At 38.6% G+C, this 144179-nt stretch overlaps 2 protein-coding genes and 1 long non-coding RNA gene across 10 annotated transcripts; 2 read left to right on the top strand and 1 right to left on the bottom strand.

The window, feature by feature from the left end:
• Positions 1-32394: 32394 nt before the first annotated feature.
• LOC140841328 (chromatin modification-related protein EAF1 A-like) lies at positions 32395-54031 on the bottom strand. Of its 7 annotated transcripts, XM_073208650.1 has the most exons (24): positions 53716-54031; positions 45880-46079; positions 45736-45790; positions 45560-45654; positions 44114-45479; positions 43904-44023; positions 43600-43755; positions 42728-42916; positions 42354-42434; positions 41885-41942; positions 41655-41795; positions 41290-41576; positions 41153-41206; positions 40506-40563; positions 40222-40412; positions 40064-40117; positions 39866-39946; positions 39627-39764; positions 39346-39462; positions 36758-36849; positions 36377-36589; positions 35939-36290; positions 33106-34682; positions 32395-32818 (listed from the first exon to the last, which is right to left on the bottom strand). In XM_073208650.1, exons 2-23 carry the CDS (start codon positions 45966-45968, stop codon positions 33183-33185), a joined length of 5487 nt encoding a protein of 1828 aa, XP_073064751.1. In that variant the 5' UTR covers positions 45969-46079; positions 53716-54031; the 3' UTR covers positions 32395-32818; positions 33106-33182. The 7 variants fall into 7 exon arrangements, with proteins under 7 accessions (XP_073064751.1, XP_073064749.1, XP_073064747.1 ...); XM_073208648.1 differs by having other exon boundaries at positions 41302-41795; XM_073208646.1 differs by lacking the exon at positions 53716-54031 and adding an exon at positions 46775-46878 and having other exon boundaries at positions 41290-41795.
• Positions 54032-68847: 14816 nt separating this feature from the next.
• Positions 68848-99646, top strand: LOC140841327 (protein sym-1). Of its 2 annotated transcripts, none has more exons than XM_073208643.1 (8): positions 68848-69320; positions 69761-69848; positions 84469-84563; positions 85059-85131; positions 85252-85344; positions 85468-85554; positions 85883-85968; positions 99436-99646. In XM_073208643.1, exons 1-8 carry the CDS (start codon positions 68974-68976, stop codon positions 99470-99472), a joined length of 906 nt encoding a protein of 301 aa, XP_073064744.1. In that variant the 5' UTR covers positions 68848-68973; the 3' UTR covers positions 99473-99646. The 2 variants fall into 2 exon arrangements, with proteins under 2 accessions (XP_073064744.1, XP_073064745.1); XM_073208644.1 differs by having other exon boundaries at positions 99431-99449.
• A 25121-nt stretch (positions 99647-124767) lies between these two features.
• On the top strand, positions 124768-126096 carry LOC140840446 (uncharacterized). Its single transcript, XR_012119983.1, has 2 exons — positions 124768-125009; positions 125643-126096. It is a non-coding gene; the product is annotated as an uncharacterized lncRNA (long non-coding RNA).
• Positions 126097-144179: the final 18083 nt, after the last annotated feature.

Here is a 144179-nt window from a genome sequence, read left to right as displayed (position 1 = left end):
GCTTATAATTGAATCCCATCGAACAGAAATCCTGAATAATCCCAGATACAGCACAAGTCTGAAGAGCAGACAATCTCACCTTGCGACTAAGAGCATCAGCCGTGAGATTCGCAGATCCTGGATGATACTTGATCTCACAATCATAATCCTTGAGTAGATCCATCCAGCGACGCTGACGCATGTTCAACTCTGCCTGAGTGAACAGATACTTCAAACTCTTATGATCGGTGAAAATCTCAAATCGCTCACCATACAGATAATGGCGCCAGATTTTCAAAGCAAAAACGATCGCTGCTAATTCCAGATCATGAACAGGATAGTTCTCCTCATGAGGCTTCAACTGCCTCGACGCATAAGCAATCACATGCTCATTCTGCATCAAAACACACCCTAGACCCTGCAAAGAGGCGTCGGTGTAAACACTAAAACCACCAGATCCAGCCGGTAAGGCCAAAACAGGCGCAGATGTCAACCGTCTGCGAAGCTCCAAGAAACTCTCTTCGCACTCTGATGTCCACTCAAATGAAACATCTTTCCGAGTGAGCTGAGTAAGTGGCTTAGCAATCTGAGAGAAGTTGACAATGAAGCGGCGATAATACCCAGCCAATCCCAGAAAACTGCGGATCTCGGCTACTGTCGTCGGACGCGACCAGTTCAATACCGCCTCCACCTTGCTCGGGTCAACTGAAACTCCCTCGCTAGAAATAACATGACCAAGGAATACAACCCTGTCAATCCAAAACTCGCATTTACTCAACTTCGCATAAAGCTGATTCTCGCGAAGTATCTGTAAAATAATTCTCAAGTGTTGTACGTGTTCTCGCTGATCACGCGAATAGATTAAGATATCATCTATGAACACCACAACAAATTTATCCAAGAAGTCTCGAAATACCCGATTCATCAGATCCATAAAAACTGCTGGTGCATTCGTCACCCCAAAAGGCATAACCAGAAACTCATAATGCCCATACCGGGTCCTGAATGCAGTCTTTGATATATCTCCCTGATGAACTCGAAGTTGATGATAACCAGACCTTAAATCGATCTTGGAATACACAGAGGTACCTTGCAGTTGATCAAATAAATCATCAATCCGTGGCAACGGATACTTATTCTTTATCGTAGCACGATTCAACTGCCGATAATCTATGCAGAGCCGCATAGAACCATCCTTCTTTTTGACAAAAAGAACTGGTGCTCCCCACGGAGACACACTGGGTCGAATATACCCCTTGTCAAGAAGATCCTGCAACTGCTGTTTCAATTCTTGCATCTCTGATGGAGCTAAACGATAAGGAGCTCTGGAGATTGGTGCCGTGCCTGGCACTAAATCAATGCTGAAATCCACTTCCCGAACTGGAGGAAAACCAGGAATCTCCTCGGGAAAAACATCCGGAAAATCGCAAACCACTGGAATGTCACTGACCCCGACACTGTCTGCGGACGAATCAATAGCATAGATAAGGTAGCCTTCTCCGCCCGACTCTAAGGCACGACAGGCTTTCAGAGCAGAAACCACAGGCATCGGGGGTCGCGCTCCCTCTCCATAGAAAAACCAACTGTCGCCCTCCACTGGACGAAACTGCACGAACTTCTGGTAACAGTCCACAGTAGCTCTATACACAGTCAGCACATCTATTCCCAGAATGCAATCAAAATCCTCCATCGCAAGAATCATCAAATTAGCAGTTAAGATATTACCCTCAAACTCTAGAGGACAACCCATCACTAGACGTTTAGCTAACACCGAATGACCCATCGGTGTGGAAACAGATACCACAATGTCCAAAGAAGTGAAAGGTAAAGCATGACGCTTAGCAAACCTCGCAGATATAAATGAATGCGATGCACCAGTATCAATGAGAACGTAAGCAGGTAATCCACATAAATTACAAATACCTGCAATAACTCTCTCGTTCTCCTCAGCAGCCTGATCCTGGTTAAGAGCAAAGACCTGCCCTTGAGTACGCGGTCGGAGGTTAGAGCCCTGAGTAGACTGTCCCTGCTGTGGCCTCTGATGAACTGAAGCCTGAGAACCAGATCCTGATCCTCCACCCATCTGTGGACAATCTCTCTTCATGTGGCCCATCTCACCGCACCTGAAACAAGCACCTGCAACTCTGCGACAACGCTCTGTCGGATGGTCCTTCCCGCAATGCTGACACGGGCCCTTCTTCTTCCCAAAATGGTGAACTCCTCCAGATCCAGAGGAAGAAGAAGTAGATCCAGCCTTCTTAAATGATTGGGCACGGGGACCCAAAGAACTAGTAGGACGAGCAGACTGCATGGCTCGACCCCTCAGCAAACTGCCCTCTGCCTGGCGACAACGGTTCACAAGGCCCTCATACGACGTCGGATCATCACAGACCACGACCCGATCATAAATCTCCTGATTGAGGCCCTGAAGAAAATGATTATACTTGGCCACCGCATTGTCACTGACGTGCGGAACATATGGGAGCAACTCAAAGAACTTCTGCTGATACTCATCAACAGACAAACTCCCCTGCTTCAGATTGATCAACTCAATCGCCTTGGTCTGCAGAAGAGCTGGCGGAAAGTAAAGCAGCATGAAAGCAGCTCGGAAATCGGCCCAAAGAACTCGGCCCTGTCGCTGAACTATCGGTGCAGAGGTAGACCTCCACCACTTACGTGCACCGCCCTCCAGCAAGAAATCAAGGGTATCCATCTGCTGCTCCGCCGAGCACTGGAAAGACTTGAAACAGCTCTCCATCCTCTCAAGCCAGTTCTCCGCAACATCCGGAGTCTCGCCGCCCGAAAGAGGTTTCGGCCCCATCTGCAAGAACCTATGCATACTGAAACTCCGAGGCTCATCTCGTCGGTGTGGACGACGTTCCCGATGCTCTCGACGTCGCTCCCGATCGTCGCGGTCTCCCCAGCGTCCCACGCTGCCATGACTACTAGCATCGTCGTCAAAACCAGACATCTCAGCAAAAAGTCACCAGAGATTAGACCCAAAAGAACAGTTCTAAATCCCAAAATCTTAATGCATGCTCTGATACCATAAATGTAGTGACCCGTTCCAGAATCACCTACTAATCAGAACTTAAGCATGCAATTAACTTAATAAAACTGAATCAGATAAACAGCGGAAAAACAACATATACAGCCCGATCGAATCAGTAAGTACGAATACTAAAACAACCAAATCAAACTAAATCCCAAGAATAAAATACCAGCAACTACAGGTCAACCCCTGCTAGCTCCCTGTCCTCTCCCTCCTGGACCGTCCAACCTGAGACCTGTCCCATCGAATAGGGTGTCCAAAACAGAGATAAACCGAGGACGTGAGCATAAAACGCTCAGTACCGAAAGAATGAGTATACAAGACTATGACATGCATGTATGCAAAATGTACTGGATACCAGGGTCTGGGTATAACGAAAAACTGCTCAGGCAAATGACGTCAAGGTATGTAGCACTCTGCGCCGTCGCACCAGGAGGTGGCTCCCATACCATAAACCTGTGGATATACCGGTATCCTGACCACCGTCGGCCAACGGGGTCCAACCATCCACAACAACCGAGGGCTGAGCACCCTCTGAACAGGCTATCTCAAAAGATAAACAGGCCCAACATGATTATGCAAATGCCGCATAATAAACCATGCATCATATGTCAGATAATAATGCAACACATAAACATGCAACACATAGTAAAGCATACTCAACCAGGATATCTCGGATAGTACTTCCGTACCTCAAACCAGTAGATCCTAGTAATCAGCCCTAGAATCAAGCCTACAATCCAAGTGATACCATATCACTAAACCACATCTAAAAGCCTTAACTAGACTAATAGATACTTCCAAATCTCAAGGGAACCTAGAACCATACCTGCGTCCGTAGTCAGCCCACTGATGCCGCTAGCTCCCAACTAGAGCACAGCTCCGCTACAAAGCCAGTAGCTCCCTGCTAGTGCCCGAACCTCGGGAAAAGCTAGAAACCCATCAGAAACGACTAAAACGCTCTGGAACTCTCGGAATTGGTAATTGAAAAGTGAAGCCTCGCGCCTCTATTTATAGACGACGATCGGACGATCCGATCCACTTCGGAAGATCCGATCCTGTGCACTTCGGACGATCCGATCCACTTCGGACGTTCCGAACTCTGCATGTCTTCCACGTGTCCAGCCACCTGTCTTCGGACGATCCGAACCTCTTCGGACGATCCGAACCCTGACACGGTCTACTGTTGACAAGACTCGGTCTGACACCGAACCGAACGGTCCATCCGAACCCACTTCGGACGATCCGAACCTCTTCGGACGGTCCGATCCTGGTTCGTTCCTTCCGAACTCGCAGAATATAATTAATCCAATAATTACTCAATTTAGGCATCGGGATACTACAGCTTTTCACCCACAGACAGATGGTCAGTCCGAGAGAGTTATCCAGATTTTGGAGGATCTCCTTCGTGCATGTGTTCTTGATTTCTCCGGGAGTTGGGAAACAAAGCTACCGTTAGTGGAGTTTACCTATAACAACAGTTTTCAGTCGTCTATAGGTATGGCTCCATATGAAGCACTGTACGGTCGCAAGTGTAGATCTCCTATTCATTGGGATGAAGTGGGGGAGAGATCAGAGTTGGGTCCGGAGATTGTGCAGCAGGCTGCTGATGTAGTAGTGAAGATTCGGGATAGGATGCGGACTGCTCAGAGTAGACAGAAGAGTTATGCGGATCAGAGGATGAGAGATTTAGAGTTTGTTGTTGGTGACCATGTTTTCGTGAAGATTGCACCGATGAAAGGTGTCATGCGGTTCGGAAAGAAAGGAAAGCTCAGTCCGAGATTCATTGGACCATTTGAGTTCCTCGACCGAGTTGGGACATTAGCTTATCGTGTTGCTCTTCCGCCGAAGCTGGCCGGAGTGCACAACGTCTTTCACGTCTCCATGTTGAGGAAGTATATTGCGAATCCATCGCATGTCTTGAATTTTGAGCCGTTGCAGCTCACTCCGAACTTGTATTATGAGGAAAGACCAGTGCAAATTTTAGACAGACAAGAGAAAAAGCTTCGAAACAAAATGGTCAAGCTAGTGAAAGTCAAGTGGCTCAATCATTCAGAGGAGGAAGCTACATGGGAATCTGAGCCAGAGATGAAGAGTCGATATCCCGAATTATTCGGTAAGATTTAATTTCGGGGACGAAATCTCTTTTAAGGGGGGGAGAGTTGTAGAACCCGAAAATCAGATTACGTATGAGTCGTGCATAATTTCTATTATTTAAATTTAATATGAAGTTTAAAATCATGATTATTTATTTTAAAAGTAGATGTTTAGTTTTATCTTTTTAAGATAAATACACGAGGTCGGACCGGAGTTTGGAGATTAGAGATAAGATTAATAATAAGAAAAATATTCCTAAATTTAATTTAAGTCAAGGATTGATTTAATATAAAGAAATATAATGTTTTAGGATTCATTTAAATTAATTAGAGTTAAGTTATTAAATAAAATCCTTTAGGTTAATATTTAAATAAAGCTTAAATTAAAATATGTAAATATATGTGGGGAATTAATCTAGATATAAAATATTCAAGAAATTAAATATAACATTTAAATACTTAAATTGTTAACCATGTAATGCCATACAAGAGTTCATTTTAAATTAAGGTGTAAAACCACTAAATTATATAATAGATGTATTCAACCTCAAGCATTTAGAATACAAGATTTAAACAATAAAATACCATGCAAATTAGTAATAATAAGTTTGGGTCCAACATTTAAAATATTTCAAAGGTTAGTAACACCCCATTCAAACCATCCTCAATGACCCCTTAAGGTGGATTTAATTCCTCATAGTTAAATCACTAATTAATAATAATTCAAATACTATGATACACATCACTTTCCCTCAACTTAATACCTGATAATTTAAAAGAGAACATACAGCAAGTTATAGGAAGGAATCGGCCAACTCAAGGAGAGGAAGAAACAAGTTGATAACCATTCACCTCCTTGACTTGTAACCCCCAACTTAATGTGTATTATAGCCCCTTTAACACCTCATTTACCATACACCTCCACCCTTAACATCATATACACTATATGCTCGAAAAACATCAGTAAGATCAGCAGTTTAGATCGGAAGAATAGCAGCAAACCAGTAGGAGAAGAGAAGAGAAAGCCAACTCCGATCCCGTCGCGTCGTATTGTCGTTTTGATTTGTTTTCTTCAAAACAAATTTCCAGGCATGTATATATTGTTTCTTTTCTCTTCAATCAAGTCCTATAGATATTTTTAAACCATTATATAACCATGGTTCAATCAATATCACGAAATTGACAGCAACTTTCCAAGCAAAAAGTCTGCACAGATTTTTCGGCTCTTTTGTTTCAACTTCACAGTTTTGGTGTGTTTTGTTGCTTACAGGGAGTTGCTCGATTCCAAGCTTTTAAGGCTGCTTCTAGACATGATTTATAGTGTGTTAGGGTGTTGTTGGTTCAATGGTTTAAGTCCAAACACTCAAAAAATAAAGAAAAGACAGCAATCTTTTTCTTAGATGCAGAATTGGAGCACAGTTTTGTCATTTGGTTGTTTAGGGTGAGGGTTTGAATTAGGGTGGTTCCAAGGACTGTAACTACGGTCTCAAACCTTCTTTATCATGTCTAGGACGTGACCAAATCATCTTTTCAAAGCTTGTGTCATAGGTCCCTCAGATTTTTACAAAAACAGGACAAGTACCCTTCGGTTTCAAAATCTGATTTTTCTGTGGGAGTATAATTTCGGTTTTGGGGTGTGTTTTGGATTGTGGTTGGCTTTTAGCCTGTAGCCATGGTCCAAGCCATGCCTTAGGATGTTGTTAAGAGTCTAGGGTCGATGGTTCAAGCCAAGAGTTAAAATTTTTCAGAGTTTCAACCCAAATAAGCAACATAGCCGCTGCTGTAATTTTTCTGCTTTTTGACATTAACTTGGGTCACGGTTTTTGGTGTTGGTTGAGTTCTTGGTTGGCTTTTAGCCCATGGCCTTGGACTGGACAATACCTCAATGAGTTAGGAAGGTCATGTTTTTGGCCGTTCGTGATTTGGTCGAGTTTAGAGGTCGTACGAGATTTTACGGCGAAAGGTGCCAAAATGACTCTCGAAAGAGCGTTTTATGTTTTTGGACTCCTTTCACTTATTTTCGTGATTTACACTTATTGTGCATATTTTTCAGTATGTTTGTGGTATTTTAATCATGGTTAAACGTCGGTTTAATGTTGGGTCGGGTTGGTACGAAGCCATGGTTAAAAATCAAGTTATTGGTTCTATTTGTCTCGTTTTTGGTTCTATTGTTAAAATTTTGTCAAGTTAAGATTTATTGCATGTGTCACATATTATTAGTAAGTCGCAGCAAGCTTGGGAGCGATCCAACTCATCCAGTAAAATAAGGTTATAATTATATTACGTGCATAAAAATATAAATGTTTATTTTTGTGATATATGTTATATGTCTTGTGGCCAACTTTATGCTTATGGGTTTGGAAGTCGGTAGGCGCAACCGAGGACCTCTCCGCCCGGTGACTTACGACCGGTTTATGATTATGTATGGGTACGGACATCCAGTCCAAGGGCTATGATTGATCTCTACCGCCCAGTATACTGTGGTTTAGCCTGATCAGGCGCTTACGCTATGTTATGGGCCACTAGCTTAGAAACATTATCTCTACAGGAAATTATGATATGTTATGACAGAGCTCTATGGAGCAAATCTTTTACGTATGATTTTCAGTTATGCACGTAGGTATAATTATTCATGATATTATTTTCATCGTACGCTTTATGAAACTTTATTTTTACGTTGCAAGCGATTTTATGATATATATTACTTGTTATTCACGATATATACATGTTGAGTCTTTAGACTCACTAGACTTGATTGTTGTAGGTATTGACGAGGTCGAGACCACGGGCGGAGACTAGTGAGCGATCTTGGGACAGCAGTAGTAAACCCGAGGACCTTACGATTTAATTTACGCACTTTTTATTATTCAAACTCATTTTTAATACGTTGGATTATTTTAGTTAATGTTTACGTTGGATTATTTTTAAATCGTTGGTTGAAAACATTATTCGCTTATTCCGTTATTTTTAAGTTAAAATATTTACATGTTTATTTTAATTAAATAAGACAAGATAAATATTTATTTAGAAAATTTTTAATAATTCTGTAAAATTATGAATACGAAATACGGGCCTCTACAGTTGGTATCAGAGCCTATGATTTTGTAAAGGGTTGTACTACTACTGACCTCAAGAAGCTCATGAAGTCACGTCTTCGGTCTGTAAGCTTTCATTTACGCATTTTATTTAAAGCATGAATTATTTTTACATCATGTTTTCATGAAATGTTTTACGTCCAGATTTTTAATTATTTCAGTATTTATTTAAATTTAAGATAAATTATGGAATTATGCATGTTAGTTACGTATGGGTTATATATGGAACAGTATGCCTCCTAGACGCCGTGTTGGACGCCCGAGAGGTGGTGGTGTGCACCGTCATGAGGACGGTGAGGATCAGAGGCAAGAGAGACAGGGGACCTCCACCCCCTCCACCAAACATGAATGCCCAGATGCTAGCTGGGATGACTCAGTTCTTCGCACAATTTGCGGGGAACAATGCAGTGGGAGCCAGACAGTCGGCACCGGAGGCTATCTATGAGCGGTTCATGAAGATGCGACCAAAGAAATTCTTAGGGACATCCGATCCTATGGCAGCCGAGGGTTGGATTAAATCTCTTGAGGTTATTTTTGAGTTTATGGGGCTTGAAGATGGAGATAGGGTTCGATGTGCGACCTACTTGTTCGGAGGAGATGCTCGCCTATGGTGGGAAGGAGCATCAGTGGCTTTGGATTTGACTACTTTGAGCTGGGAGCACTTCACAGAGGTATTCTATTCTAAATATTTTACTGAGCAGGTGCGTTCAAGGTTGACCACGGAGTTCATGACCCTGAGGCAGGAGGACTTGACTGTTACGGAGTTCATCCGTAAGTTCGAGAGGGGATGTCATTTTGTGCCCCTAATTGCTAACGATGCTGGAGCCAAGTTGAGGCATTTTCTGAATGGTCTGCGGCCGATCTTACGCCGTGATGTTAGGGTGGCTGGCCCTACTACCTATGATGTTGCTGTTTCCAGAGCGCTAACGGCAGAGCAAGACCAGAATGATATTGAGCGCGATCGCCTAGGAAAGCGACCATTTCAGGCACCACACCGTCCTCCTCAGTCACAGCATCAGAATAAGAGATCTTTCCACGGTCCACCCAGGAACAAAGGGCCGCAGCAGCAACCGCAGGGACGAGCCGTCCCGAGGACAGTGGAGTATCCAGTCTGTGCCAGGTGCTCACGTCGTCATGCTGGGCCTTGTATGTATGGTTCGGGAAAGTGTTACAAATGTGGTAGTACTGACCACATATTGAAGAATTGCCCACAGAAGAATTTGCCCACCCTAGGGCAGAGTTTTTGCTCTCCATACTGCGGAGACTAACCCGGAGACGATGCTCATGACAGGTATCATAAATCCTTAAGTTATATTTGAAGTTTAATGTTTTGGGTTAATATTTTAAACTTAGAATTTATGATAGGATTGCATGCTCTAATCAGTGTTATTTACGGGAACGTAGGTTAGAAGAACTTTGACCTTTGCATGTCTATAAGCATAGTTCTTGTAAAACTATTAGATTTAGCATAATATTCCAATCTTTCAGGGAGAATCTTTATAGCCGGTTCAGCTACGAAAGCCTTGATAGATTCAGGGGCTACTCATTCGTTCATTTCAGAAAATTTTGCAAATTCTCTCAAGATCAAATCAATTGGACTAGACATAGCATATTCAGTAGCATTGCCTTCGGGAGAGGAGATGACAGCTACTAATGTGATCCGAGATATAGACCTTGAACTTCATGGTAATCTTGTGTATGCGGATCTGATTGTTCTGCCGATGCCAGAATTTGATATCATCCTAGGGATGGACTGGCTACTGAGGAACCGAGTTTTGATTGACTTCCAGCAGAGATCAGTTCTCGTCCGACCGCCTGGGATGGAACAATTCTTATTCGAGCCAGACAGGTATTTTGTGGGGACCCAGGCTCTAACTCTTTTCTTTGGGATTAAATGGATCGTTATTATAAAAAGTGGGTCAAATTTTTCGTTTTACAACATTAAATCTAATGTATATAAACAAGCGTACATTCTTTAATTAAATTACAAACATAAGGTACAACATGTCTTGTTCCAACCATTATTAACAACTAGTAAGTAAATACAGTACATGTCAAAAGTACAACTACTAGTTCTTCTGCTAAGCCCGAGATCACCACGCTATGTCCATCTCTCATCCTCTGCATGACCCAGATCCTGCCCCACCTGTTGTTATGCACACATACAGACATAACAACAGCCGGAAACTCCGGTGAGAACAAATCCCAGTATAAACATGTATACATGCATATAATCAATCTAAACATGAAACATGCTATCATGAATGACAATCATATAAACATGCAATGCAATGCGAATCAACCCATGTCTGGACTCGACTCGACTAGAACTCTAGGGATCCCGGTGTGAATAAGACGTCAATGGCTGTCACCTACCCTCCCAATCGGGGTGACTGTACGTCTTATTCCTAGATTTCGGTCAGAACTGTATCAACGGCTGCAATAAGAGTAATGGCTACTCCTAAGCTGAGATACACCGAACATCTAGATAGTTAACAATGACTGTCAACGACTCTCCTATCTTAAATGCAATGAATATCAATCTGTAAACAAAGCATGCTTATATTCATATCCGAATATCAAAATGATCATGTATATGTAAATGCAATGCTAAAATCAAAGCATAATCATGTTACAAGATTTGAATATAATTCTATAAACAATTCATAACATGATACCATATATACAATAATTCTAGTATGTGGTTTTGGTTTGGGAACTCAAATAATATCTTATTTGAGTTATGGCTTCCCAAACAAACATAGCTTATACCTTTCTTGTTGAACAGTCGGTGTCAAAGTCTCGAGATCAGTATGTCAACTCTGTCAAGTTTAGTCTGAAATGACAATGTGTAGATATATTCTATCAATGTACCACTCAACAAATCTTGTACAATTCAATTATCGGTCTCGGTATAAATTGACGGCATAACGACGTATTTCTTCAATACCGATAATTCAACAACACTAAACTCAATATCAACAACTCCTAATCTCCTCAAAATACAAAGTCTCACACTGAAATATCCCATCTCAACTCAATAAACATGCTGGAAATCGAAACTATAGCATATGACATCCGTTCTTTGATCCGTTTGCGATTCTACAATATCTATTATCTCAAGAACATAATATATAGTTCAATTCATCATTTACCCAACACATAAATATCAAAACATGCTGGAATTAAATGAAACTTACATTACTTTGAAGCTAGTAGCACAAGTTTTACAAATCTAAGCTCGGTTTAAAAATCGGTTGATAAAATCTTGCACAACCACCATTTAAAAGCATGAAGGAACTTGTATTGCTCTGGAGCTCTCGGTCAAGTGCTGGAGTGAAAAGGAATGAATTGAAGACACATTATATATACTTTGCATGTCTAAGAACACATGGCTCATCCTTGGGTGTACACGGCTCTCGCTCGGGCGGTCAAAAGTTGCCGCCCGGGCGAGTAATTCTCGACCCTCGCCCATTCCAGCAGCCTCGCTCGGGCGGTCAAAAACATCCGCCCGGGCGAGTGACTCCCGGCCCTCTTCTCTGAGGCACTCTCGCTCGGGCGGTCAAAAATGTCCGCCCGGGCGAGTCACTTTCGCCCAACAGTTTACATATTTAAATTTTAAATCTCAAAATGATCTGGTTGCATTCATATCTACTCAACATCGATAATCTCAAACTAACGTGTTATAAAATCTTGGGCATTACATTTCTCCCCCTCTAAGACATAAGTTCGTCCTCGAACTTGATATAAATCAATTAGAGTATTTAAAACAGCATTACCATCTAAAACCGAATAAATACTCACATCATATAAATAACTCGGGGTGTTTCTGTCTCATGTCTGCCTCTGTTTCCCTAGTCGCTTCCTCGATGCCATGACGACTCCACTGAACTTTCACAAGTGGAATAGTCTTCGTTCTGAGTTGCTTATCTTTCCGATCAAGAATCTGTATCGGTTGTTCAACGTAGCTCAAGGTTTGATCAAGCTCAGCTTCGTCAGGACGAATGATATGAGAAACATCAGGCATGTATTTACGCAACATTGATACATGAAAGACGTCATGTATCCCAGATAGAGAAGGAGGAAGAGCCAGTCGATATGCTCGATCGCCAATCTTCTCTAGAATCTCGTAAGGACCGACGTATCTAGGAGACAACTTTCCACGCTTGCCAAATCTGACAACGCCTCTGAAGGGGGAAATTTTCAAGAACACTCTATCTCCTTGTTCAAATACCAACGGTCTACGTCTGATATTGGCGTATTTGACTTGCCTATCCTGTGCTGTCTTCATTCTTTTCTGAATAACTTTCACCTTCTCAGTCATGTCACGAATCATGTCTGGCCCAAGTTCTGGCACTTCTGAAATATCATCCCAGTATAGCGGAGATCTGCACTTCTTGCCATATAAGGCTTCAAACGGTGCCATCTCAATGCTCGTCTGATAGCTGTTATTATAAGAGAATTCACAAAGAGGTAGGGAATCTTGCCAACGAGTACCAAAATCTAGTACTACGGCTCTCAACATATCCTCTAATGTCTGGATAGTCCCCTCTGACTGTCCGTCTGTCTGAGGATGATAAGCAGTACTCAGGTGTAAAGTCGTACCTAAGGCCTGCTGTAAACTGTGCCAGAAGTGTGAAGTAAATCGTGGATCACGATCTGATACGATAGACTTCGGCACTCCATGCAATCTGATTACCTCTCGAACATATATCTTCTCCATCTGATCATGTCGATACGTCATTCTGTACGGAATGAAACAAGCTGATTTGGTTAGTCTGTCGATAACGACCCAAATCGCATCACAGCCTCGGGAAGATCGGGGTAACTTCGTCACAAAATCCATGGAAATATGGTCCCATTTCCATTCAGGAATAGACAAACTCTGAAGTAACCCTCCGGGCTTCTTCCTCTCGGCCTTCACCTGTTGGCAGTTCAAGCATTTAGACACATACTCTGCGATGTCTGACTAAATCTGCTTCCACCAGAACTGGGTTTTCAGATCATTGTACATCTTCCTGCCACCAGGATGGATGCTGAACCGACTACAGTGTGCTTCGGACATAATCTGATGCTTCAAATCTGAAACATCTGGCACAACAAGACGGTTATTGACGTACAAAATATGCTCACGCACCTGATATTCTGATAAATGTCCTGCTCTGACCATCTGGATCGATCTTTGCACATTCTGATCGGTTCGTTGAGCTTCTTTGATCCTCCGGATCAGGTCTGGCTCAGCTTGAATAGTAGCGAGTCGTAGTGGCTTCTTATCTGTATCAAATTCTAATCCAGAGAAACAGCAATTTTCAACGAGTTTTGTAACACCTATCGTCGATAAGGATAGGGAACAAACCTTTCGACTCAAAGCATCTGCCGCTGCATTCGACTTTCCTGGATAATATTTGATCTCACAATCAAAATCTTTTAACAGATCAAGCCATCTACGCTGTCTCATGTTCAACTCCGACTGAGAGAACAAGTACTTTAGGCTTTTATGGTCCGAATAGATCTCAAATTTCTCGCCATAAAGATAATGACGCCAGATCTTTAGTGCAAATACGATAGCCGCCAATTCAAGATCATGAATAGGGTATCGAGTCTCGTGAGTCTTCAATTGTCTTGAGGCATATGCGACCACATGACCTCGCTGCATAAGAACACATCCCAAACCTCTGTGAGAGGCATCACAATATACAACGAAATCACCCGTACCTGAAGGAATCATCAAGACAGGTGCACTGGTCAGCCTCTTCTTCAATTCTAGAAAGCTAGACTCACACTCCTCAGACCATAGGAATGGCGCATTCTTCTGTGTCAATTGTGTGATTGGCTTGGCAATACGGGAGAAATCTTGGATGAATCGTCTATAGTATCCTGCTAGACCCATGAAACTGCGTATTTTCTGGCACAGAAGTCGGTCTCGGCTAACTGATCACAGCTTCCACTTTACTCGGATCTACAGAAATACCATCTCCAGATATGATATGTCCCAAAAAGACAACTCGATTCAACCAAAATTCACACTTTGACAATTTGGCATACAGTCTCTCATTTCTCAGTGTCTGCAACACAATTCTGAGATGTTCTGCATGCTCATTCCTGTTCTGATAATACACCAGAATGTCGTCGATAAAGACAATAACAAAATCATCCAAATACCTCTGAAAGATTTGATTCATCAAGCCCATAAATACCGCCGGAGCATTTGTTAAACCAAAAGGCATGACAATAAATTCGTAATGTCCATACCTAGTTCGAAATGCTGTTTTCGATATGTCTACATCTCGAACTCGAAGCTGATGATATCCGGATCGCAAATCAATCTTAGAATAAACAGAGGATCCCTGCAACTGATCAAATAAATCATCGATCCTAGGCAATGGATATTTATTCTTTATCGTCGCCTTATTCAGTTGCCTGTAATCGATACACAACCGCATCGATCCATCTTTCTTTCGCACGAATAGCACCGGAGCGCCCCAAGGAGATACACTAGGTCTGATATATCCCTTGGCTAGAAGATCTTCCAACTGTGCCTTTAATTCTTTCAACTCTATCGGTGCCATCCTATACGGAGCTCTCGAAATAGGAGTGGTACCTGGAATCAAATCAATACTAAAATCTACCTCTCGCACCGGAGGTAACCCTGGAATCTCCTCTGGAAACACATCGGCAAATTCCTGTACTACTGAAAATCTGCCAATGTCGGGCTAGATTTTTGTACATCTACAGCATACACAAGGAACCCATCTGCTCCTTTCTGTAACAGCTTATTCATAGACAAAGCCGAAATCAAGGGAATCCGAGATCTGGAACCCTTTCCGTAGAATTTCCACTCGTCTGTCATTTCTGGTCTGAATCTGACAATCTTGTGGAAACAATCCACGGTGGCTCTGTACTTTGTTAACATGTCAATTCCAACAATACAATCAAAATCATCTAACCCGAGTACTATGCAATCTAGATCAATTTCATGACCCTCAAACCGTAAGATGCAATGTCTAACCGTGGTCACAGCTATCAAACCACTTCCCAACGGAGAAGTAATAGACACGACATCTAACAAAGACTCAACAGGCAGAGAATGCAATAATGCAAATCGTTCTGATATGAATGTATGTGATGCGCCCGTATCTATCAATATATAAGCAGGATAACCGCAAAGAGAACAGTTACCTGCAATAACATCATCTGGGGCATCTTGTGCTTGCTCTTCTGTCAATGCAAACACCTAAGCCTGTTGTCTCTGAGGCTGACTCCCTGTCTGGCCACCTCTGGCTCGAGGCTGGGTCTGAGTAGCTGGTGGCTGAAATGAGTGAACAGATGAAGCTTGCCTCTCCGGCTGAGTCACTGAGGCAGACGACCCCGCAGCCTGAAATCTTGATGCTCCACTTCTCTGAGGACAGACCTTAGCATAATGCCCCGGTTGCTTGCATATGTTACACCTGCCCACTACACCTTGACACTGTTCTGTGGCATGCTTACCTCCACAAGTACTGCAATATCCACTTGCCACCTCTAGACTCTGGCCAAAACCTCTCTGTCTTGACCCGCTGGAGCTCGAAGAACTGCTCCCTGCCCTCTTAAACTGTTTGCCCTTCACTTTCAACTGATCTTTGCGTCCACTACTGCTACCACCACTTTCGAATCGAGGAGGATGTTGTGCTGGAGGTAGTGGCGGTCTCGGACTCGGAGCCACATACGGAACACTCCGTTGTCTCAGCAACCCTGCTTCTGCTCCTTTGGCACGGTTCAATGCTTCAGCGAAATTATTGGGTCTCCCAGTATTAACCAATGTAAAGACATCAGGATTTAAGCCGTTTATAAACTGATCTGCCACGGTCTCATCACTACCTGAAACGTGAGGTGCAAAGCGAAGCAAGGAAGAAAATTTAGCAACGTACTCTTCAATGTTCAATTGCCCTTGTCTCAGGTTTGCAAATTCAGCGCCTTTATCATTACGGTAGGACACAGGAAAGAATCGCTGATAAAACTCCGTCTTGAATGCTTTCCATGTAACCTCGGTGCCACGCTGTTCTAGTGCTCTCCTTATATTCACCCACCAATACTTAGCCACGTCTTGCAGTTGATGGCCAATGAGTTTCACTCGCTTCTCGTCACTATATTCCAGAGACTCGAATAACATTTCGATATCCTCCAACCAGCTTTCACATTCGATTGCATTTTCTGTACCCTTGAGGGTCAGTGGTCGGAATGACTGGAATCGCTTTAATAGAGTCTCCATGGGCGTAGCAGTGACATCCATCGTATCCCCGGATGTGCTACCCTGTTCTGGTGCTGGTGGTCGTACTGGCACAACTGCTCTTCTAGGAGGCATGTATCTAATAATCCAACTGATTAGAATACAAGATATACAACTAACTGTCTCAGCCCTCCTCTAGTCAGTTACCTCTGATCTAGAATCGGTTCTGATTCAGTCTTAACCAATACATGCTGTAATCAATCAAATAACAAACAACATGTAATAAGGAAAGCAATAAACATGCTAGCACATCATAGAGCAAGGAAGAAGACTCGATCTACCCCGCTCATTCTATCCTATCTTAGTCTACAGAACCTACGGCTCTGATACCACCTGTTGTGGGGACCCGGGCTCTAACTCTTTTCTTTGGGATTAAATGGATCGTTATTATAAAAAGTGGGTCAAATTTTTCGTTTTACAACATTAAATCTAATGTATATAAACAAGCGTACATTCTTTAATTAAATTACAAACATAAGGTACAACATATCTTGTTCCAACCATTATTAACAACTAGTAAGTAAATACAGTACATGTCAAAAGTACAACTACTAGTTCTTCTGCTAAGCCCGAGATCACCACGCTATGTCCATCTCTCATCCTCTGCGTGACCCAGATCCTGCCCCACCTGTTGTTATGCACACATACAGACATAACAACAGCCGGAAACTCCGGTGAGAACAAATCCCAGTATAAACATGTATACATGCATATAATCAATCTAAACATGAAACATGCTATCATGAATGACAATCATATAAACATGCAATGCAATGCGAATCAACCCATGTCTGGACTCGACTCGACTAGAACTCTAGGGATCCCGGTGTGAATAAGACGTCAATGGCTGTCACCTACCCTCCCAATCGGAGTGACTGTATGTCTTATTCCTAGATTTCGGTCAGACTGTATCAACGGCTGCATTAAGAGTAATGGCTACTCCTAAGCTGAGATACACCGAACATCTAGATAGTTAACAATGACTGTCAACGACTCTCCTATCTTAAATGCAATGAATATCAATCTGTAAACAAAGCATGCTTATATTCATATCTGAATATCACAATGATCATGTATATGTAAATGCAATGCTAAAATCAAAGCATAATCATGTTACAAGATTTGAATATAATTCTATAAACAATTCATAACATGATACCATATATACAATAATTCTAGTATGTGGTTTTGGTTTGGGAACTCAAATAATATCTTATTTGAGTTATGGCTTCCCAAACAAACATAGCTTATACCTTTCTTATTGAACAGTCGGTGTCAAAGTCTCGAGATCAGTATGTCAACTCTGTCAAGTTTAGTCTGAAATGACAATGGGCAGATATATTCTATCAATGTACCACTCAACAAATCTTGTACAATTCATTATCGGTCTCGGTATAAATTGACGGCATAACGACGTATTTCTTCAATACTGATAATTCAACAACACTAAACTCAATATCAACAACTCCTAATCTCCTCAAAATACAAAGTCTCACACTGAAATATCCCATCTCAACTCAATAAACATGCTGGAAATCGAAACTATAGCATATGACATCCGTTCTTTGATCCGTTTGCGATTCTACAATATCTATTATCTCAAGAACATAATATATAGTTCAATTCATCATTTACCCAACACATAAATATCAAAACATGCTGGAATTAAATGAAACTTACATTACTTTGAAGCTAGTAGCACAAGGATTACAAATCTAAGCTCTGTTTAAAAATCGGTTGATAAAATCTTGCACAACCACCATTTAAAAGCATGAAGGAACTTGTATTGCTCTGGAGCTCTCGGTCAAGTGCTGGAGTGAAAAGGAATGAATTGAAGACACATTATATATACTTTTCATGTCTAAGAACACATGGCTCATCCTTGGGTGTACACGGCTCTCGCTCGGGCGGTCAAAAGTTGCCGCCCGGGCGAGTAATTCTCGACCCTCGCCCATTCCAGCAGCCTCGCTCGGGCGGTCAAAAACATCCGCCCGGGCGAGTGACTCCCGGCCCTCTTCTCCGAGGCACTCTCGCTCGGGCGGTCAAAAATGTCCGCCCGGGCGAGTCACTTTCGCCCAACAGTTTACATATTTAAATTTTAAATCTCAAAATGATCTGGTTGCATTCATATCTACTCAACATCGATAATCTCAAACTAACGTGTTATAAAATCTTGGGCATTACATATTTTAACTTACCGCGTATGATATCTTGTGTTCAGGCTAGGAAGCTCATTCGTAGAGGGTGCCGAGCATTTTTAGCTACTCTTATATCCGTTCCCGAGACGCCCAAATAGTCAGCATCCGATGTTCCAGTTGTCCGGAATTTTCTAGACGTTTTTCCTGATGACGTCTCTGGATTACCACCTGTGCGAGAGGTGGAATTCTCTATTGAGCTTATGCCCGGTACAACACCGATCTCAAAAGCGCCGTACAGATTAGCACCGACGGAGATGGCAGAACTCAAGAAACAGATTCAGGAACTTCTTGACAAGGAGTTCATTCGCCCAAGCTTTTCGCCATGGGGCGCACCGGTATTGTTTGTGAAGAAAAATGATGGTTCTATGAGGCTCTGCATTGATTACCGGGAGTTGAACAACGTCACAGTGAAGAACAAATACCCACTCCCGAGGATAGAGGATTTATTTGATCAATTGGAGGGAGCTTCGGTATTCTCCAAGATTGATTTGCGTTCTGGTTATCATCAGCTGAGAGTGAAAGACGCCGACGTTCTCAAGACTGCTTTCAGGACTCGTTATGGTCACTTTGAGTTTCTTGTGATGTCGTTCGGTTTGACGAATGCGCCAGCAATCTTCATGGATCTCATGAATCGCGTATTCCAGTCGTATCTTGATCAATTCGTGATAGTATTCATAGATGATATTCTCATCTACTCAAAGAATCAAGAGGATCACAGCAGACATCTGACCACAGTACTTCAGACCTTACAAAAGCACAAACTATTCGCGAAGTTCAGCAAATGCGAGTTCTGGTTAGAGAAAGTGGCGTTCTTAGGCCACGTCATTTCTAGCAGTGGGATCGAGGTAGACCCGGCGAAAGTTGCAGCAGTCAGAGATTGGGTTGTGCCTCAAAATGCATCCGAGATCCGTAGTTTCCTTGGACTAGCAGGATACTATCGGAAGTTTATTCGAGGATTCTCCTCCATCGCAGTTCCACTCACATCATTGACGAAGAAGAATGTTAAGTATGTGTGGAGCGAGGAATGTCAGAAGAGCTTCGATACATTGAAGCAAGCTCTTATTTCGGCGCCGGTATTGGCCATGCCTTCAGGACCCGGGGATTTTGTTCTATACACCGATGCTTCGAAACTCGGGTTAGGCGCAGTATTGATGCAGCATGGGAGAGTGATAGCATATGCTTCTCGTCAGTTGAAGATTCATGAGAAGAATTATCCTACCCATGACCTAGAGTTGGCAGCCGTAGTATTTGCATTGAAGATTTGGAGGCACTATTTGTACGGAGAGAAGTGTCAGATCTTTACCGACCACAAAAGTCTCAAATACTTCTTTACACAGAAAGAGTTGAATATGCGGCAGAGGCGTTGGTTGGAGCTAGTAAAGGACTACGACTGTGACATTAGCTATCATCCTGGCAAAGCTAATGTAGTTGTAGACGCGTTGAGCAGGAAAGTCGCAGGGATGGCTCATTTGGTGGTTTCGAGACCTCTTCAGTCGGAGATGCAAAGGTTTGATCTAGAGACATATCCTCGAGGTAGAGTTCCTCGTCTATCTACTTTGACGATTCAGTCTTCTCTTCTAGACCGTATTCGTAGTGGACAGTTAGCAGACGAGCAGTTGGCAAAGTGGAGACAGAGAGATGAGGCCAAGGGCAGTATTTTGTACACAGTTAGAGACGGTATTGTGAGATATCGAGACAGAATATGGGTTCCTAGCAGCGATTCTATTCGAGCAGATATCTTATCTGAGGCCCATATGTCGCCGTACTCTATACATCCAGGGAGTACGAAGATGTACAAAGACCTACAGTTATTATACTGGTGGCCAGGAATGAAGAGGGATATCAGACGTTTTGTATCCGAGTGTCTGACGTGTCAGCTAGTGAAAGCGGAACATCAGCGACCAGCAGGGTTGCTGAAGCCTCTTCCTATTCCCGAGTGGAAGTGGGAGAATGTCACCATGGATTTCGTTGTCGGTTTGCCGAAGTCAGTCAGAGGGTCGAATGCTATATGGGTGATTGTGGATCGTCTTACGAAGTCAGCTCATTTCTTGCCTATTAAGACTACTTTCTCCATGATCCAGTATGCAGAGTTATATATCCGGGAGATCGTTAGACTTCATGGTATTCCCGTTTCTATAGTTTCTGACCGAGATCCTAGATTCACTTCATCATTTTGGAAGAGTCTACATTCGGCTATGGGGACGAAGTTGTTGTTTAGTACCGCTTTTCACCCACAGACAGATGGTCAGTCCGAGAGAGTTATCCAGATTTTGGAGGATCTCCTTCGTGCATGTGTTCTTGATTTCTCCGGGAGTTGGGAATCAAAGCTACCGTTAGTGGAGTTTACCTATAACAACAGTTTTCAGTCGTCTATAGGTATGGCTCAATATGAAGCACTGTACGGTCGCAAGTGTAGATCTCCTATTCATTGGGATGAAGTGGGGGAGAGATCAGAGTTGGGTCCGGAGATTGTGCAGCAGGCTGCTGATGTAGTAGTCAAGATTCGGGATAGGATGCGGACTGCTCAGAGTAGACAGAAGAGTTATGCGGATCAGAGGAGGAGAGATTTAGAGTTTGTTGTTGGTGACCATGTTTTCTTGAAGATTGCACCGATGAAAGGTGTCATGCGGTTCGGAAAGAAAGGAAAGCTCAGTCCGAGATTCATTGGACCATTTGAGATCCTCGACCGAGTTGGGACATTAGCTTATCGTGTTGCTCTTCCGCCGAAGCTGACTGGAGTGCAAAACGTCTTTCACGTCTCCATGTTGAGGAAGTATATGGCGAATCCATCGCATGTCTTGAATTTTGAGCCGTTGCAGCTCACTCCGAACTTGTCTTATGAGGAAAGACCAGTGCAAATTTTAGACAGACAGGAGAAAAAGCTTCGGAACAAAATGGTCAAGCTAGTGAAAGTCAAGTGGCTCAATCATTCAGAGGAGGAAGCTACATGGGAATCTGAGCCAGAGATGAAGAGTCGATATCCCGAATTATTCGGTAAGATTTAATTTCGGGGACGAAATCTCTTTTAAGGGGGGGAGAGTTGTAGAACCCGAAAATCAGATTACGTATGAGTCGTGCATAATTTCTATTATTTAAATTTAATATGAAGTTTTAAATCATGATTATTTATTTTAAAAGTAGATGTTTAGTTTTATCTTTTTAAGATAAATACACGAGGTCGGACCGGAGTTTGGAGATTAGAGATAAGATTAATAATAAGAAAAATATTCCTAAATTTAATTTAAGTCAAGGATTGATTTAATATAAAGGAATATAATGTTTTAGGATTCATTTAAATTAATTAGAGTTAAGTTATTAAATAAAATCCTTTAGGTTAATATTTAAATAAAGCTTAAATTAAAATATGTAAATATATGTGGGGGAATTAATCTAGATATAAAATATTCAAACAAGAGTTCATTTTAAATTAAGGTGTAAAACCACTAAATTATATAATAGATGTATTCAACCTCAAGCATTTAGAATACAAGATTTAAACAATAAAATACCATGCAAATTAGTAATAATAAGTTTGGGTCCAACATTTAAAATATTTCAAAGGTTAGTAACACCCCATTCAAACCATCCTCAATGACCCCTTAAGGTGGATTTAATTCCTCATAGTTAAATCACTAATTAATAATAATTCAAATACTATGATACACATCACTTCCCCTCAACTTAATACCTGATAATTTAAAAGAGAACATACAGCAAGTTATAGGAAGGAATCGGCCAACTCAAGGAGAGGAAGAAACAAGTTGATAACCATTCACCTCCTTGACTTGTAACCCCCAACTTAATGTGTATTATAGCCCCTTTAACACCTCATTTACCATACACTTCCACCCTTAACATCATATACACTATATGCTCGAAAAACATCAGTAAGATCAGCAGTTTAGATCGGAAGAATAGCAGCAAACCAGTAGGAGAAGAGAAGAGAAAGCCAACTCCGATCCCGTCGCGTCGTATTGTCGTTTTGATTTGTTTTCTTCAAAACAAATTTCCAGGCATGTATATATTGTTTCTTTTCTCTTCAATCAAGTCCTATAGATATTTTTAAACCATTATATAACCATGGTTCAATCAATATCACGAAATTGACAACAACTTTCCAAGCAAAAAGTCTGCACAGATTTTTCGGCTCTTTTGTTTCAACTTCACGGTTTTGGTGTGTTTTGTTGCTTACAGTGAGTTGCTCGATTCCAAGCTTTTAAGGCTGCTTCTAGACATGATTTATAGTGTGTTAGGGTGTTGTTGGTTCAATGGTTTAAGTCCAAACACTCAAAAAATAAAGAAAAGACAGCAATCTTTTTCTTAGATGCAGAATTGGAGCACAGTTTTGTCATTTGGTTGTTTAGGGTGAGGGTTTGAATTAGGGTGGTTCCAAGGACTGTAACTACGGTCTCAAACCTTCTTTATCATGTCTAGGACGTGACCAAATCATCTTTTCAAAGCTTGTGTCATAGGTCCCTCAGATTTTTACAGAAACAGGACAAGTACCCTTCGGTTTCAAAATCTGATTTTTCTGTGGGAGTATAATTTCGGTTTTGGGGTGTGTTTTGGATTGTGGTTGGCTTTTAGCCTGTAGCCATGGTCCAAGCCATGCCTTAGGATGTTGTTAAGAGTCTAGGGTCGATGGTTCAAGCCAAGAGTTAAAATTTTTCAGAGTTTCAACCCAAATAAGCAACATAGCCGCTGCTGTAATTTTTCTGCTTTTTGACAGTAACTTGGGTCACGGTTTTTGGTGTTGGTTGAGTTCTTGGTTGTCTTTTAGCCCATGGCCTTGGACTGGACAATACCTCAATGAGTTAGGAAGGTCATGTTTTTGGCCGTTCGTGATTTGGTCGAGTTTAGAGGTCGTACGAGATTTTACGGCAAAAGGTGCCAAAATGACTCTCGAAAGAGCGTTTTATGTTTTTGGACTCCTTTCACTTATTTTCGTGATTTACACTTATTGTGCATATTTTTCAGTATGTTTGTGGTATTTTAATCATGGTTAAACGTCGGTTTAATGTTGGGTCGGGTTGGTACGAAGCCATGGTTAAAAATCAAGTTATTGGTTCTATTTGTCTCGTTTTTGGTTCTATTGTTAAAATTTTGTCAAGTTAAGATTTATTGCATGTGTCACATATTATTAGTAAGTCGCAGCAAGCTTGGGAGCGATCCAACTCATCCAGTAAAATAAGGTTATAATTATATTACGTGCATAAAAATATAAATGTTTATTTTTGAGATATATGTTATATGTCTTGTGGCCAACTTTATGCTTATGGGTTTGGAAGTCGGTAGGCGCAACCGAGGACCTCTCCGCCCGGTGACTTACGACCGGTTTATGATTATGTATGGGTACGGACATCCAGTCCAAGGGCTGTGATTGATCTCTACCGCCCAGTATACTGTGGTTTAGTCTGATCAGGCGCTTACGCTATGTTATGGGCCACTAGCTTAGAAACATTATCTCTACAGGAAATTATGATATGTTATGACAGAGCTCTATGGAGCAAATCTTTTACGTATGATTTTCAGTTATGCACGTAGGTATAATTATTCATGATATGATTTTCATCGTACGCTTTATGAAACTTTATTTTTACGTTGCAAGCGATTTTATGATATATATTACTTGTTATTCACGATATATACATGTTGAGTCTTTAGACTCACTAGACTTGATTGTTGTAGGTATTGACGAGGTCGAGACCACGGGCGGAGACCAGTGAGCGATCTTGGGACAGCAGTAGTAAACCCGAGGACTTTACGATTTAATTTACGCACTTTTTATTATTCAAACTCATTTTTAATACGTTGGATTATTTTAAGTTAATGTTTACGTTGGATTATTTTTAAATCATTGGTTGAAAACATTATTCGCTTATTTCGTTATTTTTAAGTTAAAATTATTTACATGTTTATTTTAATTAAATAAGATAAGATAAATATTTATTTAGAAAATTTTTAATAATTCCGCAAAATTATGAATACGAAATACGGGCCTCTACAACAACCACGCAACCAGCCCCATGCAGCCTATGCAAGCCACAAACGCTAAAAACCCCAAACATACACCACCCGAGCCCCACTCTCCATAGCGTGCAGTCGGCCCTTCGGTGGTCCCTGCAGCGGTTGGCCCTTCCAGGACCGTGAGTCAGACCCATCAAGGTTTTTCCAAGCCTTGGTCCAACCCTCACACCACTCGTTCCAAACCCAAGCTCATGCACAGCCCCAACCGAGCAAACACCAAGACACCCCTCTCGATCTCTCATCCTACAGGAACGCCGACCTGTTTTCCTTCCAAGACTCCATCGTGACACCACCTCAGACTCTGGACATCCCTAAGCCGTATCCCCTTGCACCTCAATTCGGAAAAACGTGAGTGACATTTAAAAAAACTGCATTACATGAACAAAAACTGAAAATGCTTCATGTTCTTGGTTGGATCGAGAGTTTTGCTACAGATTTATCACACAACAGCATGTATTTAGAGTATAAGATGCAAAAATGAGAGTACAATGTGTACCTTATGATGTTTGGATAGCAAGAACGATGTGAGGGAACCCGGATGAAGGTTTTCTTTGCAAGATTAAGTGGCTACCGAAGCTTTCCTCGATGCAAAGCTCTGAACCAAATTTAGAATGCAACTGGGGGAGGGTGTCGGCTGTTGGGGATGATTAGTTTAAGGTTTAGTTTTAATTATATAATAATAAAATGGTTAACAATGAATTAATGGGACTTAATTTGTTAGTTAAAGGTTTAAAAAGGATTTTAAGCCCAACAAGCTTAAAAGTAGGCCTATTAAATCCAAATACGCTCTCGAAAAATATTTCGTGTTCGAAAGATTTTGAAAATATTAGCCGAACCCTCAGAATGTCCAATGCATGTGATTGTATATGTATTATTTGCTACTCATGTTTAGAACGTGCTGAGTCATTAGACTCACTGGGTTTGAATGATGCGGGATTTTAGGATTTGAGGAGGCGCTGACGCTTGTGTCGATCGAGTGCAGCAGTACACTTCCGAGGGACCTTTTTCTTCCGCACTAGCTTGATAGATAAAAGATTTGAAAGATTTATGGTAATGAATTTATTAGAGATATTTTTATGCTTTATTTAATGTTAGTTGATCTCTTTAAAATGTCGATGTAGTCTTTTTGGTTAGTTGAAGATTTAGGGATTTTTACGCACTTGATATTTCAATTGTTAAATTATCATGATTTATGGAAATGTTAAGTAGTTTTAATTAGTAATTTTCGAGTTTATGATGGAAAAAAAAGGGTCGAGGTCGTTTCAATGTGTGTGTATATGTAAAAAATGTTGAGAAATTTAACTTATAGTAACTGATGCACTTTTTATCCCGGTTTTTCAGTTATTTTCCTCTTGTGTGTTTTTTTAATCTTTAGATGTATTTTATATCGTTTTAACTTCGATTTTCTAAAATACATATTTTTAACAAACATTCAAAAATTATTTGGCATAAATAATTATTTTAATTTATCAACTCAATAATTATTCTAATTATGTCAAATTAGCAGATAATTTATTCTAGAGCCTTACAATACAACTTTGTTTGTAAATAAGAAAGGTAAAAATTAATGTAAAACTCGGAAGTTAGGGTTTCTATCTTAAAATCTGCATCACGGCATGCTGGGGCTCGTACGTTGGAGCGTTGGAGCACGCCTGTTGGGACGATGGGGATCCTAGGTTGGATTTTGGAAAAGCTTAAAATGTTGAAATACGAGATTTCAAATATTGAGGAATTCTATCATCGACATGTATCAATTTGTTGGGTTAAACGTACATGAGTGATAGTAATATTGGGATGGTTGCATGATCTCCTAGAAATTTCGTATGCGTCAAGCTGCTGATGTTGCGCCGCTTGATCTTATTGGCTAAGTGGGCAGTAAAAAAGTGATATTAGAACTTAACGTATAATACTCTATCTGCTTGGGGCAGGATCGATGGTAGGGAAAGGGTAAGATTGATATCTAAGACAGCACCAGCAGCTTGACAAGCACCTCCATGGACTCATGGGCCTAACATCTTGACCCATTAGCACCCAAGTATGTGCACTCTGCGCTGCCACAAGTATAAGGAAATAAAGTTGCTCCTTGACTAACAGCTATAGCTTTTGGCCTAGTGGTAAGCGCTTGATCCTAACAATTGGTATCAAAGTGAGTTCATAGGTTCAAGTCTCCCAAGAAGCATGTTTCTACATTTGAATGTTGGGTTAAATGTGCATGAGTGACAGTAGTATTGGTATGAGTGACCTCTTGGAAAGTTCTCATGCGTCATGCTACAGACGTTGCGCCGCTTGATATAGGTGGCCTAAGTGGGCTGTAAAAGAGTGACACCAGATCTTAACGGGTAATAGTGTCTCTGCTGGGGATAGTGTTGATGGTAGGGAAAGAGTAAGATTGATCTCTAGGAGATATGAGACAGCAGCAGTAGATATACACGCACCTCCCCGGACTCATTAGCCTAACAACAAGACCCATTAGCACTAAAGTAGGCGCACTCTGTGCTGCTACAAGTATAAAGAAATAAACTTGCGCCTTGGCTAACAGCTATAGTGAAACGTCCATTACTCGTTTTTCTTTAGAATATACTAGAAAGTCATAAATAAACTTAACTCTAACATTCTCTCAAAAACTTTTCAAAAGTATCATAATCATAAAATCTTTAAAAGTAACTTAATCATTAGCATAAGTCATAAACATAAGTGTGGAATACTAACAACGGTCTTCGGGTTATGTGCACATTCAGTCCAGCTAGTTCAACCATCAAGTCCTCCATTAACATCAACATCAACATCATGCTCATCTGCATCAATAACACCTAGTGAGTCTATTGACTCAGCAAACCTTAACCATGATAACAAGTAATGCATATACATCCACATGCAACATTGAAAATACTTTTACTTAAAATAGCTTTTCATGAACATACATAAACTTAAACCATTTTTCTTTCATAATATATATTTCATTTTCATCATATACATATACATTTTTCTTTTATTGAATTCGGATCGTTAATTGTGACTTTCGCATCAGCTGAAGGTTGATGGATCCATCTACGTGTAACTACAGTACTGGCTGGCGGGGACATCAGCGACATTCTCACCCGTCAAATGAGCTTTGGCCTTACATATCATCATATCATGTCGATGGAAATACGATCATAGGGATCTCTCTGGGGACTTCTCCCGTAAACGGGCTCCCTCTAGGGCTTTTTCCCTCACGATATCTCCAATCATAATATGGTATCATCATAATAGACACAATCAATTCACCTCCTTCAACCTCTCATATTTCCATCACTTATAAAAATTCATGCATATAGATATCATTTTTCTTTTAAACCAAGCGTGCAACACGTATTTTAGCGTTAAAGTTTCATCATAGAATTTCATAAACATTTTAACATTTATTATAGCATTCAGGGCACTGCCAGGACGTCTAACCTTTTTCAGGTGTAAAATACCCGTTTTGCCTCTAAAAGTTTAACTTTCTCAATTTATCCTTAGACCTTTAAACGACGACCCAAATCGCTCCAAACTTAATATGACACCTTATAATACACTCATAAATATTTCTTAGACGTAAACCTAAGCCCTCGACTAATTTTTCAATTTTTTTTAAAACTTAGACATACATTCCGCTTTTAACTCGTATATACTCGAAACTTAACCAAACATGAACCATATCTTAATAACACCTAGTTATACCGTATACAACACAATTGAAGCCAACTAAGACCCTTGAACAAGCCTAGACCAGCCACGTTAATGCCCTATTTCATTCAAGCCCTAACTTACCCATCCCATGCAACCTTCGACCCTAGCCCTTAGCCAACCCGTCCACACCCTAGTTACCATCCTAGGATCAAGACAAACCTCTAGGAACCCTACTGGATGGAACCTACTCATCCTAGGAGCCGCAGCCCTAAAGTCGTGACAAGAAGCCATGCGCGACATTCCTATGTGCGTCTCCTTCCTAGGCTTTGTACCAGCCTCCCCTTGAGACATCTAGGACAATTATTAGACCCTAATAGAATACATGAATGCACCCTAACAGCACCTAAGTGTCGTGCTTCCGAAGGACTCCTAGCCGAAACCCTAGTCCACAAAAAATCCAAATTTTCGTTCAACTTACCCCCCCCCCCCCCTCCTTTTCCAGCCTTCAAACATTCTCCTAAGGGTTCTTAAACATGTGGAAAAACATTCCTTCAAGGTTCCCTTCCATTGCAGCCCCTTTGTGCATCATTAGGAAGAGTTTTAAAAGATCAAAACACTAATTTTATGCATAATAAGTCATAAAAACAAAAATACAAAAGTGTATCATATTTTTCATGCATCATGCATCAAACATATAATATGGTGTGATAGATGATAAAAAGGATATTAAGGCTTGTCTTTGCATTTATTACGCAAAAAAAAAAACAACTGACGATGTGAGTAACGTTGGCGGAGATAGACCCTTTTTGAATTTCTTCAAGAAAACATGGCTTTCCTCTTCAATTTCACGTGTGGTATGTGTTTCTTGGATGATGGAAGAGTCCTTGTGATTTTTAGGTGAAGGGGGCGTGTGGTTATGGGTGTGGTTGGGGAGGATTTTGGCTTTCTGTTTTAATTAAAACTCATGGTGCAAATTTGGGCCCATTAGTCAAGTATAATAGGCCCATTAAGCCCATTAGTTATTATTTAAAATACTTTGTTTAGGAAAGTTTGTGAATTTATTAGCCGAGTTCTTGAAAAGTTCATATTTTCATCAAAAATCGAATATCATTTAAAAGTACGACTCGCATTATAAAAACACATCAATACACATCATTTTTGAAAATTTCAATTAAAATACACCGCACATTAAACAATAAAAAATATTATTTAATAAAAATATTTTTCCTTATATGGTCTCCGGTCTCCTTTCCTCGATCGCGTCTCGAATGACCGTTAAAACACAGTTTTATGCATTCTAGTAGAAAAGTGCATTTTAAACATGTAAACATGTACACCATATTTAATTCATGCAATTAAAACCATTTGATTAAAATATATAAGAAATTGGATAACTTGCATGCATGTGGTTCACGTAAACCTTCTAATTTTTGGGACGCTACATATAGTTTTTGGCCTAGTGGTAAGCGCTTGATCTTAACACAATTCATTGATCGTTAAGAAATATTGTCAGTAAATTGTTCTATTACTATTCTACATTCACGTTTTATATTATTTTTACAGTAGCATGACACTGAAGACATTGTATATCTTAAAAGTGTAGGGAGAGAGGGGGAGGATTGGTTGTTTTGTTTTATGGTACAACACTTAGCATGTTTTTTAATGTTTAAAATCTCGAGCATGAAAATTTTTCTTTTTATTCTTTGAGAAAATACACTTGTGATTACATGACACACTAATTGACTTGTTGGATTGTTTTCATCAATCAAGAGATTGCATCACACCTAGAATTAATTGAGATGAGTTGTAGTTGTAGCTAAAGTATTTTGGTACAAACTACCTTTGTATCGAATTTTGAGACATTATCTATGTATTTTAATTCATACTTATATGAATTAGTTGTGAATTAGCAAAGAGGTGAGCTCATAAGAAAATGAAAAAAAAATAATAAAAGAAAAAATCTAGAAATTTTCTGATTATTCTTTGATGCGTAAATACAGAGGAGAATGACTTAGGAGATTATTTAAGCGATCCTTGGAACGTTTGAGCCTCTCAGGCCTACCAAATGTATCATTCATATCTCTAGTGTCCCATTTTGAGCCTACTTAAAATCGAATAGAGTGTGTCAAAAGCAAACACTAAGCCCCCATGTGTATTCTTTCATAATCCTACATCAACTACCCAATCTTAGTTCATTCACTATTCTTCTACCTTAATTTTGAGAGAAATAAACTTCTTTAGTGCTTTAAAAGTTTTAATAACTCCTATGTGTTAAAAAACAAAAAGATTGGAGAGTTTGCGAAAAATCGTGAAGGAATGAAAGAGTATTGAAAAAAATTATAATCAGTAAAGAAAAGATGAAAGAATGTTATATTGTGAAGTAAAGGAATAAAACAGATGGTTGTTCGTCGATGGATGGAAAAAAAAAAAGATGTGGGATTGAATTTAAATGATGAAAGTAGAAAGAAGTTAAACAAGTTAGATGGAGGATGATAAAATTCAGCAAGGGGAGAAGATAAGAGATGAAAAGTGTGTTGTATGATTAAATTTTTTTATTTTATTTCATTTTGAGCCCTACTTTTATTGTAGCCGTGAGAAAGACATATTGAACGGGGTAATATTCTTCCAATATTTAGTAGAGAACAGTATGAAAGATGGGCTCACTGAGAGTTTCATAAAAAAAAATCAGAAAATATGAGCACACCTAGAATTAAAACACATTTCATTAATATGAGTTTTGACTTCCACACTACACACGTCTCATTATCTTGATCTTTTCTCGTGAATGCTCGAGTTTTGAAGTTGTAACGAAAGTGAATTTTATTATTTGTTAAGTGTGATCCTTTGATTGAGCGTGGCGAAATTTAGTGAGTTAAAAAGTGTTGACTGTATCATTTTTGTGAAGAACATTGAATATTACTATTTAATATTTTTATTTTCTGATTTTTTTGATGATGAACAAAGGCTAAGTGTGGGGAAATTGATAAATCCAGATCATATCGAATTTAGGGATTTCATTTTCGTTTTTATCTTGAATTTTCATTCCTTATTTTGTGCTTGTTTGATTTAATTTTATCTTATTTATAGATTTGAACAACAGAGGGAAAAAAACCAAATTTTGGAGATAAGATTATTGTACAAGACTTCAAACGCAATAAAATATCAAAAAAAAAAGGAAATAAAATACTTATATTGTATTAATGTAACAATTTGGAGTTTTGAAAAAAAATCTGTGCAGATCTCGATAGAGATGAAGTCTCACATTTTAAAAATAAAATCTATACAATCTTTTCGACAACTTGAACTTGACATGAGTTTAAAAGATTTGAAGGATTATGCCCGTTAAGTTGACATAAAAGGTTGTGTACAGCTGGAAAGCACGACACTTGAACAGAGGAGAACATAGAGAAAAGGTAAAAGAGTTCTCAGAAGACAACGACAAAGAGTGAGAAGAAGAAGAATGCAGAAGAATATAGAGGCAAAAGGCAGAAGTGGGAGGAAACCTACGGTTTCAAATTACGACTTTAGGTTGAAAGATTGAAATTTCACAGCGACTTAATACGGTTGAATCTAATTAAATTTAGTTATGAATATTGGACTGTTAGATTGAATTAAATTTATTAATTCGAGAAATCGTTTAATAAATAATCTTGAGAATTTTCTCGTGAATTAAATAATTAATTTATTGAATTTGAATTTGATATTTAGATTATAAAATCTTCTCGGTATCGTTGTGCACCTTAATCATTTTTAAGAATTTAAATTTTCATCTAAAATTCCCACATCTCTAGTTTGGATCAATTAATTTATTTTAATTGTTTAATTTAATTTTAATTAATTTTGTCATCAGTTGAATTTGATTAACATAAATTATGAAAAATGATTCATATTCTGATATTTAAATGTTATATATGTAAGTACTATACTTGGACTCATCATACAATTACTACTACTTAATTTGATCTGTATGCTAGAATTATTCTCAACCAAAATCGTCAGTCAGACATGCAATAACTCGAACCTTTAGCTGTCCCTGAAGAATCACAACCGGAAAATTTCACAGAAATTGTGAAGCTCAGAACGTGTGGATGATCACTACATTGACAAATATGAACTATAGTTTACAATAGATGTGACTAATATTCACAATATTTCTACAGCCTTAAGCGACAACGATGATAACTACATTCTTAATACAAGGGGAACAGTACACAACTGATCTACGTAGCAGGTAACTAAGGCTCCACCTAAACTGTGCATAAAAACAATAAGGGGCAGACAACGGGAAATTGCGACCAAATTATGTACATCTAACTCTATGTCGGTCTCCGTCTTCTGAAAGCCCAAGGGTTACTGATACACACAAGCTCAAAAATTGACCTGGATAGCATTTGAATTTATAATTAAATTCGATCAGCATGCCATCAACCCACGCCCCGATGCCTCGAGCATCACTGAACAATATGAGAGCAACAATTAGCATACATGTTCACGGTGCACCAAATATGAAGATAAAAATTCACAAAGGATAACACTAATGGAACAATGAGATAAAATATTCCCATCTTTCTCATCCACTTTCTATTTCTGACAAGAACTTGAGTTCCCAAAGGACCGAGGATTCAAGATTCGTATTTAGCGAATTGCCTTACTAAATATCAGATAGAATAAAGATATTGAATTGAATAAAGCAACTAAAATAACAGATGTAAAATGTAAATGTCATCATGGTACGGCTAACCTGACGCGACTGTCTCAAGAGTATGTTGATCCAATCTGTGGAACAATCATTGCCATAACATATCTGTTGGCTAGGCTTCACTCCAACCTAGAGTCACTAGGAGAACCATAAAATTTTGCATTCCCTGCCTGATGAATCTGCGACTGCTGCTGAGGCGAGGGAGATGGAGAGTGCGAATGTTGCACTTGTGGCTGCTGCCGCTGCCATTGTGAACCCACATCATTTCTAATAGGTATTAAATTGGCTGATGATAGTCTCTGCACATGTCCTTGGCTGGATTGAAGTGTAGTATCACTTAAGTTTGCCGGTTTGGGCACCAAGGACTCCAAACTTGTTGCTGAATTCAACACATTTGATCCATTCACTGGTTCTGAAGTATGCCACTGGTTCTGAGGTAATGATGTCGTTGCTTCCATTTCAGTGGAGTTACTTGTTGAGTTCTGATAAGTATCAGAACCTCTGAGATGTGCTTTATGTCTTGCTTCCGAACTAAACTGCTGGTTCGATTGAACCACCTTTTGGAGAGCCGATTGATTTTGATTTGTGAACTTTTGATTAGGTATTACCTGTGGGTGGTTTGAAGAAGTGGCAACCAAAGGCGTGACAGACTGATGTGCAGCAGGCAAACCTGGAGCAGGAGCAATTGGTGGAACATGACCTTGACTGCTATCAGAATGAGAAATCATTTGCGGTAAATGCTTAGATGATGAGGATGCTTGACCAGAATATTTTTTCTGCCGAGGAAGGGGGTGATTAGACGATTGTGCAGACATGTATTGCATGGTTGGTGGCACAGCATTAACGGACGAACCAGTATATGACTCCTGAGCTTCCATTAAAGAATCGATTAAAATGGTTGGATCAAACTGGATGTTCTGATGAACCACCATGTTCCCTCTACCAACTCCATCAACCTTAGCTTGATGTTGAAATTGTGACTGCTGTCGCTGCTGCGGATGTTGCCTGTTAGTTTGTTTAAATGGCTGTTGCTGCTTTTGTCGTTGCTTGCTTGTCTGACTGGTTAACGTACTACCACTTGTTTGAACGTTGTGGACCACTCCCTGAGTTGGAGTATGATGCTTTTGTTGTTGCTGAGACATTGTGTTAATTGAAGAAGGTGATGTCAAAGGAGATACTGATACTGACAAAGAATTTGCCGGGGATTGAACTAGCTGACTATTTTGCACTGCAGATGATGCAGGAATATGGGGCTGTGATTGTACATGTGGAATAGATGAACTGGATGCAGCAAATTGTTGTTGTGGCGGCGGCGGCTGAAAAAAATGTTGCTGCAGTTGCCTTTCTTTAGCCAATCGAATTGTATAGGCTTGCTGCTGTGGATTAGAGGCAAGATTGGGTGGTCCTTGAAAATGTGGGTGACGAGGATTAGGAACTTGAGCCTGTTGTGGAGATATTTGATGGGACTGCAGATGATGGAGGGGGTATGACGATACTGGTGGAGACACTGTCTGGTTAGTGAAGGGGGAACGAGATATGACGTGGTTGCTTCCTGGAGAGACTTGCATCTGAAGATCAGGAGTCCTCGTTTGCCTCTGAGAATCCTGACTCACGCCAGGCTGTTCAGCAGAAAACCATCGTTATTTAGAGGAACACAGATGCTACAAGCACAATTGGGCAGGAAAAGCATATACAAAATTAAATGAATACTCCGCAAACAACATGATCTATGATATGCTACTCATAATTCGAAAACACTGTTCAAAAAATAATGCAAATAAAATAATCTAGTCAAAACTTCATTTAAGCCTGCTTAATGCATCATGGTCACGCCCGTGAAATAATCTCTCCACAGTTTTCAAGTAAACGCAAATTTGCTACAAGCAGTAGACATCATATTATCCCGCATCCTTACTCTTTTTAACTTAAATACTGTTTTCCATAATTGTGTTACTGAATAAGGTTTGCTACAAACAGTAGCCATCATATTTTCCTGCATCTTCACTCTTTTTACACTTGCACTGTTTTACAAAATTGGGTTCCTGAATAAGGTTTCGATGGTAAGGATACTACCTGCCAACTTTAGTTACTTGTAAAGTTATAAGATGTATGAGGTCAAGAAACAAACTTTAAAATCACCGTCAGCAAACATCCTCGTATCAAATATTTGGACCCAAAATCTCGATGGCAGAGCAAAAAACGAAAAGACTACCCCCTCCTATATCATCAGAACATAAATGTAAATAACAACAGAGATCCACTAGTCACTGCAATTTTCTTCAGAACCCATTACCATTTTTTAAGGACTAAATCGTTGAACTGCATATTCACAGAGCGCCGAGAAAAGGTGATGTACATACACACACGACGTAGCCGAGGCACTACAGTTCAGAAATTTATCATCATCAGAGTCAAAAGACTCCATCTTCCCATTCATTATCCAAAGAACAGAATAAAAGACCCTACTCCATCCTCAAATTCCTTATCCATATATAACAGAAAAAGAATATCATTCATCTGCCACTATGCCATGCCAACAACCTGCCTCAACTATCAACACCACTTACTAGTTGCTATTTTCTCACCAGCATTTTCATATTTGAGGACACGAATTATGAATAGATTAACATAGCACCAAGAAATGGCAATCCAAATGGCAACACACCCAAAAACAAGTAATTGAGAAACAAACAGCAAGATGAAAAAGGAAAAGGAATATAGCACACACATCACACCACCTAAGAGGCATGGCATGTTATGGCCAACTAATTTAGAAGTTCCAAAACCAGTTAATTTTAAAGTTTAAACACATAATGAAAATACACCAAGTCCAAGAAAAATTGCAAAATATTACATAGGATCCTATAATGCTTACCCGTATCATGGGTGAACCCTCACGAGGTCTCAAACTCGAGTTTCCTGGGCCACATCTGATTCCATGGTGCATGTTTGCTGACACCATATTCCCAGAATTAACAGAGGATGATGAGGCAACGCCGTGGAGTCCATGTCTTGCCATAGGCCTACTCCCACTACTGCACCCCATGCCCATGCCACTACCACTGGGAGGAACACGAACGCCACGATCAATTCCTGGAAGAGCTCCGGCCGAGGACAAATTGGATTGCTGGCCGTTTCTACCTGATACTATTTGATTATATTGTTGAATTCTTTGCTGTTCATCAATTAATAACGATGCAGGTCTAGGAGCCCCATATCTACCATCCCTGTAAAAGGTAAGGAAATACCCGCATTCCTTGTCAGATATCTAAAGAATCTGAAAGAAAACTGTGAGCCATTAATACCTTATTACCTGACAGAACTGTGAGGACCGGGTGATGATGGCAAATTATTGCCAAGCATCATATTCGAGGGCCCCAGCAACGCAGAACTAGCACCAAATGTTGGATGTGTTGGAGCCCCAGAACTTTGATTCGATATAATTAATCCACTAGAATACGTTCCTTGATACCCGAGAGAAGGTATGTCAGGGCCAGACATTTTGGCATCACACAAATCCAAAGGACTTCAAGGAAGCAAGGATAGTGGAGTTTTGAATAATGAGGGGGCCAAAAACCACCATTAGTCATTTACGCGCCAAAAAATTAAGTGGAAAAACAATAATTACCTTTGTTTTAAAAACAATAATTACCTTTGTTTTAAAAACAAATAATCATATCTGTGGCAATCTCACCTTAAAACAGAACCACCACCCATGTTATTTGGACACACTTGAGAAAGAGCCATTGTATGAGAGCTGTGCGGAGGTTGTAGTTGTTTGAGATCCTTTTATCAGCATAATGAAAAGAAATCACATTAATTCTAACGGAAAAGCATATTTCCCACATTTAGAATAAGCTTTTAGAATAAAAGCTTCTTCCGAGAATATAACCATTGTACCACTTTGGTTACAACAGGTTCCCAGATAGTTTAAATCCACAGATTAAGAGATGATACAAATGGAAGACCAAAATATAGAACAGGCAAGTACCCCAGTTAACCCACCAATTTCCACAAATCCATTGATTTGCCCCTAATTCAAATTACATCCCAAAATTGCCCCTTTTCACATATCAATCCTGAATCCCAATACTCGTGCAAAAAAGAGCGAAGTGTTACTAGCATATTGGAGATGAATTACGTAACATTAGCCAGCCTTCCCACAGGTCTTCTCGTTTCCATGCACTCAAAGATACCCATATACCAAAACATATTTGTTGATCAAGGGTAATGTTTTTGAATTTAATTTAAATGAGGGAAATATGTTTATTTTACAAGAATTTGGGACAGAAAACTCATTTTAATTGACTTAGACTTATGGGCCTACACCTCAGAATTAATATGAGCTAAAGTATGAAAAGGAAAGAACCCTACTTCTCCGAAGTTCAGCCACCGTTTCCCCTCCCCCTCTCCCCAAAGTTCTAGAAATTCCTTCTTTCTTTTCAAGAAATTTTAGTGTCTTTTGTTCGATCAAAGTCTAGAAGTCGATTCCCGGAGTCCAAATATCTCATCCCCGACGAAGAAAGACAAGTTTTATTCAATTCTTGATGTGCCATCCAAGCGATGTTAATATTTTTTGTATATGATGCATGCATACTGATGTTATATTGTTTTATTGCGAGGTATTTCAAATCTTCAATAGAAGATGCACGATGATGTGTGATGCAAAACCATTCCCGACGATCTGGAACATGGGTTGAGCGATTCATGAATATGGCTTCAAAGGAATGGTTTAATGTTTTCTTCGTGGGGTTTAATTGTGTCTCACGTGCGTGCATTAGGCGATGGAGCAAGGGGCACAGTGTATGCGTTTGCGCATCTGCACAACCCCCGGCCAGAGGCACACGTGCTGAGTGTGGTTGGGCACAACATGAGTCTGCATGACACACAGACAGAGGAACGCTAGTGTACCTCCGAGCGTTGGTTTGGCCGAAAATTGTTCTCTCTCACAGGTGAAGGGGTGTAACAACCATAGACTATCCCGATCTTGGGCTACCTCGAGAGCTTTGTCCCATCTTTGGGTTCCCACTGAGGCCCTTTCCCTCACGGGCTTTCCATATGCGCCAATACTCACAGGACTCTCCACATTAGGTTGGTGGGAGTGATACCTTCTCAAGTCTCGAACCCATGACCTCCTGACATAAGTACATAGTTCAAAGAGACTTGGTACTAGCTCAATTGGTATCATCTCTCTTTGAACTATGCACTTATGCCAGGAGGTCATGGGTTCGAGACTTGGGAGGTACCACTCCACCAACCTGGTGTGGAGAGTCCTATGAGTAATGGCGCATGTGGGAAGCCCGTGAGGGAAAAGACTTCAGTGGACACCCAAAGATGGGACAAGGCTCCCGAGGGAGCCCAAGATCGGGATAGCTTATGGTCATTACAAGGGGAGTGGGCGAATGGGTCTGTTTGCGTAATGTTGTATGTTTGATGCATGACATGCCGTCGGGAATGTTGGGAATGGCTTACGTCGATGATTAGTCTAATTTTGTACTTGGGCATGAGCTCTAGAGGGGCTATTTCAAAAATGGATGCTACACGTATTGGCTTTGGCTAATGTTGCCTTGTATCAAACGTATGACTATGTTGGCCAAATCTACAGTCGATCATGTACATGATATTTGCTCATATGAACGGTTACCACAACTACAGAAAATGATGCATTTTTGAAGAATAAATATATTATAATTGTGTCTTACGCATGACTCACTATGTTTTAATTGTGCAGGAGAGAATGACGATAATAATGATGTTGATGATGGAACACCGATGGAGTAGTCGAGGAGGCAAGAGAATTGCATGGCACGGTCTTGTCCAAGAACCTTCCGCAGCACCAAGAGTCATGTTTACCACTTTTTTTGGATTTATGACTTGCATTGTTCTAGGATTGTATATTTTATTCGTTTTTATATTTCTCACGCGGAATGCGTTTATGGAATTTCATGATGGCTCGAGGATTTATGTTTTTGCTAGTTTATGCAAGAATTGTTTGAGATAGGACGATTATGTTTGGATGGTGATGTATGTTTTATGGTCTGTGTCGCACACATTAATCTACATGGACACACAAGTTTTCCCCTGAAGTGTAGCTATTATTTATTTAGCTACATCTATGGCTCAGAAGTTTTCCCTGTGATAGTTGTGGGAATCAAATGTTTGTGCACTGCATGTTAAGAAAAAAATGTTCCGAACTTTCCGCATTAATTACGTGAATATGAAAACACGAGACATACGGGTCGTACAACCCTAAAAGTGTCATAAATTAATACTCACAAATACCTGAATCTTATGATAACGAAGTTTCTGGCCAATTAAGATGATTTTCTCACGATGAGATCTGAGGGTATCTTCTTCCATTGGTTCCTTCAAATGCTGAAACAATTGTCTGGCACTGCCCTGTACGACATTCATAAGCAAAAACAGAAGCAGTATCATTTTAATGTTTAAAAAGGCGAGTGACATACAGTGGATAAATAATTTGATACAAATATAGACATATTTAACTAAATATAAATGGATTCAACAAGCAAGCTAATATAAATAGATAAAAGGTATTTTACTTTAGGAATGCCAGGAAGTGTAGAAGGGTAAGGTTGCGAAGACCCAGAATCCTCGGCACTGTCAGCTCCATCACCAGAAGTTTTATCCATCAAAATGTTATGCCGCTCCTTGCATTCTTTAGCATTACGAAATATGCACTGATTACAACAAACAATTAATTATTCAGTTTGTAGGAACAACTTCTTGGAAAAATCAGAACCTCAAGAAAATATCTACTAAAATTTGGAAAAAAGCATACCTTAAATTGCATAGTACTATTAAAACCATCACTTACAAGCTCCCAATTTGGACCCATATCATGTACCATGACAACGAGTGCCTAAACAAAGTTTAAAAACAATTAAACACATACATACCTCCAGAAGCAACAGAAAGAGCCATATCTCAAGTTTCAAAAGAGATGTATGCATGTACACGAAAATATATATGAATCAACCTGGTCCTCAAAAAGTAGCCATGGAGTTCCTGAACCTAGCTGCCCAGTAGGCATCTGATGAAATATTAACATCAACTTAAAAGACAGTAACAAAGCATGGATGAATGAGTGAAATGTCGAAAAGTGGAAATGGGGAATAGCAAGAGTATAATAAATACCTTAAGAACATTAGCTTTCCTTCCACGCTCCCGGCCACCAAGCATTTTATGGAACTTATTTGGATGGTACATGTTACTCATTTGGGATGCCAGTGGTGAAGGAAGATGCCCAGCAACTGTCGAAGCGTTGTCAAAAGAGCCATCCTGCAATGGCCGCACAATCTTCTTCGTCATGGGCTGATCCAATACTCCTTCATGGAAAATGTATAGCTAATATAAGACAATGCAAAGAATGCATATTAGGAATTGAATACAGTGGCTGACATTTAGGATTAAAGCATTACCATTGCAGCCATTAGATTCAAGTTCATAACTATCTGATCTCTTTTTCAAATGATCCCTCTGAAATTGTAAAATAGAGGATTCAATGTTCATCTCAGTTATCCATATAGAAAGTAGAATTAGACGAAAAAAATGGTTTCAGAAAAATATACAAAGAAGGTTCAACCCAAACCCAGAAATAGAATGGACATTTTTTATTTATTTCCAGGAACTTTGAGTTAAATATAAAGATTGATAATTGTATTAGAAATAACTTAAAGAATCTCCCTCAGACTGCCCAGTACAAGATATTACGGTACAAAGATATTAAGTCTTTGTGGTTTGTGTTGTGATACAAATGAAAATATGTTGACAAAAAAGGTAATAAACAAAAATCAGCAACTCTTTTAGGCATTGAAATGAGAAGGAGCTCCATCTCAAGGAATATCACAATAATGAAAAATTTATAAGATAGTGCGTAGAACCAATAATTATCATTCCTCACGCTACCGAGTACATTTTTTTCAGAAAACTGGAATGTAAGTTTTCCATTTCTCAAACCAAATGCAGATAATGAGATTCCGTGGAAGCAAGCTTTTGTTCCTCTGCTAAGCATATCAAGTGTTGAATGAAGAACAAAACAAAAAAGTTCAGTGAGCAAAATGATCACCTGGTCATAATGAAAATTGGAATGAATCAGCCATCTCTGTTCAACTTCAGAAGTCTGCCCACAAATAATAAAAGCAGTAAATAACTTGACAAATAGAATCTTCAAACTCATTTTAAAATAAATATACTACAGTCTACCGGATGCTTTACTTTCTTCTTCTTATGTTTGGTTGAAACTTCTGCGGAGTCAAAAGCCAAATTCTTTTCAAATTCGCCACCCAACTCAACTTCCAAATTAATTGGAAGAGAAGATCCACCATGCAGAGTACTCTGATCATCCTGAAACGAATTGGTATCACCACTGGAAGCATCAGCTTTATTTGGTAACTGAATGCATCCAGATGTTCCAGCACCGAATGGGCTCAAGATTTTCCTGGAAGCAGTTCGCATTCGTTTTGTAGGGATTGACACATTGAGACTGTCGCCTGGTCGTTTGGCAATAAAGGCAGATTGTTGTGTCACAATTTTATTCTCTGAAATATGCATGGGCAAATAATCAGAACCTATTCCATATGCCCTAGCACCATATGCATTTGCCGAGTATTTCCGCTTCTTTTGGCAAAATTTTGAAGACTTTCCATCATCAGAGGCGACAGGGATGCCAAATGTGTATGTATCGCCATCATCCTCATATAATGAATCATCTTGAGATTCAAAATAGCAATGTGAGAAACCTTGTCAAATAAATAATATGACAGAAATCAACAAGAAATAACTACCATCCCAAATTTACCTGCCACAAGATCACAAGCAGATGTCTCCACTTCCTCTCGCACATCACTTCTAATTCTCTGAGGAAAAACATGAATAGAGTCAGACACCAAAATATTAATTAAGCACAAAAATGAGAGACTTCTTATAAAACACTTCAATTCTTCACTCTTTGGAATCCATAGTTTCAACGTCCACTTCACTTCTTAACATGGGTTACCCACAAGATGGCCTTCTTACAACACACTTCCCAACTCATCCCACATAGAAATCACCACATCCACAGCCCACCCAAGATAGACTCCACATTAATGAACTGGCACTTAGAAAAAGTTCGTCAGAGACAATGGTAGAAAAGTAACTTGAGACAAAGTTTAACGTTCGTTTAGACATTTCTTCACATTCTTTTATAATTTCCCTAGTTTCTTACATAAAGCCGTTCTGCGACAAGAAAAGAGAATTCAAGGTTCAAAAGCAAAGCATTCATTTACCTCATAGTGAGCCACAAGAGATTCAATTGATTTTTTGTAGGTCACCACAGCCCCGAGGGGAATCACATAGAAGAGGTTTTCCTGATTGACAATTGCCGAAAGTAAAATTGATGGTTAACCAATGAGGTTCACAGCATTACATAGTGACACATGAAGATATTCATCTTTGGTCCTTTACTAAAAAATATATATAATTATATCTTGAAACATACAGACATAAAGCTAGAATGAATAGATTATAAGGGAGGAGAAAAGGGAAAAGGGATGGGTAGGCGTGATTTTGGGGTACATGCACATCTAGCGCATACACAAGAAGTGGGGGAGGGGATTTGTTCAAAGAATAATATACGAAAATATTCATTGTTAACCCATACTTCGGTCAGACTATCCTCCAAAGATATGTCCAGGACTCCTGAATCAGATACTTTATCCAGGGTAAGTTGCACGTCAGCCTGGTAATGCAGAACATTTGAGTTGTTATATTTCAGAAATCTTGCCATATAAGATTGAACAGCAGGTTCACCATCCTTTTGACTTGGCTGCTCTAGTTCTTTGCTTATCTTCTGAAAAAATAAATAAATAAAATACTTAACTATAACACCAAATTGCCTTTGAATCCTTATATTCTAGGTTGCTGACTCGAATTTATAAAGATGTTATGCATATACATCCAAAAAGGTCAGACATCATGCATTTGCACATTCTTGGATAAACTATCAGTACAAACCCCATACTGCTACAAGTGGAATCAAGGTCGTAAGGAATTAATAGTACTAAGATATTATGATACTACAGTGGATTCTTGGAGGGTTTGGGAAAACAATAAATATCTTCCAACAAAAAAATTCACTAAACCATCAGCAACTATAGAGTATAGCAGAAAAATAACAAACGTCTTCCAAGTTCCCATTTAAAGAATTTATTATTAGACCCTAGTGTATCAGAATTACGTAAGTTTCCTCCAATAATTAATTCAACATTAAATGTTTTTACAAGTGTTCACATACAATGAGATAGTATTTCTACATATTTATCAGCTTGAAAAATCAGAATCGTAATAATCAACATTAGCTATTAAATGGTAACAAAATGTCGAAAAAAGAGTTCAACCACAATCAGAAGAACATGATGCAATAAAGAAAACAGCATCAGAAGCAGTAAAAACTAAAAAGTCTTAGTCCTAGTTAACTGTGTAAATTGATTAAATATTAAAGATGGAGGATAATCACAAAAATTTCAGAACTACCTCTACTGAATGCCAGTACTCCATGACAGCCATCACCAGGGTACGAGCAACTATCTTAGCCTTCATGCTATAACTTTTTTCTTGTTTTCTCACCCGAGAACTAAAAGCAGCTCGATTACATATTTGATAACTTGCAGCTAATTTCCAAATACGCTCCTACGCGAGGAGAAGCAAAAGAAGAAGTCTATTTATTTAAAGAAAATGGAAATATAAGTTCTGCGGACAATAGGACAATAACGAATATTTTCATTACAGAAATATTTGCAAAACAAATATTACAAAAGAACAGACATATCAAGTGAACCTGCGCAAAATCATTTGCCAACCATGCCATTTCTTCAAGCACGTAATCCCAGTGAGGTTTAAGAGGAATCTCCAAAGTTAAACTCAAAGTAGATAATTCGGCAATTCTTTTTCGCTTTGCCTGTTTATCACATCAGATCTATGAGCCGACAAAAAACTATTTGAGCACAAAAAGGTGATATATAAAATTAATGAAAATGAGAAGATATACCTCTATGATTTCTGCTTCTTTTAAGATTGATTCTTCATCAACGCTTTCTAATTTCAAGTTTCCGGGACTTTGGACATTAAAGGAAACGGTAGAAATCTTTGATGATGATCCAGCCTCAGGAAGATCAGCAATAGAGTTACCTATGACTGTGCAAAACAATTCACTCTGAGGGGAAGAATTTTCAACCAATGGAACAATAGGTTTTCTCCCTGATTCTGACCCACCACAGCCACCAGCTTCCATGCCGTTAGTGTCATGCAAAAAAGATCTACCTTGAATTTTTTCTTCCTCAGGCTGGAGGGAGGGACCATTTTGCCTATGACTTACACATGCAGAGGCACTCTCTTCATCACCAGAAAAATTATCAATAATCTTGGCCTCTTTAGTTTCTCTTAGCCCTACTACCAAGGCTTCTAGGCCTAAATTTTGACCGTCTATGTCTCCATTTGAATCAATGGTACTGATTCTAGTACCTGTTTCAGCATCAATATTTCTATCAACATCAAAGTTGGTTTGGGAATAAGAAAACCCGGAATCAAAATCATTTCTGCGACATGCTGCATCGCCATTATGAGCATCGTTTGTTATCGCATCACCCTTTTTAGTGATGAAACCATTCATCTGAAAAGAACTATGGTTCTCAACTTTTCCAGTATCTTCTCTTGGCTCATGCTCTTCCATTGTAACAGATTCATTACAATCCATTTTCGTAGGAGTTTTTGCAGCATTTGAGAAGGATGGTTTATTAAGTCCTAGAGGAATTTTTGAAGAAGTAGCATCTAAAGCAGATTGGCTAGAAACACATTTAATCAGATCCTCGGTTGATCCCACAGCCTTTGCGTCGTTCATCTCCACAAACCGATGATCATCTACACATACATCTGGACAGAGGGTACCATTTATTGGGCTTCCAGGCTTTGAATTACAGTTTGAGGATACATCAAGATTTTCTACATCAGATAACGGTCCTATTACATTCCCGGGGGCGTGGTGTGAAGGTAAAGAAGATCCATGAGAGCCAAGCGCAAGATTTACATCACTTGAGCTAGACCTAGCCCCATCACGATTTGAGTGTGATCTATGGCGTCTCTTATATGCTTTTCTAGGGAGCCCAAAAGCAGATGAATCCCCATGTTCCCTGATTTTATGGCTCCCATCCCTTTCCAATGATTGCTCTGGTGGCACAACATTACCCCTAATGGGATGAAAATAATTTCGATCACCTTCAGAATATACATGCTCAGCATCAAATAACGTGAGATTATCAGCACTACTGGGTTCACAGAGAGCAGCTGCAAGTCTACCACTACTTTCCACAGTCTCTCGATAAAGTGATGCGGTAAATGCAAAACTACCCTTTGGTTCACTAAAATATCATTGAAAAGAATTAAAAAAATCCAGATTCATGGAAACGAGAGAACATCTTGAGACAAAAATACATAATACCTGGTCACAAGATTAGGTTGCAGATTTGTAAATGATGTTGATTGCACACTAACTGAAGCAGAATTCCCAAGATTAAAATCTAGAGGATTTCCACCCTATTTTAAAAAAAATAGAAAATCAAGCATGACAAAAAGTTCCATACTTTCAGAAAAGGCAAGCAATGGACGGTTACATACTTTTTCAAGAAATTCCAATTCTCTTTTTCTTTCCTCCCGAACATCATACTCTTTCCTGCAAGGTAACACAAACAATTGCTAACACCTTTTATAACAATACAATACCCATTATATTGCAAAAGGTAAGAAGCATAAGAACGTTACCTAAGCTCTGTTTGAACCTTCTCAATTACTGCTCGAGTCGGAGAAGATTTGCTAACAATACCAACTCCACCTTCAAGAATGCCTCCCATAGAATCAACCTCGGCATGGACTAAGAGAATGTGCCTTGAAGAACAATATGCGCTCCTAAAACAACAGCTGCAGATTATCTACTCCATGTACTCAAGACTTGAATAAAAAACCTGTGTAACAAATAATAAAAACATTATTTACCAGCAAACAAGGGGAGAAGAGATGCAAAAAAGGGCAGAACAGATTGCTTTTGAAAGGAGGGGAACGAGTGGAGATCAGTCCAAAAACTGTAAGATAGTTCAGCTAAAGCATATGATGCACAAACATAACAAAATTTCATCAAAAGCTTTTTTAACTTTAAAAAAACAATTACGAAAACTTGCAAATGGAAACACACACAGAAGTGCTTGGCCTTTTAACTAGATAGCCCTTCCATACTTTGTTTCATGACTTGTCTTGTTTACAGAACCCAACTCAAGTCATTGTGGATACGATGTGCCCTCTTAATTCTGGGCTTGCCATTTTTTTCCTACTAAAACCATTTTCACACAACATGTAAAACACTTTTGGAACACCAACTGTCAACAACCAAAGATGGCAACACAGAACAAATGGGCAACTTCATAATAAGCTCAGAAGGTGTTAGTCCTCTGCGGGAAGTAAAAGTAATGTGAGGGTAACATACAGGTATTCAGCTGTCCAGTGTAAGATAAGATCAAATAGTCATCATAATTCAAGAACTAACAAGGTGAAGAATGAACTACATGCGAGTATTAACACAAAATCGATAAAATGAACTGCGACAATTAATTCAATTTCGCTAAACCAGGGAAAAAGTAATAATCAAAGAGAAAAGCATCCTTACAAAAACCCCATCCCCAACCATCTTTAGAAAATGAAGGGAATGATTCACGACAAGGTGCGAAAAAAAATCAGGCAGAGCGTTTCGAACAGGCTCAATTAAATTAAATTGAATTTGATATTACTAGATTCGAACATAATTTATTTTGTTTGATAGCTAGTGAGCCATATTCTAATTAAAAATACATACTATGACTATATACCAGCAACACACATTGACAATTTTTGAATACATATATATATATATTAATAATAATATATATTCACATAAAAAACCAGCTACCCTTAAATCCATATTCCTCCAAAGCAGAATTTTGATTTTTTTTAATCACAATTTTACTGCTAAGCTCTAGGAAATTGTATTTTACGAGGTTAAAAAATGTGTGATCCATGCAAAACAACAAGGACAAACATTAATCATTACAAGCTTAAGCGCGCGTAATAGAAGCGTCTGTGTGAAAATGTGCATTTGATTTTTAAGATAATTTTATCTATCTCGACCCAAATAATATATATAAAACAATGTATAAATACAAAAAGTTGAAGTTTAAAGAGAAAATAGCTAAAATGGTCATATAAGTTTGTCTATTTTGTGTTTTGGTTATGTAAGTATTCAAATTTGGGTTTTCATCCTGTAGGCTAGTTTAGTTCTGGCTTTTGGTCCTTTTTTCTAGAGTGTTTGACATGGCACCGGAAAAAGTTAATGTGTCCGTCGTTACGTCAGCACTTTATAAAATAAAGACAAAAAATCAAAACATAACCTAACTTATTAGACCAAACCCGAATTTGAATACCAAAAGCACTAAAAAACAAAATAGGTAAACTCAAAAGGCCATTTTCGATGTAATCCCAAGTACATAAGATTCGGATTGGGCCGAAATTAAAGGGACGAGGGTTTTCCAAGTGAAGAATTTCAAATTGTTTAAAAATCACTATAAAGGTTTTGATATATTATTTTATTAAAACGTATTAGATTATTGTAACACAAAATCGTAAGAACGCTCGCGCATTAAGCATTTTTAGTGTGATAAACTATGAATTTATATGCTTTTTCCCCACGTTTGAGCAAATCATTATGTTCTACTCACACTTCACGCCTAATCTCGTTTTATATTATAATGGTAATTTTTAAAATTAAGGTGAGTACAAACTCCATAACATTATTCAAAGCATATTTTTGAAGTATAAAAAGTAGAGTCCAAGACAACATGATGTGAGATCGAATATTATAAAATGAGCTCAAGTACAATTACTAGTCTACGCAAGAGATCAAACTCAAAATATTTACCATTTCGAGTTTCGAGTCAAGCTTGAACCAGAGCTTAAAATTTTGAACATATTTGGCTAAATTTGGTTTGTCTATCGCTATGAATGACACTAATAAAATGGGCATTTTGCTCCCACCTCTTTCAAGTTTCATGCATTTATCATTATATTTCTATATATTTAACAGTTACATTTTCGTAACCCAATTAAATAATTACATGCTTTAATTTAGGTATAGCACTTAATGGTTGTCATTATAGCAAAAACTAGAGGTGATGCTAACGATGCAACTCAATTATATTGAATTTTACAGGGTCTAAACATTGTATTTCAACCATTGCCCCACGTGGATAGCCACTAACGAGTGCAGGGTTTATTTAATATTTATGACACAGAAATCCTAACGTAGAACCCGAAAATCAGTTTACGTATAAGCCATGCATAATTTCTATTATTTAAATTAAAAATGAATATTTTACATATATATGAAGTGTTTTAATTATTTTAAAAGTAGAGCTTTAGTTTTATCTTTTTAGGATAATTACGCGAGGTCGGACCGGAGTTTGGAGATTTGATATAAGATTAATAATAAGAAAATATTCCTAAATTTAATTTAAGGCAAGGAATAATTTAATTTAAAGAAATAAAATATTTTAGAATTTATTTAATTAATTAGAGCTAAGTTGGTAAATAAATTCTTTTAGATTCAATATTTAATTAAAGCTTAATTTAAAATATGTAAATGGAGGATGAATTAATTTAGGTATAAAATAGTCAAGAAATTAAACATAACATTTAAATACTTGAATTTGAGGTCAAGCATGCCATGAAAAATTCTAAAAAAGATTCTAAACTAAATTAATTTTTTAATACATTAAAATATATAATGAGTGTATTAAACATTAAGAAGTTAAAATATAAGCCTTGAACAATATTATACCATGTCAAAAGCTAGTGATAATTTCGGCCAAGTCATTTTTTAGGAGTGATAACTCCTCATTCAAGTCCCCTCAATGACCTTCACAATGAATGCAATTCCTCACATTTAAATTCAATAGCTATTATTAAATTCAATACTATGATACACATTAATCTTACTCAAGCCACTACCCTAGCAAACCAACGTGCTTATGCAGTAAAAATAGGAATAAAACCATCGACTAACATAGGAATGAGAAGCAATTCATAAGCTATTCAACTTCTTACACATGTAACTCTCCACTAAATGCACTTCAAGACCCTTTTAACACCTCCTATATCATACACCTCCATCCCTAACATCAACTACACCCTTACATTCGAAATCACCAGAAAGAAACAGCACCTTAATCGTGTAAGAACAGCACAAGAACAAGAAAGGAAATCCAACTCGGTTCCGTCGCGTCGTGTCGTCGTATTGATTTGTTTTCTTCAAAACAAATTCCAGGCATGTATATATTATTCCTTTGCTCTACAATCAAGTTATATTAGCTATTTTAAATCAATATATGTTCGTAAATCAAGTGACAAAACCATTTTTGACAGCAACACTTTTGAAAAAAAATCTGTACAGCACCTAGGCATTTGGGTTGTGCTGCACGGTTGCTGTAATCTTGTTGGTTTCGGGAGTGTTTCGTTTCCAGGCAACCAAGTCTGCTGTTAGACATGAATTAGAATGTGTTAGGATGTTACTGGTCCGTTGGTTTACACCCACACACTCACAAATAAAGGAATGACAGCAACATTTTCAAAACTACAGATTTGAGCTTCGTTTTTGGTTCTTGGGTGGTTAAGGGAAGTATTCGAATCTTGGTTGTCTCAGGGACTGTAGCCACGGTTAGAACCCTCCCTTAACATGTCTAGGACGTGACCAATGTGTCCTTTCCAAGTTGGTACACGGATCCTTCAGAATTTCACAACAACACGAATGCGTTTCGGTTTCTTCAAATTCTGTGTATTTCTGTGTATATGTCCTTTCGGTTTTTGGATGTTGTGTGGATTATGGTTGGCTCCTAGCCTGTAGCCATGGTTCATACAACACTTCATCATGTCTAGATCGAGCCATGGTTGATGAAATGGCCACTGGAACGACCCACGACAGTAAAACAACTCAATTCATTTCATTGCACAGATTTGGTGCACTCGGTTGATACCTTCAGTTGTCTTAGGTAATGGCGTGGGTTGTGGTTGGCTTTTACCCCTTAGCCATGGTTCAAGCCATGCCTTAGAATGTTGGTAAGAGTCTCTGGTTGGTGTTCAAGCCAATGGTCATGAAATTTCGAATTTTTCCCCTCACACGCGCAATAGCAGCTGCTGTAAATTCTGTTGGTGACAGCAACTTTGAGTTCAGTTTCAGGAGGTGGTTTGAGTTCTTGGTTGGCTTTTAGCCCATGGCCTTGGACTGGACAGTACCTCAATGAGTTAGGAAAGTCGTGTTTTTGGCCGTTCGTGATTTGGTCTAGTTTAGAGGTCGTACGAGAATTTACGGCGAAAGGTGCCAAAATGACTCTCGAAAGAGTGTTTTATGTTTTTGGATTGCTTTCACCTATTTTCGTGTGTTACAATTATTATGCATATTTTTCAGTATGTTTGGGGTATTTTTAATCATGGTTAAACGTCGGTTTAATGTTGGTTCGGGTTGGTACGAAGCCATGGTTAAAAATCAAGTTGTTGGTCTGAATCGTCTCATTTTTGGTTCTATTGTTAAAATTTTGTCAAGTTAAGATTTATTGCATGTGTCACATATTAGTAGTAAGTCGCAGCAAGCCTGGGAACGATCCAACTCATCCGGTAAAAATAAGGTTATAATTATATTACGTGCATAAAAATATAAAATGTTTATTTTTGAGATATATGCTATATGTCTTGTGGCCACCTTATGCTTATGGGTTTCAAAGTCGGTAGGAACAACCGAGGACCTCTCCGTCCGGTGACTTACGACCGGTTATGATTATGTATGGGTACGGACATCCAGTCCAAGGGCTGTGATTGATCTCTACCGCCCAGTATACTGTGGTTTAGTCTGATCAGGCGCTTATGCTATGTTATGGACCACTTGCTTAGAAACATTATCTCTACCAGAAAATTATGATATGTTATGACAGAGCTCTATTGAGCAAAGCTTTTACGTATGATTTTTAGATATGCACGTAGTTATAATTATTCACGATACGATTTTCACCATGCGCTTTACGATACGTTATTTTTACGTTACATGCGATTTTTTGATATATTCACTTGTTATTCACGATATATACATGTTGAGTAGACTCACTAGACTTGATTGTTGTAGGTATTGATGAGGCCAAAACCGCGGGCGGAGACCAGTGAGCGATCTTGCGACAGCAGTAGTCAACCCGAGGACCTCATGGTTTAGTTTATGCACTTTTTATTATTCGAACTCAGTTTTAATACGTTGAATTATTTTAAATTGATGTTTACGTTGGATTGTTTTTAAATTGTTGGTTGAAAACATTATTCGCTTCCGCTGTTATTTTAAAGTTAAAAATTATTTACATGTTTATTTTAATTAAATGAGACAAGATAATTATTTATTTAGAAAATTTTTAATAATTCCGCAAAAATTATGAATACAAAATACGGGCCTTTACACCTAGTCCAGGCAACTTCCCTAACTTGTAAAATTTTCCCACGCACAAATTGATCTCATGACCTAGCTTTAACACTGATTAAAACCAGGTGTATGTTGCTCTAATGAAATCTACATATCATGTCAATAATACAACTAAAATCTTCTAAATTATACAGCCACCTCAAGGTTAAATTTCCTCCCTTTTTGAGGATGAAATGAAAGACACCCTAAACATTACATATTTCATCAAATATTAGAAACCAATTCAAGTTTTGAATTACCTATCTTCTCTGATTGCCCAATGTAAGTATTAGGGGTGTAAACGAACCGAGCTGGTTTGCGAGCTTTTCAAGCCGGCCAAACTCGAGCCCTAACTATTTTTTGCGTTAGGTCATGAACAGCTCACAGCCTTAATATTTTATTAATATGATATAATTATATATTAAATAAATAAATTTTGAGCATTTCGAGTACTTATTTTCGAGCAATAGGTCACGAACATATTCGAATCTTTTGAACCTAACTCGAACTCGAGCTTTAATTCGAACCGAGTTCAAGCCAAAAGTTCTAAAATTTTTGAACTTTGAGTTGAACACAAACTCAAACAAAACTAATTCGAGCCTTCAATTTTTTTTATATTTGGCTCAATTTGATTCGTTTACACCCTTAATAAGTATGTGACAACTGATTAAACACTTATTAAGGGTCAATACTCATCTATATTTTATCAATTCAGGTAGAAACATCAGTTGAATATCAAACAAATTTAAAATATACATTTCTAAGTGGTTGAATTTTAAAATTTTAGTAAAAAACTAATCCGAATAAATTTGAACTAGCACATTACCTACAATACAACAAAATTAATGCATGAAGGTTAAATTACGGTTAAACAACATATCATAAACATTTATCCATAAAAGTGTTCTGAAAGGAACAGAGAGTACTAAAAAATGTTATGTTTACTTTGATTTTAAATTCTGCTTTCTAATCATTAAAAACAAAACTCCAGATCTTTTTCATTTCTCCCAAAAGATCATAATTTTAAGTTAAACTTCCATCCCTCCCCAAAAAATTATGATTTCATAGCACAAGAAGTCAATATATATTTTAAAAATTGTAATAATTCTTGAATTATTAAAAATCAAATGTCAGACTACAAGAAAATTTAAAACAAAATTATAGTCGCAGTAAATTTTTTTCCAAAAAGAAAACATAAACCTCATTCAACTGCACATTTTTAAAATTTCGCTTTTTCAAAATATGCATCCAAAAACATTGGAACTAAAACCATGCATAGACTGAATGTTTAATAGGAATGTCTCCCCAATTTTTTTAAAAAAATGTTAGGCTAAGTGCCAAAAGCCATAGGGAAGGTGAGAAGAAGATACTTGTCCTAATATTGTAGTAATTCAACTAATTTACAAATTACAAATTAAGACGTGCACTGTGGAAGTTTACTACATTTAGAAAACATGAAGCAAACAGACTATTCATGACCCTGCTTACATCAACTGAGATGGGGGGGAGACAAAAATAGGAATTCTAACTTATGATCTCACTAATGAAAGACAAAGGCAAAAACATTTTTGCATTTGAGACGAAACATGAAATCAACACGTTGGAATTGTATTTGATCTCTCCTACTAAGTAAATGATGGCTTCCATAATTCTGAATCTTATAATACAATGTGCATCACTTGTCATCCTCTTTGAAATAAAAATCAAGTCAGAGTTTGTTCAAGTTGTCAAGAGACAAGCAACAACCAATGTGGCACGCTTGTGAAGAGTGAGTTTGAGACTATCTTGAACTAATCAACAAAAACGTTCTAAAAGAATAGAATCCAACTCATTCGACATGCAAACCATATGAAATTCTCAAATAACTAAAATGCCAGATAACAGGGAAGCTCACATGTTCCACACAACTCAACAACATCAGCCCTCGTGGCATATCAACCAAAAGGCATAAGATGCATTGCGTAACAAACAGTTTCGTGTTGTTTCTCCTAAAAATAAACCCTAAATTCAATTTAAAAATGCGAGGAATAAGTTGAGCAGAGCTCCAAATTGTAGGGTTCCAAGACATGACCATGTGATAATATTACCTGAATTGTAATTAAAATCAGATGAATTGAAATCTGCAGAAAAAACAGAAGGGTCCCTGAGTTTGTTCTGCTCGTTTTGCTTCTGGTGCTCAAGGTGGTAGGTACCTCAAAAGGGGTAAGAATTCCCAAAATTATCAGGGAAAACCCCTATTATACAAATACGGAGGTGTACACATACATACAACAACGTGTATGCGTACATAACTGCGTGTAATTCCTCGTACAGAATGGTTCTTCAAATACGTTCCCCTTCGTGTACGTTAATTTTTTCTCTCTACCTTAAAATCTCCATTCGGGTCGTGTATGGGTTGGGCTGGAGAAAGGACCTTTTGAGATTATCCAGTTTGCCCAAATTCGCGTTATTGTTTTTGTTCTCAATTTTTTGTCTAGCTTATTAAAAATTTAGGTGTGTGCAAAAATGTGGCCAAAGCCAAAAACCAAATTGTAAATTTTGTACGTTTGATTTTTATTATTTTTTTTTTTAAATATCGGTAGAGTCTATTTATTCTGTTTGATTTCGGTTTTTAAAAAAATATCACTTAAACTGATTAAACCGATATTCATTTATATATTAAAAAATATTTATATTGGACATTGACTTTAACTTTGAAGTTTAGTTTTTATTTTGTGTTGGGCTTTAAAGACAATATACTCAATTTTATTAGACAAAAACTTGTGTGAGACGGTCTCACGGGTCGTATTTGTGAGATAGATCTCTTATTTGGGTAATTCATGAAAAAGTATTACTTTTTATGCTAAGAGTATTACTTTTTGTTGTGAATATGGGTAGGATTGACCCGTCTCACCGATTAGGATCCGTGAGACGGTCTCACATGAGACTCACTCATTTTATTATAGACTCAACAAGAAAACAAATTTCATCATTTCACATTTTGGAACTAAGGCGATTGAGATTATTTCGACAACTTGCTATTGTCGTTTGAAAAAATTTGAAAAGGTTTTTTTAAAAAATAATCATTTATCCGGTTGCCGACAGAAACATCGATTGTTAATCGGTTCGATTTTTTTGGTGGTAATATAAATAATCGGTCGGTTCGGTCGGTCCTAAAAAAATCAGTCAGTTCGATTTTTGTGATTTCGGTTCGGTCGGGTTAGGTTATAACTTATTGCACACCCATAATTAAAATAAATTATTTAGAATATTCTTATTACTCTTTAGTTTTGGTGATTGACAGAATAAACAGCATAAAGCTCTTTCAGGATCCACCCACTTACTTTACTGTAAAACAATTTTTTAGGAGCTGGATCAAATCCGCCTCTTTCAAGTCGTTCAGGAGTTCAAGCGATTCTGTCCAGAAATCCAACCGTTGTGTATTTTATTGAACTCCAATTACAATACATCCTCTGATAGGTGACCGGTCCAAACTTCTAAATGCAGTGCAGGAGTTCAAACCGTTGTTTTCCAACTGCACTGCAGAAAGAACAAAATTGAGGATACCCAAAAGGATATTTCATTTCAAGCCATTCAGTTGAAAGTTTAATATAGAAAGATTACACATTATTCTATTAACACCCGAAATGACAGAAAGTTACTCTATTCAAAAATGGTGTGTCAGCTCTATCAAAAGCATGGATTTAAAGTCTATAGGGCATTTATGAGCATTTAATGATAAGTATGACATATGCTCATATTATGGAGAAACATTGCAGATGATCACTGAAAAAAATTCGACCATTGATTATACTCTACTGAAAATATGCAGTGTATTTCAAAGAGAAGAATAGTGAAAATATTTTAAATTATTGAAACTTAATGAAATTTAGAGCTTGCATATTTCCAAGATTATTGAGCACACTTCAGAGTCCTCATTCCAGGCTCCTCAACCAAATCACACACTTATCAGAATTTATCAGTTCTTAAAAGGTCAATCTATACTACCTCAACCAAGTCAAGCAGTTACAAAGCTGAACTTTGGGTCATTGTTATACGTTGTGTTGTCTGGTGAACCGAAGGTTCTTAAACATCAATGCCTAGTGAAGTGATGATTAAGAGTTTCAGTTTAGGCAGTGTGATAAGTTCTAACCGAAGAGTGCTGTTATAAGTCATTGTAAAACCAAAGTCTTTTAATGTAAACTTTGTTAAGTGGAAGAAGGGGGTGACGTAGGAGTTTTATATCCGAAAATCCATAAAAAATATTCATTCATTTACTTATGCATTCTACATTCTTATATTTTTTTTGTTAAACTGTCAACCATTTATTTATCAATAGTTGATCGAGCAAAACTTGCACTGTGGAATCCCTAATAAAAATATGATTTGTGCTCAAAATTAATCGCAAGTGCACGATATCAAGTAATAGTATAATCTACGTGAGTACGAGTATCGTTCCACTGAAGACTATATTTAACTATTATTATTTTCAATTATTAAATCTTTAACAACGAAATTTGATTGATTGTTTTAGTACTACTATGCTCAAATAAAGATGCAAATAAAATTATTCAAGAATGGAATAAGTAAATATAAAATCTAAAATGCTTGATTAAAATTCAATGAGAAATGAATTTGTTGGGAATATCGGTTCACCTACCCCTCGTTAATTAATTAATTCGTTCGATATTGAGTTTATGCTCCGACATGATTTCCTATTCAATTGAACACACTCTCTCGAGCTATGCCAAACTAATTCTACTCAATGAAGTAATTAAATGTCTTTAATTATTTATCAAGAGTGAATTGCATGTCGATTTATGAAATCCCCTAGTTTTCGACCCTTAAGGCTATGACTATCGGCGCGTATCCAATTTTGTATGTCTATGTAAATTGTAGATCCGCGGATTATACTACTCGTTCCTATCACAAGTTATTCTCTTGAACTCACTCGCAATATAAAAAAGTTGTTAAAGTTAGCTACGCTCTAACAACACGATAAAACAATAGTATAATCAAGAATAACGCAACAATCGAAATGTGAATTAATTCAATTCAAAGTTCGGGGTAGGATCCCCTTAAATCCCAACAAATATTTTAATTTAGCTACTCGAATTCATAATGAAAATAAACACAACAATGTTTAAAAGATGAAAACTAAATTAGAAATACTAGAATTGACGAAAAAACGCGAAGAGCGATGCCCGGAAATCTTCGAATCTTCAATCCAAGCGCAGAAATCCTCTTCTTGCTTGTGGCGGCTCTCCAATGAAGTCTGAATACCCCTGATTTCGTCCCTCTCTCCCCTACCATATTATTCACATCCAGAATTAAGGGAAGAAATCGTCCAAAATATTTTCCAAAAATACAGGCGCGCCCGGGCGGACCTAAGTTTCCGCCCGGGCGGATGAATTTCGCAGATCTTGCATTTTTCTTTTTTTTTTTGGCGCGCCCGGGCAAATGTAAGTTTCCGCCCGGGTGGACGACTCTCGAAAAAATTCTTTTCTCGCGCCTTGGATGATCCCGGGCGGACATGAATGTGCGCCCGGGCGGAGGTGTCTCGAATTTCTCCCTTTAATATTCCATTTATTCACGACTCCCCTGCATTTTCACCAACTAAACTCATGAGCAATAAGATAATAGAAATTATGCTAGAATAACACAAAATGCATGAAATCTAAATGATAAATAAACACAATGCGACATAACATGGTACGAAAAACACGTAAAATCCCCCTACATCAACCCCCAATACTAACCTTTTGCTCGCCCTCGAGCAAAACAGGTGACAAGAAAGAATGGAACATGACACAAAGTAGCTCGACAGTGAATCCATAGTCATCATCTAGCCTCAGCGAAATTCAACATATTCCCTTGTCGATCAATGTAAACGCACAATTCTTCGCACTTCCCTTGGTCTAGACATTGTTTCAAATAAAACCAAAACGTGTATGTGTGTGTTGTTAGTCCTAGCATCATAAATTACAGAAGGATCCGTTCTCAACCATTGTCAGATATTTAAATCAGTCTGTTAGTGTAAATCTTACTCTCTTTTATTCCTCTGCACTCAGTAATCACTAGCAGCTTCCTTTATTCTATTTTTTTCTGAATTGGAATACAGTAGTAAAAGGAATATATTAGAACCTTTCATCTCAGATTCAAATCCATGTGTTTTACATTTTTTTAGCCATGAATAGGATTTCATTCCTTTATTCGGCTCCCCCACACCTTACATCTCCATCTTCTTCTTTTTTTCATGCCATTAAACGCTGCTGATAGATACCTCGATTCAAGAGAATATAGTCAAGTTCAATTTAACCTTCAAACATCTTTGTTCCCCACTTTAGTTTTAAATTTTCACCATCTTATCATGCATGCTTCTATTTCTAACATTTGTGCAACGAGAATTCAATGTTTTAATTAAAACTTCATGTCTTTACCACAGTATGTGCTCAAGGTGTGCGAATACACGACAGACAGGGCATGTCTCATCACTTCCTAATCATCTTTGGCTAACAATGTACTACTCCAAACATTGTCGGCTGACACACCAATTCAAAAATGACGAACACTAAATGCCAACAAATAAAACTTAACACAAAATAAAATTGACACATAACACAACACCTATCCATCCCCCAATACTAAAGTCGAGCAGTGTCCCCAATGCAACAGACGATAGAAAAGAGACAGATAGTGCATAACAAAACAGATGCAATATGACCTAAACAAGCAGCATAAATAGAAATAAACAAAAAGGATCGAAACAAAATGCAAGAAATTAAAATATGGGACATAAGTGACTCCCCTCTCAAAGATCGTCCTCCTCGTGCGCCTCTGGGGGAATGACGTCAGCTGCCGGCTCTGGTGCATCGGCATAGTGGAACTGAAACGGTGGCAGGAAAGCGGGCATGGGTGGTGGGAGAGGGCTCGGTCCATACCACTGTGACTCAGGGATAGGCGAAGCATGGCATCAGTAGCCGTCTGATACGTCTGACTCACAGCCTGCCACTGCAACTGATGGTCAGCGAATGCAGCAAACTCAGGGTTTTTATTAAAATTAATCTAATTTTAAAAAAAATTTCAAAAATAATTTAAAAAAAAAAACCATTTCAAAACTACCCCAATCCGCGCTTACGGAGCGCGGACGCTGCACACGTGGATCAGCGTCCGCGCTCCGTAAGCACAGACGCTGTTTTATGTCAGCATCAGATAATATTAGCGACGGAAAATATAATAAAACCGTTGCTAATTTGCGACGGTTTATTAAACCGTCGCTAAACTGTCGCTAATAATAGCGACGGTTTATAATCTGTCGCTGTAATGGAATCTGCCACGGTTTCAAAAACCGTCGCTCATTTAGCAAAGGTTTCAACCGTCGCTAAATGCCTAAAACCGTCGCTAAATGCGCATAATTTAATCAGACGAAAAAAAAGACAAGAAATAGGGGTGTTCATCGGTCGATTTTTTTCTCTATCTGCACTATGCACTAGGCGTGTTGATCGGTCGGTTCGGTTTTAAAAATATATGATCCGATACCCGAATCATTTTTCTTCATATTGGTTCGGTTTTCTACCAAAACGGTTCGGTCGGTTAATTCGATTTTGATATAATTATTTAAATTAATAATATAAATATATTGTAAAATATAATATGTTAACTTTCTACATGTTTTCTTAGTAAAATCTTTAAATATAATGTCTAAATTAATTAAGAAAACAACAATCAACTAAAAATTGCTCAAAATAGTTCTTCATTCACTAAATATCATATCAAAATATATAAAATAAATAAAAATATAAAAAAATTATTAATTTAATGAAATTTCGATTTTTTCGATTTTGACATATATAATCCGAAATCGACCAAATAAACTTTGGTTTAATATTTAGATCTGAATTTCAAAATTCGATTTTCGGTTCGGTTCGGTGTTCGGTTTCTTCGGTTTCTTAATATAATGAGGACATGGATCGTGGGCTTGCAAGAGTATAAGCCCATCATGCAAATTTATTAAAGTTGAAATTTATTAAAATTCTAATTTATTAAAGTTCTCATTTAGCGACGGTTATGGCGACGGATTATAAACCGTCGCGTGTATTAGCGACGGTTTAGCGACGGTTTTTGAAACCGTCGCAAATTAGCGACAGTTTTTTTATATTTTCCGTCGCTAATATTATCTGATGCTGACATAGACCAGCGTCCGTGCTTACGGAGCGCGGACGCTGCTCCACGTGTGCAGCGTCCGCGCTCCGTAAGCGCGGATTGGGGTAGTTTTGAAATGGTTTTTTTTTTTAAATTATTTTTGAAAAAATTTTTAAAATTAGATTAATTTTAATAAAAACCCAGCAAACTCATCCATCCTGTCCTGAAGAAGGCGACGTCGAGGTCGCAGGGCCAGTGCTGGAGGCTGCTGTGGCAGTGGATCAAACGTCGCGTCATCCCTGTTTTGACTCTGATTGTTGCACTCCCAAGAGCAGGTTGTCCACAAGTAGTATAATTCGGTGAGTCCGAATATCGTATCCGCAGGGAAGCTAAGGTAATTACAAGTCCACTACAATGTCTTTTTGTTTTTTATTTCTTTTAATGGTTTGAATCTTTAATTGGTAATTTTTCATTGTTCAAATTTTAATTTAAGTAGTTGAGATTAAAGGATCCACTCTTGGTATTTTAATAAAGTTAACATTAACGAACAATATTGAAATCCACTTAATAAAATGGTTCCAATATATTAAATAATCATATTTATATTATGTTATATATTATTATCTTATAAGTATATAATATATACCAAAACTTATAAATGTGGTCAAGTATTTGTTGTGCTATATATATTTGTAAACACTAAATCAAGGTTCCCACTTTAAATGGTTGGTAAAACCAAACTAACATTTAAATGATACCAAGAAATTAATATTATGATATATTTATATATAGTAAATCAAGGTTCCCACTTTAAATGGTTGGTAAAACCAAACTAACATTTAAATGGTACCAAGAAATTAATATTATAATATATTCATATATAATAAATCAAGGCATCCACTTTAAATGGTTGGTAATACCAAACTAACATTTAAATGGTTCCAAGAATTTAGTGTAACATATAACAACAATAAATCAAAACTCCCACTTATAAGTAGGATATAAAAATACTTAAAGAAATAAATATAACATAAACAATAAATAATGATTAAATAATATAAAACATAGATTCTTACCTTTAAGTAACCTTATTATCATGCCAAGAGTTTCACCTTTTCATCTCAACTTTAGGAAGTTAGCTATTCATTATTCAAAGTGTAAAACTTTGAATATGAAATTATCATGCTAATTATATTTAAATGAAGAAATAAAAGAAAAATATAGAGAGAAATATTATGAACTCAAAGTTTTGTTCATAGAATGAGGGATATCTCAATACATTACAATGCACCCCTATTTATAGCTAAATTTGGTGAGACAACCACAAATAATGTAGTAGCCCGAATTCCAAATTGGGTAATTAACGGATTAATGGTGATTAAGAAGGTTTAATGTGTAATTTTGACCGTGGTCATGATCGGACGGACCGAAGATGGTTCGGTAGCACCGACGAGTTCGGACGATCCGAAGTGAGTTCGGTGGATCCGATCATGAGGTGTCAAGAGCCGATGGACACGTGGGAGTTCGGACGTTCCGAAGTGTAGGTTCGGTGGATCCGATCATGAGGTGTCAAGAGCTGATGGACACGTAGGAGTTCGGACGTTCCGAAGTGGGTTCGGTGGATCCGAACATAGCCTATAAATAGTGCTCGGAATTCCTCATTTTGGATGGCAAGTTCTTGAAGTTGTGTCTCATTTTGAGAGGTTTGGAAGGTTTCTAGGGTTAGTTGTCGGTCGAGCGATAGCCAAGAGCTGCCAGGATTGGTAGTGTAGCGACGCCTGAGTTACGAGGCAATCGACATCAAAGGGCTGTCGACGGACGAAGGTAAACCCTAAACCTTTGGTAGTACTGGTTTTGCTAGTTGAGCATGGTAGTATTGTTCATTGGGTATGCTTTTGATGCGTAGGCTTGTTCTAGACCTGATTAGCGGTGTCGCGTAAGGCTAGGCTTGCTGTGATAGAGGTACGAAAGTACTATCCGAGATATCCTGGTCGAGTATACATTCTTATATGTGTTGCATGATTATGTGGTGCATTGATATATGTCATATGATGCATGCTATTATGTCACGTTTATTACTGCATGTTGCATTTCATGTTGAGCCGTATCTCCTTCGAGATAGCCTTTACTGTTGAGCTGTATCTCTTTCGAGATAAGCTATATCTTGTGAGGCCGCTCAGCCCTGTCTTATCTTGTGGACGCATGGACACCGAGAGTACACAGTGGCCGACGGGTCGGGAGGGCTTCGGTGATCCGGGACATTTTAGGTCCACGTCTGTTCTTGCAGTGGATGCAGTGACCCAGAGGTAGTACCGCGCGGCACTATCCACTTGGCGCCTCTAGACTGAGCATTTTGAGATCTTTTGTGACTCCTGTTTCTTGACTACCCTGGTATCATATCATAGCATGTGCATTTCATATAGGTTTGTATACTCATGCTTTTGTACTGGGCGTTCTTATCGCTCACGTCCTCGGTTTTTGTTTATCTTGGACACCCCATTCCCACGGGGCAGGCCTCAGGTTGGACAGCTCAGGAGGAGGAGGAGGAGGACGTTGAGTAGCTGGTTGGTTTAGTTCTTCGGTATCTTTTTGTTTCGATATGGTTGTACCGTATATTTCAGTTTAAGTTGAGTTGTTCTGGATTTTCGATTGGGTTGTATAACTATCGTTTGGTGTCAGTTCTCCGCTGTTATCTCTGATTATTATTAATTAAGTTAGTTGCATGCTTAGTTCTTGATTAGTAGGTGATTCTGGAACGGGTCACTACATTTATGGTATCAGAGCATGCTTACGATTTTGGGATATAGATTCTGTTTTGGGATTTTCGTTGATCATTTTACCATTTTCCCCATTCTATCTTGTAGCGATGGCTGACCACTTTGGTGATGAGAGTAGTCAGGGAAGTGTAGGTCGTTGGGGTGACCAGGACGATCGTAAGCGTCATAAGTTACCGTATGTTTCTTTAGACGTTATTCTTTCTGTTTCTACTCCGATAGGTCATTCGGTGTTAGCGAAGCGTCTAGTGATGGGTTGTCCCTTAGATTTTGAGGGTAACGAGTTGACTGCGAATCTTATGATCCTGGAGATGGAGGATTTTGATTGTATTCTAGGTATAGACCTATTGACTACCTACCGAGCTACCGTGGATTGTTACCAGAAGCTTGTTCAGTTTCGTACGACTGAGAGCTCTAGTTGGTTTTTCTATGGTGAGGGAGCGCGACCTCCGATGCCAGTGGTATCTGCTCTGAAAGCCTGTCGTGCTTTAGAGGCGGGCGGGGAAGGCTACCTCATCTATGCGATTGATTCTTCCTCAGGTAGTGTTGGTATAGATGATATTCCAGTGGTTTGTGAATCTCCTGATGTTTTTCCAGATAAGATTCCTGGTTTTCCTCCGGTTAGAGAGGTGGAATTTGGCATTGAGTTAATGCCAGGGACTGCACCGATTTCTCGTGCCCCTATCGTCTTGCTCCGTCAGAGATGAGAGAATTGAAGCAGCAATTGCAGGATCTTCTTGATAAAGGTTATATTCGCCCGAGTGTTTCACCTTGGGGAGCTCCAGTCTTGTTTGTCAAGAAGAAAGATGAATCTATGCGATTGTGCATTGATTATCGCCAGCTGAATCGTGTGACGATCAAAAACAAGTATCCATTACCTCGTATCGATGATTTGTTCGATCAGCTTCAGGGTACCTCTGTTTACTCCAAGATTGACTTGCGATCGGGTTATCATCAGATGAGAGTTAGGGATGATGATATTTCCAAGACTGCATTTCGTACTCGATATGGGCATTACGAGTTTCTAGTTATGCCTTTTGGTTTGACGAATGCGCCAGCAGTGTTCATGGATCTGATGAATCGAGTCTTTCGGGATTTTCTAGATCAGTTGTGTTCAACAACAATTGAGATGTAATAACGATGTTGTTATTTCGTTTTGTTCATCCTCTAAGCCTGATTTCGAGGACGAAATCTTTTTAAGGGGGGGAGAATGTAGTAGCCCGAATTCCAAATTGGGTAATTAACGGATTAATGGTGATTAAGAAGGTTTAATGTGTAATTTTGACCGTGGTCATGATCGGACGGACCGAAGATGGTTCGGTAGCACCGACGAGTTCGGACGATCCGAAGTGAGTTCGGTGGATCCGATCATGAGGTGTCAAGAGCCGATGGACACGTGGGAGTTCGGACGTTCCGAAGTGTAGGTTCGGTGGATCCGATCATGAGGTGTCAAGAGCTGATGGACATGTAGGAGTTCGGACGTTCCGAAGTGGGTTCGGTGGATCCGAACATAGCCTATAAATAGTGCTCGGAATTCCTCATTTTGGATGGCAAGTTCTTGAAGTTGTGTCTCATTTTGAGAGGTTTGGAAGGTTTCTAGGGTTAGTTGTCGGTCGAGCGATAGCCAAGAGCTGCCAGGATTGGTAGTGTAGCGACGCCTGAGTTACGAGGCAATCGACATCAAAGGGCTGTCGACGGACGAAGGTAAACCCTAAACCTTTGGTAGTACTGGTTTTGCTAGTTGAGCATGGTAGTATTGTTCATTGGGTATGCTTTTGATGCGTAGACCTGATTAGCGGTGTCGCGTAAGGCTAGGCTTGCTGTGATAGAGGTACGAAAGTACTATCCGAGATATCCTGGTCGAGTATACATTCTTATATGTGTTGCATGATTATGTGGTGCATTGATATATGTCATATGATGCATGCTATTATGTCATGTTTATTACTGCATGTTGCATTTCATGTTGAGCCGTATCTCCTTCGAGATAGCCTTTACTGTTGAGCTGTATCTCTTTCGAGATAAGCTATATCTTGTGGGGCCGCTCAGCCCTGTCTTATCTTGTGGACGCATGGACACCGAGAGTACACAGTGGCCGACGGGTCGGGAGGGCTTCGGTGATCCGGGACATTTTAGGTCCACGTCTGTTCTTGCAGTGGATGCAGTGACCCAGAGGTAGTACCGCGCGGCACTATCCACTTGGCGCCTCTAGACTGAGCATTTTGAGATCTTTTGTGACTCCTGTTTCTTGACTACCCTGGTATCATATCATAGCATGTGCATTTCATATAGGTTTGTATACTCATGCTTTTGTACTGGGCGTTCTTATCGCTCACGTCCTCGGTTTTTGTTTATCTTGGACACCCCATTCCCACGGGGCAGGCCTCAGGTTGGACAGCTCAGGAGGAGGAGGAGGAGGACGTTGAGTAGCTGGTTGGTTTAGTTCTTCGGTATCTTTTTGTTTCGATATGGTTGTACCGTATATTTCAGTTTAAGTTGAGTTGTTCTGGATTTTCGATTGGGTTGTATAACTATCGTTTGGTGTCAGTTCTCCGCTGTTATCTCTGATTATTATTAATTAAGTTAGTTGCATGCTTAGTTCTTGATTAGTAGGTGATTCTGGAACGGGTCACTACAAATAAAATATTATTTTTTTACACATAAGTCTTCATTGTTGTTCCAAGGTAAAGATCTCGGGGTTCAAACCATTGATGAACTGATCAGCAATAGCTTCCTCATTCTCGGCCACATGTGGAGCAAATCTCAACAAGGTAGAGAACTTGGTCACATACTCTTCGATGTTCAACTGACCCTGTCTCAGATTAGCAAACTCAGCTCCTTTGTCTTTCATGTACGACACTGGGAAGAATCTCCGATATAATTCAGCTTTAAAGACATTCCAGGTAACAGTCGTACCTCGATGCTCCAATGCTCTCTTTGTCGTAATCCACCAGTTCTTTGCAACATCATGCAACTGGTGCCCAATCAGTTGAACTCGTCGATCATCTGTATAATCCAATGAATCAAACAACATCTCTATGTCATCTAACCAAGTCTCACAATCAACAGAAGACTTTGTTCCTTTCAGGGTTGGAGGTTTGAACGACTGAAATCTTTTCAACAGTGTTTCCATAAGAGTTGCTGTCACATCCATCGGATTTGCAGATATACTACCCTGTTCTGGTACTCTTCGAGGAGGCATATCTGATTACCAAAAGGGTTAGTAACCAAATACCACAAGCCTGTTTCAGTTCTCCTCTGATCATCTTACTGCTGACCAAGAATCGGTTCTGATTCATTCTCAAACAATACATATTACTAATCAAATCAGATAAATCAAGTAACATGTATTTCAAAGCAGTAAAACATACTAGCAATCAAAAGCAAGGAAAGAAAACTCATTCTACCCCGCTCACTAGCTTCTATCTCAGTCTAGTCAGACCTACTGCTCTGATACCACCCTGCTGTGGGGACCCGAACCTAATTCGTTTTCTTAATCATTATTACGAATCAATATAACAATTAAGACATGTGGGACATAAAATTTTTTCCTTTAAATGACAAGTGCGGAAACGTAATTTATTTAATCTGATATACATGTCAATATAACCGTACAAGTCTTGTACAACATTTATTTATCTCAAACTAAAGTTCAGTCACTATCTCAAGTACTGAAGCTCAATCTACTCTAAGTCCGGATCTCCATGCTAAATCTGAATCTCTCATCCTCTTCCTGATCCTGATCATGCCCCACCTGTTGTCATGCACGCATACAAACAAGACAATAGCCGGATAACTCCGGTGAGAAATATATCCCAGTATAAACAATGTAAATATGCAGTCATATAAAAGCATATATAAAAGCATGAAACACATATCCATATCATGTATCAAATCAGAAGACATGTATCGATATAAAGCTGTAAATAAAACTCTAGACTCGTCCTCTTAGACTCGACTCATCTCTAATCTAGGGATCCCGGTTCCTGGACATTGGTACGATATATCGAATTTCAGCGATAGGAATGAATCAATTCCTAAGCGACATCGATATAAACCAAACATCCAGTGTCTTGGCGAATCAGCCAAAGACTTGGCACATCAGCCAATGACTAGGCACATCAGCCCCTGACTCAACACATGCTCTGCTATAAATCAATAGACTAAGCATACTAATCTCAATAATTGCAAATATCAATGCAATAATCATTCAGTATGTGATTTTGGGAGACTCCAGTTAAATCTAACTCGAGATGTGCAATCCCGAATCAACATTGATTTATACCTTTATTTCTTTCAATCTGACTCTGTCGAAGTCTCGGACTCAAATCTGTCAATACTCAATCTGACAATGACAATAACGAGGAGTACAATATCAATAACCCAGTCAGTCAATACTGGATAAAATCAGAACTAAATCAAATTCTGTTTCAACTGCCTAACCGTACAATCTCAATATACCCAGCAATACAAATCACTAGATATCAATTCCCACAACTCATAATCGATACAACAGAAATCTGATATCAATCTCAATCAATTCAACTCTGAAAATCATAACAATTTCATATGGTATCTGTTCTTCAATCCGGTTTCGATTATACGATGTCTAACATCTCAGAAACACCATATATGAATCATATTCGATTCTGGCAGTATCATAATTTCAAATGATAACAAAACGTAGTAAAACTTACATCCAATTGAAGCTCTCGTCGATAGGATCACAGTAATGAAGCCGGATTCAAAATCTAACGGACGGTTAGAAATATAAAGGCGTAAGGATTTCTGAAGCTTCCCTAGTAGCTTTTCTCAATTCCTCTGATTAACTCTGAAGGAATGGTTCAATATACATATATATACATCCACTTGCATGTTAAGATACGTGGCTCATTTTCATACAATTCAGGCGGCGCTCGAGCGGTCAAAAACTACCGCTCAGGCGCCGAACACTCTGCCCAAGTACTCGGATTGTCAAGCACCGGCGCTCGGGCGATCACAGACTACCGCTCGGGCATCAGACTCTCTGTCCATGAACTATCCTCGTTGAACATCGGCTCTCGGGCGGTCATTTTCCACCGCTCGTGCGCCAATAGTTCTGTCCCAAAAATTGCATAAGTCATATGCTTTGCCCAATCTGGTCTCGGAGTGATCCGTCTATAATCACATGAGTTCATAATCAATAATCTCAACTTAACATGATATAAAATCTCGGGCATTACAATTATATAATTAGCAAGGTAATTAAAATACTAACTCCCCATCACCTCTAACAAAATCCTTTAATTTAAAATAAAATCACACTTGCTAAACTTTCAAAGTTTTAAAAATCCTGAAATCGCTAAATAAATAAATTAGGGTTTAACAATGCTAAAAACTTAATAAATCATTTAAAATGCCCCGATTCTAACTTAAAATAAAATAACACATTTTTAAAATTGCCAAAAAACATCACCGATTTCTTTTCCTCGATCTCGCATCGAATAATCGCCTGAAACATGTAACTCAAGAAATATTTTAAGGTGCATCACATAAAAATAAATAATTAAAATAATGCAATTTAATAAATCATGGATTGCTAAAAATAATTTTAAACTTAAATATATAATTTAACAATTTAAGTAAATACATGGGTTTTACGTGTAATGAATTTGGACTCTACAACTTTTATGCTTATGAGTGATCTTGAGAGGATTCAAGAGGTTTATGTTATTTTTGAAAAATGCTAGTTTTAGGTTTGGTTTGTCAGTTACAGTTTTATGATTTTTATTGTACTTTTGGATTTTGAATAAAATAGATGAGTTTATTTTAAATATGTTCATATATATATATACTAGCTATTCTGCACACGCGGTGCGTGTGTGTACAATTTTTTTTATAATTATTTATGGACTAAAATGAAATTTGACAAATTATCGAGGTACTAAAGTGCTATTTGAATAATTGTAATAAAAAAAATAAAAACAAAAATGTTTTTTGAAATTAAAAAAAAAACAAAAATGTAATTTTGATATCAAATAGGGGCAAAATAGGGAAACCAAAAAACAGACCAAAGACACCAAAAACAGTTATTCTAATATGCTTAAACTTAATAAATAGTAAAAGATATATATACATATTTCGGCCGAAGCCAAGAGGTTTTTTTAAAAAAATCTAGTACATTTAAAATAAAATGAGTTAGAGACTTCTCATGACCTCTATCTCAAATGTTTCCTTTAGCCAAATGAGGGATTGTAATGGGTTGCGACTCGACCGATCTTGTTGACCCATTTTCACAGTTCTTTTCGACATACAACTCCCAGTGTGTATATTAAAAAATTTAGTATAATAATCATTACTTGGACCCTTGCCCTCCCTAAAACCTCGAAAAAACCCACATTCTACCTGGAAACAGCGAGCTGCAAAGTGAATATATTATCATCCATTCGCCGAAGCCAAGCAACCAAAGCTATGTCATGTTCGATTCAAGCAACTATTACCCGAAAGTACCATATTTTGTTCCGATCGGGAGATTTCAGCTCTCCTCCCATTATCAATTTGGGTACCCGAACTAAGGTTCCAGTGTTTGACACTATCCGCGTCAATGGGAGCTGTCGTATCCGAAGTTCGGCAGATGGGTTAAGATTGTTTACGCGTCCTCATTTCGGGTTTGGCCATTTGTGTCTACGCTCTTTGTGGGTTTCGAGTGGAGGAGCTGGTGGTGGGTCTGGGGGCTCTGGCGATGGAAGCTCTGGTAATGGAGATGGCAGCAGTGGTGGCGGTGGTGGTCGTGAGAGTAACTGGTCATTTCTTTCATGGTAAAGATTTTGATAATTCGTAGTAATTTTTTCGTTTCTCTGTTTTGGTTATGACGTTTTTCCCATAAATTGGATTGAGTATGACTAAAGACTGCTCTTTTAAGGAAAGCCTTCAAAAGTCCATGTCATGTCACTAACACAAGCTTTGCGGGTGTAGACTCCTTTTTTCTTGCATATTATTTAGGTCCTTAGATTGTCCAAGATGTTAAAAAATGTTGACTCGAAATACTTATAAGAATGTTCAGCAATAGATTGTGAATTCAGCTTTGAATAAAGCTTATCCTATCAAATTCTGTCCAACTTATGGTGGAGACATTGTAAATATATGGCCGGAGAGTTTCTCATCTCAAGAATTGTGCTTTCTGACTAATTTGTGGTTTCTTGTTAAAAGTTAAAACTTAGTACTTCTCTCATTCATAACATGTATCATTTCTATCTAGGTATCTGTCTCTTCTTGCCAAGTATCCTGTGATGACAAAAGCTGTTACATCTTCATTTTTAAATTTGGTTGGCGATGTGATTTGTCAGGTAAAATCCTATGCTCACTGTTGGATTTGGTTTTCTACACGCCAAACACAGCGGAAGTTTTAAAAATTTTATTTTATTTTGAAAAAAATAATAATTTTGCTTTAGGCGCTCGTATGATTTAACATAACATACATAGGATGTTAGAAAATTATACTTTTGGTGAATAAATCACCGGACTCCAACTAATCCGGTATAAAAACGGATTAGCTCTTGTTGATTACCTACGAACTTTCTTCGATAAAATCCTCCTATCAAGTCCACGACTAGATAGTACGTTCCTCTTTCAAATTGCACTAGAGAATGTGAAAGAAATTTTGCGTAGGAGAGAAAATTGAGAGATGGCACAACAATATTACTTCTAAAAGGGGTTGGCCGATTTTCTGCTTTTTGAGTGGAGGCTCATGTCACTTTTATATTGTGGTGGGCTAGGTTTAGTGTATTATTTATAATTAAATAATATCTTAATTACATAATTAACATTAATAGGCTTGATTTAATTAATTGGGCTAGTCCAACTAGTTTAATTAATTTAATCAAAGCCCATCAAAACTTTAATTATTTATTATGTTGGACTTGTACTCCTACAAGCCCATTAAACATACTACCCACCATTTTTAATTTATTAATTAATAAACTCAACTTTTGAGCTTAATAAATTAAATACATTATAAATTCAACACTTGAATTTATTATTTAAATTATAAGTTCAACTCCTTGAATTTTTTTTCACCTCCAAAATTTAATATTCAATAAACCCAACATTTGAGTTTAATAAATTAAATTCTCAAATTTTATAAATTCAACTCCTTGAATTTATTCTCTCAAAATTTAATTATCATAAATTCAACTCCTTGAATTTACTATATAATATAAATTCAACTTCTTGAATTTATTCTCTAAACGGGAACAAACAATCCAGTACTTGTGTGACCCTCAATGGTTCAGGGATACAGCTAGCCGTGGGTTCACAACTCTTTGTGATTCAGGACAAAATCCTTTATTCGGGCTTACCCTAGTTAGCCCCATTCTTTTCATCAACACCTTGATCAAGAATGTCAGAACTCATTTCTGATTGCACCCATCGGATCATAGTAAGAGCGTCTAGTAGCATCGCCCCATGATCCCCTAGGTATCACTGATAGTGTCTGCAAGAACCAGTAGATTATGATTAACGTACAGTACGGTCCCTTCATCTCATATATCTCGATCGAATCTGCAACCATTGGTTCATCGAGGGTTGCATATTAATTCGATAACTATGTGATAACTATAATAGTGGCATCGCGTGTATTATTTAAGAACTCCTTCTCTAACGTACATCTCATACTCTGGCCAGAGATTCCATGCACTATTATCTCATACCCCGACTACAATGCACTGGCTCCTATATGTGTCGCAACCGTACCCAACCTCGCCACCTGATGACTCTTCTGGAGCCGGTAAACGAGTCAAAGCACAACCCTTGCATATAGAGCCTCAGTGTTGTCTCGGGTCGTAAGGACTAATGATGTACAATCATAACCACAGACTTATCCTCTCGATGAATGATAACCACTTGGAAAGTCCGAGGGAGGGTTGTTCGGTATAATCATCATATGACTACCCATCTGCATGTTTGGACATCTCCATGTCCTTACCAAAAAACGCAGTACACAACATCACAGATGTTAGTCTCGAGCTCAAGCGACCTTTATCCATGTTTTAGACGGCTGAATCGACTAGGAACGAATTTAGAATATGCAGTGTTTACAAATGAGTTTCAACATCGAATTACGATTCATTTGTATTAAAGCATAATCAAGGACTTTATCTATGCTGATTGCATGGGTATACAGATAAAGAAATAACAAACCATGAAATAATGAATTATATTAAAATAAAGATTGTTTATTACACTTGAGTCAATAAAATCTCAAGCCAACAGTTGGCTTGCAGGGCATCTACTTTAACAATCTCCCACTTGCCCTAGATCCAACTACCCATAAACTTTAATCCCATTGCTTCGCGATGCTTCTCAAACAATGGTCCTGGCACGGGCTTCGTAAGTGGATCCGCAACGTTATCTGCAGAAGGGACTCTTTCGACTGATATGTCTCCCCTTCCCACAATCTCCCGGATGATGTGGAATTTCCTCAGTGCAACGGCACCATTGTTGTCGCAGTACCGCATGCACCGCCACTCACAGAATATCCCACTTCTGGAAAGTGGTTCCTTTCGCCTTCCCCAACACTTAGGAATCTAGGTACTTATCCTGGAGGTCCTGGGTTCAAGTGTTGGGGAAGGCGAAAGGAACCACTTTCCAGGAGTGGGATATTCTGTGAGTGGCGGTGCATGGGCATGGGCCGAGGCCCATGCTGGACCATCCTAACGACCCATGACCAGTAGTGGTGCGTGGGTATGGGCCGAGGCCTTTGTTGGTTCAGCCTAATGGCCCATGACCGTTACAAAAAAAGGCGCCTTTTTTTGTAACGGTCATGGGCCATTAGGCTGAACCAACAAAGGCCTCGGCCCATACCCACGCACCACTACTGGTCATGGGTCGTTAGGACCATGCCCATGCACCGCCACTCACAGAATATCCCACTCCTGGAAAGTGGTTCCTTTCGCCTTCCCCAACACTTGAACCCAGGACCTCCAGGATAAGTACCTAGATTCCTAAGTGTTGGTACCAGTTGTGGGCCGAGGCCCATGCTGGACCATCCTAACGACCCATGACCAGTAGTGGTGCGTGGGTATGGGCCGAGGCCTTTGTTGGTTCAGCCTAATGGCCCATGACCGTTTCAGGATCAACTCCATTAGGAATAACGCCCAACTCTTGGACAAAATTCCTCATCCAAACTGCCTCTTTCGCTGCAGCAGATGCAACAATGTATTCAGCTTCAGTGGTGGAATCCGCAACGGTGTCTTGCTTGGAACTTTTCCAAGAGACAGCCGCACCATTAAGCATGAATACAAAACCAGAGGTCGATTTCGAATCATCTACATCACATTGGAAGCTAGAATCAGTGTAGCCTTCCAATTTTAATTTTCCACCCCCATAGACCATGAACAAGTTCTTAGTCCTTCTCAAGTACTTAAGAATGTCTTTCACGGCCTTCCAATGCATTGGACCAGGGTTCGCCTGATATCTGCTTGTAATGCTCAAAGCATAAGCAATGTCAGGACGTGTCGATATCATACCATACATGATACTACCAATGGCTGACGCATATGGAATTCGTGTCATCATCTCTATCTCTTCATCAGTATTGGGACACATAGCTTTAGATAGAGTAATACCATGACACATTGGTAAGTATCCTCTCTTGGACTCTTCCATAGAGAATCGTTTTATAATGGTATCGATATATGTGGCTTGGGTGAGCCCCAGCATCCTTTTTGATCTATCTCTATAGATCTGTATTCCCAATACATAAGATGCTTCACCCATGTCCTTCATGGAGAATTTACTGGCTAACCATACTTTAGTTGATTGCAGTAATCCTACATCATTCCCAATGAGTAGGATATCATCAACATAAAGTACTAGGAATGTCACTGCACTCCCACTAACTTTCTTGTACACACACGGTTCCTCAGGATTCTTAGCAAAACCAAACTCTTTGATAGTGCTATCAAATCTGAGGTTCCAACTCCTTGATGCCTGCTTGAGACCATATATTGATCTCTGAAGTTTGAATACCTTATGCTCACTTTCTACTGATGTGTATCCCTCGGGTTGAGACATATAAATTTCTTCTTTGATGTCTCCATTGAGGAAAACAGTCTTTACATCCATTTGCCATATCTCATAGTCATACCATGCTGCTATGGCTAGTAGTATTCTAATGGACTTAAATATGGCAACTGGTGAAAAGTTTCCTCATAGTCAACTACTTGCCTTTGAGTATATCCTTTTGCAACCAGTCTTGCTTTGAAGGTCACTACCTTCCCATCCGCCCCAAGCTTTCTTTTGTAGATCCATTTGCATCCTATGGGAACGATTCCCTCAGGTGGATCCACTAATGTCCAGACTTGGTTTGAATACATAGAGTCCATTTCTGACTGCATGGCTTCAAGCCATTTGGTTGAATCAGTATCAGATAATGCTTCTTTGAAATTCATTGGATCACATCCAACACAAGACTGATCATGGCCTTGTTTATGAAGAAGCGTATATCTTGCAGGTGGTCTAATAACCCTATCAGACCTTCTAGAAGCTTGTACTTCAACTACTGGTTCTTGGGAAATGGGTTCAACTTCTATAGTTGAGGGAGTATATTGAATTTCTTCAAGTTCTATCATCTTGCCTTTTCTATCTAATAGAAATTTATTTTCCAAAAAGATGGTATTTCTTGAAACAAACACTTTTGCTTCATTGTGATGATAGAAATAATATCCAATAGAATTCTTTGGATATTCTACAAAGTGGATCTGCTATCCAATTTGTCTCCACTGTCTGCTTCACATAAGCAGGACATCCCCATATTCTCATGTAAGAATACTTGGGAGTTTTTCTCATCCATATCTCATATGGTGTTTTATTCACTGCTTTAGTATGGACATTATTCAACAACATTGCCGCAGTTTCAAGCACAAAACCCCAAAACGATGTAGACAATTCAGTGAATCTCATCATTGATCGAACCATGTCCAACAAGGTTCGCTTACAATGTTCAGAAACACCATTCAATTGTGGTGTTGCTAGTGGAGTCCACTGTGAGAGAATCTCATTCTCTTTTAGATAACCCAAAAATTCAGCACTTAAGTATTCTCCACCTCGATCAGATCGAAGTGCCTTAATACTTCTTTCTAGCTGATTTTCTACTTCAGATCTGAATTCTTTGAACTTTTCAAATCAGATTTGTGTTTCATCAAATAAACGTACCCATACCTCAAATGGTCATCAGTAAAGGTAATGAAGTAGGAATGCCCAAAATTTGTGCTAACACTTAGCGGGCCACAAACGTTTGTGTGGATCAAATCCAGTAGACCATGTGCACGTTCCACGTTTCCATCGAATGGAGTCTTGGTCATTTTTCTTTTCAGACAGGACTCACGGGTAAGTAGAGAATTTATGTCTGACAAGTCAAACATGCATTCTCCCACTAGCTTGTGTATCCTTCTTTGAGAAATGTGACCTAGTCTAGCGTGCCATATTTGTGCGGGATTTGGATCATCTAACTTTCTTTTGTTCATTGTTGAAATACTGTTTACTTTGAACATTCACTTATGATTCCCAAAACATTTTGATCCAGATAATTTCTTATGTCCATTTTTCTTGCAGTGAAACAAATGTGTTCTGACTTATCGGGCTTTGTGGACCCTTTAATTGTCCTTCGGAGTTTGCCTCTTATTGGGTTTTTTCTTGTGAGGGCCAGAACATTTCCTTCCCTTACATTGCGGGCCACTTTTGTTCCTGACAACAAGCCCAACTAGGAAACTACATTTTCCTATTTTATGACGACTTCATAAGTCATAAGCATGTTGAATAGTTCTTCAAGACTATCATCAATCTTATTCAAATTGAAGTTCAACATAAACCCGTCAAATGAGAAAGAGAATGGCAACAAATTGATGTCATGAAGTAACTTGTTAGGAATCACATATTTCAGGCTCACCACTTTCTCATTAAACCCAATCATATGTACATCACGCTCATGGACCAAAGCCCCATCTTGCATTCGTGTAGTCATGAGCTTTTAAAAGTGGTGTGCATCAATGTACGAGTTTCATGCACCATGCAACTCTTGCACGTGTATTCGAATGTCAGCAACATTCAACATTTTCTCAAACTGTCCCTACAGTTCATTTGACATAGAAGCGAGCACATTACACTTTAGCTTGCACACTATGGTCCCACCATCTTGCATGCATTGTCAGTTCAACAAGACTGACATTAGTGTGTATGTCATTTTCTCCGAATTCAGAACAATTTTCCCACCCAGTCTTGAAAATTAGATTCGGTTAGCTTGTTAATAACAAAATTGGATAATGTGACGAAATCGAAAATATACTGAGACGGAAACAGAATAATGGTTGCTGATTATTTTAAAATAATTTTAAGATATAAAATATGGATTTTTATTTTATAAATTACCCTCCCACTATTTTGACATTTTCACCACCTTCTGATGAAAAAGGGAAATCGTATTTCCTTAGTAGGCACGTAGAGTCCAATTAGCCAATTATAATCCCGAATAATATTAGCCAATTATAATTTCTAAAAGGTAATGTCCAATTGCATCTCTATGCAACCTCCGCGTGTTTTTTCCTCACGTTTAATAAAGACCCAATAATATGACGTCGTTTATTTTCACGTGTCAAACCAACCCATCAATATTGAATTGTAGTGGACGGTCGCCATGAGTTCCCCCAATAATATGAGCCGAAGTCATGGAGTTCCACTCAATTCGCATCATATGTCCGGTGGAAGTCACAGCTTTCCGGCGTACAGGCCTCCCCAATAATATGAGCCAGACACTGTCCGCGGGTAGCGATAAACATGCAACCATGGTTGATGGAAGGCAAGGAAAAATTAAACTCCTTTAATTTTTACTTTTTCGATTTGATATAAATTTTGAATCATATTCAAAATGAGGGATTTTAATTTTAAAATTGTCTCATCATTTTAATTTAAAAATCGCGTGCCACGAGTTTGTATGTTTGCCGGATTCATGCAACTATATTATATAATATTGCACCATGGGCCCAAACAATTCAAGCCCACCAATCAGAACGCTTCCCGAGACTATTCCGGGCAGCCGCCCCCGCTGCCCGCCCGCTGCCCGAACGTTTCGTGCAGTGGCAGCAACCTGTGCGCGCCTGCGCGCACAGGTGCGCGCAACGCCGTGCGCAGCGTGCGGACGCTCCGCACGCTGCGCCGCGTTGTGCGCCGCCCAGCGTGCGGACGTTCCGCACGCTGCGCCGCTCCGCGCGCGGACGCTGCGAGCGCCCGCTGCGCGTGCACGCTGCGCACGCCTTCGCGCAGGGCGCTGCGCGCGCAGCCCTGCGCTCGGTCTTCCCGGAACAGTTCCGGGCAGATCGCGAAAAATTTTATTTTTTTGTTTTGTTTTGAAAATCCCAAAAATAATTTTATGGTGCATCAATTTTTCTGAAAAATTTTCTTGTGTGGTTAGAAACAAATTGTTCAATATAATTTAAAATCATACGATTCAGAAAACCTGGCTCTGATACCACTGTTGGATCTGGTTTTCTATACTCCCAAACGCAGCGGAAGTTTTAAAAATTTTATTTTATTTTGAAAAACAAAATAATTTTGCTTTAGACGCTCGTTCCAACGGCTCAAATTATTCTTTCTTCTTACTTTCTTGCATATGTTTTTTCTCCCAGATTATTGTTCCAACACTGCATCAAGGTGTTTGTTCTATAACACTACAAATGAGTTGCTTCTTAGTCGAAATTCTTGATAAAACATTGCTAGGAATTTTGTGATTTGTCTAATTCTGGATTCAAGAACACAACATCATCTTGATGATTCTTTCATGTATTTTTCCTGATGGTTGATGATTCTTTAGCTAAATTGCTGATGATGATTCTTTCGTGTATTTTTCCTAAAGTGTAGATGGTAAAGACACATTGATTGAGAGATATTTTAACATGTATTTGTATTCAGCACAATGTCATTCAAACATCTTTAAAAACTTTGCTTCTGTTTTCTTCTTTCATACTAAATGGAAACCGATTATTGATTCATTAGAGAACTGGTACTAGCTTTTGCGGGTGAATGATGAGTTGTATATATATTTCTTCATTAGCTGATCTATGGAGCAGTGTGCTCTTTTCATTATGCTTGCATTAGCTTAGCTATTGTTGATCATGTGCTTGCATTAGCTTAGCTATCGTAGATTCCGAATAACGGCACCTAGTCCCCGTCTTGGCGGCCTTGGCGCTAGGCGCTGGGCTAGCGCCTAGCGAATTTTAGAAGCTTGCCGATGACAGATTGATGAATTTCTAGTTTTTTCATGTGCCTGAATAACATGCATAATATAGGCCATGAAAAACCATATTGAGTTTTGATCTCCTGGCTGCGAGCTTTGGTTAGCCATGGGAATATTGGATTTACCGAAAATGAGTCGTGAATTCATGTTGGAGAAGTATGTGACAGGAGTAGTGGATTTAAGACATTTAAAGATGCTTTACACTTTCTTCTACCCATCTGGTCTATTCACTGTAGAGGGATTCCAATCCCGTTTACCTATTCTATCAATGACTATTTTGGTATTTATAGTGAGTAATTCATTCTCTTGTTGTGTCAATATTTTTGGTGATGATGGTGCTACCTTTCCTCTAATTCCAAGATCATCATAAAGTCAAAAAGTACTACATTTTCAAATTCATACACTGAATTAGTAGTTGTGTATGTTACAAAAGACCCGACTTTTTCGAGAATCAGTATCTTATATTTAATAACCTGTGCGATAGTTTCAAAAAACACTTCACATATCGCATGCATTCCTTTTCAAAGACGACATATTCAGCTGCTTGCTTGTAAGCTTAACCATGTTTCTGGTTTTGGAACCGAAGATTCCAATTTCAGTGGATGGTGGAACAGAAACCAAGCTGATTGGATATGGTTATCATGTTACTAAATATTTTGGACATTCTATTTTTCATCACAAGGTAAAATGAGCTTGAAGTTAGGTTATATAAATCAAATAGTTCAAATTATATAAATCAAGCTGTTTATGTTTATTTTTCCCGTAGCGCTTTTACCCGAGCCACTACTAACAGACTAATAAATATGCAACATTAAACTTAATAACAACAATTAAACAGCGGAAATCAAATACTTAATCATCTTACAACCCAAACGAAAACAAAACAATAACAACAGTCTTAAACATTAATACAACCATGACGAAAACATAACTTAGAACGAGAAAACGATATAAACCACATAAAACCTCCACTGGATCACCACTGAAACCCAACTGCTCTAGCCACTGCCCTAGTCGTCCGAACCGTCCAACCTAAGACCTGCCCCGTGGAATGGGGTGCCCAATATGTAAACAAGGACGTGAGCGATAATCGCCCAATACGAGAATGTACGAGTATACAAACTGATATGATGCATGCGAAATGCAATATGCTCGGATATCAAGGATCAAGTCAAGAATCTCATGGTCAGTCTAGAGGCGCCTGACTGTGTAGTCTCTGATCTGCCCTAGGCATGTTTTGGCTCCCATACTCATCATCAAGACGTGGACCTACAATGCTTAGGTCATCAGATCCCGCAGGTCCCGTCGGACACTGTAGCTCTCGATGCCCATCGTCCACAATACAGAATAGGGCTGAGCGGTCCCAACAAACGACGTATATCTCAAAAGATATCAGGCTCAACATGATATGTCATTCTTAATATGCCAAAGCAGTAAAACATGTATCATGCAACAGATAAATATGCAGCATATAAGTGTGTATACCACGCTTGGATATCTCAGTCAGTACATCACGTACCTCACTAAAACAATCTGACAGAAAGCTCTGAACCTAGACAATACCAACATAATGAAATCACTATTAAACCTGATCAAACATGCTATTATACCTGCGTCCGTCGTCAGCCTGCTGATGATGTCTCGATCTCAGATCACCGACCCCTCTTCGAGTCGACACTAGCTCCGAAACTTCACGACACCAAGGTACCCTAGAAACTGGCTAGAAAACCTAAGATATAACTAGAACTCTCTCTCAAGAATTCGGTGTAGGAAACAAAAGAATCAGCTTCCATTTATAGGTTGCATCCGGACTATTTCAGAAAAGCTGAATCAATGTTATCTGCCACGTGTCAGAATCTCATTTGTCTAGTTGGATTTCTCGAGATAATGAAATCTGAAGTAGATCGGTTTATCCCTTTTTTAAATTCGGTGAATCACTGAATCCCAACCGCTTTTGATCCCGAATTATCAATTCCTTAATAATACTTAATTATCTCTTAATTAATACTTCATTAAAACAAGGATTCAGGTCATTACATCCTCCCCTCTTTACAAAGATTTCGTCCTCGAAATCAAAACTGAAGTACAATACAACTGAATAAAATACAACTCAAAACTAATGTGGATATTCTGAGCGCATACGACTCTCTAACTCCCAAGTCGCTTCTGCAGTACCTCGGCGTTGCCATTGCACTAGAACAAGTGGAATGGTCTTGTTTATGAGCTTTTTCTCTTTCCTACCCAGGATTAAAAGCGGCTGCTCGGTATAAGTCAAGTCTTCTTCAAGTTGAACATCTGTCGGACCAAGAACATGCGATTCATCTGCTACATACCGTCGTAACAACGATACATGAAATACATTATGAATGCTGGACAGTTACGGCGTTAAAGCCAATTGATACGCCAAATTTCCAACACATTCCAAGATCTCAAAAGGTCCGATGAACCTTGGGGCTAATTTTCCTTGAGTCCAAATCTCATCACCCTGTGGAATGGTGAAACTTTAAGGAAAACTTTTTCCCCTGACTGAAACTGTAGAGGTCTACGCTTGGTATTCGCGTAACTCGATTGACGATCTTGTGCAGTTTTAATTCTCTTCTTGTTCAATTCCACTACGTCAATCGCTTGTTGCACCAATTCAGGTCCTTGCATTTGTCGTTCTCCTACTTCGTCCCAAAACAAAGGAGTACAACAACGTCTACCATACAATGCTTCAAACAGAGCCATACCAATGCTGCTGTGGAAGCTATTGTTATATGCAAACTCCACAAGCGGCAGATGATCATGCCATGCTGGTCCAAAATCCAAAGCACAAGCACGCAACATGTCCTCAAGTGTCTGAATAGTCCTCTCAGACTGATCATCGGTCTCTGGATGGTAGGCAGTACTCAGACTCAATTTCGTTCCCAACGCTTTTTGAAAACTTGCCCAGAACCTTGAGGTAAACTGTGGATCTCTGTCACTGACTATACTTGTTGGCACACCATGATATTTAAGAATCTCTTGGATGTATAGTCTGCCATGCGATCGAAATTATATTCCCGACTATCAGAATGAAATGTGTTGACTTAGTCAGTCGGTCTACAACAACCCAAATTGCATCACAATTCTTAGAAGACAACAACAAGTGGGTGACAAAATCCATCGTTACATGCTCCCACTTCCACTCAGGGATAGCAAGATTCTGAAGTATTCCTCCTGGTCGTCGATGTTCAACTTTCACTTGCTGACAAACCAAACACTTGGCTACAAACTGGTAAACACTTTTTTTTCACACCTTTCAACCAAAACTTGGTCTTCAAATCCTTATACGTTTTCATGCTTCCAGGGTGGATACTCAACTTGCTCCTATGAGCTTGAGATAAAATCTCGTCTCTCAATTTAGAATCTTCTGGAACTACGATTCTTCCTGACAGACACAATGTTCCATCAGTTTGGAACGCAAAGCCAGATGTGTTGTCTCCGTTAGCTAACCTTGCTAACTTTTTCACTTTCAGGTCAGAAAACAGAGCTTCTCTGATTTTGGTGTACAACGTCGGTTCAGATAAAATGCTCGTTACTCGAATGTGATCCATTCCTTTCTTATGACGGAAGTGAAATCCCAAAGAACAACAATCTTGGATTACACTTGATAGGAAACTTGTCTGAAGTGCAGATAATCTCACCTTGCGACCAAGAGCATCAGCCGTAAGATTCGCTGATCCTGGATGATACTTGATTTCGCAATCATAATCCTTTAACAAATCCATCCATCTTCTTTGGCGCATATTCAACTCTGCTTGAGTGAAGATATATTTCAAACTCTTGTGATCTGTAAAGATCTCAAATCTCTCTCCGTAGAGATAATGTCGCCAGATCTTCAAAGCAAACACAATCGCTGCCAATTCCAAATCATGAACCGGATAATTCTCTTCATGCTTCTTCAACTGTCTGGATGCATATGCAATCACATGACCATTTTGGGTTAAAACGCACCCAAGTCCTTGAAGTGATGCATCAGTGTACACAATGTACCCTCCTGAGTCCTGATCCAGATGGCAGAGCTAAAACTGGTGCAGTTGTCAAACGTTGACGCAGTTCATTGAAACTATTTTCACAATCATGTGTCCATTCGAACTGCACATTCTTACACGTCAGTTGTGTCAATGGTTTGGCAATCTGAAAAAAGCCTAAGATGAATCTCCGGTAATAACCTGCCAAACCTAGAAAACTTCTCATCTCTTGAGCTGACTCCGGTCGTGCCAACTCAACACTGCTTCGATCTTGCTAGGATCCACTGATATCCCATCTTTGGATATAACATGTCCCAAGAAGACAACTCTTTCAAGCCAAAACTCGCACTTGTTCAACTTAGCATACAGTTGGTGATTCCTGAAGGTTAGCAACACAATCCTTAAATGTTGTGCATGCTCTTTAAGGCTACGAGAATGTACCAGTATGTCATCAATAAAGACAATGACAAACTTGTCAAGATACTCTTGGAATACTCGGTTCATCAAATCCATAAATACTGCTGGAGCATTCGTTAAACCAAACGACATTACTAGAAACTCGTAATGCCCATACCTTGTTCGAAATGCAGTCTTAGGGATATCACGTTGATGAACTCGAAGTTGATGATATCCAGACCGTAAATCGATCTTCGAGTACACTGAAGTCCCTTGCAGTTGATCAAACAAATCATCAATCCGTGGTAACGGATATTTATTCTTGACTGTTACTCGGTTCAACTGTCGATAATCTATGCAAAATCGCATAGACCCATCCTTCTTTTTAACGAAAAACACTGGTGCTCCCCAAGGAGACACACTGGGTCTAATGTACCCTTTGTCAAGAAGATCTTGTAACTGTTGTTTCAACTCTTTCATCTCTGACATCTGAAAGAAAACCAAAATCAACTTCTAAATCCCCAAAACAGAATTACTAATGTCCCAAAAATCTTTGCATGCTCTGATACCACCAAATGTAGCGCCCTTACCCGAGCCACTACTAAACAGACTAATAAACATGCAACATTAAACTTAATAACAACAATTAAACAGCGGAAACCAAATACTTATTCATCTTACAACCCAAACAAAAATAAAACAATAACAGCAGTCTTAAATATTAATACAACCATAACGAAAACATAACTCAGAACGAGATAACGATAAACTACATAAAACCTCCACTTGATCACCACTGAAACCCGACTGCTCTAGTCATTGCCCTGGTCGTCCGAACCGTCCAACCTAAGACCTGCCCCGTGGAATGGGGTGCCCAAGATAAAAACAAGGACATGAGCGACAATCGCCCAATACGAGAATGTACGAGTATACAAACTGATATGATGCATGCGAAATGCAATATGTCAAGGATCAAGTCAAGAATCTCATGCTCAGTCTAGAGGCGTCTGAGTGTGTAGTCTCTGATCTGCCCTAGGCATGTTTTGGCTCCCACACTCATCATCAAGACGTGGACCTACAATGTCTAGGTCATCAGAGCCCGCGGTCCCGTCGGACACTGTAGCTCTTGATGCCCCATCGTCTACAGTACAGAATAGGGCTGAGCGGCCCCAACAAACGAGTTATATCTCAAAAGATATCAGGCTCAACATGATATGTCATGCATAATATGCCAAAGCAGTAAAACATGTATCATGCAACAGATAAATATGCAGCATTTAAGTGTGTATACTACGCTTGGATATCTCAGTCAGTACATCACATATCTCACGAAAACAATCTGACAGAAAGCTCTGAACCTAGACAATACCAACATAATGAAATCACTATCAAACCTGATCAAACATGCTTCAAGTTCTCCCTAATGATCGTTGAATCACTATTTAAGGCTTTAGGATTATACCTGCGTCCGTCGTCAGCCCGCTGATGATGTCTCGATCTCAGATCACCGACCCCTCCTCGATTCGACACTAGCTCCGAAACTTCCCGACACCAAGGTGCCCTAGAAACTGGCTAGAAAACCTAAGATATAACTAGAACTCTCTCTCAAGATGCGGTGTAGGAAACAAAAAAATCAGCTTCCATTTATAGGCTGCATCCGGACTATTTCAGAAAAACTGAATCAATCTTATCTGCCACGTGTCAGAATCTCATTTGTCTAGTTGGATTTCTCGAGATAATGAAATCTGAAGTAGATCGGTTTATCTCTTTTTAAATTCGGTGAATCCCAACAGCTTGATCCCGAATTATCAATTCCTTATTAGTACTTAATTAACAACTCATTAATTATCTCTTAATTAATACTTCATTCAAAACAAGGATTCGGGTCATTACATTTCCAGTACTTGTGGTTCCAGCTTCATATTTGCAAGAACTGGAATCGAACTATAATTTGGTTTTGGTTTTTGGGAAATGGTTTGGAAGGTTTCAGTTTACAGTTCGAGCGGACCTTGGTTGGGTCTACTTGTTGCCACATACCTTACGCTCGTTGGACATATAAGCTTGATGAAAGTTTTATTTATTGATCTATTGCTTAAATTACTTTCTGTTTTTTGGTATACCCTGGGGATGGAGGAAATGGAAATCAAAACCTTGACCTAACCTTTCTGTTATAAGGAAGAGCTGGTGCCAATCCAGCCGAATGGTTGTTGAGTTATCATTATGTCTTGCTTGAATTATGAGGAACAACTTTCCTGATATCATACATTTTATATATGCTTTTGAATACCGCAGCTCGTGATTGATCAAGTACCGTCTCTAGACTTGAAGAGGACATTTCTCTTCGCATTTTTGGGGCTCGTTTTGGTCGGTCCAGCATTGCATTTCTGGTAATGACTTGAAAGTATTGTCTATGATACCGATCTAATAATAACTCTGCTATTATTTTGTCTGTTTAATTTTTCTGATAACTATGCTCTGAATCTTTTATGAGTGGTTACGTAATCTCAACCTTCATATCTTGTGACTAAAAATAGTTGTTTATTAAACTCTTGTTACACCAACTCTAGTTTATACAAGAATGATGTTCATGACGAACTCTATCAATCTTCGAGAAAAACTTATGGGTGGCTACCAAGCTTTAGTTCTCATTTCTAAACTTATAAAAAATGACAATTATACTGATATGGATGAGAAGGATTCCAAATTTTGTGTATTATGTTGTGGAACTGAATTTTCATGTCTACAAATGAGATTCCTCTGATCTTGGAGTAACTTCAGGTTGTGTTTGATTGCCAAAAACTCAGCATAGCTATTCATTAATTATTCACTTATTTATTTATTACAATTCAGACTTGAACTGACTTCTCTTTCTTCCCATCAAGGTATTTATTTCTGAGTAAATGGATCACAGCCCCCGGAGCTTCTGGTGCTCTCTTGAGGCTTGTCCTTGATCAGGTATTCAGGTTACATTGTTTTTGGCTTCTTGATTACGTTATATTAATTCTATAACAATATATCGTAAATGATTTGACCTCTTTGGGTAATTCTATTGACCGTTGGTCTTATCCTGCACAGTTTCTTTTCTCACCCATTTTTATCGGAACTTTCCTAGCGGCTTTGGTGACTCTTGAAGGAAGGCCATCACTTGTGATCCCAAAGCTACGACAGGTATTGTTAAAGATCTTTGTATGCATATGCTAATTTTTGTTACCATTGAAATGGAAGAAGGATTTGGCTGGCTGTTTTATGATGAAGACTTCTCAAGAAAATGTTTAATCATTTAATTTTCAGGAGTGGTTCTCCTCAGTTCTAGCAAATTGGCAACTATGGATACCTTTCCAGTTCCTTAACTTCCGATTTGTGCCACAGCAATTTCAGGTTGGATTTATTTCTGAGGACATTTCTTGAATTCATTTGTTTGTCTGTGCAACGGGAGATGACAAAATGTTCTTACTGGGAACATCATTGAAGTACAAGAAATAAACTAATACTGTAGAGTATATGCCATTGGCACATCTAATGTGAGATTGTTGGACCAAATTACTATTTAAAAGTTATAGTTGGTAGATATTTTTAAAAACACAACAATCCAAATGGCTGCTTTATCACGGTGCAACCGCATAGGCAGCCACACAAAATAATAAGATGTTAAGAAAACATTTATTCGCAATGACTGGTTTTATACAGTATTTGACAAAACTTACAGGTCCTTGCTGCAAACTTTATTGCCTTGATATGGAATGTGATTCTGTCATATAAAGCTCACCAAGAAGTTGCAGGTCAAATAGGTAGGTAAACTTATTTTCCTCTACCCATATTATGTCAATGTAATTTATCAGAGAATTTAAGATATGTTGAATCTGACAGAAACACTGATCATGCCAACGATAACTAATACATATGTATTGCAAGTTATAGCTTGCTTAAAAATTGGATTCAGGAATTATGAATCGACTGCGAGCTGCTGTAGTTTCATTTTACAATTTTGGTATATGCTATTTTTGCTTCTATATAGATTGTATCTCATTCATGACTAAAATACTCAGACTAACACCGATTCACCCCGGCTTTCTTTTTCCTGGAATTCATGCATACCTTGAAAATATGATTGCTATTCTATCACACCATTGTGCCTTTCTACTACTTAATTCAGCTTCATATTCATTTAAAGGTTTTTTACAAGCGTAACCCATGTCTATATATGTGAGCATTGTAAAGCATACCTTCAACTCCTTCGATTTTGAAGGAGAACCCAAGATAAATCCAAAAGTTGAAATTAAATCCGTAAATCTTGTGTATTATTTGAGAGTTTATGTGCTCATATATCACTTAGCTACTGGTGGAACTGATTATAAGGTGACAAATGTGACCATGACATTATCAGTTTTTTTTTTTTTTTGGTTTCTTTTTTGATATTTGGGAAGGGGTTTACTCGGCCTTGATCTCGAAATTTGTCCCTTTTTGGGACAAGTGGTGCCCACTTGGCTAAGAGACCTGTAGTGATGTTATCAGTTCTAAATTTTCACTTGTTCAATTTCAAGTTGGCCAAAGAAGTAACAATACCCAGACAGCTTTGTATCTCCAAAGTAGATAAGCCGAAAAAGGTTAGTTATTTAGTTTATTAAGCTATATACTGAGTTGTTTAATACTCATTATTTCTGGGCCTTCAGAAAAATAAAACTAGTGGAATCCTGGTTGAGACACAAGCAACTGTAAAGGTGGGTCAAATTAGTAAAAGCTTGTTTCGTGGCTGAACAAGTGGATTCTAAATTATAAAAATAAGCGTGTTGATACATACTTTGTGTGTAACATATATATAAAAATATATATGTATATATATTTTGTTATGCTGGTCACTTAGCGTGTCCATCAATAACCTGACGTTCATTTATTAGATGTGATTAATAATATCAAAATTGTATATCCAATAAGTGAGTGTTACCTCATTATTGGACACAAAAATAGAGACAACGTTGGTGGACAAAATAACAAAATTATATGTATAAATATATATACTCTAACGTCCCAGCTTCGACGACTGTCTTAACTGTACCAAGACGAGACTTGCTTATGTCCTCACATACACGTACCTTAAGAAACTTATCAGGGAGTCACCATCCCAAAATTGTCCAAAGTCAAGCACATTTAACTTTGGAGTTCTTATGTGATGAACTACCGAAAAGAAGACGTACCTTCTTTATATGAGTAGTAACTATCAAATATTTTAAGTCAGTCTCATACCTGAACAGTTTCAAAATCTCCTCTTTCCGGTGTAAGATCGGTTCATTCATGTTCCTTCCGCCTAGAAGTCTCCAGGAGGAGCCGCTCATTGTCCATGTAATCTCATGACAACGACGATCACCCATCGCCCTCTTCGGCCCTAGGCCTCACATGCCCATCAGCTTCCGCTTGATTCGTCTCCGAACCACACCGTATTATGAGAGATCGGTTCTGATACCAACTGTAATGTCTACTACTTAAAATGTTACTAGAAAATTCGAACTACGGAACCTGACTGCATGCAATCTAGGGTTTTTAATTAAAATATGTGTTGAATGATTTTTATGCATGATTATTGCATGGATAGGTATTTATTTCATTTTTTGTTAAAGTTTCACGCGTTAGGGTTTTAAGTTGCATTTCTTGCTCGAACGAGTAACGAAGACTGAGGATAATCAAGAAAAATATTTTTATTGAATAATTATATTTATTTAATATGAGGTGTTTTAAGTGTGATTTTCAAAAATAGGCCTTAATTGGGTATTTTTACTCGTCAGGTTATATTTTTAACAAATTTTTGCGAATCAGGGTACTTTTTGAGGGATCGAGCAATATTTTAAAAAAACAAACCTAAACGAAATATTTTTCGAGAGTGTCATTGCACTTGATAAATTTTTGTTTATTGCTTAATGGATCCAAAACTTTTTTCATCTATTTAGTTTTTTTAAAGACCCGTTTAAGTATAATCTTTCTACTTAAACCCTACCTAAGCAAGCCCTAAACATATTCTAAACCTAGCAGCCGTCCCCTACCCGCCCAACAACAGCCTCCTCTCACATTTTCAGCAGCAAGCCGTTGGCGCCCTTGTCTTTCAAAGAAAAATTTCCCCCGCCTCTCCTGTGCAAGTCCTGCGTGCATATCTTCAAGTTTTCGAGCACATAAACGTTAATGCACATCATGTATCTTTCTTTTTCTCATAATTCATGTTGGATATATGTTGATGTGTGTGCCGTGTATTAAGAATGCATAGACCTTGCACGTTAAATCGTTTTTGCTTTGGTTTGTCATGAAATACACGTCTTTGCATATGTCTCAAGTTTCCTTTGCTTTGGTGCAAGTGGCTGCTAGATGTAGTGTTGTAGGGGCTGTATCACGTGCAGATCGAGGATATCTAGGGCTGAGAACTGATCGAAACATGGCTGGTTTAAGGGTTTGGGCCGTGTAGGGCATGAAATGGCTAGATCGGGAGTTAGTTCGGGCTGCAGTGTTGTGCCGTCGTTGTGCCAACAAATTTAAATTCCTACTCTTTAAATAAAATTAGTGTAATGGTGAGCAATGTCGAATTGCAGGAAACAGAGGATGATTTCTTTCGAGTAAAATGCAATTTAAAGGGGTGTTTTTGTATATGAATTAAATAAACTACTAAACTAAATTTTTCCAAAAGAGAACAATAAATTTAAATGAAAATTGATCAACTAGAATAAAGTGAAGAATTTAATATGAGAAAGATCTGATTCAAGGGAGCTCTACTATTTAATTATATCACTATTGATCGGCAAACAATATTTATTCAAGTTGTTCTAGAATTATAGGGACAACCACTAAAATTCTTGTGTTTTCTTGAATTAATTGACCGAACCCAGCATTCCGTCAAAACTTATTAATAACCAACTAGGCATGATAGGGTTCCATATTAATTAACGATAGCTTTGAGATCTGTGAAAACAATTAATCCTGAAATCTAACAACCGAGATATCTGCAATTGATAGATCCAGTTTTGTATCTATAAATATATTATGATAGCACATCACATCTAATCTATGCTACTCGTGTACCAATCATTCATGACAAGTATAGATATCTGAATTCATTAATAGCAGTAGAAAAATATATATCGAATTAAATTGTCAGATTAATCGATATACAATATTCATGGAATTAAATCATAAGTCGACAAATACTTGAAATAACAAATATATTAAATATAAGAACGAATACCTCACAGTGATAAATTAAACAGTAAGAACAACCATTAAACCCGACTAGAAAATTAGCTACGCATGTTTTGGTATACAATCTCAGTGAAATTAAATAAAGAAAGGAAAAATACTAGAATCGTGGAGAAAAATTGAGAAGAAGTCATGCGCCCTTTTTTCCTTCTCTATGTGAATTGTGGTGATTGGAGAAAAGATATTTGTTGCCGCCTCTCTTGTACTGTACGTGAATAGAAGGAAAGAAAAGGAAGTATTTTTGGGTCCAAAAATATAAAAGCCCAAATATCTAAAATTAAATATAATCTAAAAATAAAAGATATTAAGAATTATCCACTAAGAATATATGTTTTGTTATGGAAAAAACTCTATCTTCTATTTATTCTTTGATATGAAATTTCCTCAACTCTCACTAGGCAGCCGAGGAGTAGACACAAGACGTGATCACGTTTTGTCCAAAAACCATTTCTGAATTTTTCTGTTCAAATCTTCCACTAAGATCATATCGACAACTTCAATTGTGATATAAAATCACCATTTTTAGCTCATATTTATCGCATGAACAGAAAACTTCATCCTACAATAAAATCACATAAAAATGTATCAATTAAGCACGTTGAAAGCGGTAAAAATGAGAGATATGATAACACAAAATGTTAACTATTATGAGCCTATCAAATCTCCCACACCTAAACCATGCTTGTCCTCAAACATAAAAGAGTTCAATTCATTATCTCTTTCTGCTTCATTTACTTGTCCGTAAAATATTTTTTTCATGCACCAAAGTAATTTAATTGTTACGCATCTAACATATCAACATTATGAACAACTTCTTCCATCCGAATGTGTAGAAATAAAAATGCATAGGGTCGAAACACTCCTCACATGATTCGTTCATTTCACTCGTAAGTGTCTAGGTATGTATCAATGAGCTCTAATGTCAAAACACTGAAAATTTCTACCATAAGCTTGCAATTTTTTCACATCCTCCACCAAATGAATGAATTAAAATGCACAAACAATAGCTATAAATGGGTTGTACCGTGGCTAGAGGTCAGGTAGGAAAGAAGGCACAATGAGTCTACGGAATTGAAGAACTCATACGCACTTTTCACAAAAATAATTCCATCCAAATAATAACATCTTCAATCTCATTATAACATCCAAGAGAATTTTTTCTTCTTTGTTGCTCTTATTTTCCTTCTCATTCCTCTTTTTCGTTCTCTCTTTTTTATTTTTTTCCTTCTTTTATTTTTATTTTTAATTTTTTGCATAATAAGTTTTTGAGACAACTACTTCGAGCGCTAATCACTCGATCACAACAATTTACACTTTCTAGGCTCAGAGCGATGCTAAATACGAAAAGTTTGTATGATTCTCCAATTCAAGGTTCAAATAGAGGAATAACCAACAAAAAAGATTTATCATGACTTGTAATGTGGCTATTTTATAAATAATAGGCTCAAGCTCGAACTTGGCTCACTAAAGGTAAATGAATCAAGGTAGGCTCAAAAGAACGACACTGATGATGCGAAAGAAAACTTTTTGAATCTAATGCCCTTTACTTTTGTTTGTGCCTCTAATCCATCACAAGGTGTCAACAATACATATATAACAATGCAAGTTCTAGAAAAATTAACAATACATGACCAACACACAATCAAATAAAATGGAGCATGATATAATGTTTGCTCAAAAGCTCAAAGCTCACCAAAGAAAACGGTATGTGTGCTAGACCAATACACTTGTCATTTCAACACATCATCAAGAGCAACTTCCCATAAATGTAGAGTAAGAATGCAAAATCAGTTGTCCACAAAAGAAAACATCAGTTTTTTTTCATAGACTCGCATCAGAGGCATTCAAGATTCAAATGAAAGAGCTAACGAATAAACACTAAATTCTTTATGGATCAAACAAATTCACTCTACCATGCCATTTTTTTTCGAATAAACATGCAAAAAATGAGAAGAAAAAAAATTGAAACGAGAAATAAGGCTATATACCCCCTCTCACGCCTGTATGTGACAATGCCCTCAATGACACAAAAAGTAGATGCATAACACAGACAGTAAAAGAATGCAAGGGAAGTTGGAGAACTCCCCTGAAAATTGTTCGGCATCGTAGAGCAAGGCTTCCTATTGCTGTAGCGGGGGGAACGGTGGTTCGAAACCCATGTGTTTGTAAAACGCCGACTGGTTTTGTTCGATACGGTTCAAACGCTGCGTGATCTCATCAAGCTCCACGTCAAAACGTCTGCGAGGAGGTTCGGACGAAGTGGGTGGAGGCTCACGTGAATCCAAAGGCTCTGACGAGTCATCTGATTCATAGTGGGTGTGGATGGAACGTGCCACTACAGTACCTGGTAGACAAAAAGAGAAAACTCCATGGAATTGTTCTAGTAGTCCTGCATTTTCTGAACAACGCAAATCCAAAGGCTCCATAGAACAAGCGACATGAAGATTATCATTATTGCGATCAATCAAATTCAAGTTAACAGCAAGTGTAGTGATCAAAGACCCAAGAATCAGATGACGGTTATGAGCGACCACACCAACAAATTGTGAAACTAACCAATAGCCGAGATTCACTTTAATTCGGTTTTGCATACACCACAGGAAAAGCAATTCAGCTTTTGTCAACACACCCGCAGAATACTTACGACTCGAAAAAGTAAAAGCAAAGAACCCATGAATATATTTCCATACTGGATTATGTAGATGATAATCTTTGGATTTAATTGGGTCGTAGTCGTTTTGTGTGGAACAAGCTCGATAGAAAGCAATGAGATTAAATTAATCATGAAAATCACATGCACTAGTCAAATATTCATCAGTGTTTGCAAAGTCCTCGGTGATAAAACTGGAAGCAAGATTAAGTTCAGTAATCAAAAAGTTAAAAGTGTGACCCATCAACCGAAATCGGACTACCCTTGGGCTCAAAAGCGTGAAATTGTTAGGTTTTGTAAATTCGAACGGTGCATAAAACTCACGCACAAGTTCAATATAGGCAAGGCAAGTGATTGCAAAGTAAGGCGCCCACGCAATATTGATGATTAACTCAAACACTTCTGTTCGAATATTTAAAACTTCCAAGGTCGAGTGATGAATATATTTGTCACGCCCCGAGCCCGGGCCCGCGACTACGTGACTACACAATGGGATCTTATAGCAACTACTTCGTATTCGTCCTCGCTTTACGAAAATGATTAACCCAAATTGCTATAGAAGTCCATTGTAAGCCAGTGGCTCCTACAGGTTCAAGAGGTGGCTCCCGTCATGTAGCACTTTGCCCCGCAGGTTCAAGAGGTGGCTCCCATGCACGTAGCACTTTGCCCTGTATAGCACTTATTTCTCGGTGTTCCATGCCGGTGACCGGCTCTGATACCGGGGCCCGCGGCTGCGTGACTGCACAATGGGCCCCTATAGCAACTATTTCGTATTCGTTCTCGCTTTACGAAAATGATTAACCCAAGTTGCTATAGAAGTCCATTGTAAGCCATTATAAAATTTTAAATCTTTAATTTTTCAGATGTGGGACAAGGGTATCACAATCACCCATCCTTCAGAACGCGACGTCCTCGTCGCGGCCTGACCACTCGATCCACCAGCACCGAGAATCTAGATGTGGCTCCTACAGGTTCAAGAGGTGGCTCCCGTCATGTAGCACTTTGCCCCGCAGGTTCAAGAGGTGGCTCCCATGCACGTAGCACTTTGCCCCACATATCACTTATTTCCCGGTGTTCCATGCCGGTGACTGGCTCTGATACCATTCTGTCACGCCCCGAGCCCGGGCCCGTGACTACGTGACTGCACAATGAGATCCTATAGCAACTACTTCGTATTCGTCCTCTGTGATACCCTTGTCCCACATCTGAAATATTAAAGATTTAAAATGAGTTTATAAAGGGCTACAATGGACTTCTATAACAACTTGGGTTAATCATTTTCGTAAAGCGAGGACGAATACGAAGTAGTTGCTATAGGGGCCCATTGTGCAGTCACGCAGCCGCGGGCCCGGGCTCGGGGCGTGACAGAATGGTATCAGAGCCGGTCACCGGCATGGAACACCGGGAAATAAGTGCTATGCGGGGCAAAGTGCTACGTGCATGTGAGCCACCTCTTGAACCTGCGGGGCAAAGTGCTACATGACGGGAGCCACCTCTTGAACCTGTAGGAGCCACCTCTAGATTCTCGGTGCTGGTGGATCGAGTGGTCAGGCCGCGACGAGGACGTCGCGTTCTGAAGGAGGGGTGATTGTGATACCCTTGTCCCACATCTGAAAAATTAAAGATTTAAAATGAGTTTATAAAGGGCTACAATAGACTTCTATAGCAACTTGGGTTAATCATTTTCGTAAAGCGAGGATGTCACGCCCCGAGCCCGTGCCCGCGGCTGCGTGACTGCACAATGGGCCCCTATAGCAACTACTTCGTATTCGTCCTCGCTTTACGAAAATGATTAACCCAAGTTGCTATAGAAGTCCATTGTAACCCTTTATAAACTCATTTTAAATATTTAATTTTTCAGATATGGGACAAGGGTATCACAATATTTGCAGGGTATAATTTGTTTGACATAGTGTTTTATATCTATCCTTTTCAGTTTTTCTAGTGAAGGTTAAATGTCCGTGCAAATCCGAATCGGCAGGTGGTAGGATGTTCATCCCCTTTCCCATCCTATCCCTTTTTCGCCCCAGCGAAGAACTTGGGATGCCGACTTTGTTATGCGATGCTTGAGAACCCCGATGCATTCTCTCAACAAATTATACACTCCACACGATTATCCCACAACCAACAACAGATATGAGTTACAAGCACAAATACAACAAGTAATAATAGGCACACACAGTGATATCCAAGTGATAGTGACACGAATAATCCAACCAAACACCGTATAGACACCGAAAATCGAAATATGAGAGGGGTAGGAAAGAAATCACCTAGAGTTGTGCGGCTGCCTGGCACGATGCTGCGGTGTGGTTGGTGGTCTGTGCTGCGGACTGGTGGACGAGCGGGAAGAGTGCCGTGCGAAGGTGGGCTGGTGCGAAGATCAGATCTGTGCACTGTGGCTGTGTGTGCAGAACCGAGAGAGGGAGGTTGGCGGCCTTGCACGAGCGGTGTGCTTGGTGTGCTGCGCTGCGGACTGGTTGACGAGCGAAGATGGCCGTGCGATGAGGGAATCTGTGCGCCGTGCACTGTTGTGGCGGACCGAGAGATGGAGGTCGACGGAGGGGAAGAGGTAGCCTGCGAGAAATTGAGAAGGGGGAAGAGAAAAAAAAGGTGAGGAAAGTGAACGCAATTTCAGATTCATTTTAATTCAATTACATAAATTCTATTTAATGAATTGATATTTTCAAACCCCTTTTTTAGTTTTTTTTGACACCAGAAGAAATATTTGGGTCGGTTGTGATGACGCCTTAGCCAAATACATCTGTTGTGTTGGGGCTTCTTTTTTTTTTTTTGGAACAACAAAGGTTGTTTTCGGGCAAGACGTGATCACACCTTGTCAAAAGACATCTACTGTGCTGGGACTACAGAGGAAGTTGACGAACAAGGCGTGATCACGCCTTGTTCGAAGACCTCAGGACCTCAAATCTTTTTTTTTACCAGAAGTGGTTTTCTTGCAAGGCGTGATCACACCTTGTTTGAAGACATTTTCTGCACAAAGATAACAAAAATTGTATTATTTGAAAAAATAATAATAAAAGAAATTAAAAATAATAAAAACAAAAAATTTGGTTTGCCTCCCAAAAGCGTTTGATTTTTATTCGTTAGCTTGACCATCAAAAGCACTCATTAAAAGAGCGGCTGACGCCCAAAGTACGTGTCATTTGACACAATATATGGGTCTTGGTTCCATGTGTCCTCAAGTTTGGCTTGACGTATGCAATGTAAGCTCGTCTCCTCAACAAAACGTGACTTTAAATAATAGACATGGATCTTGAAGAACAAAATCTGTTGAAATTGACAATGAAGAAAGACAAGGATCTCCTAGATGTATGTATGATAATATTATCGACGAGCTCAAATCGATAGTCTCAGGAGCTTGTTCATCTATCAACTTCATTGGTGGCTCATTTTCGTTTGATATTTCTTCCAAAACTTCTTTAGACTGAGGCTCAACAGTTTCCTCATTTAATGCCACACACTTGTTTACTACATCATTCAATCGATTTATGATTATTTCAAGACATCTTCTTGATGCTCGAAATGTTGGTCTGTAAAATCAGATTGGCTACTATCTGGAGTGTATTAGTGGCTCCAACTCTGCAGATCATTTAGCAAATATATTACAATGTCTTCATGTCGACTAAGTAGTGGACTACCGGTTTTTAGTGCTCCATTAAATACCCATCTTCGCGTAACTTAATCCAAACCTTTAAGGAAAATTCGAATAAGAACATAATTAGAAAAATCATGATTTTGAATGTTGTTGCTAAATTATTGAATCTCTTCTATGTTGCGAAGAATGGCTCTTCGGTTTTTTGGGCAAAACTTGTGAATACCTGTCGATGAAACATCTCGAAGTATTTCACAACAAAAAATTCTCAAATTTTTCTTTTCTTGATGAATCACCTGTACAAGAAGAATGAGACATAAGAAAAATAATAATAACAAAACTCGAAGAAAAAAAGTAACCTTGCACTATAACCATGACAACGGCGCCAAAATTTGGTGTGCTGTCGTTGTGCCACCAAACTTAAATTCCTACTCTTTAAATAAAATTAGTGTAATTGTGAGCAGAGTCGAATCCACAGAGAATGGAGGATGATTTCTTTCGAGTAAAATGTAATTTAAAGGGAGATTTTTGTATGTGAATTAAATAAACTACTAAATAAAATTTTTCTAAAAGAGAACAATAAATTTAAATGACAATTGATCAAATAGAATAAAGTGAAGAATTTAATATGAGAAATATCTGATTCAACAGAGTTATAATATTTTATTATATCACTGTTCATCGACAAACAAATAATTTATTCAAGTTGTTCTAAGAAATTAACCTTAAAATTATAGAGATAACCGCTAAATTCTTGTGTTTTCCTAAATTAATTGACCGAACACAACATCCCGTCGGAACTTATCAATAATCAACTGGGCACGATATGATTCCATATTAATTAACGACAACTTTTAGATCTGTGAAAATAATTAATTCTGAAATTTAACAACCGAGATAGCTGCAATTGATAGATCCAGTTTTGTTGATTTATTTAGATTAAATATATTATGATAGCACAACACATCTAATCTATGCTACTAGTGTACCAATCATTCATGACAATTACGGATCACTGAATTCATGGATAACTGTAGAAAAATATATATTGAATTAAATTTTAAGATTAATTGATATCAATATTTTATTTAATTAAATCATAAATTTAACTAGTGTAGGGCATGAAATGGCTAGATCGGGAGTTAGTTCGGGCTGCAGTGTTGTGCCGTCGTTGTGCCAACAAACTTAAATTCCTACTCTTTAAATAAAATTAGTGTAATGGTGAGCAAGGTCGAATTGCAGGAAACAGAGGATGATTTCTTTCGAGTAAAATACAATTTAAAGGGGTATTTTTGTATATGAATTAAATAAACTACTAAACTAAATTTTTCCAAAAGAGAACAATAAATTTAAATGAAAATTGATCAACTAGAATAAAGTGAAGAATTTAATATGAGAAAGATCTGATTCAAGGGAGCTATACTATTTAATTATATCACTATTGATCGGCAAACAAATAATTTATTCAAGTTGTTCTAGAATTATAGGGACAGCCACTAAAATTCTTGTGTTTTCTTGAATTAATTGACCGAACCCAGCATTCCGTCAAAACTTATTAATAACCAACTAGGCATGATAGGGTTCCATATTAATTAACGATAGCTTTGAGATCTGTGAAAACAATTAATCCTGAAATCTAACAACCGAGATATCTGCAATTGATAGATCCAGTTTTGTATCTATAAATATATTATGATAGCACATCACATCTAATCTATGCTACTCGTGTACCAATCATTCATGATAAGTATAGATAGCTGAATTCATTAATAGCAGTAGAAAAATATATATCGAATTAAATTGTCAGATTAATCGATATACAATATTCATGGAATTAAATCATAAGTCGACAAATACTTGAAATAACAAATATATTAAATATAAGAACGAATACCTCACAGTGATAAATTAAACAGTAAGAACAACCATTAAACCCGACTAGAAAATTAGCTACGCATGTTTTGGTATACAATCTCAGTGAAATTAAATAAAGAAAGGAAAAGTACTAGAATCGTGGAGAAAAATTGAGAAGAAATCATGCGCCCCTTTTTTTCTTTCTCTCTACGTGAATTGTGGCGATTGGAGAAAAAATCTTTGCTGCTGCCTCTCTTGTACTGTACGTGAATAGAAGGAAAGAAAAGGAAGTATTTTTGGGTCCAAAAATATAAACGCCCAAATATCTAAAATTAAACCAAATCTAAAAATAAAAGATATTAGGAATTATCCAATAAGAATATAGAGTTTTGTTATGGAAAAAACTCTTATCTTCTATTTATTCCTTGATAAGAAAATTTCTCAACTCTCACTAGTCAGCCGAGGAGTAGACACAAGACGTGATCACGCCTTGTCCAAAAACCACTTATGAATTTTTCTGTTCAAGTCTTCAACTAAAATCATATCGGCAACTTTAATTATGATATAAAATCATCCTTTTTAGCCCATATTTATCGCATGAACAAAAAACTTCGTCCTACAATAAGATCACAAAAAAATGTGTCAATTAAGCACGTTGAAAGTGGTAACAATGAGAGATATGACAACAAAAAATGACAACTATTATGGGCCTATCATGCAGCGACGCAAGGTGGTTCCACGCTGTGGACCAGGCTCTAATGGGTCCGAGACATGGCTTGGGATAGCTCGAGCAATGCTGCATGTGGTTTAGGGTACAGATCGCGGGGTAAGGAGCGACTTGGCTCGGATTGCGCTTGTTCGAGGAAAACCGAACGTCCGCAGGCATGGGGGCTAAGGGCATGGTAAGGTCGGTCCAGAAAGGGTTCCATAGCTTGGTCATGGTCCTAGGGTGGTTCGGTTCGGGGCTGGTCCAGTCTAGAGTTGAGTAGGGTCGATTATATAGAACCAAGGTGCACTAGGGTTTCGGTCATTCTTAGTGCAAGAAATTTAAGGGGTTTCGTGTGTTCTAAATGGTGTGAAATGGGTTGTAAGGGGTATGGTTAAGTATTATTAAGTCACAGTTTAAGTTGAAAAAAATTTGGTTAGGTTTCGGGTTGATTCAGGATAAAACCAGGACGCGATACAAGTTTTAAAACAAATCGTATAAGTTTTAAAACGGGCTCGAGTTTACGTTTGAGAAATGCTTATTAATATGTATTGAGGGGTTTTAAAGAGTTTGGTAGGAATTGAATCGAAAATTTGAGGTCTAGGGGTAAAATGTCAATTAGGGTTTCCAGGGGTAAAATGGTCAATTTACACCCGGGTCGAGTTTTTAGTCTTGATAGCGCTCTAACCACGATTTGACATGTTTAAATGTTTATGTTATCACAAATATGACTTTTATGTAAATATGAAAAATACGTTGCATGCTTGATTTTAAAGAAAATTTACGTATATTCATGATTTTATCAAGTGATGAATATGATGACATATTTTGAAGGATGAGAGTTGGTTGTTTCTATATGAAGATACGATGACATGATGATATGTAAGGCTATTGCTGATCTCCCCGTCGCCTGGTACCATGGTTATACGTAGATGGATCCATCGCTTAATACGATGATAAGAAAGTCACAACTAATGAACGAAATTCAAATTAAGGAACCGAACATGTATATGTTGATATGATGAAATACGTTATGAAAATGTTTATGCTTCAATAGGTTATGAGTATGCATACGAATTTTTAAGATAATTAATCGTATTTTTACTACAGTACTTTTCACCGTTGCCTATTATGTATATGTACTTGCTATAACGTTACATGTGTGTTGAGCCTTTAGACTCATTAGATGCGAATGATGCAGGTGAGCATTTCGATCAGGAGACTGGAGGTGCCGAAGACTTAGTAGGCCGAGTTGGATGTGCGCACGCGAACTTGATGACCGTTTTTTCCGGACATTATGTTTTGAGTTAGGAGTGGATGGATATTTTCATACTCGTTCATTTTTACTATGTTGATGGTTGTCAGGATTTACTCGTTTCATAATTATTTTATTTTAACGTAAGTCTAGGATTGACGATTTGATATTTTTTTAAACTGCAGTATTTTCATCTATCATTTGATTACATTTATTTAAAAATGTTAACTTTTCAGCTATTATTGCAGGCATGCTTAAAGATATAATTTTAGAAAAATGAGCAAAAAAAAAATTCTAGTAGCATTTTAAGTAGTAGACGTTTCAGTTGGTATCAGAACCGACTTCTCCTTGTACAGTGTGGTTTGGGGACGAAAGAAGCGGAAGCTGGTGGACACATGAGGCCCGGGGCCGAAGACGGCGGGTGGTGATTGTTTGTGCCATGAGGTTATACGGAAAATGAGCGGCTACTGGCAGGTTTCTAGATGAAGGGAACATGAATGAACCGATTTTACATCGGAAGGAGAGGGATTCCGAAACTGTTCAGGTATGAGACTTTGCAGCTGAAGAGGGATTAAGAGATTTGATATGTACTAGTCATATCGAGAAAGTGCATCTTCTTTTCGATAGCTCATCACATAAGAACTCTAAAGTGAAGCGTGCTTGACTTGGGGTAATTTTGGGATGTGTGACCTCCTGAGAAGTTTTCTAGGGTGTATGTGAGTGAGGATATAAGTATGCTGGAAAGACTCCTCTTGGTACAGTGAGGACAGTCGTCGGATATAGGGCGTTTCAGTTGGTATCATAGCAAGGGTCCTGTACAGGGTTGTGCCACCATTATCTTTTGCAGCTCAGTCTTCATGCCTCAAGTCTGTAAGTTCGTATGATTTTCAATGTTTTAAATAATTTATTGCTATCACCTATATGATACGCGTTTTACAGTGATTTATAGTACATGTTTAGTTGCTTACATGATTATAGGATTAAATGTTTTGAAAACTAAATTAAATTGCATGATGGGTTATGTTTAGAATTTGGACTATCTTTAGATATCATGCCTCCCAAACGCCCCCTTAGCACTGACCGACAGGTTGATACTATTTGAGGCGATAGAGGCCACCCACCACCACCACCACCGCCACTGCCAGACGACGCAGCTACTCGAGTCCTCGAGGGCATTGCTAGACTGATGGAGCAGGCACACAAGACTCCCGGACCCCAGACAGACATATATGAGCAATTCAGACGGCTAAACCCGAATGAGTTCGGGGGTACCACGGACCCTTTCATGGCGGAGGGTTGGATTCGATCCTTGGAGTTCCATTTTCAGTATCTGCAGATGAGGAATGACAACCGGATCAAGTGCGCCACTTACATGCTAAGAGATGACGTGTCGCTTTGGTGGGAGGGAGCTGCTTATGGGGTGGATTAGGCTACCCTCACTTGGTGCCAGTTCAGGGAGATGTTATACAATAAATATTTTCCAGCTGATTTCAGGGGTTGCTTGATGAGGGAGTTAATAAGTCTCCGACAGGGGACTCGTCTGTGCCAGAATTTATCAGGAAGTTAGACTGGGGCTATCACTTTGTGACCTTTTTTGCGAGAGATGTCGGTCAGAAGCTGATGCATTTCATGTATTGTTTGAGACCCACTTTGCGTCGGGACGTTATGATAATGAGATCGGCGGGCTATGACGAGGCCACAACTTGTGCTTTTCAGGGGGAGCAGGTTCTCAGAGACATTGATATAGAGATACTGCGGAAGAGGCATCAGGCCCAGCCTAGCTCGCAGCCGCAGAAGAAGCAGTTCACAGGGCCACTGAGATATCAGGGGCTGCAGATGCTCCAGGGACAGTTTAAGAGGGCCGGATAGCAGTGGACACCACAGGCACCAGGGAATCCTAAGCCGGAGGAGGGTCAGCTGTGCAAGCAGTGCAACAAGTTTCGGCAATGCATGTGGGGCACCTTCAGATTCTTCGTATGCAAAGAAGAGGGACACAAGGCAGCTGATTACACTAAGACCAAGGGCTTCACGACTAGCAGGGCCTATGTGATCTATGCAGAGGAGGTAGAGGCGGAGCCAGACTCTACATTGATAACCGGTAACCTTTATGTGTAAGAATTTTAATTTACCGCCTTGATTGCATGGATTATATGATTGTTGTGGGAATTATTTTGGGATTTAGAACCTAGAATAAATTAGGTCGCATGTTCTAAATAGTTGGCATTAAGGATCGAATTGAATTGATTAAGGGTTTTAAGGACCTTATTGCAATAACCGAAACTATGGGACCTAATTGCAAAATCGAAATTTTAAAGGGATGTTTTCAATTTTTTCCGATTTTTCGCGATCAAATTCTTAGTTTTTGAGAATTTTAAGGTTTAATTGGGCTAAATTAAAAAAAAATCGAGATTTTTGATTGGGTACTAGAAATAAATCAGTAAATTTTCGAGGATTTTGGGATAATTACTGGTAGAAAATTTCTTAAATCTCAACGCGATCAGATTTGATGGTATGCTTTTGTCGCATGAAGGATATATATTACAGGTGTAGACACGTATGCACTGCTAGACTCATGAGCTACACATTCGTTTATATATGAATCCTTTGTCAAGTGACTAGGAATCATACCAGAAGCTATGGATTTGGGATTCAGAGTTTCGATTCTGTTCGGAGATTAGATGTTTGCATCAGAGATAGTGAAGAGATTGGAGCTTGGGTAAGAGAAAAATGCAGTGCGAGCAGACCTGATTGTGCTACCGTTTCCGGAGTTCGAAATTATTTTGGGTATGGACTGTCTTTGTTCGAACAAAGCTTTCATAGATTTTAGACGGAGATCAGTATCGGTCCGACCACCCAGCGGTAAGCTGTTTATATTTGAGGTAGCCAGACATCAGCAGATGCCTCACATCATTTCTTTCATCTGTGCGAGGAAGCTTATGAGGAGAGGCTGCCAGGCATTTTTGGCTAGTATCGTGACAGTGACAGAGCCAGTCAGTTAGAGGCTAGAGGAGGTCGAAGTGATAAGGGACTTCCGCAGTGTATTCTTAAACAATGTTTCAGGCATTCCACCAAACAGAGAGGTGAACTTTTCTATCGAGCTTATGCCAGATACCGTGGCCATTTCTAAGGCACCCTATCTGTAGTATCCCGATTCCTAATTTGAGTTAATTATTGGATTAATTATTTTCGGTGGGATCGGAAGGATCGAACCGGGTTCGGATCGTCCGATCATGGTTCGGATCGTCCGAGCCAGATGTCGGATCGTCCGAGCCAGGTGGCTGGACCCGTGGCAGACATGCAGAATTCGGATCGTCCGAGCAAGGGTTCGGATCGTCCGAGACAGGTGGCTGGACACGTAGAACGCATGCAAGGTTCGGATCGTCCGAAGTGGGTTCGGATCGTCCGAAGTGTACCGGATCGGAGCTTCCGAAGTGGATCGGATCGTCCGAACATTGGCTATAAATAGAGGCGTGAGGCTTCATTTCTTACTCGCCATTTCAGAACGTTCCAGAGCGTTTTAGTCGTTTCTGAGAGGTTTCTAGTCTTTCCCGAGGTTCAGGCACTAGCAGGGAGCTACTGGCTTTGTAGCGGAGCTGTGCTCTAGTTGGGAGCTAGCGGCATCAGCGGGCTAGCGACGGACGAAGGTTTGGAATTGTATCATTATTATTTCAGGATTATCTAGTTAAGTCTGGTAGATAAGTTTTAGTGATGGTTTTCACTTGATGAATAGGCTTGGAATAGACTTGTTTGTCTGGTTTTCCAGTGGATTAGGATTGCAGTGATAGAGGTACGAAAGTACTATCCGAGATATCCTGGTCGAGTATACATTCTTATATGTGTTGCATGATTATGTGGTGCATTGATATATGTCATATGATGCATGCTATTATGTCACGCTGTATGATGCATGTTGCATTTCATGTTGAGCCGAATCTCCTTCGAGATAGCCTTTACTGTTGAGCTGTATCTCTTTCGAGATAAGCTATATCTTGTGGGGCCGCTCAGCCCTGTCTTGTGTTGTGGACGCATGGGCACCGAGAGTACACAGTGGCCGACGGGTCCGGAGGGCTTCGGTGATCCGGGACATTTTAGGTCCACGTCTATTCTTGTAGTGGATGCAGTGACCCAGAGGAGTACCGCGCGGCACTATCCACTTGGCGCCTCTAGACTGAGCATATTGAGATCCTTTGTTACTCCTGTTTCTTGACTACCCTGGTATCATATCATAGCATGTGCATTTCATATAGGTTTGTATACTCATGCTTTTGTACTGGGCGTTCTTATCGCTCATGTCCTCGGTTTTGTTTATCTTGGACACCCCATTCCCACGGGGCAGGCCTCAGGTTGGACAGCTCAGGAGGAGGAGGAGGAGGACGTTGAGTAGCTGGTTGGTTTAGTTCTTCGGTATCTTTTTGATTCGATATGGTTGTACCGTATATTTCATTTTAGTTGAGTTGTCCTGGATTTTCGATTGGGTTGTATAACTATCTTTTGGTGACAGTTTTCCACCTTTATTTCTGATTGTTTTTAATTAAGTTAATCGCATGCTTAGTTCTGGATTAGTAGGTGATTCTGGAACGGGTCAATACATTTATGGTATCAGAGCATGCTTACGATTTTGGGATATAGATTTCTGTTTTGGGATTTTCGTTGACCATTTTACCATTTTCCCCATTCTATCTTGTAGCGATGGCTGACCACTTTGGTGATGAGAGTAGTCAGGGAAGTGTAGGTCGTTGGGGTGACCAGGACGATCGTAGACGTCATCGTGAACATCGTCATCGTCGGGATGGTCCTAGACGTTTTGATTTGCACCGTTTCATTCAGATGGGGCCTAAGCCTTTAGTCGGCGGTGAGACTCCCGATGATGCTGAGGATTGGTTAGAGCGCATGGAGAGCTGTTTCCGTGCATTCCAGTGCACCGAGGAGCAGAAGATAGAGACCCTTAGTTTTCTTCTCGAGGGCCGTGCGCGTAAGTGGTGGCGATCGACTTCTGCGCCGATAGTTCAGTCCCAGGGTAGGGTGACTTGGGCCGATTTCCGTGCGGCTTTCATGCAGCTATACTTTCCTCCAGCCCTTCGCCAGGCAAAGACGATTGAGCTCCTGAACCTTAAGCAGGGTAGTATGTCTGTTGATGAATATCAGCAGAAGTTCTTCGAGTTGTTACCCTTTGCTCCTCATATCAGTGGCAGTTCTGAGGCCAAGTATGACCATTTCCTTCAGGGTCTTAACCAGGAGATTTTTGATCGAGTCACTGTCTGTGATAATCCTACTTCTTATGATGGGTTAGTGAACCGGTGTCGCCAGGCAGAGATCAGTCTCCAGCGTGGTAGGGCTATTCTTTCTTCTAGACCTCCGAGTACTTTGAGCCCTCGATCTCAGTCTTTCAAGAAGTCAGGTTCTTCTTCTTCTGGATCTGGATCACGGTCTAGCGGTGTTTTTCGCTTTGGTAAGAAGAAGGTTTCTTGTGTGCATTGTGGGAAGAACCATCCATCGGAGCAATGCCGATCAGCCGCGGGAGCTTGTTTTCAGTGCGGAGAGATGGGTCATATCAAGAAGAATTGTCCTCAGTTGCGAGGTGGAGCAGGATCTGGTTCCGGATCTCAGACGACTGTTCAGCAGAGGAGGCAGGGTCAGGCAGTGGGTAGTTCAAATCTTCGACCTCGTGCCCAAGGTCAGGTTTTTGCGCTGAACTAGGATCAGGCTGCAGATGAGACAGAGAGAGTCATAGCAGGTACTTTTCGTTTATGCGGTATTCCTGCTTTTGTTCTTATTGATATCGGAGCATCACATTCATTCATCTCTGCACGATTTGTTAAGCGTCATAAGTTACCGTATGTTTCTCTAGACGTCATTCTTTCCGTTTCTACCCCGATGGGTCATTCGGTGTTAGCTAAGCGTCTAGTGATGGGTTGTCCCTTAGATTTTGAGGGTAACGAATTGATTGCGAATCTTATGATCCTGGAGATGGAAGATTTTGATTGTATTCTAGGTATAGACCTATTGACTACCTACCGAGCTATCGTGGATTGTTACCAGAAGCTTGTTCAGTTTCGTACGACTGAGAGCTCTAGTTGGTTTTTCTATGGTGAGGGAGCGCGACCTCCGATGCCAGTGGTATCTGCTCTGAAAGCCTGTCGTGCTTTAGAGGCGGGCGGGGAAGGCTACCTCATCTATGCGATTGATTCCTCCACAGGTAGTGTTAGTATAGATGATATTCCAGTGGTCTGTGAATTTCCTGATGTTTTTCCAGATGAGATTCCTGGTTTTCCTCCGGTTAGAGAGGTGGAATTTGGCATTGCGTTAATGCCAGGGACTGCACCGATTTCTCGTGCCCCCTATCGTCTTGCTCCGTCAGAGATGAGAGAATTGAAGCAGCAATTGCAGGATCTTCTTGATAAAGGTTATATTCGCCCGGGTGTTTCACCTTGGGGAGCTCCAGTCTTGTTTGTCAAGAAAAAGGATGGATCGATGCGATTGTGTATTGATTATCGCCAGCTGAATCGTGTGACGATCAAAAACAAGTATCCATTACCTCGTATTGATGACTTGTTCGATCAGCTTCAGGGTACCTCTGTTTACTCCAAGATTGACTTGCGATCGGGTTATCATCAGATGAGAGTCAGAGATGATGATATTTCCAAGACTGCATTTCGTACTCGATATGGGCATTACGAGTTTCTAGTTATGCCATTCGGATTGACGAATGCGCCAGCGGTGTTCATGGATCTAATGAACCGAGTCTTTCGGGATTTTCTGGATCAGTTTGTTGTGGTTTTCATCGATGATATCTTGATTTATTCTCACAGTGTGGAAGAGCATATCCAGCACTTGAGGATTGTGTTGCAGATTCTTCGCGAGAAGCAATTGTATGCTAAGCTGAGTAAGTGCGAGTTCTGGATTGATCGTGTAGTATTCCTTGGTCATGTGATTTCCAAGGAAGGAATTTCTGTGGATCCCAGCAAGATTGAGGCAGTGCTGAATTGGTCACGTCCTACGACGGTGGCTGAGATCCGTAGTTTCCTAGGTCTGGCAGGGTATTATCGTCGCTTCATTGTGAATTTCTCTCAGGTAGCTAGACCATTGACGCAACTTACTCGGAAGGATGTTCCATTTGAGTGGTCATCTGAGTGCGAAGATAGTTTCAGAGAGCTTCGTCGACTTCTGACTTCGGCACCTGTTTTGGCGTTACCGTCAGGATCTGATGGTTTCAGTGTTTACACCGATGCCTCTTTTCAAGGCTTAGGGTGTGTGTTGACGCAGAATGATCATGTGATCGCTTACGCATCCAGGCAGTTAAAACCTCACGAGGAGAAGTACCCTATTCATGATCTAGAATTAGCTGCTATTGTGTTTGCGCTAAAAATCTGGCGTCATTATTTGTACGGGGTTAAGTTTGAAATTTTTACTGATCATAAGAGTCTGAAGTATCTGTTCACTCAGGCTGAGTTGAACATGAGACAACGTCGTTGGATGGATCTACTTAAAGATTATGACTGCGAGATCAAGTACCATCCAGGTTCTGCGAATCTCACAGCCGATGCTCTTAGTCGCAAGGTGAGAGTCTCTGCACTTCAGACCAGTGCTATGATTAGTACTATCCAGGATTGTTGTTCGTTGGGATTTAATTTCAAACATCGGAAAGGTATGGAGAGCATTCGTGTTGCTACCATTTTATCTGAGCCAATTTTGTTCGGTCGGATTCGAGATGCTCAGATGTCTGATCTCAAGACTCAGAGATTAGCTCGGTTGGCTGGTGGAGATAGTAATTTCCATTATCAGTCTAATGGTCTTCTGTGTTTGTCTAATCGGGTTGTAGTACCAGAGGATGATACTTTGAGGGAAGAGATCTTATCTCAGGCCCATCGAAGCAAGTTGAGTGTTCATCCGGGAAGCAATAAGATGTATAAAGATTTGAGGACACGATTTTGGTGGAAAGGGATGAAGCGCAGCGTTTATCAGTTTGTTTCCAAGTGTCTTGTTTGTCAGCAGGTTAAGGCAGAGCACCGTCGACCGGGAGGATTATTGCTGAACTTACCTATTCCTGAATGGAAGTGGGAGCATATCGCGATGGACTTCATTACTCACTTACCATTGTCTTCGAGGAATAGTGATGCAATTTGGGTAGTGGTGGATCGACTCACCAAGTCTGCTCATTTTCTGCCATATAACCGTGATTTCACTTTCGATCGTATGGCTCGCTTGTATATTCAAGAGATTTTACGTCTGCATGGAGTGCCAGTCAGTATTGTTAGTGACAGAGATCCTCGTTTTACCTCACGATTTTGGGGTAGTTTCCAGTCAGCATTGGGCACTTCACTAAGTTTGAGTACGGCTTATCATCCAGAGACCGACGGTCAGACAGAGAGGACTATCCGTACACTTGAGGATATGATGCGAGCTTGTGTTATGGATTTCGGACCCGCTTGGCAGGATCATTTGCCTTTGATTGAGTTCGCGTACAACAACAGCTATCATCGTAGTATTGGTATGGCACCATTTGAGGCGTTGTATGGGCGACGTTGTCGTACTCCATTATTCTGGGACGAAGTTGGGGAACGACATGTTGAGGGACCGGAGTTAGTCCAACAGGCTATTGATAAGGTTGCAGTAATCAAGAAACGGATTAAGATCGCTCAGGATCGACAGGCTAGTTATGCGAACACCAAGCGGCGACCTCTTTATTTTCAGCCAGGTGAGAAAGTGTTTCTCCGAGTTTCGCCTTTTCGCAGGATTTTGAGATTTGGTCTCAAGGGTAAGCTGTCTCCGAGATTTATTGGTCCATTTGAAATATTGGAAAGCGTGGGAGATTTGGCTTACAGACTTGCATTGCCGCCATACCTATCAAGTATTCATGATGTATTCCACGTATCTTTGTTGAGACGATACGTAGCAGATGAGTCTCACATCTTGCATCCCTCTGAAGTTCAACTAAATTCGGATTTGTCTTACGTGGAACGACCAGTGCGGATTCTCGATCGCAAAGACAAGGTATTGCGGAATAAGATCATTCCTCTTGTCTTAGTTCAGTGGCAGCGCAGAGGCACTGAAGAAGCCACTTGGGAGCTAGAGAGTCGTATGCGTTCGGAGCATCCAGAGCTCTTTTGAGTTGTACTGTAGTTGTACTATGGATGTGTGTGTGTTTTCCGTTGTAATCCAAAGATCAGTTGTGTTCAACAACAATTGAGATATAATAACAATGTTGTTACTCCTTTTTGTTCATCCTATAAACCTGATTTCGAGGACGAAATCTTTTTAAGGGGGGGAGAATGTAGTATCCCGATTCCTAATTTGAGTTAATTATTGGATTAATTATTTTCGGTGGGATCGGAAGGACCGAACCGGGTTCGGATCGTCCGATCATGGTTCGGATCGTCCGAGCCAGATGTCGGATCGTCCGAGCCAGGTGGCTGGACCCGTGGCAGACATGCAGAATTCGGATCGTCCGAGCAAGGGTTCGGATCGTCCGAGACAGGTGGCTGGACACGTAGAACGCATGCAAGGTTCGGATCGTCCGAAGTGGGTTCGGATCGTTCGAAGTGTACCGGATCGGAGCTTCCGAAGTGGATCGGATCGTCCGAACATTGGCTATAAATAGAGGCGCGAGGCTTCATTTCTTACTCGCCATTTCAGAACGTTCCAGAGCGTTTTAGTCGTTTCTGAGAGGTTTCTAGTCTTTCCCGAGGTTCAGGCACTAGCAGGGAGCTACTGGCTTTGTAGCGGAGCTGTGCTCTAGTTGGGAGCTAGCGGCATCAGCGGGCTAGCGACGGACGAATGTTTGGAATTGTATCATTATTATTTCAGGATTATCTAGTTAAGTCTGGTAGATAAGTTTTAGTGATGGTTTTCACTTGATGAATAGGCTTGGAATAGACCTGTTTGTCTGGTTTTCCAGTGGATTAGGATTGCAGTGATAGAGGTACGAAAGTACTATCCGAGATATCCTGGTCGAGTATACATTCTTATATGTGTTGCATGATTATGTGGTGCATTGATATATGTCATATGATGCATGTTATTATGTCACGCTGTATGATGCATGTTGCATTTCATGTTGAGCCGAATCTCCTTCGAGATAGCCTTTACTGTTGAGCTGTATCTCTTTCGAGATAAGCTATATCTTGTGGGGCCGCTCAGCCCTGTCTTGTGTTGTGGACGCATGGGCACCGAGAGTACACAGTGGCCGACGGGTCCGGAGGGCTTCGGTGATCCGGGACATTTTAGGTCCACGTCTATTCTTGTAGTGGATGCAGTGACCCAGAGGAGTACCGCGCGGCAATATCCACTTGGCGCCTCTAGACTGAGCATATTGAGATCCTTTGTTACTCCTGTTTCTTGACTACCCTGGTATCATATCATAGCATGTGCATTTCATATAGGTTTGTATACTCATGCTTTTGTACTGGGCGTTCTTATCGCTCATGTCCTCGGTTTTGTTTATCTTGGACACCCCATTCCCACGGGGCAGGCCTCAGGTTGGACAGCTCAGGAGGAGGAGGAGGAGGACGTTGAGTAGCTGGTTGGTTTAGTTCTTCGGTATCTTTTTGATTCGATATGGTTGTACCGTATATTTCATTTTAGTTGAGTTGTCCTGGATTTTCGATTGGGTTGTATAACTATCTTTTGGTGACAGTTTTCCGCCTTTATTTCTGATTGTTTTTAATTAAGTTAATTGCATGCTTAGTTCTGGATTAGTAGGTGATTCTGGAACGGGTCACTACACTATCGTCTAGCACCTACAGAGATGAAGGAACTGAAGGATCAGATACATGACTTGCTAGATAAGGGTTTCATTCGCCCTATATTTTCTCTATGGGGTGCACCAATACTGTTTGTTAAGAAGAAAGATGGTGGCATGCGGCTCTGCATTGATTACAAGAAACTGAACAGAATCACGGTTAAAAATAAGTATCCACTGCCCAGGATCGAAGATCTATTTGATCAGTTTCAGGGATCATCAGTATTCTCGAAGATATATCTCCGACCAGGATACCACCAGCTGAAGGTGAGAGAGTCTTGCGTGCATAAGACGAACTTCAGGACGCGTTATGGGCACTATGAGTTTATGGTGATGCCCTTCGGATTGGCGAACGCGCCAGCGATTTTCATGGATCTCATGAATCGCGTGTTTCAGCCGTATTTAGATTTGTTCGTCATATTTTTTATAGACGACATCCTGATCTACTCGAGGAGCAGAGAGGAGCACAGTCAGCATCAGAGAACCGTATTGCAGACTTTACAGGACAGACGGATGTATGCCAAGTTCAGTAAGTGCGAGTTCTGGCTAGAGAGAGTGGCATTTTTGGGCCACATTGTTTCCCGAGATTGGCCAGTGCCAAAGAGTGTGACAGAGATCCCAGTTTCTTGGGATTGGTAGGATACCACCGGAAGTTCATTAAGGGCTTCTCTTCTATTGCGGTGCCTATGACCGCCTTGACGAAGAAGAATGCCAAATTTATTTGGGGACCGGAGTGCGAGGAGAGTTTTGACAAGCTGAAGCAGGCATTGACTTAAGCGCCAGTTCTAGCTATGCCATCAAGGTAAGGAGAGTTTGTGCTTTACACAGATGCATCAAAGCGTGGTTTAGGCGCAGTTTTGATGCAGCATGACAGAGTTATAGCCTACACGTCCAGACAACTGAAGGACCATGAGAAGAACTATCCGACTTATGACCTCGAGCTAGCAGCAATGGTTTTCGCCCTAAGGATATGGAGGCATTATCTGTATAGGGAGATGTACAGGATTTTCATTGATCACAAGATCCTGAAGTGCTTCTTCACGCAGAAAGGTGAACATGAGGCGACGGAGGTGGCTAGAGCTAGTGAAGGATTATGACTATGTTAGGATCGGTTGGGAGTGAAAAATGTTTAGAAGGCTGAATTGAATAAACACTTGAAAATTTTCACAAATTTTTCCAATAAAGAATCAGTTTAGTGATAAACTGAATTCAAGAATTTTGTTGTCAATGTCAATCAGTTAACGGTGAATTCGTTCCCGGGCCTTGTACACACCGCCTGTCACACTATGGGAGCGGGCCATGCCCGAAACTTAATAAAAGTGCGGAAATAACTGAAGGGGACAGATAGAATAAAAATGATAAGGAAAAACACAAGATTTGTGGATGTTCGGAGATTTCAAACACTCCTACGTCACCCGTTCTATCTCAAAGATGAGATATTCACGAAAAGACTTTGATCTGTACAAATATTTGTGCAAACCCACTTCAGTTTGGATTTAATACTGCCAAGACTGAAACTCTTAGTATCAATACAATTTATCAGTACTCAACTGATGTGTAACTTCTTAGCATAACTGAACTCTACAAAATCGAATAAAACAACAATGAGTGTTTGTGCGTGAAGCTCAAAGTATAGCCTGAAAGCTATGAATGCGTATAGTCAACGTGAGCTTTTGAGAGCTTTTAAACTTGAAAGAATATGCGCATAGTTCTTGACTGTATTGCTTGATAACTTGGGCAACTTCGTAAATTGATTACTCTGCTTCAGCTGATCTTCTCGGTTATTTATAGGCTTTGCTTCCAACGGTAGCAATTTATGCATTTTGAATCTTTATATCCCTTGTATAGCCATGACAACATTATTCTGACAATCGTAAACTGCAGCTTTTCTGAAATGTGGCATTCCCAGTATACGTTGCAGGCTGCTCTTGTACAATTGTCGGTTGATAGCTACGTTCCTTACTGATGACGTGTTAAATTGATTTATCAGTTGACATTGCACATATGATTAACTGATTGATGTGTAACTGATCAGTGTCAACTGATCATCCAGTTGACTACACAGTTCAGTTAGCTTAGTTCAGTTGCCTTTGATTATACACACATTAATATTCAATTCAGTTACTTTTAGTCTTTTTGATCAGTTGTTCAATCTTTTCACGCTCAATTCGTCAAACTCCGAAATTAAGTTTCCAACAATTTCCCCTCTTTAGGTGTTTGACAAAACTTAGAATTTACGAACCGATCAAATTGAACTCTTCGTAGATAAAATAATCTTTTATTGATAACTCTTTCAATGTACAGATTCATACAAAGAAATGAAAGAATTTCTGAATAAAAGAATCTTCTAATGACTGACTGAAAATCTGCCAAATTTCTCAACTGAATATAAGACTGTCTTCTTACTGATCTGGACTTCTTCATTTCTTTGCTCTTTTATCAGCTGGTCCTTGATCAGTTGGTTGACTAGGTCTCTTCTTAGATAGCTTCTGTTGTTGTTCTTCCTCTTCCCCCTTTTTGTCAAACTTATCAACCTTGCTGGATAATGCACGGACTTCCTAGGTGACATTAGATATTTCATTCATTATTTGTTCTTGCATCAGATCCATTCTCTTTGTCACTACTGTTTCCAAAAATTCAATGCGATTTTTGAACATGGCTTGAGTCTGGAAATGTGCTTGAACCGTCACTCGGTCTTTCTTTAATTGATCTAGTTGGAGAAATAAGGAAGTGATATCCTTTGTAACCTGGTGTAGGTTCTTCATTGTATTCTCCTTCATAGAATCAATCTTCAATGTCTGCAGCAATTGGGTTGACTTGATATCAGAAATAGATGAAATCAAATGGAGAAGGTTGGATTGAATGTCTTCTATCATGGAATCAGTAGCCATTGGTAGATGAGGAGACAGAGCTTCAGAAGATTCTGGTTCTTGCTCCTAAATTAAGGTTATAATATTCACCTCTTAATTACGAAGAATTTAGCAACAAATATTAACGAAAATAAATAATCGAAATTCAAGTGAACCTTCAAAGAACTTGTATTTGACAATCAGAGTGAAGAACAATCGACAAACGCCACAAAGTATTAAACTTTGTTAAGTTTGATTTGAGAAATACACAAAGGTGTATACAAAGCCATGCTTTGAAAAGTTGAGATAAAAACTCAGAAATTAATTAAACTCAATGATTAATTCTTTACAATGCCCAAAATTCGTTCATATACTGTGTATTAATAATAAAGATACACAAAATCTAATTACCTAATTAATTAAAACTCTAAAGTAGGAAAGAAATAATTTCCTCGCAACATGGCGCGCTAGGGCAGGAATTTAAGTCCACCCGGGCGAGAATTTCTTGGAATTTTTTTTTTCTTGGACACAAGTGTTGCGCTCGGGTGGTAAGTTTGTTCCGCCCGGGCGCAAGGCGTTCGGCCCTCTTGTTCATTTAACACTTGCAGAATGATCTTATGGCCTCCAAGCTCGTTTTCATGCATCACGAACCCTTCGACACTTGGAATCTTGCTTGCAAGCTCTTCTCGATTGCTCATTAGTTTATGCAATGTTTCCTTGAACCTCCTTCCAATCCTTTGAACACCATGCCCGGCCATATTCATATCCTACTCCTCTTCTTCAAAAAGATTTGTCCTCAAATCTTGCCCACCTACGCAAAAAAAATGAAGCAAGTTAGTCATAACGATTAATATATTATCAACATGCTTATCTTTAAACTCATGTTTGTAGGCGCTATCGTTTGTTCGCTCGATCAGCACTGGAAACCCCAAAATCACCATTTTCTTTCCTATAAACTCATCAACTTCACCAAACATCAAATAACAAATGACACCAAATGATGAAATACCATTAAGTATCACGAAAATTAAGTTCCTCCCCTTCGTAGACCTATTTAGCAACACAAAAATTCCCACACAAGTGCACGCCCATAGTTCACTAGGAATAAGATATAATTGATGTAACATGTAAGAATCAAGCTCCGATGCCCTTTCCCTATAGCCAATGCACCCTTCAATACACCACTTAGCATGCCAATTCATATGCAACCAACACATATAATCATGCATTTTATTAACGATCAAGCCACAGTTATGTCTCTCAAGAAAAAGTCGATCATGAAATAAATATAGACAAAATAATTTATTCTCTTTAACCCAGTATTTATCATGATAATAGAAATCATTATAACCAAACATGTAATCTTCACAACCATCACAAAACAAGTATGAATCATGCAAATAGAACACACTAGATGCGCTACCTATGTAAACATTTAACTCATCACAAGGATTCGAACATAATGCATACAATTCATTGTCATAACAAAAAATTATCAATTTGAAAACTCTTGAAAAATCACAATCACTAGCATTTAAATTCGATCTATTCAATATGTCATCATTCTCAAATCTATGACTTCTAGGCACAAAGTTTAATTCACAGTTAGACCCTTTAGACATCCCACTCTCAACTCTCTCACAAAACTCTTGAATACAACACCACAATGAAGTAAGATAAAAACAAAAGTCGTACCTCATGGTTGTTGTGTTGGCAACTACGCTTACCTCACTATGATTAGTTCCAAATTCATATGGATCATCCCATTGCATTCTCACACCATCAACACTTGCTCGCCTCCTCACACCATCAACACAATGCTCAGGTTTGAACCGGCTATATCATCACCATGATAAACCCCTTTGTACAAAGGTACTTTAAGGTGTGTATACAAAAGTAAATAACTCTCAACCTCACTCTTTTCACTCTTTTGGGCCTTTAATTCATTTTTATTTTCTTTTTCTTTGGCCTCTTTTTCTTTTTCATCTTTTTTTATCTTTTTTCTTTTCTACGGCCATGTCACTCTTTTGTTCACTCTTTCTTTCGACCATTTCATATTTCTTTTAACTCAATTCATGAATAAATTTCAATTGATCCTCAAGGACATTTGGATTCAATTGAACCAATAAAACATTTAGTTCATCAAGAAATTTATGTGCGATAACTTCTTCCCACACTTCTATTCTCGTCACCCTGTCTACAATACACCTCCTCTTCTTCACACCTCCTATACCTCTCACGTAGAGACTTAAACTCCTTCTCCCATATTCTATCAAACCCTCCTAACATCGTTTGAAATTGACGTTCGTCAATCATTATACATGCAAGAAAAGTTTAGTATAAAACAATAAAAGAACAAAGTTTCCTCACCCCAAATTCGCACTAGTCACTCTGTTGTATATCGTTCATGAACATTCAGCTCACCAACCAGCGGAATACCATCATCATCAATTCTATTAACCAGAAACTCAAATTCAGGTTCCACTACAACATCAATTCCAAGTTCAGGCTCAACCACACGTTCAACTTCAGATTTAGGTTCAACTACAACCTCAACCTCAATGTGAGATTCAAGCTCAACAGATGACCCTACTACTGTCACACCGTAACTTGGACATTGGTTAATATCATGACCAACTGCTAAACACCAAAAACATATAATATCACTAGTAACTTTGTAAATGTACCTTGATATTCAGATTTTCTAGCTTCACGTCTCGACTCCTTCTTTGTCCCAGCAATGATTTTCTCTCCCACGCTCGACCTCCACGTTTATGTCAATGACGCCCTATGCACATCACATTCACCTCCTCTTCCCACACTTCTATTCTCCTCACCCTGTCTACCATACACCTCCTCTTCTTCACACCTCCTATACCTCTCACGTAGAGACTTAAACTCCTTCTCCCATATTCTATCAAACCCTCCTAACATCGTTTGAAATTGACGTTCGTCAATCATTATAGCTGCAAGAAAAGGTTAGTATAGTCACTCCAATGAAAATTAACTCTACTCTCTTCTTTTTTTTTTCTTTTTTCTTGTCCTCACTACAAAATCTCGCACGTCACTCCAAGAAATAAATGCTCGCCCTCAAATATTTCACTCGATTTTGAGAATTCTCTCGTAGGGTATGCTTTTCAGGCTTTGTAGCCTATGTGCATCATGAAAGGGGATCGGTTACGGTGACCGAAAGCGCAACGGAAGTTTAAAAAATCGAAATTTTGCATGGAATTTTCGGCCACCACACATTTTGTGTAGCAAATACAAAAACAAACACATGTCATACATAGGGTGTTTGAGAGATATACCTATCAATCTTTAAAAGATTGATTGTGGCTCCAACTTTGTTGTTAAACAACAAAGCTCTTGAATGGCAAGAAAAATCTACAAGATTTCCTCCTTTCCTTCAAGAATTAGCCCACCACCAACCTTTTAGATCCACCTCTTTCAAAGAGAAGAGAGAGTGTTTTCAACTATTGAAGAACACAAAAATGAGAGAGAAATTTTTGAGAAAAATTGCTCTTCAATTTCGGCCAAGGGGTCTTGTGTAATGGGGAAGGGAGACTTGTCTTGGACTTGCAAAAAGCTAAAAGCAAAAACACATTTTTGCATGCCATGCCTTGATAACCCAAAAATAGTCTCCAACCCTTCACCTTACATGCATGCATATATTATATGGTTTTTAACAAATTAAAAACCATGGACTTAATTTAATTATCTCAAACAATTTTGAGATTAATTAAACATTATTTGAATTTACTCAAGTCCACTAGTTAAATAATTTATTTAAATTGAGCTCTACAAGACTCAATATGATTTAATTAATTCAACACTTGAATTAATTTAATTATTTGGACTCTACTAGGTCCACTAGTGTTTAATTAATTCAACAATTGAATTAATTTAATTTAGTCCATAATAATGTGTAATGCCCAGAAATTATAAGAAATGATAAGATAAGATTATAAGGTGTTGCAAGAATCGAAAATTAGAATTTTGAAGATTGGCAAGACCGCACCCGCGCCCAGAAGAGGAGTGCACCCGCGGTCATAAATTATGAAATTTTGGTAAGAAATGCCGTAGCCACACCGCACCCGCGGTGCAACTACAGTGGCCAGAGCGCACCCGCGGTGCTAGCCAGAGCGCACCCGCGGTGCCGACTCCGCACCCGCGGTACAGAACAGACCGCACCCGCGGTCGAAGCTTTCGAGAAAAATAAAGATAATGCCGAAGCATGAGCGCACCCGCGGTGCATGACACGACCGCACCCGCGGTCATGCGTGTTGCATGAAAAATGATGCCACGTTTCGGAATTTGCATGCAGTATATATATACATATATATATATATATATATATATATATATATATATATATATATATATATATATATATATGAATTACACGTTTCATTCTTCAAAAATTCAGAAAGGGGCGAAGCTTTTGGAGAGAAAATCCTTACGCCTTTAGATTTGTGATTTTGAAATATCCATGTATCAGAATTCGAATCCGAACGCAGTACCGTGTTCCTCTCGACTCGAGCTACACAAGGGCGTAAGTTTCATTACGTTTTGCAGTGTTTTGAAATTAGGATGTTGTCAGAATTGAATATGATTCAGATATGATGTTTCTGCTACCGTTGATATTATAGAATTGAAGTCAGATTAAAGAACAAATTGTTTCTGTAATTGTTATGATTTTCGAAAGATATTGACTGAGATTTTGATATCAGAATTGTATATTATTGATTTTGAATATACCGATATTGAGATTAAGAGTTCTGGTATTATATCTGGGATGTTCAGATTGACGGAGTTATTCAGATTGTATTGTTATGCCGTCGAAACATCAGTATTGATTTAGATTGATCAGATATGATATTGATTGAGATTCATTGTTAGATTGTTGACTTGGATCAGATTGTATACCGAGTTGAGTATTGATCAGAACAGATTCTGAACTGAGATATATACTGATATTGTATTTATGTGATTTGTCATTATCAGATTGATATGGACAGATTCGACTTCGAGACATCGTCTTCGTCAGACAGGGACGACAAAGGTATAATTCATGTGATATTTGGGAAGACATAACTCAAATCAGATCTCATTTGAGTTCCCAATCAAAAATCACATACTAGAATTGTTGTATATATTGTAACATGTTTATGACTTGTTTATAGAATTATATCCAAATCTTGTAACATGATTATGCTTTGATTATAGAATTGTATTCAAGCATATAAGATCATTGCGATATTCAGATATGAATATGATAATGCTTTGTTTACAGATTGATAGTCATGGCATCTAAGATAGGAGAGTCTTTGACAGCTATTGTCGATTATCTAGATGTTCGGTGTATCTCAGCTTAGGAGCAGCTCTGACTCCTATTGCAGCCGTCGATACAGCTCAGACCAAAGTCTAGGAATAAGATGTACAGTCACCCCGAGTGGGAGGGTAGGTGACAGCCATTGACGTCTTCTTCACACCGGGATCCCTAGAGTTATAGTTGAGTCGAGTCTAGACATGATTTGACTAGAACTGCATGCGTTTATGGATGTGGTTTCATAGACTATGAAACCCATTCTTATTGCTTTCAGTCATGATAGCATGTTTTTATGATTTGATTTGAGTTGCATGTTTATCAGATTCGAGTTGCATGCTTATTTGATTCCATAGATTATGAAACCTATTGCTTTTAGTTTTATTCATGATAGAATAATTCATGATTTACTTTGTGTATATGCATGTTTACCATGTTTTATACTGGGATTTATTCTCACCGGAGTTATCCGGCTGTTGTCTTGTTTTGTATGTGTGCATGAAAACAGGTGGGGCTGGATCGGGGTCAAGAGGATGAGGAGAGAAGAAGAGTTAGCGTGGTGATTCCGGACTTACTGTAGATTTGGTTTATTACTTGAACTTAGTAACCGAACCTTAGATTTAGATTGTACAGTATTGTACTTTTATACTGAAATGTATTTTATACTGAGATGTATATCATTTAGATTCCATTACCTTCCGCATTTATTTTAAAAAGAAAATTTTTTTTAGACCCTGTTTATCAGAACTGATAATTAAATCCCAAAAGAAGATTAAGAAGATGATTAGCGTCCGGGTCCCCACATAATGTTTATGAAAATCACAATTTTCAAATACATTATTCACTTGGCCAACTTTTAATTTAGGAACACTTCCATAAATTAAAATTTACATTTCTCTTATAGAAGTCATACTTCTATTTTTTTTTACGTTTATAAACTCATTTATAAGCCGTTCAACACATTGAACTATTTTACTTCTCAACGGGATCTATAAAGCTAGTACTTGTGTGGCCCTCAATGGTTCACTGATACAACTAGCCGTGGGTTCACATAATGTGATTCGGACTAAACATGTCCTTATATGAGCATACCCCAATTGCTCCATTCTTACTTATCAACTCCTTGATAACAAGAACGTCAGAACTCAAGTCTGATAGTACCCAACCAATCATGTTAAACGCCTAGCAGCATCGCTTACATGATTCCCTAGGTATCAAATGATAGTGCCTGCAAGAACCATTCAATTATGGTTAGCGTACAGTACGGTACCTTCAACTCATATATCCCGACCGATTCGAAAACCATTGGTTTATCGAGAGTTGTCAATGAATCGATACTATGTGTCATGTTGTAGTTGCATCGATGGTGTATTCTATGAAACCCCTTTCATAATTACCACCATACTCTGATCAGAGATTTCATACTACATACACATAGGATATCCATACCCGAAGGTAAGCGGTGAATCCCCGACTACAATGCATCGACTCCTATATGTTTCGACAGAACACCCAACCTTGCCACCTGATGACCCCATGAGAGTCGGTAAACAAGTCAAAGTGTAATTCTATCACATAGAGTCTCAATGTTGTCCCGGGTCATAAGGACTAATGGTGTACAACCATAAACTAGGACTTTTCCACTCAATAAGTGAGAACCACTTGGAAAGTCCTTTAATGGAGGGTTGTTCAGTGCACTCTACTAGGAGCACCTATCTGCATGCTCGGACATCACAATGTCCCTTACCAATGAAACATGGTACTCACATCGCAGATACTAGTCTCTAACTCGAGCGGCCTATATCCTTCTTAGTGGCGGCTGAATCGACTAGGAACCATTTAGAATATACAGTATTACAAATATGAGTTTCATGACACTCATCCTATGAGCATCTCATATTCTTCCTACTATTTGTATATTCAAGGGCTTTATCTATGCAACTAACATGGGTATACAGATAAAGAAGTGCCAAAACAATAAATTCAAATATTATTAAAATAAAGATCGTTTATACATAGAGTTTCATTGTGAACACTCGGCCAACACTTGGCTCGACGTGCACCTACTCTAACACATCAAACTAACAAGTTCAAACTTCACGACACTTGAAAACTCACTTACACGGACTGCTTAAAACAAGAAACTTGAATTTTTTTTATTGTGAGAGCCGCATGAATATGGCTCACAAAAAGGAACAAGATACAATGCTAAATAATAGCAAAATAAATTTTTTAATTGTGAGAGACTTTAATATGACTCCCACAAGAGAATAGAACAAAATAACAAAGCCAATCTATGGCAAAATTTCGGAATTTTTGTATTTATTTTTTTATTTGCACAAGGCTGGATTCGTGCAACTCGAAAAAAAAAACTCAAAATTTCGAGAATCAAAGATTCACGAAAGACGAAGAACGAAATAACGATACAGATCTAAAAAAAACAATGGATAAACACAGATCTGATAATAAAAAGGATACACTTACTTGAATCAAAGGGAACCTAAATCTCTGATACCAAATGATGCGATTCTTCAATCACGAAAAGCAAACGCGCTCAAAAAATGAGTCACACCCTCGATTCGATGAACAAAGAACGTTCTTTTGTCCCGATCTTTTGAAACAAGCAACCGCTTTTGTGATATTCTCCTCTAAGCGATGAAAACAAAGCAACAAATATTCACGATAGAATAATCGAATTTCAGACGAACCTTCAAAGAACTTGTCTTTGACAATTCGTACGAAAACAATTGACAAACGCCACAAAGATGAAATCTTTGATAAGTTTGATTTTTAAGAACAAAACAAAAGCCTTGAAAGCTTGAGAGAAAACTCTAAAAAATTTTATATAACTCAATAATTAATTGTCTTACAATGATAAAAATTACTCATATATGATTACAAAATCAAGAAAGATATCAAAGATCAAGTTTCCTATTTAAATTAAACTCTAAACTAGGAAGATAAGATATTTCCGCAACGTAGGCGCGCGGGTGCGCTGGTTTCTCGTGCAGGTGCACGCGGAATTCTGCACTCGGACAGTACCTCGCGCGTGGCTGTACCGATTTCACGCGCGCATGCACGCTCAGGCACGCGGCTGCGCCAATTTACGCGCAGCGGCACGCACTGTTCTGTCGATGTGAGCGCGGCTGCGCGGGTGCACACCAGCTGCTGTCTTCTCGATCATTTTATTGCACTCACATGGCTTGGTTGCTCAATACTACTTCATTATATTCTTCTTGCAACTCTTTCAAAAGGTTGAACATGTTTGATTCTTCATTATTAATCACAATCATCATCATTAAGCTTGAAATTCCAAGACAACAATGCTTCTTAAATATTCTTCCAATCATCATCATTAAGCTTGAAATTCCAAGACAACAATGCTTCTTAAATATTCTTCCAACCATTTGCACGTAACGCCCGGTCAGATTTGTATCACTTTCTAGCGTGCTTATTTCCTCACTCACACGCACTCTAAGAAACTTCTCAGGTGGTCACCCATCCCAAAATTGCCCCAATTCAAACACGCTTAACTTTGGAGTTCTTATGTGATGAGCTACCGAAAAGAAGATGCACCTTCATGATATGAGTAGTACATATCAAATCTTTTTATCCCACTTCAACTGTATAGTACATTACATTGAACAGTCTCGGAATCCTTCTCATTCCGGTGTGCGATCGGTTCATTCATGTTCCCTCTACCTAGAATCCTGCCAGGAGCCGCTCATTGTCCGTGCAACCTCATGGCACCAGCGATCACCCCCCACTCTCTTCGGCCCCAGGCCTCACATCAACCTTCCTCTTCTACCGCCCTTATAGTTCTACTAGTTTCTGATCAAGCAGCTCAGATCACCAATACACTGATGAAGATCTATCTTTAGAAAATGTGGATGAACTACTGCTATCAGTTGCTGAATAAATTAAAAAAAAGTACAAGGAAGACCAAGTTGCTAATGAATTTCTTGTTGTATTAGTGGCAGAAGACTAAAGTGTCCCAACAACCGAAGCAGAGGTACAAACTGAAGAAGTTCAGTTGGAAACTGAATAGTTGACAATGATAAAGCACATCCAACAGTCCAGGAACCATCAGTTTTATTGGAACTGATCTCAACTAGTTTGGTAGTTCCTGAGACTTTCTTAATTTTTGAAGCTTCTCAAAAACTGATCGCTTCAAAGAAAACTGCTGAGGAATCAAGTGCTTCAATTGATCATCAGGATCAGCCTCAGAGTCTTTCTATACAAGAAGAGATAGTAAATGAAGTAGCAGAAGATATTGATCAAGATGCTGGTCCTGGTCAGTTAGCAGTGGTGGAATTCTGTCAGAAATCGAAAGGGAAAGCAACGGCTCCAACTGAAGATTTCTCTCCTGAACTACCACGTAGCTGACGTTGGAACGTCTACTCCTCGTTTCTTTTTAAAATTTACTAGAAATTTTTTTCTTTCTCTACTTGCTTTGACCAAACCATACTGAAACATCAACTACTCGTTTTTCTTTAAAATATACTAGAATTTTTTTTTTATATAATTCATTCGGCCGAAACACTAAACATTTAAATATAAATATTTTTAACTATTTAAAAATAAACCAACCAACCTAATATTTAAAATCCAAAATAAAGTAATTCAAACCATAAATCGTAAACGTCAACCAACCTAAACTAACATTATTTCAAAAATAAACTTAACTCTTAACATTCTCTCAAAAAATCTTTCAAAAGCGTATAAGTTATAAAATCTTTGAGTAATCATAATTCATAAACTTAAATTTGCAGATAACTAGCGACAGTCCTCAGGTTGTGTGCACCTTCAGTCCAACTAGTTCATCCATCAAGACCTCCAGCAATATCAAACTCACCTGCATCGATCACATCGAGTGAGTGTCTATTTACTCAGCAAACCTTAATCATGATAACAAGTAATACATATATATTCCTAAGTAACAGTGAAAACACTTTTACTTAAAATAGTTTTTCATGAACATACATAAACTCAAACATTTTCATTTCATTATATACATTTTCCTATTCATCATATATGTATATGTTTCCCTTTTTATTGAATTACATCCTCAATTGTGACTTTCGTATTAGCTGTAGGTCGAGGGATCCATCTTCGTATTATCACGGTACCGGGCGGTGGGGACATCGGCGACACTCTCACCCATCAACTGAGCCTTGACCTTACATATCATCGTATCATCTTATTAGTCACAATCAATTCACCTCCTTCAACTTTTCATATTTCCATCACTTATAAAAATTAATGTACATAAAAATCATTTTTCTTTTAAACCAAGCATGCAACATGTGTTTTTTTAGCATTAAACTTAATTCATAAAATCTCATAAAATTTTTAAATAAAAATTTTAAAATATATTTAAGCATTCAGGGCACTGCCAGGACGTCTAACATTTTTCAGGTGCAAAATGCTCGTTTTGCCCCTAACACCCTAATTTTTCCAATTTGTCCTTAGACCTTAAAACGACGACCCGAATCAATCCAAAATTTAAATATCACCTTAATATACATACATAAATATTTCTTAGATGTAAACTTAATCTCCTCGACTAATTTCCCAATTTTTTTTTAAACTTCGACGTACATCTCGGTTTTGACTCGTATGTATTTGAAACTTAACCAAACATTACCAAATTTGAACAAAAGCTTATTAAGACCTAACTAGACCATATACAACCGAATTCAATCCCATTGAACAATTGGATTAGCCTATGACACCTACTGAACCCATGTGATCCAATTTTCAAAACCCTAGTTTATAACATGCCAAATCATTCGAACCTAGACCCTAACCCATTGGACCAAACCCTATGCAATCTTCTAAGGACCATGTTCGAGCCCTTAACAAGCTGATGGACTAGACCTAGCAACCCAAGCATGCACAGCCCATCAAGGCGTGCGCCCTAAGCCATGCGCGACCCCAAGCTTCCACCTACAGACCCAGGACTTGCACCAGCCTTCCCTCAAGCCATCTAGGACCATGGATCAGCGCTCTCAAGACCCCTAGACATTACCCAAACACAGCCCACGGCCTGCTCCTTCCTAGCCCTCAAAACCGAATCCCTAGTTTGTTGTAACCCAAATTTTCGTTCAGTTTATTTCCTTACTTGTCCAGCCCTTAGCCACGCCTCTATTGGCTTTTTAACAAAATGAAAAACTTCCCTTCTGGAAACCCTAACATGCCAGCCCCTTTGTGCATCAAAGACGTGAATTTAAAAGCATGGAAACTCGTTTTTTAACATGTTTATGCCAGTATCATATTTTTCCTGCAATCATCTTTTACTATTTATTAAAGTTAGGCATCTTAGAATAACTATATGGTGTCTTGGTCTGTTTTTTAAACTACCTAAAATACCCTCACTTTATCTCTGAACGTTTTATAAAATTTCAACCGACAACTTAACTTCTTCTCTCCCAATTCCCTAACGAAAGAGATACTAAAACTTCTACTAAAATTTTTCCCTCACAATTACACTGCTCTCCTCCACTTTGCATTCAAAACCGCTGCAGGTTTCCTCACACAGGAACACCTCCTCTCCCAAATTTCTATCACACGACGCATTCTCTTCTAATGCAATTCTTCAGTCACGCGACGGTAAGAACTTTTTTTTTTTGGTTTCTTAATTTTGCGCACGCATTTCAGATAGAGGTTTTGTGTTGTTTTAATAGAATAAAATAGCATGTTATTGGTTCAGTTATTTGAATGATGTTAAGTGCCTTTTTTTGTCCCGTTTTCCCCAATAAACATTGTAATCGATACTAACAGTTTTGACATAAATCAATTTGCGCACCAATTGTTTGACATAATGTGTGAACATGGTGCTCTAAATCTCAAATAATTCATCCATATGTTCAACATTCATAAAGGACAAAGGAATTAATTTAGGTATATCTCTCTCCATCTTGCACGTGAGCCCTCTTCTAATCTTCTCCTATCGAGTTTGTCCAGGAACTCGCCATGGAAGAAATCCGAGCAAACTCATTCAAATGGATGAAGAAAGATTATTGTTCTCACAACAAATTTATACATTATTGTTAAAAAGCATATCGACAATTTTCCTAGATTTTGTGGAGAATGGAATCTGGAATTGAACATCATCAAACCTTGGGTTTTTTTTGGTAAATGCAAGTGCAATAAGCAAATTAATTTTACTTATATTTGTATCACATGGCATAAAATATTTATGTGCATTTGATGTTTATGTGCATTTGTTACTTTTGTTTTTAGACGACCTTCGGACTTCGAGATAAGAATTGATGCAAAAACAATAGACATTAAAAGCCATATTGAACAGAGTGTCACCCTCCGATTTAGCCAGTATGCTGCTGTGGTTTTATCAGTAATCATGGCTGGTTGCCATGTACTTTTTGTGGATCCTGTTATAAATGGTGGTTAACTTTGCTATCCTCCAATGACTCAATGGAGGAGCTAGGATTATGAAGTTGGGGAGAGGTCCAAAGCTTTAACTTTCACAAGTCTGGTACACTATAATTTACGATTAGTACCTTTACAATTTACAAGTGATCAAATTTGTTGAGATTATTATTTGTTACTGATGTTTTCTTTTGTCACCCTTACCCAATATCTCCATGTTATTTTATTCTGGTATTGGAATTCAGTAGTTGTGACAGGCAAATCAGAAACATTATGAACGGTCAAATGTATTGACAAGTTAATGGCGGATATACGAAGAGGAAAATATGTTTGATGTGAAGATATACACGAGTTTGATTCACGATTATCGTCTCTTTATTTTTTTATATATTTTTTCTCCCTAAAAACTTACACGTTTAATTCATATGGATATGTAGTCTGGATTATATATATATATATATATATATATATATATATATATATATATATATATATATATATATATATATATCAATGGACATCATTTGTATGATTTTTTTTTAGTGATTCTTTTGTTGATTTAGATGATCCAATTTCCGAATTTTTCTCTGAATGATTCAATATCGAATTCGTATTTTATCTCATATATTTTTGGTAAAGAATGACAAATAGAGCAATAACATGAGCTCCGAAAAATAATATAATTTACTATAATATGTTGTTCGAAAAATAATTAAACTAAATTATCACCTTATAATTTTTTGATATATATATATATATATATATATATATATATATATATATATATATATATGTAAGATATTTATTGAATTATAATTAAAAATAAGTGTCTTAGAAAATTTTCTCCAACAGCTTTCTTTAGATAACTCGGTTGATATATGGCTCTGCTCATTGAAGAGCAATGAGGTTTTATAGAATCATTTTACTTATGGTGGATGATATTATGTTGGGGGAAGAAAGTAGTTAACTAAATGCACAGAATAATGTAATTTGGTGGGTATCTTTTCACTTTATTTTTTGATCTCCTTCAGTTCTAAATTGAATCATTTAGATTCATTTTCAAAAGTTTTATTCTGATTAAATTTTTTTACTTATGAGTTTTAATGCAGATGGTTCCTAAAACGGATAATTTGTGGTTTGCTTAATTTTTATGACTAAGGGTGACATTCTGTTCGATAATTGATGTTAGTTTTACATTCATTTTTATCTTTTTCATATCTTGAAATGCAAATTTATGCTCGATGAATAACACATTGTTTCTTTTCCAACATCATTTCTTTTTTGTATGGTAAAGATAATTTGAAGTTTTATATAATTGTAATTTAATCATCAAATTTTATTTGCACCATTATTCATTGCCCTTCAATGTTTGATAAAATGTTAAAAATATTCTGTTTGAATCATTGGTAGTGTCTTTGTCAATTTCAGTATAATGGTATCACATTCGACTTTTTGTTTCTTTTTGCATTGTGTTGATTTATATTTTATAGTTTTCAAGTGTCAAGGATTGATCAAACCAAAGATAGACCATAGCAAGGAAGAAAAGAACAAGAATAAGAGAAAAATTATATGGTGATACATTAGTTAATTTTGTAATTGTTTGTGTTAACTTTACATTCCGCCACTATCGCTACAATTTGTATTCTTCATCTTTGTCTAGTGATCAACTTACAATATTTCGGTTTTTTTGGCAAATAAAAGGAGTTTGTCAATGTCTACTTTATTTGCTGTGTATTTAGCGAAATACTTGCAGTAGTTTACATTTTGTTCTATCATATCAATTTTGTATAGCACGCTTTAATAGATTGTTCTATTTATTTTGTATGTTTATGTTTTACTTGGGTATGATTCAATAAAATGAATATTTTTTTATTACGCTAGACCAGACAAGGTTTAGCTTATGCACAAAATGCTTAAAGATAACTACAACTTTAATTGTTTTTTGTTTAATTTATTAGCTGAAGGTAGAAAACAAATTTTAGGTTTTTATATTCAATAAATTTTAGTTTGATGATATTTTCATATTTTTGGACAATCTTTTGACTATTTGTTTACTTCTTTTACATGTTGAAGTTTATCATTATTTCATATGAGATGATATTACTGTTTCAGAAGAATATTATTTTTTATGATCAACACTTATATCATGTGAGGTAACAAATTGAGTTTGGTGTCATGGAATTGTAATATCCTGAATGTTTAATATATTAGTCTCATATATTCATGACACACGCAAAGCGTGTGCCTCGGTGGCTAGTGTATATATACACTTAGTATGGTATGAAAGATGAGTGAAGAAAGATTAAGGCGTACCTTTATAATTTGAGATACAAAAAACGTTGGGGAGAATCCATGCTTCGTTTTTCCTCAAAGTTCAAGTGAATTTGCCTAAACAAAAAACATGTGTGTGTTTGCACTCGGCTGCCATCGGAGACTGAACTGGCCAGCTATCATTTTCAATATCCTCTAGAACATGCTTCAGTCCTCCAAACAAGTTGTGCCGCTCAGCTATCTTCTGAAGAACAAAGGTTTGGTGGATGACTCTTCTGAAAAGTCATCCAAATACAAAGTCTTCACTGCCAAGAATGTTCAGCCACAAAAGACAAAACTGGACATCTCCCCTGAGCAGTTTTGAAAATAAAAAAGGAGTTGGGATGCAGGCAGCTCCCAAAACTTGAAAGAAGACAAAAGACTTCGCTAAGTAAACTAAAACAATCAAAAGGAAATTGATTGTAGGTGAAATTGAAACTGAATCAGAGAAAACCCCTTCTATGAAAATTTTGAAAAAGCCAAGAACTCAGAAAACCAAACCATCAGCTGCTTTGGAAACCATCCCGACTGAAAGATTGAGGCAAACTGGAGTTGAACAGCCTATCGGTGCCATACCAATCAGGGCAGTTCCAGTTGCATCATAAACTGAAAGTATGTTACCGCCTCCAACTGCTCCATAAAAGAAGATTATCACCAAATCTGGTGTTAAACAAATACAAGTTGGAGTGAAAGCACCACTGATCACTATCACCGGCCCAACTACACTACCTTTTGTCAGACCCAAGGGAGTGGAGATACGTGAAAAGGTGGATTCAACAATGTCAGGACTGAGTATTTCACATGTCCTCACTGACCCGAAAGGTAAGGGCAAGATGATTGAAGAGCCCAGACCGACCAACCCGATTCAGACTCACATCGACTTAATATGGGAAGAGGTAAATGAGTTTTTGAATTGAAGTTGAAAACATAAAATGAATGGGTTGTATTCAAAGCTTTCTATATATAAGGATCGACCTTATATAGAAAACAACGATCATTATTATCAAGCAACACATTCTTCCAACGCTATTTTTGAGCAATAAAAAAACTGCTCGTTATTTTCAAAGCTCAACATACGGAAAAACAGCGCACTCGTTATAGCAATTATCAGATCATCTGATATCATATTTTGCTGCTGTTTCGTTATCTCTTCACAAGCTATACAATTTACTACATCTTGTTTAAAAGAGTCTGTAATCTGAAAAAGAGTCTTTTCCAGAACTATGTTGTGTTTGTTCTATTGTGTTGTGAGACTAAGAGTTTCAGTAGTCTAAGGGTAATTCCTATTGAAGTGGGTGTGTACAAGAGTTGTGCTGTAAAAACCAAAGTCTTTTATTGATGCCTTCTAGAAACAGAAGAAGGGGAGACGTAGAAAATTTCATCTTCGAACTTCCAGAAAAAACCACTCTCTACTGCCTTTTTTGTTGTTTTCACCCCATACCTTCAAATCATTTCCGCACTTATTAGTGATATGCTTGATATTTATTCGAACAAGATTAGCTATAATTTCTAATAGGATTCTAGCACCCTTTGCAAACATGTTCAACAAAGGAACGAGTTTATTCACCCCCTCTAAACTCTATATCGATCCCCAACAAATTTAAAGTGGATGCCTTGATTTATTATATATGAATAGATCATAATATTAATTTCTTGGTACCATTTAAATGTTATTTTTGTTTTACCAACCATTTAAAGTGGGAACCTTGATTTAGTGTTTACAAATAATACTTGACAACATTTATAATTTGGTATATATACTTATAAGATAATAATATATAACATAATATAAATATAATTATTTAATATATTGGAACCATTTTGTTAAGTGGATTTCAATAATATTCATTAGTGTTAACTTTATTAAAATACCAAGAGTAGATCCTTTAATTTCAACTACATAAATTAAAATTTGAACAATTAAAAATTACCAATTAAATATTCAAAAAATTAAAAGAAAAAAACAAAAACAAAACAAAAAGTTATTGTAGTGGACTTGTAATTACCTGAACTTCCCTGTGAATACGATATCGGACTCATCGAATATACTACTTGTGGACAACCTACTCTTGAGAGTGCAACAATCAAAGTCGAATCAAGTTTTTGGCGTCGTTGTCGGGGAAGTATAATTTAATTTAAAGTCTATTTAATTTTGTTTATTGTTTGTTTTTATTTCTTTGAATTTTTATAGCTTTTGTGTGTTTTTCTTTTGCATTTGCATGAGCATTTGGGTGCGTACACTTAGTGGTCGACTCATTCGAAATAACCCTTTAGTTTCACAAAACATGGCGGAAGAACCCATCCAAGAAAATGAAGATAAAATTCAATCTCAACATGATCATGACAGACGAAGAATACTTAGAGATTACATGAATCCTACACGTACTAGTGCACTTTCATGTCTAGTTTTTCCACCTGATGCATCTCATTTCAATTATAAGCCTTGTATTTTCCAACTTTTACCCAACTTTCATGGCTTAGATTCTGAAAATCCATGCATGTAATTACGAGAGTTTTAAGAAGTGTGCAACACATATAATATTCTAAATTGTAGCATGAACACCATTCGACTTAAGTTTTTTCCTTTTTCTTTAAAAGATAAATCTAAAACTTGGCTACAAAATCTTATCGGGATCCATTCGAATTTGGGATGAATTGAATCAACAATTTTTGAAAAAGTTTTTTCCATTTCATAGAAAAAATTCTTTCAAAAGGAAAATAATCACTTTCACTCAAAAACAAGGAGAAAAGTTTTATCAGTGTTGGGATAGAGACAAAGAATTTCTTAATATTTGTCCACATCATGGTTTTGAAATTTGGAGAGTTGTTTCTCAAGACGAACCACCTATATTAGAGGAAAAATATGAGAACAAAGACGAACCACCCATATTGGAGTTAAAACCTTTGCCAGAAGAATTGAAGTATGTATTTCTTGGAGAAGATGAAACATATCCAGTGTTAATTCTTTCAAACTAGCAAGTGATCAAGAAGGTAAATTAGTTTATATGCTTAAAAGACATAAAAATACAATTGGTTGGACACTAAAAGATCTCAAGGGCATTAATCCACTAATTTGCACTCACAAAATTCACTTAGAAGAAAATGCTAAAGCATCTCAACAACTACAAAGAAGATTAAATCCACACATGAAAGATGTTGTGAAAACTGAAGTTCTCAAACTACTTGATGTTGGAACTATCTACCATATTTTTGATAGTAAGTGGGTGAGCCCAACACAAGTAGTTCCAAAAAAATTTGGATCATAGTGATTAAAAATGAAAGACGTGAATTATTAACAAGTTGAGTCCTGTCTAATTGGTGGATGTGTATTGATTATAGAAAATTAAATACGCCACTACAAAATATCATTTTTCCTTACCATTTTTGGATCAAATTTTAGAAAGAGTAGCAGGTCATCCCTACTACTGTTTTCTTGACGGATATTCGGGCTATTTTCAAATTCCCATTGCACTCGAAGATCAAGATAAAACTACATTCACATGTCATTTTGGAACATTTGCATTCAGAGGATGTCATTTATATTATGCAATGCCCCAACAACATTTCAAAGATGTATGCTAAGCATTTTTAGTGACATGGTTGAAAATTGTTTGGATATTTTCATGTATGATTTAACTGTTTTTGAGAATACATTTGATAATTGTTTTGAAAATTTGGAAAAAGTTTTAAAAAGATACGAGGAAAAATGTCTTATTTTAAATTGGGAAAAATGTAATTTTCATGATTAATTCTGAGATTGTTTTGGGACATGTCGTGTCATCTCATGGAATTGAAGTTGATAAAGCAAAAGTTGATGTAATTGCCAATTTACCCCCTCCAAAAACCATTAAAGAAATTCGCTCAATTTTGGGACATGCTGGATTTTATAGAAGGTTTACAAAGGACTTTAGTTTAATCTCTAAACCTATTTTAACCTCTTCACAAAAGACACTGTATTTGAGTGAACTCATGAATGTCAAAATGGTTTTGATAAAATCATTCGACATTTAACATCAGCTCATATCATGCAACCTCCTGATTGGTCTTTATTATTTTAAATCATGTGCGACGCGAGAGATACTGCAGTCGGTGTAGTACTAGGTGAAATAAGAAACGGTAAGCCTTATGTGATATATTATGCTAGTAGAACTTTAAACAATGCTCAAATGAATTACTCCACAACTGAAAAGAACTACTTGCTGTAATATTTGCATCACATAAATTTTGTTCTTATTTGATTGGATCAACAACTATTGTGTTTATTGATAATTCTGCTATTATATATTTATTGACAAAACATGATGCAAAGCCACGACCGATACTATGGATTTTTTTGCTCCAAAAATTGAAATTGTGACCAAATATAAAAAAGTAATCGAGAATGTCGTAGCCGATCATTTATCGAGAATAATAACATGATCCTCCTGTGAAATGACACCAATTAACGATAATTTTCCTGATGAACATCTATTTTCAGTTACTACTACACCTTTGTTTGCTAACATAGTAAATTTTCTTGTGAAAGGAAAAGTGCTACTGCAATGGAGTTCCCAAGATAAAATAAATTTTTGAATAGGGGATGATCCGTATCTGTTCAAGTATTGTCCAGATCAAATTTTCGACGTTGCATACCCAACAATGAGGTAAGTAGTGTAATTAAATTTTGTCATTCAGAAGCATGTGGAGGACATTTATCTTCAAAGAAAACAGCTGAAAAAATCTTGCAGTGTGGATTTTATTGGCCCACTTTATTTAAAGATACCAACGAAATCTGGAAGATATGTGAAATTGTCAAAAATTGGGTGAATTTTCAAAAAACAACATGATGCATTTGAAACCTATCATTGAAATTGAAATCTTTTACTGTTGGGGAATTGATTTTATGGGACCTTTTCCACCGTCATTTGGATACTTGAATATATTAGTTGCTGTTGATTATGTTTCCAATGTTAGAGTAGCTGCACGTCGAGCCAAGTGTTGGCCGAGTGTACACAATGAAACTCTATGTATAAACAGTCGTTATTTTAATAATATTTGAAATAATTGTTTTGGCACTTCTTTATCTGTATACACGTGCTAGTTGCATAGATAAAGTCCTTGAATATACAAATCGTAGAAAGAATATGAGATTCTCATATGATGAGTATCATGAAACTCATATTTGGAGTACTGTATATTCTAAACAATTCCTAGTCGATTCAGCCGCTGCTAAGAAGGATATAGGCTGCTCGAGTTCGATACTAGTATCTGCGATGTGAGTACCATGTTTCATTGGTAGGGGACATTGTGATCTCCGAACATGCAGATAGGTGCTTCTTGTAGAGTGCACTGAACAACCTTCCATAAAGGACTTTCCAAGTGGTTCTCACTTATCGAGTGGAAACGTCCTAGTTTATGGTTGTACACCATTAGTCCTTATGACCCGGGACAACATTGAGACTTTATATGCTAGCATTGCACTTTGACTTGTTTACCGACTCTCAAGGGGTCATCAGGTGGCAAGGTTGGATGTACTGTCGAAACATATAGGAGTCGATGCATTGTAGTCGGGTATTCACCGCTTACCTTCGGGTATGGATATCCTAGGTGAATTCATGTGTATGTAGTATGAAATCTCTGATCAGAGTATGGAGGTAATTATGAAAGGGGTTTCATAAATTACACCATCGATGCAACTACGACATGACACATAGTATCGATTCATTGACAACTCTCGATATACCAATGGTTGTCGAATCGGTCGGGATATATGAGTTGAAGGGACCGTATATTACGCTAACCATAATTGAAAGGTTCTTGCAGGCACTATCATTTGATACCTAGAGAATCATGTAAGTGATGCTGCTAGTCGTTTAACATGATTGGTTGGGTACTATCAGACTTGAGTTCTGACGTTCTTGTTATCAAGGAGTTGATAACTAAGAATGGAGAAATTGGGGTATGCTCGTATAAGGACATATTTAGTCCGAATCACATGGAGATGTGAACCCACTGGCTAGTTGTATCAATGAACCATTGAGGGCCACACAAGTACTAGCTTTCTAGATCTCGTTGAGACGTAAAATAGTTCAATGTGTTGAACGACTTATAAAGGAGTTTATAAGCGTAAATAAAAATAGAAGCATGACTTCTAAAAGGAGAATGTAACTTTTAATTTGAGGAGGTGTTCCTAAATTAAAAGTTGGCCAAACGAGTAATATATTTGAAAATTGTGATTTTCATATACATTATTATGGACTATATTAAATTAATTCAAGTGTTGAATTAGTTAAACACTAGTGGACCTAGTAGAGTCTAAATAATTAAATTAATTCAAGTGTTGAATTAATTAAACAACATTAGGCCTTGTAGAGCCCAATTAGAAATAATTATTAAACTAGTGGGCTTGAGTAAAATCAAGTAAAGTTTTAAATGGACTCAAATGTGTTTGAGAAATTTAAATAAAGTCTATGGGCTTTGTAAATGTTACAAGCCCACTTAAAAAACATGCAAGGGAGGTGAAGAGTCGGGAGGCAACTTTTTCAAATAACAATGCTTGTGTCTATCATGCTAACTCAACTTTTTACAGAACCAAGAATTTTTCTCTCCCTCATTCATTCCTTTGGTGGCCGAAACTTCAAGCATTATTTTCCCAAAATTTTGTTCTTCAATTGTTGAAGAAATCACACACTTCTCAAAGAAAAATGCCTTACATTTTCTATTGCAAGTGTAAGGTGGATTTAGCTTGTTGGTGGTGGGCTTGATTTTGAAGAAATGAGTTCATCTTAAGGAGAGCTTGTAGATTGTCTTGTCATTCAAGAGCTAAGGTGTCTACACCTTAGTTGCAGCCAACATCGATCTTTTAAGATTGATAGGTTTATTTTTCTTAACACCCTATGTATGACATATTGTGTTTTGGTATTTGCTACACACTTTGTTGGGTGCTCGGTTTTCCTGCTCTTGAAAATGTATGATTTTCGAAAATTTTGAAACTTCCGTTGCGCAACCGGCACCTTAACCGATCCACTATCAAGTGGTATCATGAGCTAATGGTACTAGTTTGTGTAGCATATAAATAATAATATATTGAGGTCGATTTCTAACAGCATGAGACAAATTTTCACATCAAATCGTGGTCGGTTTTGGGGACGACTTTGGGCAGCAAGTTGCTGCCCATTTCGGGCTGCCCGGACAGCCCCTATGTTTTAATAAAAAAAATTTTTTGTTGGCCGGAATCCGGCGACAGCGATGACGACTAGGGTTTCCAAAAGTGTTTTGGATTATCAAAGTGTCATGGGCCTTGATGTTGTTGGGCCATTAGATGACTAACATATTTGTGAAATTTAAATGGGCCAAAATGTTTTTGGTGAAAAATGATTTTTTGGGTCCTTAAGTTTAAATTTACAAAAGTTGCAAATATTTTCTTATAAAATAAATAATTGAAGTTGGACTTTAATTATTTATAGTAAATTGTGATTTACAAGAAATTCGGTTATAAATAAATTAATTGGAAAGTAGACAAATGTGTTTGTATACTTTGTTAATTTAGTTTATAATCGTGGCGGTTAGTGATTGGTTCAAGATATATAATATTGAATCAATTAATTATTGTGATAATTAATTGATAGTGTATGATATGTGATATTATGCATGAAGGATGATCAAAAGCCCAAGCTCAATTTGCTAGGTGTATGCTAGGATATTTTGTGTTGAATGATTGTAATTATTATCAAATTTAAAGTGAGCTTGGTTTATGGCCCGTTCCCACCCCATGAGATGTATCCCTATTTGCCATGTATATTTATTTGTAAATATTAGTATAGTGGAAGATTAAGATTGGAAGATGGTGGCCTTAATGATTATGAAGATCGAAGACATGTAAATATTGGAAGCTTATGTAATAATTGCATTTGCATCTCTTGAATTTCCCTAGGATTGGACTTAGGTCCGTGTTTAGCTCACACGGGCCATTAGTATTGGGGCGATTGATCATCCTTGTTTTGTTTATTGTTTATAATATATGCATGATATGTTGTAAATAATGAGTATGTGCGTTATTATTATGATAATAACAAAGTTGCATGAATGTAATGCCAGAGAAATTAATTATCGTAATCTGAGATGATTATTGATTATGAATAGATATAATTATAACCGGGCTATTACGAGACCAGATTGGCCAAATCATATGAAGGGTGCATTTTTGGACAGAACAATTGGCGCCCGAGCGGTAGAAAATGACCGCCCGAGCGCCAATGTTCACAAAGGTAGGCATTTGGGCAGAAAGTATGGCGCCCGAGCGGTAATATTTAACCGCCCGAGCGCCAAAGTGCATTCAGAGAATTTTTGGACAGAGAGTGCCGCGCTCGAGCGGTATTTTCTTACCGCCCGAGCGCCGACCAGAATGCAGGAAAAATGAACACGTATCATAATATGCAATTGAGGATATATATATACGAATCCTTCAGAATTACAAAGAAGGAAATCGATAAAAGGGTCAGGGGAAAAGAGTGAAAAATCCTTACGCCTTTTGTGAGAAATCCGTCCGTTCGAATTGTAATCTGACTTCCGTACTGTAATCCTATCAACGTAGGCTACAACTTGACGTAAGTTTTACTACGTTTTGACATGCTTTGAAATTATGCTATTGTCAGAATTGAATAGGATTCAGATATGATGTTCTTGATATTTTAGACATCGTAGAATCGAAGTCAGATTAAGAAACAGACTGATTATGGAATTGTTATGAATTTTTAAGGGTATATTAATTTATACCAGACAGATTTGAATCGTGATTGAATTACAGATTGTAATGGATATGAGTTATGATTTGTAATTGATGTCTGTTGATTTGGTATTGACGGGGATACTGAGATTGTACCGTTATGCCGTTGATTTTGAATTAAATCAAGATTGATCAGATTGTTATTGATTTGAAAGGTATATTGACATGAGATTATTGATATTGTCATTGCCAGACAGACTGTGAATTCAGGAATTTGACTGAGCCAGAAACCGACGAAAGAAAGGTATAAGTCAATGTGTATTGGGAGATCGACTTGAGTCGGTTTAGACTTGAGTTTCCCTAAATCACATACTTTACTTTATTGCATTGATATTGCATTGATTTGATTAATATACTTGTTCTCTTGATTTTAGATAGCAGGTATTAGACGAGTAGTCTTATGACAGAAGTGCCTGATAGTGGTGGGATCACCACGGGCACATTGCACGATGTCATGCGATATTGTATTGGCGGAAGTGCCATAGTCTGCTACTGGATAATTGGCTATCGATGTGGATAGAATTATAGCTCATTCTATTACTGGTGATCAGTATTGTATCGATGTGGATAGAATTATAACTTCTTCTATTACTGTTGATCGATGTTATATCGATGTGGATAGAATTGGAGTTTCTTCTATTACTGGTGATCGATACTATACTGATGTGGATAGAAACATAGCTTCTTCTATTACTGGTGATCGATACTATATCGACGTGGATAGAACTGGAGTCTTTTCTATTACTGTTGGTCGATATGGAATGCCAATGTCTGGAAACCGGGATCCCTAGGCTAGGATTGAAGCTAGTATGAGTCGTGGAGTCACGAGCCTTTGTCGACAGTTTGATATTGATTATGTTTCAGATATTGATACACATCTTTGTTACCTGATTACATGCTTTATATTTGTTTATATGATTGCATGTTTCGTTGATTTATACTGGGATTATATTCTCACCGGAATTATCCGACTGTTGTCTTGTCTGTATGTATACATGAAAACAGGTGGGACAGGTTCAGGGTTGAGAAGATGAAGAAAGATCGTGATTAGAGTGGAGATTCCGGACTTTGATTATGATGTATAATAGGGGTGGAACACTTGACATTAGTTGTTAAACCTTAGTTTAGTTTGAATGCATGCAGTACACGACTTGTATTGTATTTTATATACTGAGATGTATATATGTTTGATTTCACTACGTTCCGCATTTTAAAAAAAATTTAGACCCTGTTTTATAATAGATTAATTAGTCCCAATGATGATTAAGAACTTGATTAGCGTCCGGGTCCCCACAACATGTGGTATCAGAGCGATAGATCCTTGAGATTGAGATAAGAGCTAGTGAGCGGGGTAGACTGTGTTTTCTTTCCTTCTTTTGATTGCTAGCATGAATTCTTGTTTTAATACATATTTGCCTGAATATCTGATTTTGATATGGTATTGTGTATTATTCGGAATGGATCAGCTGTAAGATGATCCGATGAGGATTGAAACTGGTAAGTGGTATTTGGAATTACTAACCTCTTCGATTATCAGATATGCCTCCGAGAAGAGTACCTGAACAGGGTAGTACTTCAAATCCTCCTATGGATGTGACCCCTACTCCAATGGAGCAATTATTGAAAAGATTTCAGTCATTCCATCCACCGACTTCGAAAGGTACGGAGAATTCCGTGGAATGTGAAAGTTGGTTGGACGATATTGAATCGATGTTTGACTCCTTGGAATATACGGAGGAAAAGAGGGTGAAACTGATCGGACACCAGTTGCACGACGTTGCTAAACACTGGTGGATCACGACTAGACGGGCATTGGAGCAACGAGGTACGGCCATTACCTGGAATGTGTTTAAGACTGAATTTTATCTACGATTCTTCCCAGTATCTTATAGGAAGGATAAGGGAGCCGAGTTTGCAAACTTGAGACAAGGCCAGTTAAACATTGATGACTATGTGGCTAAGTTCTCTACATTGCTCAGATTTGCTCCTCATGTGGCTGAACATGATGAGGCCGTTGTGGACCAATTCATAAATGGCCTAAATCCTGAAATCTTTACCTTGGTGAATACCGAGAGGCCAAACAATTTCACCGATGCCTTGAACCGAGCCAAGGGAGCCGAAGCCGGTTTAATGAGACAGAGAGAGGCCTCGTTTGTGCCTTCAGCACCGAGATCACAGCTGCCTCCACCAGCTCCCCGATTTGAGAGCGGCAGTGGTAGTGGGAAGAAAGACTTCCTGAAAGCTAAGGGGAAGAAATTTAAGAAAGCTGGAAGTAGTTCATCCAGTTCGAGTGGCTCTAGACAGACTGGTCAGGGCCAGAGTTATACTGGACCCTACTGTAGCACTTGTGGAGGAAAGCATTCCACCGAGCAGTGCCGAGGAGTGTTCGGCAACTGCCGCATTTGTAAGCAGCATGGAAACTTTGCCTGAGTGTGTCCACAGCATGGTGCCCAGGGATCCCAGGCTGCTGAGTCGTCTGGATCAGCGGTTCAGACAGGAAGACGATCTTCTGCCGTTCATTCCTTTCAGCCAGCACCGTCTACTCAGTCACAGCAGAGGCCGGGAGGGAGCCAGACAGCGAGCCAGCCTCCTCGACAGCAGGCCCGACTATTCGCTTTGACTGAGGAGCAAGCACAGGATGCACCTGATGATGTCGTGGCAGGTAACTGTTTTATTTCTGGTTATCCTGCATATGTGTTGATTGACACTGGTGCATCACATACATTTATTTCTGAGAGGTTTGCATTGAGTCATGCGTTACGTATTGAGTCATTGTCTGCGGTAGTGTCTGTCTCTTCTCCGTTAGGGACAGGGTTGATGTCAGTGAAAACTGTTAAATCTAGTATACTGCAGTACGATGGGCATACGATTGAATTGGACTGTATTGTGCTTGGAATATCTGATTTTGATTGTATTATCGGTATCGATACGTTAACCAAGTACAGGGCTACAGTCGATTGTTTCCACAAGATTGTTCGATTCAGACCTTGAAATGGCTGAGGAGTGGAAATTTTATGGTAATGGTTCTCGTGCTAGAATTCCTTTGATATCTGCAATGAATATGACTCGATTATTGCAGAAGGGAGCGGATGGATTCCTGGTATATTCAGTTGATTTATTGAAATCGAGCCCATCATTGGCGGTTTTGCCAGTGGTGTGTGAGTTTGCTGATGTCTTTCCAGACGAGATTCCTGGATTACCTACGATTCGAGAAATAGACTTCAGCATCGAGTTGATGCCAGGAACCGTTCCGATTTCGAGAGCTCCATACCGGATGGCACCGATCGAGTTGAAAGAGTTGAAAGAACAGTTGGAGGATTACTGGCCAAGGGGTATATCAGACCGAGTGTATCTCCTTGGGGTGCTCCAGTACTGTTCGTGAGAAAGAATGATGGGTCGATGAGACTTTGTATCGACTATCGGCAGCTGAACAAGGCAACGGTAAAGAATAAATATCCATTGCCTCGTATTGATGATTTGTTTGATCAGTTGCAGGGTTCATCTGTATATTCCAAGATCGACTTGAGATCTAGATACCATCAATTGAGAGTCAGGGATTCTGATATCTCTAAGACTGCATTTAGAACCAGGTATGGACACTATGAATTTATTGTCATGCCATTTGGTTTGACGAATGCACCGGCGGTATTTATGGGATTGATGAACCGCATCTTTCAGAAATATTTGGATGATTTTGTTATCATATTCATTGATGACATATTAATCTATTCAAAGAATATGATCGAGCATGCTAATCATCTGAGTACTGTGTTGAGAATTTTAAGGGCAGAGAAATTGTATGCTAAATTATCGAAATGCGAGTTCTGGTTGAAACAGGTAGTATTTCTGGGTCATATTATATTCGGAGACGGGATATCAGTTGATCCCAGTAAGGTTGAGGCAGTGATTTCGTGACCGAGACCGACATCTGTACCAGAGATACGCAGCTTTATGGGTTTGGCAGGATATTATCGCCGATTCATTAAAGATTTTTCGAGTATTGCCAAACCGATTACACAGTTGACTCAGAAGAATGCTCCATTTGTGTGGACAGAAGACTGTGAATCCAGTTTTCTTGAGTTGAAAAAGAGACTGACCAGTGCGCCTGTGTTGACGATTCCTTCAGGCACTGGTGGATTTGTCGTTTATTGTGATGCATCTCACCGAGGATTGGGTTGTGTTTTGATGCAGCAGGGGCATGTGGTTGCTTATGCCTCAAGACAGCTGAAACCCCATGAATCTCGATATCCAATTCATGATCTTGAATTGGCAGCCATAGTCTTTTGCATTGAAGATATGGCGACATTATCTGTACGGTGAGAAATTTGAGATTTATTCTGATCACAAAAGCTTGAAATATCTGTTTTCACAATCAGAGTTGAATATGAGAACGCGGAGATGGCTGGATTTACTGAAAGACTTTGATTGTGAGATCAAATACTATCCAGGGAAATCCAACGCAGCAGCAGATGTGCTGAGTCGAAAGGTATGTGCACTATCCTTATCGACGATAGGTGTTTCGAATTTGATAGAAGAATGCTGTTTGTCTGGATTAGCTTTCGAAACAGATATGATCAGATGGCCGATATTTATGTTCGAGAAGTGATTAGACTGCACGGAGTGCCGAAGTCGATTGTTTCAGACCGTGATCCTCGATTTACTTCGCACTTCTGGCAGAGTCTACAGCAAGCGCTCGGTACGAAGTTACATCTGAGTACCGCATATCATCAACAGACTGACGGACAGTCAGAGCGGACGATTCAGACGTTGGAAGATATGCTGAGAGCTGTAGTGCTTGATTTTAGCACTAATTGGCAAGATGCATTGCCACTTTGCGAGTTTTCGTACAACAACAGCTATCAAACGAGTATTGAAATGGCCCCATTTGAAGCATTGTACGGAAAGAAATGCAGATCCCCGCTTTATTGGGATGATATCTCTGAAGTTCCTGAGACTGGACCTGATATGATCAGAGATATGACTGAAAAAGTGAAATTGATTCAGAAGAAAATGAAGGCAGCTCAAGATCGACAAGCCAAATATGCCAACCTCAGACGACGACCGTTGTTATTTGAGACAGGAGATCGAGTGTTCCTGAAGATTTCTTCCTTTCAGGGGTCTTGTCAGATTTGGCAAGAAAGAGAAATTGTCTCCACGATACGTTGGTCCGTATGAAATTCTCGAAAGATAGGAGATCGTGCCTATCGACTTGCGTTACCGCCTTCATTGTCAGGGATACATGATGTGTTTCATGTATCGATGCTGCTGGAAATATCTCCCCGATGATTCTCACGTGATTCAACCAGACGAGACTGAGCTGGATAAGACATTGAGTTATGTCGAGAAACCGATCCGGATTATTGATCGTAAGGAAAAACAACTCAGAACAAAGATGATTCCGTTGGTGAAAGTACAATGGACTCGTCATGGTGTTGAAGAAGCTACTTGGGAGACTGAATCTGACAGGAGACAAGAATTCCCAGCATTGTTTCACTGATTTAAAAATTTTATTACGTTTTTTATACAGTTTCTGTATATACTCCTTAGTGATATGATTAATTGCCTGTGATTTCGAGGACGAAATCGTATCTTTGGGGGGGAGAAATGTAATGCCCGAGAAATTAATTATCGTAATCTGAGATGATTATTGATTATGAATAGATATAATTATAACCGGGCTATTACGAGACCAGATTGGCCAAATCATATGAAGGGTGCATTTTTGGACAGAACAATTGGCGCCCGAGCGGTAGAAAATGACCGCCCGAGCGCCAATGTTCACAAAGGTAGGCATTTGGGCAGAAAGTATGGCGCCCAAGCGGTAATATTTAACCGCCCGAGCGCCAAAGTGCATTCAGAGAATTTTTGGACAGAGAGTGCCGCGCTCGAGCGGTATTTTCTTACCGCCCGAGCGCCGACCGGAATGCAGGAAAAATGAACACGTATCATAACATGCAATTGAGGATATATATATACGAATCCTTCAGAATTACAAAGAAGGAAATCGATAAAAGGGTCAGGGGAAAAGAGTGAAAAATCCTTACGCCTTTTGTGAGAAATCCGTCCGTTCGAATTGTAATCTGACTTCCGTACTGTAATCCTATCAACGTAGGCTACAACTTGACGTAAGTTTTACTACGTTTTGACATGCTTTGAAATTATGCTATTGTCAGAATTGAATAGGATTCAGATATGATGTTCTTGATATGTTAGACATCGTAGAATCGAAGTCAGATTAAGAAACAGACTGATTATGGAATTGTTATGAATTTTTAAGGGTATATTAATTTATACCAGACATATTTGAATCGTGATTGAATTACAGATTGTAATGGATATGAGTTATGATTTGTAATTGATGTCCGTTGATTAAGTATTGACGGGGATACTGAGATTGTACCGTTATGCCGCTGATTTTGAATTAAATCAAGATTGATCAGATTGTTATTGATTTGAAAGGTATATTGACATGAGATTATTGATATTGTCATTGTCAGACAGACTGTGAATTCAGGAATTTGACTGAGCCAGAAACCGACGAAAGAAAGGTATAAGTCAATGTGTATTGGGAGATCGACTTGAGTCGGTTTAGACTTGAGTTTCCCTAAATCACATACTTTACTTTATTGCATTGATATTGCATTGATTTGATTAATATACTTGTTCTCTTGATTTTAGATAGCAGGTATTAGACGAGTAGTCTTATGACAGAAGTGCCTGATAGTGGTGGGATCACCACGGGCACATTGCACGATGTCATGAGATATTGTATTGGCGGAAGTGCCATAGTCTGCTACTGGATAATTGGCTATCGATGTGGATAGAATTATAGCTCATTCTATTACTGGTGATCGGTATTGTATCGATGTGGATAGAATTATAACTTCTTCTATTACTGTTGATCGATGTTATATCGATGTGGATAGAATTGGAGTTTCTTCTATTACTGGTGATCGATACTATACTGATGTGGATAGAAACAGAGCTTCTTCTATTACTGGTGATCGATACTATATCGACGTGGATAGAACTGGAGTCTTTTCTATTACTGTTGGTCGATATGGAATGCCAATGTTTGGAAACCGGGATCCCTAGGCTAGGATTGAAGCTAGTCTGAGTCGTGGAGTCACGAGCCTTTGTCGACAGTTTGATATTGATTATGTTTCAGATATTGATACATATCTTTGTTACCTGATTACATGCTTTATATTTGTTTATATGATTGCATGTTTCGTTGATTTATACTGGGATTATATTCTCACCGGAATATTCCGGCTATTGTCTTGTCTGTATGTGTACATGACAACAGGTGGGAC

Source organism: Primulina eburnea, chromosome 9 (genome assembly GCF_022965805.1).
Source record: "Primulina eburnea isolate SZY01 chromosome 9, ASM2296580v1, whole genome shotgun sequence".
Classification (NCBI taxonomy): Eukaryota; Viridiplantae; Streptophyta; class Magnoliopsida; order Lamiales; family Gesneriaceae; genus Primulina; species Primulina eburnea.
The sequence above is the reverse complement of the archived record's forward strand: the minus strand, read 5'-3'. Positions and strand labels throughout refer to the sequence as shown.

What these genes read in the sequence shown, in the direction of transcription:
- LOC140841328 (XM_073208645.1), bottom strand. Translation starts at nt 45,968, where the DNA reads ATGGGAGGCATTCTTGAAGGTGGAGTTGGTATTGTTAGCAAATCTTCT. An exon ending in GGCTACTTTTTGAGGACCAG is followed by an intron (nt 39,947 to 40,063) that starts GTTGATTCATAT and finishes AACTTTGTTTAG; the next exon opens with GCACTCGTTGTCATGGTACA. An exon ending in TTCGTTATCATAAGATTCAG is followed by an intron (nt 36,850 to 39,345) that starts GTATTTGTGAGT and finishes TGCTGATAAAAG; the next exon opens with GATCTCAAACAACTACAACC.
- LOC140841327 (XM_073208643.1), top strand. Translation starts at nt 68,974, where the DNA reads ATGTCATGTTCGATTCAAGCAACTATTACCCGAAAGTACCATATTTTG. An exon ending in AACTGGTCATTTCTTTCATG is followed by an intron (nt 69,321 to 69,760) that starts GTAAAGATTTTG and finishes ATTTCTATCTAG; the next exon opens with GTATCTGTCTCTTCTTGCCA. An exon ending in TTGGCGATGTGATTTGTCAG is followed by an intron (nt 69,849 to 84,468) that starts GTAAAATCCTAT and finishes TGAATACCGCAG; the next exon opens with CTCGTGATTGATCAAGTACC.